At 35.8% G+C, this 125041-nt stretch overlaps 6 protein-coding genes and 2 pseudogenes across 7 annotated transcripts; 2 read left to right on the top strand and 6 right to left on the bottom strand.

Moving 5' to 3' along the window:
* Positions 1–7116: 7116 nt before the first annotated feature.
* LOC124845973 (NAC domain-containing protein 87-like) lies at positions 7117–9148 on the bottom strand. Its single transcript, XM_047323163.2, has 3 exons — positions 8751–9148; positions 8383–8663; positions 7117–8210 (listed from the first exon to the last, which is right to left on the bottom strand). Exons 1-3 carry the CDS (start codon positions 8935–8937, stop codon positions 7500–7502), a joined length of 1179 nt encoding a protein of 392 aa, XP_047179119.1. The 5' UTR covers positions 8938–9148; the 3' UTR covers positions 7117–7499.
* Positions 9149–31125: 21977 nt separating this feature from the next.
* LOC148197866 (uncharacterized) lies at positions 31126–40178 on the bottom strand. The gene is made up of 6 exons (XM_088115655.1): positions 37564–40178; positions 37407–37491; positions 37284–37331; positions 36933–37229; positions 35994–36195; positions 31126–31181 (listed from the first exon to the last, which is right to left on the bottom strand). Exons 1-6 carry the CDS (start codon positions 40176–40178, stop codon positions 31126–31128), a joined length of 3303 nt encoding a protein of 1100 aa, XP_087971781.1.
* Positions 40179–44368: 4190 nt separating this feature from the next.
* LOC148197865 (phosphoribulokinase, chloroplastic pseudogene) lies at positions 44369–44935 on the top strand (annotated as a pseudogene).
* A 2478-nt stretch (positions 44936–47413) lies between these two features.
* Positions 47414–50090, bottom strand: LOC124839990 (ricin B-like lectin R40G3). The gene is made up of 4 exons (XM_047315950.2): positions 49314–50090; positions 49091–49213; positions 47981–48209; positions 47414–47581 (listed from the first exon to the last, which is right to left on the bottom strand). Coding segments are annotated over exons 1-4 (876 nt in total). The 5' UTR covers positions 49836–50090; the 3' UTR covers positions 47414–47579.
* A 5779-nt stretch (positions 50091–55869) lies between these two features.
* Positions 55870–58508, bottom strand: LOC124839989 (ricin B-like lectin R40G3). 2 transcript variants are annotated; one of them, XM_088092115.1, is made up of 4 exons: positions 57872–58508; positions 57649–57771; positions 56332–56560; positions 55870–56163 (listed from the first exon to the last, which is right to left on the bottom strand). In XM_088092115.1, exons 1-4 carry the CDS (start codon positions 58424–58426, stop codon positions 56144–56146), a joined length of 927 nt encoding a protein of 308 aa, XP_087948241.1. In that variant the 5' UTR covers positions 58427–58508; the 3' UTR covers positions 55870–56143. The 2 variants fall into 2 exon arrangements, with proteins under 2 accessions (XP_087948241.1, XP_047171905.1); XM_047315949.2 differs by having other exon boundaries at positions 55870–56166; positions 57872–58505.
* Positions 58509–66117: 7609 nt separating this feature from the next.
* LOC148197864 (uncharacterized) lies at positions 66118–67790 on the top strand (annotated as a pseudogene).
* A 4654-nt stretch (positions 67791–72444) lies between these two features.
* Positions 72445–101166, bottom strand: LOC148197863 (uncharacterized). The gene is made up of 5 exons (XM_088115654.1): positions 101091–101166; positions 97225–98532; positions 88277–88486; positions 87707–88171; positions 72445–72713 (listed from the first exon to the last, which is right to left on the bottom strand). Exons 1-5 carry the CDS (start codon positions 101164–101166, stop codon positions 72445–72447), a joined length of 2328 nt encoding a protein of 775 aa, XP_087971780.1.
* A 21172-nt stretch (positions 101167–122338) lies between these two features.
* On the bottom strand, positions 122339–124303 carry NAC047 (NAC domain containing protein 47). Its single transcript, XM_047316140.2, has 3 exons — positions 124035–124303; positions 123544–123842; positions 122339–123337 (listed from the first exon to the last, which is right to left on the bottom strand). Exons 1-3 carry the CDS (start codon positions 124195–124197, stop codon positions 122747–122749), a joined length of 1053 nt encoding a protein of 350 aa, XP_047172096.1. The 5' UTR covers positions 124198–124303; the 3' UTR covers positions 122339–122746.
* Positions 124304–125041: the final 738 nt, after the last annotated feature.

Genomic DNA, 125041 nt, shown 5'->3' with positions numbered 1-125041 from the left:
GTAAAACACTAAACAGAAAAAGTCTAATCATAAACATTTTTTTATGTTAAACACTAAACATTGGTTAGGACACCAAAGTCAGGGGGACTATACCCTTGTTATTCATTGATCCTATCACTTTAATACCATAAACCCTTGATGTTTTTCAAACAATTTTAAGACTCTCATGCCATAAACCCTTAATGTTTGTAAAAATATTTTATCATTATCACTTTGATGCCACAATTTCATTCAATCTGATACAACATACCCTTGTTATTTTGACGCTCTAATAAAATCTTCACGATATATGTCTTTTAGCATGTGTATTTGTTAAGCATAAGAAAGGTGAAGATTGTTAAAACTAAACACAAGTTCTACTAAAACTAAACATCTTTAAAAAGTTACTCAAAACATAATAGCATCAAACAATTATACCAAGCATCACACTTAAGCACTTAAGTCGTCTAACAAATCAAATAGCTAGGTCATTTAATGGTTTGAACACATGTACGTTCAAGTACTTCTTTTTTTTTTGTGTTGTGCTCTCTTTTTTTGTGCGGATTATAATCTTTATTTGCCTATCTCATCCATACACAACATAGTTGCTCGACAAGGAAGTAACATAGCCTCTGACTCTATCATAAAGGCTACATACCTAGAAGAAAGTCAAAGCTTTGAGTAATGGATATTTTTTGAAGATGTCTATATAAAGAGAAGTGTTGAAGAGAAGAAAAGAGAACTATTGCTATCAATATTAATATACGCTCATTGTCTTTCTTTAAGATAATTTATTTGTAACTCATCTGTGAAAAGATCTTTTACAAGTTTTCAGAAGATCATTGTATTATTCATATATTTCTCGACAAGAGTTGTCTTCTATCTTGTAAGAAACTAAAGACACTTGTTGTGTTTATATTTAGAAGTGAATTCAAACACTTGCATTGTTTAACTCAGTGGACTTAAACATTCTAGATAGTTTGTATAGTGTGGTTACCAGGAGTGGTTAAACTCGTTATAATTAGGTTGACTAGGGTTGAACTAGGAGTGGTTTGTACTCGTTGTAATCTTTGTAAAAGTTTAGTGCACTAGTGCAGAATTGGGCTTTAACGTCACCCCGTAGACGTCGGACCGCAACATAACCAACGTAAATTATCGACCAGTGGCATTTTCGTAAATAAGTGGGCATATAGACGTTTGTTAACGGGCCCCGACGTCTATAATATTATAGACGTCCGGGCCACCGTTAACAGACGTCTATATGCTTGACAGGTAGGTGAAAAGTCATTTTTTTTCAGCCTTAGAGACATCCGATCCCGCCACCTCAACGTCTATATTCGATTATAGACGTCGGTGCCCCTCCCAACAGACGTGTATATGTCTGACAGGTAGATGAAAAGTTATTTTTTCCGTTGTGAGACGTCGAATCACGCCATCCGACGTCTAAATGGCCTGATGCAAAGTTGTTTTGGACGTCATATTAGTGAGGGCCTCAACGTCTAGGCCAGAATAGACGTCGGTTCAACTGGGGAGCCGACGTCTAGTTTGCTATTAAATCATACATCAAACCCGCTGTTACGAGCACCACTTCATCATCTTCCTTCTCGCCTTTTCTCTCCGCGGTATTGTTTTTCCAGGTGCGTTTTTTTCTCTTTTGAACCGTTTAAACGTACTTTTATTCTGATTATATTAGTCTTTGCTTGATTGTCTTTCACTTAAACCGATTAAAATGAGTTTTTGTTGTGTTTTGGTGTAGTTTTTCTCGAGTCTTTGGGTAGCGTTGTACCGCATTCTCTCTTTGCTAGTTTCCTCGTAAGAAAAGCTTGCGTCTTTTGGATGTCTTAATTATGGCATTTCAACTCAAAACCGAAATTCGGTCCTTGCCTAGGTCTATTGTCACCGTTCGTTTTCAATGGCAGTTTTAATGGAACTAGGCAAGGACCCAGATTCGGTTTTCGGTTGAAATTCCATAAGAGATCCAAAAGACGCAACCTTTTATATGACGAAACTCGCAAAGAAAGAAGGTGCTACTCTGCTACTCAAAGACACAAGTTGCAGTAAACGTCGGTTAATGCAATGTCCGACGTCTAAGGGCTTCCATAGATGTCAGACATTGTATTGTCCGACGTTTATGGAGCCCTTCAAACATCGGACATTGCATTAACTGACGTCTATGGAGCCCCTAAGACGTCGGGGTGATGCAGTAAACGACGTCTATAAAGACGTCGGACCTGTTTCAGTCCGACGTTTGATTAACGTCACTCACAAAGACGTCGGTTCTGGAGCTGACGTTAAAAGGCCAAAATAACAGACGTTAAATGCCCTTTCTACACTAGTGGTGGAACTCCTTAAGAGGTATTAAGGGAGACTAGATATAGCTCAGGTTGAGCGAACTAATATAAAAATAATTGTTTTATTTCTTTTCTTGCTTGAAACATTTTCCTAAACGCTTTATTGAAAATACACACATCTAACAACCATTGTAGATCGTTTAACTTCTGCAATAGCCATTAAGTATTGATTTGCGAAAAAGTTCAAAACACTTATGCAATCACCTTTCTAGTATTTTCCTGCATTTCAACCTCCAATGGTTGATCAAATAGAAGAACTACATGAAACTATTTAGAAATTAAATGGTGAACTGAAAGCTAAGGACAAGACATTTCAAGAAAAGATAGTGTAGTTGATGCACGATCATGAGACTTTTAACTAGGTTTATGTAAAATATATAGACTCTTATTTTTTAAAATTAGGTCTAGAAATTGAAGAGTCTAGTCATAACTGTTGCTGACAATCAATTATCTAAAGTGATAATTGATTATCACAGAAACATTTTGAAAGCCTTTTTCTCTATGTGATAATCGATTACCAGAAGATGATAATCGATTATCACAAAGACATTTCATAAAATTATTTCTTTATGTGATAATTGATTATCATAAGTAATAATCAATTATCACAAACACGTTTCTAGAAATTATTGAATTCAAATTTGATAATCAATTATCACTTAAGTTAATCGATTATCACAAAGCATTTTTGAAATATTTTAAAAACTTTTCTAAGTGATATTCTGTGTAACCTTCTAAAAGTCTTATACACAAATATAAAAGACTTATTAAGCTTAAAACTAAACTACTAGTCTTTCAATATCATTTACATGTTTGAATTCTTTGCTTGCTTTTATCATCATCAAAATATCCTGATTTTTCATTATCATTCTAATTATGGTAGTCCACATGAATATTAGTTATATTTAATTGTATCATGACGTTTGAACTTGCATATGTATTTAGAACTAATTTCATTTTGATTTTATGTTGGATAATGTATTAGACTACTTTTTACTACATTATATAATGGAGTTTATTGTTATTTGGAATTAGATATGGAACATTTATAAGCAGATTCGAAATTGAATATAAGCAGGTTGATCTAGTCATCGATTTAGTAACTAATTTAGCCACTTATAATTATTTTAATTAAATTAAAAATGGTTTTTGTTTGTGATTGAATTAGCGACTGGAACCATTTTATTAAATTAAAATTTTTTCTTATTAGCGATCGAAATTTCGTTTTCTAAATTGGTCTCTATATTTTAAGGTGATCAAATTTTTAGTCACCAATTAGCAACCAAAATTTTGATGGTTCTTTAGCGATCGATTTGAAAATTGATAGCTAACTATTCTTCGTCTAAGATTTTCGCTACCATTTATTTTTGGTGGTTAATTGGGTCACTAGATTGTTTGCAACGGTGACTAGAGTGTTTGCAACCTATTTTATCTTTTTAGAGAATGATTTCATCAATGGCTAAAATGTTATTTTTTTAGTGCCTGATTTAACATCTAAATAAATAGTTTTATAGAAAAAGTTATCGAATAGGATAGATAGAAACGTTGATTTCATGGTGAATATGCACCACTGTGTATTTTTGTTGTTGTATTGAACTTAAAATACTGCTTTTGGATAATATTGTTTTCAATAAAATATTAATGTCAAATAGATATAATATAATGCATTTATTATAATAATTAATTAAAATATTATATTTATATCTTGACCTAGTTTTGGTGACTGAAAATTGGAGCATGCTTTTGTAATTCTAACTCTTTCGTTCTTTATTTGTTTAATGACAAATCAGTTGGCCCATAAATTTATAGGACTTTTTTTTCTCTGTGATAGACATTTAGCTTGTAGGCCTATATTGACATGTTTAAGAATAGTCACACTCACTAGCTTATTTTAAGGTGATAATTTTTTATTCATTTTGTTATTCACAAAGAAGATAAATTAGAAAGTCCACTGGCCTTTCTCTAACACTTAGTTAAATTCTATAAAAGGTTAGACATGAGACACGCGATATGTTAAATTTGGACTATGGGATTATAAAACAGATCAAATACTTAGTTTAGGTTTGACTTCGATTACTTTTATCCCACTTACTCCCATTTTTTTATATGTAATATTTATATTTTTATATCAACTAGTAGGTAATAAAATAAACATTAAATTTAAGAGAAATATAATAATGAAATTTAAGCATAGTAAAATTGAGTTTGATTGTGGGAAAAGTATAAAAAATTAGAATGAAACGAGAATAAGATTTTTGTTTACATATACATATATGAATTGTTTGTTTTCTTTTTCCATGTTTAAAGATGAATTTGAAGATCTTTTAGAAAAAGAAGTGTAGAAAGTCACTCTTTATCCTAATGATTAACGAATATTGCTCACTTTCTTACTTTGCTTCCCACATATGTTATACCTTTTCGTTGTTGCTTTACTTTTTGGCCCCATGAAAGAAGAAACAAAGCACGAAGATGGACGAAGCAAGAAGTAGCAGTGCATTATTATTATTATTACAGTGAGATGGAAGAAGCCAAAAGGCACAGCCATAAAAGTGCAGTTAAGTTGCCCGCAAGCATAAAACCTGATTGAACGCTTTGCTTTGAATGGAAAAGAATACGCACAACATATAATCTCCATCATTGATCATAAAAGAAGAAAAGAAAAAAACTAAAAACTCACATCACATGAATGAATATGGAAAAACCTTTCTTCTCTTCCAATAACCGATACCCTTATCCTCTTCCTCCGCCACCTCTACCGTGCTTCCTATTTACCCTTTTTAGCCTTTGCTTACAAACTCATCCCTCTTTTTTGCCTCTCATCTTCTCACATTCACACATGCATCTGTTTCTACCTTTCATATCATCTTATCCCTCAAACTCAATTATTAATCTGCCTAACCCACATACCCAAAAGGTAAGAAAAAATCATGTATAAGTATTTTTCTTCCAAACCCATCAACTATTTCATTTTTCAGTTATAGTTTCTGCAACATACTAAAATGTCATACCTAACCACAACGTTTATTTATCAGTCTGATAAAGTTCATCTTCTTATGTAGGGTATATGTGCATGCAACACATGTATCATGTAAGAGAGGGTTCAGAAAGAAAGAATCAACACTGTTAAACCTATCACATGTTTAGGAGTGTGTGTAGGTTAATTTCTTTCAGCAAAAGATTCTGTCTGCCACCAATATACAATGTTTGGATCCTTTATAATAATAATAATAATAATAGTTCTTCCTCTGCAACAAATTAAGATACAGTACAGTGCTGCATATTGTACTCTTAGAATAGGTTCGTTCTGGTCAAGATATTCTGACATCTCCCGTTGTGTTGCTAAAGAAATTCAAAGCCTCTAGGGACCTGCTACTGTGGTCACATGAACGGTTAGGTGTGATTATCATTGCGGAGAATTTATGGCTGTTGTGCTTTTCTTATGGTTTGTTTTGAATCAGAAAAGGGAAAATAATGATATATTTTAGGAAAAAAAATAGTATTTTGGGTAATTATATTATTGGTGTAACTTATCCACCAACTTTTGTCAATCATTACTTTGGAATTTGTATAGATTTTTTTCTTATAAATATATCTTTTTCGTGCAATTTATTTGAATATGCTTAAAAAAATCTGAATCTAGTTTTATTTGTTGAACTGGTTCACCTAAATTTTTATTTACATAAAATACATAGAAGTTTCTTCAATCACGATTATGTCTTTTTATCGATTAAAAATGTAAGCAATGTAATGGAAAACAATATTTTTTATTTAGCAAAATCTACATGTTTGTCTGTTTCTAGTTTTCTACAGCTGTAGTTTTTATTTTATAACATGTTGGATTTAATTTCTTTTAACAATTTAATTTGATATAAGAGTTTGAAAAGGAATAATAAATAATGTAAAAAACAAATTATATATTCTAATATATAAAGTGTGTAAAAAATCACAAAAGTTATATTTGCTTTATTAATGGTTTATCGATGTAGATTACAGAAAACTAAAAAGAAAAACACCGATGTTATTTTGTTTCTTTCTATTGTATCTGCAGTCAAAATTTCAAAATTTGTTCTCTCCTTTCATTTTCCTTTTTGGTCTGTGCAACACATGATAATATTTCGGAAATGCTCTTCCACATGAGGCATCTTATGCGCAGTTTCGGGGAATTATTCACATCACATGCTAGACTAATCGGTGATCACTCAGATTCCAGCATAACATATTCATTACTCCATTTATATGTATTAACCAAATTGAGTTAAGTATCATTAATGCCCTTAAAAACAGTTTATTTATTAATCACAGAGCTTACTGTGATAAAAATATCTCTAACATATCGTGCTACCCTCATACTTATATCATTTTCAATTCAGTAATAATTTGCTGACAAGACCAAAACTTACGAAAGGCACCATGTCTTGCGGTGTTCATGAAATTTTGAAAGGAAACAATAGTCGTGTCTTAGAGGTAGGCACTAGCTAGCTAGGAGAATGGAAGCTTTAAATTCACAGGTTGGCAAAAGAGAAAAGAAAATGCAAAATTTTTCTTAGGAATTAATGCTCCTCACTGTTGGTGGGGTGTCACAGTTCACAAATACATATTCGACAGCGTATAAAAATATATTATGCAGGAGAAGAAATCAAAGGGTAATTTATAAGGAGTGCTAAATAATCTAGAGTTGGAAATATCTATAAGAAGAAATGGGAAAACTTCAACTAGATTTAATACAAAGAGAATTCTGATTTTGTTTGAACTTGGAATAGCTAAAAGATATATGGAAAGAAAAGAATAAAAAAACAAAGCCACTAATATAACAAAAGAATATAGATGTACACGATTCATCAAGTTCTTCCCCTCGATAATACCTATGAATACAAAAACTAATTAACATCGAAAAGACCTGGATATCATAAATCTATACAGTGTATGTGTACCCAAGAACTTTCCTATAGATCATGTCTAATAATAATGTGTATGATCACGTTTATGATGATGAAATCAGTATGTAGAGGACTGTTTAAAACCAAACGAAAAAAGAAAGAAGAAAAGGTATGTGATGATTAATTACTATGCACGATGATGATGCTGATGATCCCAGAATGAAAAACTCATGGATCTGCAAACTTGATTTATGTAATTCTCTTGTCTTCTTCTTCTTCTTCTTCTTCTTCTTCAGTAGTCATCCCACAAGCATTCCAAATCTGAGAGAGGTGCAACTGAAGGAGGACCTTCAAGATCCTCGTACAATGTCCGATTTCTTCCCATGTTGTCCTGCTTCGAAACCACCGAGGATGTTTCCGTGTTTCTGTCGTTGCTTAAGCCTGTGTCTTGTGAGTGGTTAGAGGAGAATTGTTCCATCTTGCACTGTTTCTCCAAGATTCCACCCAAATGCTCGTTGTTCTTGGCTGCAAATGCTCTAAGGATAGCTTGATCGTGGTTGGTACCGAAACCTGAGCCTTCAATACTCGGCATGATGGAACTTCTGATCCTGTTTTGGTGCACGTAGTAATCAGAGAACATGTTTGAAGGTTGTGAGAGTGCGTTGCTTCCAATTGGGTTAACGGTGTTGCTGAGATTGGCTTGGTTGGAGGTGTAACTGATTGTGGGAATCTCATAGCTTCTGTGGTGGTCTTCTGGCTTGATGAGAAGCTGGTGATGGTTGTTGATGGAGAAACTGGGAAGATAATAGCCCTCCGATTGTGATTTAGTTGATGAAAGTGGGTTAGTGGTGTTGGTGTTGCCATAAGGAGGATCCATGAGAGGTGGAAGTGAAGAATAATCAAGAAGATCATCCCCAATAGAGTTTATCCTCAGAAGGCCAGGAATTGAGGACTTTTTGACATCTGTGTTCTTGTGAAAAACCCTTGACACAACCCATTCGTCCTGCAATAATAACATCACCCAAAAAGAAAAGAAAAACAGAAAACTGTTAGCTTTGTTGACAAAACTAGTAAAACTAAAAACCATATGAATAAAGGAATACATGAAAGAAACTCGCAAACTAACACAGAAAAGACACTTTTTCTAAAAAGAAAAAAAGGTTCACTTTTGATACCTTTGCTGCCTTGGGAAGATTGTAACTTGCAAATTTGCCCTCCAATCTGAATTCATGCATGACCCAATTGGTCTTCTCACCCTTTGGAGCTCTCCCTCTATAGAACACAAGGGTCTTCTTCATCCCAACAAGGTTGCCTTTCCCTTTGTAAATCTCCTTATCTTTTCCAGTGGCCTTCCAGTACCCAGATTCTGTTGCTCTATTGGTTCTCATACCGGTTGGATACTTTCTATCCTTTTGGCAGAAGAAGTACCACTCTTTCTCCCCTATCTTGGCTCTCTCTGCAAAACATAAACTCAATCCACTCAATATCTCATCAAACTTCAAAATTAAAACAGAAACCAAAGTCACAAAAACAATTAACTTACTGGGCAAATCCCAAGGTTCGCACTTGTTCAAATCAGCCTCTCCAATAGCAATTGCACCGAAACTACTATCCTTCACCTTCTCAGTGAGATAATGAGTAATTATCTCCTCATCAGTGGGGTGAAACCTGAAACCTGGAGGCAAATCTAGAGGCTCCTCACCTTTGTTCAACACAATAGGCTCCTCCATGAAATCAAATATATGGCTACCGAGTACTCAAATCAATACTGTATGTATGATATGTGCATAAATATATATACCAAACAACCCTTTTGGCGGAGAAACAAAAAGAAGAAGAAGAAGAAAGCTATACGTATATGAGAAGAGATGAAAAGAAAGGAGGAATAATGAAGAATATGAATTCTAAGAAGAAATGGAAGAGAAGTATTAAGAAAGGAGAACGAAGGGAAGATGATGTGTTTAAATAGAGGAGCGTGTGCATATACACCTCACACGGTGAAAGATCCGTGGTGTGCAAGGCACTTGCTGAGAAAGCCTACAATTGGTGCTTTGTTTTTTCTTTGTATTTTTCCCCTATGCTTTTGTTTTCAAAATACGTGTATTTTATTGGTATATATATGACGTATGTCCTATCCGGGTGGTTTCTTCGCTATATCTACCCCCTTTGAAAACTAATGTAAGTGAGAAAATAAATGGTAAAAAAAGGTGCTTTCAAAGCTGGTGGGCCCCACTTCCTATAGGCTCCCCCACTTTTTCATATTATTAAAAATAATAAACTTTATCCTCTAGCTTCTTCAACCTAACTTTTGCAGATTTTCATTACCCGTTTGCATCACCCATTAGCGGTCTCTGTTCAAATCCGTGGAACTGTGGGAGAAATAGTTGAAAACAAAAATTTAAGTGTTTCTTTTGCTTACCACTGTTTGTGCTATTGAAAGCAGATGTTGCTACTTCTGCTACTACTGCGGCTTAAGTTTTCATTTTGTCTACAAAAGCTAGCAGCTTTAGGTGGGAAGTGGTTGTTTCAGTTGGTGGCTAGCTTGGCTCAGCTGCTTCATATAATATTTGTGTACACATTTGCATCACTTCCTAACCTCATTGAAAATTAGACCAATAAAATAAATCATAATATCTAATGTTTCTATGATTGCCTAGCTTTAATTTATTATACTTAATATTTATTATAATAATATTGGAATGATGGCAACAATTAATTCCCCAAGCAAATGAAGTAGAAATTAGAAAGCAGTGCCTGATGGGAAGAATCCAAATGCTTTCACAGTTTCACACAATAAGTCAAAAGAATGAAGCAGTAATAAATGGTTGCGAATTTTCCAAGACCTTTCCAAAATGTTCCATTCTTACCAGGCAATGTGTAAATGGTCTACCTTCTATACTTTGTTTTCTTAATAATAATTAAAAAATAAATAGAAAACTACTTTTACAACTGTTATCTTATCACCAGGAAAATATAATTAAGAATTAACAACTGCATCATTCTTTATATAAATATGATCTGAAAATAGCATTAGGGAGATTAGAGTATGTACATGTGTCAGAAGAAGGTGAATATTGGAATAATTTCTAACTTTGGATTTTAGCTTTTTTAAATAAGGTATATAGAAATATTTGCCCTTTTGATATCAGAAGTCACAAGTGTAGATAGGCTTTAAATTAAGATATAAATTGGAGGGAAGAATGAATGAATCTGTCTTACTCTAAAAATTAAATCAAATACATGTTTTTTATAATGTGAAGCACCGATAGCTGATTTTGTTGGTTTGGATGAAAACAATGTATAAAAGTCATAATCATGAATAAATATTTAATTACACCACTTGTCGTGTATATACGAGTAGGATGGACTAGCCACTAAACAAATTGGCTGAAATTGACACCCTCTCTGCAACTTCCTTGAAACTTCTAAGCCAAATTTGGGAGACAATAATAAAATGGTCAAAATGTGGAGGGCATGAACAAAAAACATGCTAACAAATAGCCTTTTTAGTAGACCCTCTGCTCTGAACTAATAAGCACCATTAATGTTAATAAAGAGAGATGAACTCTCATGAAAGCGTCCCTTTTAGATGAAATTAAGAAGCTGATTAAGGCTAATTAAAATCATCTTTAAACAAGGAAAAGGTCAACATGATTAGTCCTTTCTAATTTCGTTTTGGTGAGCTGTAGCTGCCGTAGTAAATCAATTATTAAAAGACAAAAAAAAAAAAATAACGCGTCTCATTAACGAGATCCAGGGGTGAAAAAGTGAAACATTCCGGCGCCGACATTGAAAAAAATCAAAAACTAGGTTGTCTTTTGTTGGAATCACTGTTCTAATCCACCACCACCACCTCCTCTTCGTTGAATGCGTATTGCCAATTTGTTTATGCAGAAACCAACCAGATTAACTGACTAATCACTACCTCTAAGATTTATTAATGCATAATGCTACATGTTACAGTTTTTCAAATATTATTCATATACTATTTGCTATTATTTTTATATATCCAAGTTCGTTAAAATCTACACCCACTTGACACGTGTTGACATTGTCAGAAACGAATGTGGGGCTGAGCTGGAAAATATTTTTTCTAAAAAAGGTGATTATAGTTCATGTGAATTTATTATTTAACTTTAATTTAATTAAGCGTGTTCAAATCGCAAAGGGTAGTGAGGTGTTAGAGTTAAAATGGGCAAACGCGGCCTCTGATGTTTGGCTGTGGCTGATTCTGCCACATGCCCTCCGAATTTCACGAGACAAAATTCAAACCCCACCACTCGATACGGAATAAATTCCGCAAAGGCACTTTTTTTTATTCATTAATTCGGTTTAGTTTTAGATTACTAATTAGTGTTTGGAATTATTTAGATTAAAATAAACAAAAATGAAAAATTATAAAATAATGAAAACGTGTGGACCTCTTCTTCTCTCAGAGCATGCTTTGTTGATAATTATTATTGGATAAATAAATAAAATAACAACATAGAGGGTGTTTGGATTGGAATAGAAGGCTTGAGAAATCCTTTGTTTATCTTGCTCTTAAAACTGTTTGACTTTTGAACAACGAAACTCAACCGCAAAAGCGAAAATGGAAGCATTCTCCACAGTCCTCACAAACCCCAAACAGGTGACGTTTTATGAGAACATTATACTTGGTTGCAAAGCAGCACAAAGGAAACGTATATTTTAATGTTTTAAAAAATCATATTTTATGAAATAAAATTGAATAATTTTTTTACTCCTTTTAAATACCATACTGTATGAAACTAAAATGACGTCTAGATACAGTAATTGGCATTCAAGTTTTGTTAATGTCTGGCTTAAGACCAACAAATAAACCTCCCTTTAACTGTTCTCATGATTCATGAAATATAATTATATTTTTTCATTAAAAGCAAAGTTTTCTTTTAAAGTAGTTAAATCCCTATAGCTATGGCTCATTGCACGCGTTGGCACATTGATTGGCATTGAATTGAAGAATCGTGAGTCGAGATGAGAGCACAGTGATGTCACATGGAGGTAGGTTTTGATTATCTTTGTGGACTTTACTGTTACAAGGGACTATATATATATTATAATATTAATATATAAATAATCCTGGTTTTCTTATCCTTAATGTGATTACTATGATTAATGAATCATGGTGGGCCAAAGAGGGTGGGGTTGGGTAGCCCCAATTATTGGTGATACATTAACGTAAAGCGCAGCAAAATGAGATTAGTGGGGAAGTGTAGGAACCATTCATTCTAAAGTTTGTTACACTGTTTCGTAGGTTCAGACAGTTACCTCCAAATGGACAAAGTTATTGAATTCTAAATTGTTTTTCCTGGGAATATTGAGAAAGAGGAGAAGCGACGCTTTGTTCTCAGCTAATAGGATTCTGTTTAGAGCATAATCAACGCTAACCAAAGCCTCTTCCTCAGTTTTTGTGAGGCTTCTTCTGAAATTTAGGAGTTGATTTGGTCTTTACATAATCATTCCCATCGTATTAAAATAATCTTTCATCATATCATAGGTATATTTACCATTTCATTGTCACTTTTTAAATTATGTTTCATGTTATAGTTTATACAGTAATATATTTTGGTCAAAAATATATTAATAAATTTATTCTACCTTTAATAAATACAATTTGAGTTTCTTTTAGTGATCATATTACTATTTACAATTTAAATTAACTAAAGATAAAATATGAAGATAAGATAAAGATAATATATCTAACACTTCCCTTCAAGTTAGTGCATACAAATGGTATGGATCAAGCTTGTTACTAATATGCTTAATACCTCTGGTCCCTCGAAGGAGGGGGAATGCTCAAGGTGGTCCTACCTTTTTTAAAAAGTTGGAAACAGTCCCAAGTTGTGAAAAAAATGGGTCAAGTTAATCATTTTTGCTTACGGCGTCAAAAATATAACATTGTAGGTGCCCCCTAGACAAAACATAATGACATGTCTAGTTTTTGTCAATGTGTGACAGTGTGAGGTTAAATGACGTGTAAAATTAAAATTGGGACAAAAAAAATTGATTACGTGGCAATGTTTTGACAGAGGTTAAAAAAAGATGGGTTAGGGTTTCAATGAAATCGCGATTTGGGATTAAACAATCTGGTGAAAGTGGTGTTGAAATTGTTAACCAAATTTGAAGTTCTTTAATTGATTAAAATTGTATAACTGTAATCAATTTTGATGCATTGTTCCATTGTTCGTGCTTAAGGTTCATAGTATTTTAGCTCTTATTACAATGGTTGACAGTGGCTTACGAAAGTGGTACCACTTTCTTTACTAGCAACAATGGTTTACACAGGCTGAATGATACAAGCAAGAAGCAAACAACAGGAAGAATGATTATAGTTTGATTAAAAAAAGAAAATTAAAACCCAATAAAGTATTTCCTTTTGCATCAGCCATCAAATTCCATCAAACCAGAATTGCGCTTTCATCGAAAGCTGCCACCGTCGCCAACACCATGCCAACCTCCATGTTCGTCCTCCACCATGCCATCGCAAGCTTCGTTGCAGCCACCACAAGAGTTCATCCCGCCACCGTGAGCTTCAAGCCACCAGAAGCAGCGCCTCTACCAATTCGTTGAAATCCCTTCGCGGCATAGGCAAGCAACTTTCCCCTTTGCAATTCTGAAACCCTAATTTGGGTAGAAAGGGGCTGCCACATGTCAAACCCTAACCCCTTTTCTTTTAATCCTCTGTCAAAACATTGTCACCTCAACATTTTTTTTAAATTCTAAATTGACACGTCATTTAACCTCACAATGACAACAATTGGACAAGTCATTATGTTTTGTCCAGGGGGGCACCTGCACCGTTACATTTTTGACGTCGTAATAAAAAAGGATTAACTTGACCCATTTTTTCACAACTTGGGACCGCACTAGTGTAAAAAGGACTTTAGACGTCTGTTATTTTGGGCTTTTAACGTCTGATCTATGTCCGACGTCTATATGGGTGACGTTAATGAGACGTCGGACCCTTTAGGTCAGACGTCTCTATAGACGTCGGAGCTATATAGGTCCGACGTCTATATAGACGTCCGATCTATATAGGTCCGACGTCTATAGAGACGTCTGACCTAAAGGGTCCGACGTAGACGTCGGACCTATATAGCTCCGACGTCTATATAGACGTCCGATCCATATAGGTTAGACGTCTCTGAGATTGCTCCTGACTCATGGTGATTCGAGTTTACAACTTTATATTTTAGTTGAAGAGAATGTATTGTAAATTTTTTTATTGGATGGTTTTAAAAACGTAGTGGAGGGAATTGGAGGAGTACAAAACGCAAGAAATCGCCGCCATAGAACGCCGCCTAAAGACACGAGAATAACTGCACCAAAACCCAACGAAAACACATTTTAATCGGTTCAAATGAAAGATAATGCATCAAAGAGTGATGTAATCGGAGTAAAATTAATTTAAAACGGTGCAAAAGTGATAAAACGAACCTGAAAAGCGTAACCCGTAGAGAGAAAATGCGACGAAGATGATGAATAATGAGTGCGCGTAACGGCTGTCTCGCGTTCATAGTGTTTTAATGCCAAAATTTAGACGTCGGAGTGGCGGGATCAGACGTCTAAATGGAGTCAAAAAGTGACTTTTTAAATTTATGGATTTAGGGTTTAGACGTCGGTTCCCCCAATTAACAGACGTCTAAAGTGCTTCAGAAGTCGAAGTGGCGGGATCAGACGTCTAAATGGAGTCAAAAAGTGACTTTTTAAATTTCTGGATTTAGGATTTAGACTTCGGTTCCCTCCATAACAGACGTCTAAAGTGCTTCAAAAGTCGGAGTGGCGGGATCAGACGTCTAAATGGAGTCAAAAAGTGACTTTTTAAATTTCTTGATTTAGGGTTTAGACGTCGGTTCCCCAAATTAACAGACGTCTAAAGTGCTTCAGAAGTCGGAGTGGCAGGATCAGACGTCTAAATGGAGTCAAAAAGTGACTTTTAAAATTTTTGGATTTAGGGTTTAGACGTCGGTTCCCTCCATAACAGACGTCTAAAGTGCTTCAGCAGTCGGTTCCCTCCATAACAAACGTCTAAATAGAATAAAAAATTATTATTTTTTAACTTTTTCGTTTAGTTTTGGCGTCTATTCGGGGGAGCCGACGTATATGAGTATTTAGACGTCGGGCCCTTCCATAACCGACGTCTAAATAGTTGTTTTATTTACGAAAAATGTCATCGGTCATTTTTTACGTTGGATATTCGAGGGTCAGAAGTCTAAAGGGTGACGTTAAAGGTCTTTTTTGTCCAGGGGGGCACCTGCACCGTTACATTTTTGACGTCGTAATAAAAAAGGATTAACTTGACCCATTTTTTCACAACTTGGGACCGTTTTCAACTTTTTTAAAAAGGTAGGACCACTTTGAACATTCCCCCTCTTTCGAGGGACCAAAAGCGGTATTAAGTCTTACTAATATAATTAATAAAGACTTAGCGAAAATATTTATTTATGCATTCAAATTACACCAAATTATTAATGATTTGCGAAGACGACATAAAAGATGAAATATCAACCCAAAAGACTCCCTTTGAGCAACAAACCTCGAAGGTTACTCTATATAAATCTCTTCTTACAAATCGTCATGGAGGAATGCATTGTTGGTATCTAGTTGATAAAGAGGACATTGTTGAAGAGCAATCATGGTTATTAATAAACTAACATTTACCATTGGGAAAAAAACATATATGGACAGGTCTAACGCACTAGTGACAGAAGAGAGGTTAGAAGAGACAGGGGAAGAAGTCAAGGAAGAACAAGAGAGAGAAAGCCTAAAAATCGAAGATTATCTAATCAAGGCACCTAAAAGAAGAAACAAGAGTGAGATTGGCGCTTTGAATAGTGTGTTTAGAGGATACGAGACGCGCGACCACACACGATGGATCTAAAAGGGGAAAGAGTGATTTTGATGCTCAAAATCGTTGTTTGAGAGAAGATGGGACACACCACCACGCACGGCAAAAAAGGAGTCGATCCATAACTTCAAAAGACATTAAGAGTGCGTAGGAGCTTCAATGAAGGCCTCATTGATAGCATAGAGGTCACTTAGTCTAGATGATCAAAATTGTGTGGTCGTCCATCAAAATTAGAATTCTAGTTGCAACAGTTGTAGACAGCGCCGCCGTTGGTAGCGACGACAATAAACAGTGTAATGCCAACAACGGTGGTAGGGTTAGTGGCAGAAGCGACAATTGTTTTTTCCTAAATGAACCTTAAGCTTAGATACTATGTTAATAAGTGGACTTTAAGCCTAACTCGACACCATAAAATTGGCTTGTAAGGTGAGGTCTGCATGCACATATATACTCTAAATTGACCTTATCTCTAGTTGATGTGGGACTTCCAACACACCCTCTCACGTCAAGGTATATACATCTTATGTTTGAGACTAGACATTCATGGATGGTCCAATAGCATCCCGATAGCGAATGGAATGGTATGCATAACAAATACAAATATCTCTAGGATAAGCTTTAACACATGACTTTGGTATCATGTTCAATATAGTGAAAACTATGTATGAGATTGATCTCTCTTATGTTGAATATACACATAGGGTACCATATTTATAATAAAATAAATATCGGTTAAGTTAAAAATATAAATAAGGAATAATAAATAACTAACTAAAGATAAAAGATAAAGATATAATATCTAATGGATAGAAAAATTTATATTAAAAAAACTTACATGTTTCGAGCAATTTTACGTGCTATTTTTTAAATTGCACAAATAATGTTTTGTATAATTTAGAGATTAGCTACTTTGCTTTTGTTAATGTGTAGTGTATCATATGTGGTTGAGATCATCTCGGTCAACATAGAATAACATCATGTCGGCAGAGATATTTCACCACAATGATTTAATAACCTAAAAGAGGAAGTTGTACCGGCAAGAACATCTCGATTAGGAAAGTAGCACACCATAACTATAGTTGAAGGCACAAATGAGGATCAAGTATAATTGACAAAGAGATTAAGGCATAAGATGGATTAGCAAAACTTTAAATGGCTTAAGAAATGTAATTCCCTAGATGACTTAAGCCCAACTAGATAAAAACCTATGAAATCACTACAAATAACATTGTTCATGTGGTAATTATTATGTATTTATTCTGGCATTATTATTATCTTACGCACATATCTGACTTGAATGTCAAACTGTCTTTGCGAACACCACTTCCACTTGGACGTTGTAGGTATCTTTACCCAACAGATCTCAAATTGCTTGGGTGCATGGAGGAAAACATCTTATATTAAGGGAAGGACGTTCAAGAATGTTTCTTGTGGGACCTTTCTAGGGTATATCTTGGCTTTGTAAGAACATTTGGCTCCAATTGTGGGTTGAAATAGAGAAGAGTTAATAGTATCCACTAGAAGCAAGATAAACAACGAAAGACATCTTGCAATTAAGGGACCGAGTAACAGTTCAGAAGAGATGACCTTATTGTTAAAGTACAGAATGAGCTCATTGAGCTAAATAAGAAAAATGTTGAGGACATGGATGCTCTAAGGGAGGATAATGCAAGGATGAACAAAGTATCTTTATAAGCACCCCCCACTAGGTTTTTGATTGCAGAGCGAAATTCAATTTGTTAAAACCCCGAGATCTCAAGGTGGCTTGATCGTTGGGTGTTTCTAGTCATCTTGAGCAAACTTATTTAGTTTTAACTCTCAATACTTGCACATGGGTGAGTCAATTTTGTCCTTGAGCAAAACTCATTTGAGAAAAATTCAAAGAGCTCAAAGGAAATTAGTCATTTAGCGAGTTAGGACTCACTAGGCAAGTTACCTCTAGAGGTGACTTGTTGAGCAAGTAAGAATGCTTGATGAGTGAGTCTTTTTTATTTTTTAAATCCTAGCTTTGTCTTGTTTGGCGAGCCTACGTGCTTATTGAATGAGTTGGAAGATTTTGAGTGAGAAAATTACATGTTCTTGAGACATTTGAAAATATTTGTATGATTTATGATATTTGAAGTTGAGTAGAGCTAAGGTGTTATATACTATTTTTGTGGGTGTGAGTGATTGACTAAAGTTATAGTATTAAGCCATAATCTATTATTTTTATGTGTGTAGTTGAATAAAGTTAGAGTGTTGAGCCATAACCTACTATTATAATTTATCCCATTTTTTAATTATTATGCTCAAATTCTATCATGTTAAATTTTATATATCAAACGCTAAAAAGTGCTAGTAATGAAATCGGATGAAGAAATAGTTGCGTCTATTTAACATATTTGATTAGAGTTTAATTATTTGTTAAATCCACCAGAAATGAAAATAATCATTTTATTCCCAACATAATTATTTTATATTGAAAGTAACTTTGCGAAAATTCAAATCTCGATTAGAGCTTAATTTTTTAATCATGAAAAAGTGAATAGAAAACATAAATTAGTAGATATGCTTAACACCAGAAACAAAATATCACACAAATACTTACTGGACTATAAGGAGATCCTTCTCTAAAGTGTCATGTCTCTTACATCTTAGCTTTTGATTTTTATAACATTCAAACATTAAACAAAGACCAAGAAAAAATTATGAAACTGCCCCTGATTGGTAGTTACACCTGAAAATCTCTTTTTCTCATTTTATGACATACCAAACACACAAAAAATACAAAACTCCATATCCTTCTCAGTTTATATCAGTGATGGTAATACAAACTTGCTTATGATTAATATTATTATTGTTTTTATTATTATTAATATTATTATTATTGTTATTATATTATTATTGTTATTAATATTAGTGTTGTTATTGTTATTAATTATTGTTATTATTATATAGATATGTTGTTGTCATTATTTATAATATGATTGTATTGAGAAGAGGATGAAAAAGTCACATTCACACACGTACATGAGCAAATCATGTTGGTATCAAATAAAGAGGAGATAAGGTGTAACTGATGGAAATTGCTTTTGTTTTTTTATCAATCAAAGGAATCATATATATTAAAGTTTGTAACAAAGTTCATCACCTTTAAAGTTATGAAACCGGAGTTAAGGTATATGAGTAGGACCACAAGGAAGTGTAGTAGCCCATACTTATCATCAAGCGTCAATCGCATTTTAAACATCATTTTCCTTTTTCTACATCAAAAACAAGAAAATAAAAAGTGGGGACAATCAAATAATGAGCCTTCTTTTACACTAAATAAAATAATTTTGATATAGATATACCTCGAAACCAACTGGGACTTTAGGCCCTCGTATTACATGAAAAAAAACTATGTATAAATTTATTATTTGAAGATTGTATATTAAAAATATGTGTTAATTTTTTATATAAGTTTATTTAATTTTTGGTATGTTGTAAATTACTTTAGTATTTCTAAAATTTGGACTTGAGCGTAATTTAATTTTGAAACTAATTTTATAACTGAGGGTTATATTTATTTATATAATATAAATTTATTTTTATAAGTTGATGTGTATATATCACGAACATAAAATTAAATATTTATGATATAATTTAATATAATATTTTAATAACTGATGACACAAAATTTAACAAATTTTTTTTTATTGTCATAAACTTGATAATATTTGTTAAAATGGACTTTTAAATTTACTTAATCCTAAAACATCATTAAAGTAAAATTTGTATTTATTTATATACTTTTTTTATTTCTAATATTGAACGAATATAAAATATTAGAGTGAAAAGATTATATAAATTCTATCAATTTGTTTATTATTTACGTCCTAACTTTCATTAGTATTTTTCTTTTATAAAACCAAGAGATGAAATATTCATAAGATAGTGAGGCACATTCATTATCTTTGAATATATATATATATAATTATGAGTAACTTCATGTTTTATTGAAAAAGTTGTATGATACTATTAATTAGCTAGTCATCTTGTGCATGAGTAAGGAAACAGTGGAAATAATGATTAACCAGAGAATGAAGACATGAACATAATGACAATTTTGTCGATTGAAATGGAGTAATATAGAAAGTTTCTGGAGACTGTCGGCATCAAAATGAGCACACAGGTCCCTTCGTGCCACCCAAAGGAAAAATCTAAAATGTTTTAGGGTTTTCAACTAGGGTCAAAATTCATTTTCAATTTCTATTTTCAAAGCCAGCTTTTGCTTTTGTATTTTTCTAATTAATTAATTTTAATTCTCTTAATTAATAAAATTTGATTAAGATGACAGACAAAGTTCATCCATTATAGAAAAACCACATGAAAATTAAAACAACCGTTATTAAAATGTTAAAATATAGAAACCAATACCTATATAATAAAATGGCAATCCGTTAAAGAACATAACAAATAATTACTTTTAACTATATGTTTTCTTAATCAGCCATATAATTTTCATTTATAAAACTCAATCTCAATGTAACTTAAGCACCTGAAATCTAATTTAAATCATATTAAACAAGTCTAATTTCACTCATACTAATGGCTTGTAGATTGTTTAAGTTATTGACCGAGAAGAAGAAAAAAGTACTAACAACCCATTTTTTAATATATATTTTTATATAAATCGAAACATATTGAAAATAAGAAATCATGATGAACTCTACCTCTCTTTTTTTACTAATTTTACAAGTTTTAATAAAGTAAAATGAATTATATTAAAGAAATTGTTTTAATAGAGTTTGAAAGTAAGAGAATTAAAGGTGAATAAAATGTGTGGTTAAGGAGTAAAGAAGAAACCCTAATATATAGAGTAGCTAGGTTCCCCTCGTGTTTTCCACATGTATTGTTGGCTCCTTCCAAATTGGAGATGAATTGAAAGCTACTATTGACCAAGAAGAACGTGATGAGTGATGACACCTTCAGAAGTAGTAAGCTTTGCCAGCATGGAACCCTGTCACGACCCTGTAAAAACTAATCACCTTTGACTATATATATATATATATATATATAACACTTCCTTTCAAACTATGCATATCTCTTTTCTAACTTCAAAAAATATCAATCAGAGAGAGGTAGGTAATTTTACCATGAATTGCTGTTCTACTTTTCTATTTATTATTATTAGGTCCAACGGGTATGGTTGCCATTAAATTAAATTAAATTCTACCACATTACACACCTCTCATCACATTATAATATCATAACAACTCTTAACTGGTTCAAAGCTCAACCATCAGAATATTTCTAAACCTAATATATATGGGTGCAGGAATCATCAAAAGGGAAAGTTCAATTCTTCATCATCTTGGTCAACTGAGAAAATGGAGAGGAAAGATATGAAACAAGGGATAAATCTGACCATTGATCACTAATGACTTAGTGAGGATAAAATGTGTTATGTAACTTTAACTTTGATTTAAAGATAAAGTTGGTAATTTTCAAGAAGTTTCAAAGTGTCTTTTGTTTGACCCGTTCTCGGACTACTATCGAATCATCCATTAATTCTACTCTCACGCTCGAGATGTCAATACCTCAGCGTAAAAAAAGTGTGTTGAAAGTCTCACGGCGACTAGAGATAAAACCAAATTATAATATATAAATAAGTACAAATCTCACCATACAAATCGGTTTTGTGAGATTGAATTAAACTTAAAATCACTTTCTAAGTCTGATAAGAGCAAAGAAACCATTAGCAGCAATGATTAAGGTTAAATTTTGTTGCAGATGTTGACCAAACAAGGCTATGAGAAATTAGTGTGTGTGTAAACACTCAAAAGTCAAGAAATTAAGGTTGTCATTTTCCTCTCGGGGTTGCACCTCATATAGTATTATTAGTTTTTTTGAGTTAGGTTAAAGAATTGAGTTAGATTTTATTTCATATATATAATTAAAATTAGACTGAATTGATGAATTTGTGGATTTTAAAATTAAAGAATTTAACTCGTAACAAATATATAATAAGAATGTAAACTGTCTCAAAAATGAATTAGAAAAATAATTTTAAGGTTTGTTTTATAAATATTATTTATGTAATATATATAATAAAATTAAGAAATATTAGAAAAAAAAACTTTAGAGCTTTTAAAATATAATAATTTTGTTTCCACCTAATAGCCTTGTCCAATTCATACTAATGATGTTTGTTGAATTGATGGTTAAAAATGACATTTCTATTTCGAATAAAGTTGGTTGAATTGGAAAAAAAAATTGACTAAATCTCATTCAAGAGAACCACCTATGCTCCTAGAAATTAAGTTAGTATAAGTCAAATTCCAGTTTCTTTATTTCTTATAATCTAAAAGAATCATTTTCATTTTAATTTTAAATTATTATATTATACATTTCGTTGTATTATCTGTATTTCTTTTGTTAATTTAAAAAATATCGATTTACATAGATATCTTTATCGAAATTGTTTGAAAATAATTATTACCCATTTAACTAGTCGTGAACAAATTATTTTGCGCCTCCTTTAAACTAAAACAAAATAATGAATTGAAATGAATATAAGTTAAAGTTCATTAATATTATAAAATAATTTATTTTGATAATAATGGGATTACACATTCAATGTTCTTGGTTTTGATTATTTTGCATAAATATTAAATCAATTTGTTTACTTTTACTAATACCCTATTTGAAATAAAATATGAAACCAGTTTTACCTTTCTTTTTTTTATGGAGTAGTTGAATAGTATAGTTTCAAATGGTTAGAAAATAAAAGGATAAGGTTATGTTGGCTTCGTCAGCCAAACAAAGAAGAAGAAAAAACTGACACCCTCTTCAGTGCGGTCTGGATACAGTTCGTACTCTCACCCACTCTCCCTCGTTGGATGAGATCTGATTACGTTTCTAGACACAACTTTGTAGAAAAAGATAACATTTATTTTTCAAATTTCAAAACATCGATATTGATCACATCATTTCTGTAACTTTTTTCATATTTTATCTTCAATATTTGTTTTTTCAATCTGTAATAATTCATAGAAAAAAAGTATTAATTTTTGTACACGTTTATTTGTTTGTTTTATTTTTAATTTGTGTTTCTAATAATTTTATAAATATTTATTTTTCAACTGTTAGATAAAACCGTTAGATTCCACAAATAACATAACTCTGTTCATAAGTCGGAGAAAACAAGTGATAGTTCTTTTTCATTGATTAATGAAAAATAAATATAGCATAAAAGATAAATATCAATGTAACTCATAGTCAACTTTGTAAAAAACTTAATATATCACATTCAATACTCCATATTAGAATTTTATTTTTTTAGAATACATTTTTTTCTTAATAGTTTGAAAATTATTCTTTTATAACATAAAATGTCAATAATATTTTCTAAAATGTCAAGAACATAAAATATATTTTAAAAATAATTTTAAAACAAAATCTTTCCGCTAAAACTTTATAAGAAAGCGAGATCACGTTGACAAAAAGTAAAAAGTATTTTAATTTAATTGACAATAGGTATATATTTTTTAAAATTTAATCATTATATATGATTTTAAAAGCACTGTCTCGAGGTTGAGAGTGAATTTAGAAAAGAGTGTGTAGTATACACCGAAAGCAAAAGATATAACAATCTTTAAGAACAGAAAATAAAAAAATGAAAAATAGTATAATATTTTATGTAAAAAATATTGATTTGATTGATGTATTTTAAATTTCTATTTTATTTTTAACTATATTTTAAAATTAAAAGAAAAATAAATTAAAAATATTAAAAACAATAACACACGATGTTCACCATAATATAAATCAATCATTTGTACTACTTATGTATATGAAAAAGGTCCTTTTAATATCTATATTTTCAAATTTTACTTCTTAAATTTTTTTAAATTAAAATAATTATTCTATCAATTTTAATTGATCGTTTATTTCATTTTAATTATTTTTTTATTTGACTGTTTTTCTAAACTTAATATTTTTTAATTAAAAATTTATCTACAAAATAAATAAAAATCACTTACAATAAAATTATAAAAATTATTTATATTTAATTTTATAATTTTAGTAACAACAGTAATAACCATTTTTTTATTTTTTTATTATCATATAAGAGTTAAAACAACACATGTATGTTAAGTGATATATCGACTCTATGTACTACAAATCATTTATTATCATTTTATAAAATTATTAATTTTCCTAAAAAATAAAGACACAAAATAAAGAAGAGTATTATTTTGCTGCACCTCCAAACGGTTTTTTCTTTCTAGACTTCCAAATTCAAAAAATAACTATTAGTAAATGATGTTAAATTTTTTTTGAACGAATTTTGAAATTTGTTAAAGATTTAAAAAGATTTTAACAGATTTTAAAATTCGTTAAAAAAATCTATTAATTTAAATATCTATTAAAAAAATCTATTAATTTCAAAATCGTTGAAAATTTTGAAAATTCCATCAATAAATTTTAAAATCCATTAAAATCTTAGAAAAATCCTTCATTAAATTTTAAAATTTGTTGAAGCCTTCCAAATATCATTCTACAGCTTTTTCGAAATCTGTAAGCATAAAAGATAGAAATGTATGATTTTATGAACTGCAGAGGGAAAGAAACTTTAAAAAATATATTTTAAGTTAATTTTTTTAGAAGATAGTTTTGAAATTTTAAAAAAATTTGAAGATACAGAAAGAAATGGTTAGAGGTGTAGGAAAAAAGCCCAGTAAAAAATAATTAAAGGGTGTTTCACCCTGTAACTCCAACCCTTTCATCCTACCTCCAATTTTCATCCCTGAAGATGGTTATACATTAAAATTGATTTATTGAAAAATTAATGTGTACATTAAATGAAGCGTTTTTCAGCGTTAAATATATTGTTTAGAAGACCTGCACCACATTCACCTCTGTTAAGTGTTTGCACTTCATGCACTCATTTTCTTTAGTTTTCTCCTACTTGAGTTTTGAGAGATTATTATAACATTTCATTTATAAGTGTTTAATTAAATAATTTAAAATTTTTAGATAGATATTTTGTATACTTGTATGAATATTTTAAATTTATTAAAAATACAAACTGTCAAACCCTTGAAAATGACATGTGGAAGAAAGGGACAGATGTCTCAAAAAGATGAGTTTGAGTATTTTATATGGCTTTCTCAAAACACAGCTTATCCCATTTCTCAGAATTTATATCTCTCTAAAACTCAAACCTCTACATTTTCTCTTCTTTCTTTCTAGAAATCCTCTATCTCCTTTCATTTTTTCCTCAAACAGCCACCGTCTAAGCAATTTGGGAGTCAAGATCTCAATCTACACCGATCAAAATCAAGTTTAGAGTCAAGTAAGTTCATTCTCTTCTTAGAAATTCTACTTCCTGACACATGCAAACCAAGTTCCTGGTTGCATGTGTTCATCAGCTCCTTCTTCTTAGTTCTCACTATTTTTCTGGTAATTTGGGTTGGTATTTCTTCACCGTTCGGTGAAGTATAGGTGTTCTTGGTATAATCCTGGGAAGGAAGCAAAGTCTGAAAAAGAATAATCATTGTTCGGTCCGGTCAAGAGGTAAGGGAAGCTAAATAATTTAATTACTTGATTTTGATGTATGAAAATGTTGTTTGATAATTATGCATGTGTGTGAAACTGATCTGGATAAAGCGGTATGAGTATAAAATTGGATGAATTGGATGTTCGGTGCTGTTGGTGTGGAATATTGATGATGTGATTATGATAATTTTGTATCTGCATGATTATGGTTCAGTGGCCGAGTGAAATTGAAAGGTAGTGTGGTATTGAAATTGGAAAATTGTTTGGGTTTGGTCTGTATAGGAAATCTGATTCCCGGTCATTGAGTTTATGATTCTGCAGAATTGATTCTCAAATCTGTGATGAAACTCTCTTAGCAATGTTAGAAAAGTTTAAATAATCTTAGTCCAGTATAAAGAAGTGTTTAATATATGTTTCGAGGATTAGAGGTTGGACGAGTATAGTGGAATTGGTAATGTTTGGTGTCGATCATTATTCTGCAGTTATTCTGCAGAATTATGTAGTTCACTAAGGGTTCGGGGTTGACCGCTCGACCATGCTCTGATTTGGTCGTTCGGCCTTCTCCTGTGTTCGGTTATTAATTGGGTTTGGTGTGTTTGGAGTCCTCCCAGTTCATGACCGTTCGGCCTTAGTAGCGCTCAGTCTCGGTAATGCTTATTTTGTACTACCGCTCGGTCTCAGTAGTGATTGGTCTTGTATTGGTACTTGGTTGGTATTGATGTCCGGTCGAAACTCTTAGTGTTCAGCATGAGCCCTAAGTGTTCGGCCTAAGCCTATAATGATTAGTCTAAGTTAAAGAGTGTTCAATCTTAGACTGATACTCGGTTTCTTAAAGAGTGTTCGGTCTTAGTCTGATACTTGGTTTCTTAAAGAGCGCTCGGTATTGTACTAGCCGTTAGGCTAGTAATAGCGCTCGGTCTAGTACTAGCAGTTAGGCTAGTGATAGCGCTCAGTCTTGTACTAGCTCTTAGGCTAGTGATAGCGCTCGGTTCTGTACTAGTGCTCAATATCGTAAAGTGTACTAAGTTAGCAGTGTTTGATCTAAGTCGATATTATTCGTTCCAAATCATAAGTGCTTGATATAAGTTCAAATGTTCGACTCCTACTTGAGTCTTATTCTCAAAATGACCATTCGGTCATATTCTCATATTGGGAGTGCTCTCCTGTTCGTTCTTGTTCATAGGTTATGTTGAACTTTCACGTTCGGTCTGGTTTAAAGGTGGGATTATTGTTTCACTGTGATGTGTGATATGTATTTAAAGATATGATGAATGAGGAAATATGTTGAATGAAGTATGTATTTAAATTGTGATACACATGAAATTATATGGGTATGAAAGAGTATTCCAGGGAGGAATATCTCAAGATTGGTTATTGAATGGTAAAGTATAAATATGGTCAGACCAAACTTTCGTTCATCCTGACGTTCTAATGGTCATCGAGTCTCAAGTAGAGAATGGTGGCGCATGTGGTGAGAATAGCAGGAGACCTGGTTGCGTATAGCTTGGGGTTCCAGCTATCGGACTAAACTCGTGTGTAGACTTGGGTTTCCAGCTACAGTGAGGGATGAAGGGCTAACCTCGTGTGGCGGCTTGGGTTTCCAGCTATGGTAATTTTGATGGTTTTCCAGAGTACCTTTCCACGAGTGTAAGAACGTCGTATCTACATAATTCATACAGTCTGGGCACTCAGAGTAAAGTGAAGAGTCAATGCATGCATTGTAGTATGATTATGGGTGGAAATGTATGATTGTTTGTTACATGATGGACTGATTGATTTATATCAGATTTATGTGAGTAATCTGTTTACATAGTTAATTAAATTACACTAGTTTACCCTTATTTTCCTGTCTTGTCTGGTTGTCATTTCGGTCGTCCTCGTCCTTGCAATGATCACCCTGTGAGTGTGAGCAGAAGGAGCTGAAGTTTTTTTGGAGCAGGCGATGGTAGGAGAAGATGGTTCTTGCTAGGGTAAGACCGTTCGGTCTGGTGCTGGTTTTGTATTAGTAAAAGATCGTTCGGTTTAATACGCTGCTTGTATGACTGATCAGTCTGATCTTATGAGTTGTGTTAGTATAGGTTTCTTTAAAGTTGTAAATTTATGGTTATTCTAGGATATCTGTAAATTAACTTTATTGTTCTTGTAAACTGTTATATTTTATTATGAATGTAAGGACTCTTAAGTATAGTTTAAAGCTATATTTTTGGGGATGTTACACAAACTTATTTAAAATTTATATCAAAAAATTATAAAAGTTATCAGGTAGTTTTAAGTATTATTGTTTTTTGATTTTATAATTTAATTATAAATGTTTAATTTATTCTATTAGTTTTAATTTTGATAAAATTTTGTTATAAAATAAATTGTTGTGAGAACCAGATGAAATGGCATGCAGAGAAACATAAACGCTGAAACTGTTAAGAATGTTTGACCATATTCTTTTTGATTTCCATAAAAATTAAAATAAATTTTAATTAGGGGCAAAATAGGAATTCTGTTAAAGTTTGGAGGTGCAAAATGAAAGGGATTGAAGGTGTAAGGTGAAACGCCCCACAATAATTAAGATACCCATATTCAACTAGGCCTAGCCCATTTACCATCTAAGCAACTTTTATTAGTATTTAATTCAAATTTATTTTTGGCATAAACCTTTACTAAAAATCTCTTTACAGAGATTTAAAAACATTTTTGCACGCATTAATAACATCATTTATATATCGCGTGAAATAAAATCCTTGGGCCTGCAAACTATATTTGTATTTTGAGATTAAATGAATTATTTTAATTTATACACTCACTGCAAACTATATTTGTGTTTATTTTTCAAAAATCTTTCTACCTTTTAAAGATATCATTCTCAAATACAAATCCCCTTTCTGTTTTTCTTTTACTCAGAAGCAGTAAAGAAAGATTATAGGGCAGCTGTTTTGGTCCCCAATTTTTTTTTCTGTCAGAAATTAAAGTATACATATAATTATAATTAAATTATGAAGATTTCCAATGTGTTTTTAACATACATCATTTAATTCTAATAAATATAAAAACATAAAATGAAATATATTAAAGCATAAGAACGGATAAAATATAAAGAGAAATAATATTTTTTTTTATATTTTCTTTTCTTACGTGTTCAATTATTCTTTTTTTTACAATAAAACATATAAATCATTATTTCTATTTATTTCTCATTGGTATTTTCTATCTTTTAAGAAAAAAAGTAAAATATATATTCATTATTTCTACTCATATTTCATGTCTCGCTTTTTTATAAGAAAAATAAAATAACTCTCTCTCCTCCCTTTAACATTGATTTTATAGTATAATATTCTTTTATATGACTTTTTACTTTTACTGTTTCTAATGTAAATAGAATATTTCATAATGTTCAGTTTTAGATGTAACTTATTATGTTTCTTAAAATTTTAGGTATGATTCAATTGTTTAGGATAAAAAAATAGATGTAATTTTTATATATTTTTAATTACATTCATTTATGTATTACTTTTGAAATATTCTTTTAAATATCACTTGTAATTTGTAAATCTATTAATTAATTTAAAAAAACATAAATTCTGATATCATTATTTAATATTGAAATTTAACAAAATCTTATTTATTCAAATCATCATATCAGTCCAAAACTTAAGAATTAAATTTTATAACTTAAAAAAAATCAAATATTTTCCAAAATTCTTAAAAGTTATACGGTACGTCTATTTACATATATGTATTTTCAACCATATCTTTAACAATATCTGCTTTCGTATAACACAAATTATATGATCATCGCAATATACATAAACAAGTAAGGGTAAATGAGCCAACAAATACACATGATAATATATTAATTATATGACTCAGTCACACTGCTCAAAACAATCAATTCAAACACATAAATCAACTACAGGCATGAAAATCATGAAGTCGTATTACTACCAAGTAATACCTTATCAGGATGTCTTTCTCATGTAATCTACTGTCATGCTGCCTGTTTACCAAAGTCTTACGGTTAGAGTCACCCTGCCTACTCACCTAAGCATTACGGTCAGGGTTATCTTGCCTGCTCACCAAAGTCCTACGATCAGAACTTGTTTCCTTCTACTTTCTGAAAGTCTTATGAGTAAAATTTTTGGCTTCCAACACTAACTGAACAAATGAAATATAACACATAATCACATCATCCAACACCAATTGAATAGATGACACATAACATCAACTGAATCGACAACATCAACACAACTCGACCAACAACAAAACAACTCAGTCACATTCAATCGCAACTCGACAAATCATAGAAATAAGTCGGTCAAAAGTAGAATAACTCAGCCACATTCAAACACAACTCAACAAATAACAGAAACAACTTGGCCAAGGTCAGAAACCTCGTGGCCAATCTCCAAAACCTCTCTGCAAAGTTAAAAATTCTCTCAATCGAGATTCAATAAAAACTTGGTCCAAAACCAACCTAGCTCAACAAAGACCAATCCAACCCGACAAAGACCAACCCGACCAACAAAGACCAACCTAGTCTGACCAGAATGTAAATTTATATTATGGATTATACAATCTAAAATATAGTTTACATTATAATTTTTTTTTTCCAAATTTGTAGTATGAATTGTACAATTTATAATGTAATTTGTATTCTAAATTTTCTTCTAAATTTACATTAGAGATTGTACAATCTGAAATATAAATTTACACTAGGATTGTACAATTCAAAACATAATTTACATTCAAAATTGTCTTTCAAATTTATATTACAGATTATATAATCCAAAATATAAATTTATGTTACGGATTATACAATCTAGAATGTAATTATATTTCAAATTTTCTTACAAATTCGTATTACATATTGTATTACGAATTATACAATTCAAAATAATATCTTTATTTTGAATTATTTTCAAAATTTGTATTATAAATTTTATAATTGAAAATATAAATTTATATCATGAAAATTCAAAATATTTACGTTCAGAATCTAAAATATATTTTTTTTTATTAATTTCAAAACAAAGAATGTAATTGGAATTTTAAAAAATATGAGATTGCAAGAAGAAAATATGGTGAAGAAATTCCCCACATTAACTAAAAACAAATCTTACATTTGTTAAATATGGAAGACGAATATAAATATGTATTTTACTTTTTAGTTTTAAAACGATAATGAATATAGTTAAATTTATATCGTCTTGAGTTGTCATCTCAAATATAGCAACTATGAATTAATTAGAATATTGTAACATCCCAAAAATATAGCTCTAAACTATATTTAAGAGTCCTTACATTTACAATAATTTAGAACAATTACAAAAAAATAGATTGACTTACAGTTATCCTAAAATAACTATAAGTTTTAAAACTTTATAAAGTTCCTATACTATTACAAAACAAAGTAAATAACCGAACAATTATTATTAAATTATAGAATTGTGACCGAACGGTTCACCAGAACTATAGTTGTGACCGAACGGTTCACCAAAAACTATATACAACTTGATGACCGAGCGGTCATAACCTAAGCAGCAGGATCCTCTCCCTCCAGTGCCTGCTCCAGAGAACCCTCTTCACACTCTGCTCACACCCATAGGGTGATCATTGTAAGGACACAGACGACTGAACGGACAACATGAAAAGACAGGAAAATAAGGGTAAGCAAATGTAATTTAATTAACCATGTTAACATGCAATTCAGACACACATATAATACAATCATACATATATAGAAATCATACAATCATGTTATAACCGACCACTTCTACAATGACTGTCCGGACTGTATGAATTGTGTAGCTACGATGTTTGTGCACCCGGATGGTGTAGTAGCTGCAATGCCCTCAACAGCTGCCATCGGGGTTAGTCCGTTATACCTCGCCCAAGTTACCCTTATGGATTAGAACCTCCTGCCATTCTCACACATGAGTTACTCCTCTCTACGTGAGAATGAGTAATCACAGAGTATCAAGATAAAGGCCAGCTAAGCAATAACCACATTCATACTTTACAATTCCATAACAATCCATGAGATATTCCTCCTTGGAATTCTCTTTCTTATCCACATATCATACCATACTTCAGTACCAACATACTTCCTCATCCATAACACATTTAAGTAAAATCAAACCGAACAGTAAAACAACCACCACCCTTGAGCACAACCGAACGTAAAATATCAATATAACTGAACAAGACCGAACAGGAGAAACTCTCCCTACATACGAACATGATCGAACGGTCATTTAGAGAGTAAGACTCAAGTAGGATCCGAACACTTAAACTTATACCGAGCACTTATGACTTAGAACGGATACTATTATCTTAAATCGGTAACTAATGGCTTAATACAAGTACGATATTGAGCACTAATATAAGAACGAGCGCTAATAAGAGACCAACCAACCCAATAATACCGATCGCTAGCATTATCATAAATGCTAGTACTATACCGAGCGCTAACACTAACATAAATGCTAGTATAAGACCGAGCGCTAATACTAGCATACTGCTAGTGTAAGACCGAGCGATAACAAGAACGAGTGCGAGTACAAAACCGAGACTATACTGAATGAGCGCCAGTACAAGTCGAACACTACCAAGAACGAGCGCTAGTACGAGACCGAACACTACCAAGAACGAGCGCTAGTACGAGACCGAGCACTACCAAGAACGGGCGCTAGTACGAGACCGAGCACTACCAAGAACGAGCGCTAGTACGAGACCGAGCGCTATGCTAGGAAACCCACCCTTCTAAGACCGAACGATCTTGAACTGTAGGACTCCGAGGAGACCAACTCCAGTTAATAACCGAACACAAAACAAGACCGAGCGGTCAACAGTAACCACTCGGCATTCTACATGATTCTGCAGAACTTCTACATAATTATGAACAATGCCTAACTTAACCAAACCAGAATATCTTTGCCAATATCTAATCCTCCACTTTCGAATTATAAATCAATTCAACCCTATTGAAATATACCTAAACCATAATAACATCAATCAAAAGAATCCCATAAACGATTTCTCCAAATCACTTACTTAACATAACAGACCAAACGCTATAATGCAGAAAACCCAACCCATTCACAGGTTTCGACTATACATATAATTTAAACACAAAATCCAGTCAATCATCCAATTATTCATACATGTAAACGTTCCGACAAAAATTACAAACCCAGAAAATCATAATTAAATTACTAGCTTCCCTTACCTTAAAGCAACTTGACAACTTTAACTTCTCCACAGTTTGCTAAACCGCAAGTGATACTAAGACATTCTACAGACTTTGGATCGATGAAAGGAAACCAACCACCGAACCAGAAACAGAATCAGAATGAAAGGCTGATGAACACATGTAAGACCGCATAATGCTTGCATGTGATAGGAAATGCAGAATTTTTCAAAAAGATAAAGGAATTAAACTTACCAGCTCAAAACAACAACTTGATCGGTGCAAAGGAAAACTCTTGACACTAGGAAGGCTCAGCCACGACCTGATTGATGATTAGGTGAAGAAGAAGTGAGAATTTCTAAAGAGAAGGGAGAGGAAAGGTAGATGATTCTGTCTTAGAGAGATACAGAGTCTGAAAATAATGAGACCATCTTTGTTTAAATTTTCTATTTATATGCTCATGCAACACTTGGTCTCTTTATTTTGAGATATTTGTCCCCCTCATAACACAAAATTTCTGGACTCTCACACATATACTCATATAATATCTTTTACTTTAATTAAAGTGTCAATTTTGTAATTTAGGCGCATAAGCAATTTATAATTGCAACCATACAACATTTACACTTATATTTAAATTTTGAAAGAAAAAAAAATAGCAACATGTACTTAAACAACTACTTTTGCTTAAACAATAAAAATACGTTATAATTGATGAACAATAACAATATAATATGTATAAGGATATTTTTTTGATGAATAGTTTGCAAATCATTATATTATCTATGCATATTATTTAGCTTCATCATATCCTTCACCCTAAATATTTTGAATGATAAAATTATGATAGAATAGTATTAGAGGTATATCCAACTTGATCAACAATCAAACATTTCTAATAAAAACATGTTATATTTCTTTTCAAATATTAGTGAAGTGTATATTGCATTTTTAATAAGATTTGCATAATCACCTCAATTAAAAAACGAAACTATGAAAATGTACAAGATAAGTCACCCAACCTTACGAAAGAAAATATAAAATATCATATACTTTTGGAAGTATAAAAATAATCTATAGAAAAAATATTATAAGTAAAAACACTACAAAAAAAATGGCATTACCGAAAGCCAAAATCCCTCGGAAACAGCCAAAAGCCGTCGGAAAAAGACATTTACAGACGGCCTACCAACGGCCATCGAGCCGTCGGTAAATCTCTTGTCGCTAACAATTACCGACGGCTTTTGCCCTTCGGTAATTACCGAGGGCCAAAAGCCTTCGCTAATTACCGAGGGCCAGAAGCCTTCGGTAATTACCGAGGGCCACAAGCCTTCGGTAATTACCGAGGGCCAAAAGCCTTCGGTAATGACATGAGATGGGTATTGACCGAGGGGCAAAAGCCTTCGGTAAGTGGCACGAAAAAATAACAGTTCACTCTATTTTTTATGAAACCAACCACGCAAACAGACCTGCATAACAGTTTCAAGCACAAACAGACCTGGATAACAGTTTTCAAGTATATACAGATCTGCATAATGTGCATCTCAAAGATGCAATCACTAATCAATATCCATAGAACATCCATTAAGAAATAGAACATGCAGTAATCCATATAACATGTAATTTATAGTTAAAACATAAAACCATATTGATGTCCTAACATCCAAAGTCATCTAGTTTTATAACATCGAAATGATCTAAATTCCAATTGTTTGTAATATCCAAATGTTTGTAATATCCAACAGTTTCTATTAGAAGTAAAAACAAAATCAAACTAATAATGTACATAGTCTTCATCAGAATGATCTTCATCATCCTGCTCTTGTATTGATGGCTGGACTGGTGTGGGTTGGACTGATGAGGGTTGGACTGATGAGGGTTGCTGGACTGATGTGGGCTGCTGAGGGGCAACGGGTGATGACGAGGAGGGTCGTGGCTGTGTCGAAGGGATATGTTGTACGTCCTGTGAGGTCTCAGGCAACACTCTCATGACTAGGGCCTTAAAGTTTGTAAACTCTGCTCTGAGATCAGTGAGCTCCTGGTCACGTTGCTCCAGTGCTTGCATGAGGCGGGCAATAACCTCCTCAGGAGCAGTGGTGGAAGAAGAAGGTTGGTGCTTCAGAGTACCTCCTCTCGATGCCGTGTAGTTTGCAGCAAGTTGTCCTGCACCGTACAAGCGACCCTTTTTTCTTGCCACCGACGATGTCGACCCAGCACTGCGTCCTACGGATGTCGTCTTCTGCATTACTCGCATCATCCGGTGTAGGAGCTGACTCATGTTCAGATCTAACCTGTGAAAGTCTCGTAGAAAATTCTTCCTATTGAAACATTAAAAGCAATGTTAGGGAATGACATAACATAAATGAAAAATTAGTAATAGTAATAGTGTTATTTGCTTACATGAGTCTTCCGAGATCTTTCATCAACGAACTGATTAGTGCCCTTCCGAACATGAGTCTGTGCAAAGACCTCATCAACATGGACCGCCCGTCCCAAAGCTTGTGCCTGTAACAAAATTGACAATTATAACTGTACATATGAAATAAAAAATACATAAGTAGGGCCATGAAAGCAAAAGTTAGGGAATGAAATTTTACCATACGAATGGCATGCTCATGAATGGTTATCGACCCACCAGTATGCAGGGTGCCACCCTTTTCAGATGCTCTATTCCTCTGGGCTTTGGCACACTTATTGCGAAACTCTACTGTATTCCAATGAGCCAGTAAAGAGTTCCAAATTTGATCACCCAGCCAGTAAGGGTGCTGTCCTGCATTGCGGGCATCCCTAAACATCTCTGAGAGCCGATGAGATGCTTTCATGTGGAAATTTCTGTGTATCTGAGTTTCATGTTCAGGTTTCCACTGCACCTTCATCTGTAACATTAAAGAGAACAAACATTGATTACAAAACATACTAAAATAAGAGGGACAATTAGTTTAGTGGATTGTTCACCTGAAAACGCTCCCAGAATGGCTTTCTGTCGTCGTCAGGTATTGCTCCCCAAGTAGGCCATGGACTTAAAAATTGTTGCTTAATTGAACGTGTGATGGCCTGGGAAGCAACCCTAGATGGAATAAACCTGCATAATAGAAGTCATATCAATTACAGTAAGGTATAAACATCAAATTATGTGAAGAGATTAATATCTTACACTTTACCATACGGCTCAATCCATGGTCGATCATGGAGGGGCGGGTCAACACCATCACCATCACCACTTGAATCTGGATCAGCAGATGGTGTGACAGTCTGAGAAGGCGGTATAGTAGATGAGGAAGTTATCGAAGTAGGGTCAGGGAGAGGAGTGGGGGTAATAACCACAGGGGAAGGAGTAGGGTTTATAATCACAGGAGGAGGAAGAGGGTCTGCTGCAGGGGTAGTAGAAGGGTGTGCTGCAGGAGTAGGAGAAGGCTGTACTGTAGGGGTAGGAGAAGGCTGTACTGTAGGGGTAGGAGGAGGCGCCACAGATGATGTACCGGGGGCAGCAATGCTAGGTAGTCTACCAGGCACCCTAAGTACATACTTTGGTGCCTGCCGTTGCCTCTTTTTAGGCCTTGCTACCCCCTTTCCTTTATCAGGACGTTCTGAACCTTGTCCTGTCATTACTGCATCGGAATGGTTACAAATAAAGGGAGAAAAAAGAAATGAATAAGGAAGGATCAATGTTTTTTAAAGTCAATGTCTAAATAATTGCATACAACTTTTGACATAGTATTTTAGATAACTGTATTCAAATGATAGTTCAATTTGCTACAATAGATGTCCAACATTCAATCGTCGTCATCTTCATCTTCATCATCTTCTTCTTCTTCATCGACATCATGATCATCATCTTCATCTTCTTCTTCTTCATCATCATCTTCATCTTCTTCTTCTCCTTCTTCTTCTTCTTCTTCTTCTTCGTCTTCTTCTTCTTCCTCTTGTTCTTCATCACCTTGTAATTCATCGCCATCACCATCAGGGTCGACCAATGCGGTTATACGTTCAACTTCAAGAATTTCTTGTGGTTGTGACATTTGGTCAAGTTGGTAGGCAACATCTTCCTCAACCTCATTTGAGTCAATGCGACCTCTAGGCTTGGTTTGTATTGCTACAACCCAACCACGTTTGTCAATATTGCGGAATGGTGGATATGGCACATAATAAACCTGTCGGACATTAGTTGGTAGAATGAAAGGATCAAACGGTTGATATCTTAATCTTTGGTTGAGTTCGACAATATTAAAGCGTGGATCAACTCTAGTACCAGCTCTAGAAGGATCAAACCATTCACAATAAAAAAGTACTACTCTGTTTGGAGAAGTAGTGCTGTTGTACTCCAGCTCATATATTTTATGAATGATGCCGTAGAAATCATCATAACAACCCTCTGTTAGGCCCTTCACATACACACCACAATTTGATGTTTTCTTTCCTTTAGACCATTCTTGTGTATGGAATTTGTAACCATTGGTGAAGTAAGTGTGTCATTCTTTGACACATCTCATTGGCCAATTCGAGAGATGTCTTAACTCTTGAACTGTAGGAGTTAATGCCTGATTAAAAACCTACAAATACACTACAAAAATTATGACAGCAAGAGTCAAATTAACCGATTTCTAAACGTACGAAAAAATACAGACCTGATTTCTAAACCAATGGGGAAACTCAGAGTGTATTCTAGCAGAAGTATTTCCTTCTGTGACTTGCTCGACGACAAGAAATGAGCTGGTACAAACGAAATTTGTTAGTGTATAACAATTGTGTCGTTGGAAAGATAAGAGATGGATGATGACATACTCAAGGTATGGCTTCACTTCAGTGCAATTGATTAAGACATGGACATGAGCAGAATTGAATTCAGCATCAGTTAACCAATGTGTGAACTCTTTCCCTGCGTGACGGCCAGATTGTCGGAAAACTGATAATGCACCTTCACGTGGTTGAACTTTCCATTGCATTTCATTTCTGACATGAGTGGGGGACAACATGAAGTTTTTGAAATAATGTGAACAAAAATAAGTTGTCTCTCTGTGCAAGTAAACTGCACAAATTGAGCCTTCTACTCTAGCTTTGTTTTTAACTGAACGTTTGGATTCTCCCATAAACCTTTCAAAGGGATACATCCACCTGTATTGCACGGGTCCCCCAAGCCAAGCTTCATATGCAAGATGAATTGGAATATGCTCCATTGAATCAAAGAATGCAGGAGGGAATATTCTTTCCAATTTGCAGAGAATAATCGGGATATTTTCATCCATCTTTTTAAGGGAATTCTCCTTTAGTGTCGTGCAGCACAAATCTTTAAAGAAGTTACTGATTTCTATTAGTGGATTTAACACGTGCATTGGCAAACAACTGAACGCAAGAGGGATGAAAGTCTCCATGAATACATGACAATCATGACTCTTCAACCCTTGAATAGTACCGTTCTGAACATTGGCACATCTGGACAAGTTAGAAGCATATCCATCTGGCATTTTAAGCTCCTTGATCCATCCACACACTATTCTTGTCTCATCTTTTGACATGGTGTAATTTGCTTTTGGTTTAAATAATCGGCCGTTACCTTGCGCCTTCAACTCTAAGTCTTTTCGTCCACAATACAAAGGTAAATCTTTTCTTGCTTTCTCATTATCTTTTGTCTTACCTTTAACATTCATAACTGTGTTGAAGACATTGTCAAAGAAATTTTTTTCTGTGTGCATGACATCGAGGTTGTGTCTTAGCAAGTTGTCCTTCCAATAGGGAAGTTCCCAGAATATGCTTCTTTTAGTCCAATTATGCCATTCCCCAAACCCTTCTAGCCTATTATGACCAGATTCAGTGACTTTTGGATAGTCTTTCACTCTTCTCCAGACGTGTGATCCAGTCAACTTTGGTGGGGGCATATCTGTTTCAACTTGCCCTTTGCGAAATGCCTTTTTGTTTCTTCTAAAGGGGTGATCAATGGGCAAGAACCGTCGATGGCAGTCAAACCAACTACTTTTCCGCCCATAACTCAATTGGAATGACTTTGTGTGTTTCATGCAATGTGGACAAGCTAATCGACCATGCGTGCTCCATCCAGATAACATGCCGTATGCTGGGAAGTCATTAATAGTCCACATCAACGTTGCCCTCATAAGGAAATTTTGCTTCCTTGAAACGTCATACGTCCAAACACCATTCCATAACTTCTTCAAATCATCAATCAAAGGCTCCAAATAAACATCAATCAATGATTTGGGATTAGATGGACCTGGTATTATACACGATAAAAACATGTACGGCTTTGTCATACACATCTCAGGTGGTAGATTGTATGGGGTAACTATCACGGGCCAACATGAATATGGTGATGCCGAGGCCTGAATGTATGGGGTAAACCCATCAGAGCATAGACCAAGTCTTACGTTACGCGGTTCACTTGCAAAGGAAGGATGTTTACGATTGAAGTGCTTCCAAGCTTCACCATCGGAAGGATGACACAAAAGTCCTTCAGTTTTGTTACCATCATGCCATGTCATGTGTTCTGATGTTTGCATTGAAGTAAACATTCTTTGTAATCTTGGAATTATAGGCAAGTAGAACATGGACTTTAAGGGAATGGGTTTTTTTTGCCTCCGTCCATCATGCATCGTATGATATCTTGGTGAGCCACAAAATTTGCATTCAACCAACAATGCATCTTTTTTACCAAAGTCATTGTCGTAGAATAACATACATCCATTAACACAACAATCAATCTTCTTCACTTCCAATCCCAACTTTGAAACACATTTTTTTGCTTGGTAATAATTCTTCGGCATCAAATTGTTTGGTGGTGTCAAATCTAACATCAATTTTGTATAAAAGTCCACTGCTTCAATGGGCACGTTCCAATTAGATTTGCCAGCCATGAGTCTAATGCACACTGATAATTTTGACTCAGTTGAACCTTCAAATACAGGCAGATTTGCCTCTGTCAGTAAATTGAAAAACCTCTGTGTGGTTTCATTTGGAGGCTCTTCATAATGGCTATGGTTTGCTTCTTGTTCAGCGTGGCGACGAAGAACATTGTCGACCATCTCTTGCATATCCACAAATTGATCTATCTCAGATGTATGTACACTACTATTCGAACCTGATGCAAGCCGCTTTTCAGCTGTAGTGGAGGTCGAAGGAATTTGTTCACCATGAAAAGTCCAAACCGTGTAATTAGGCATGAACCCTTTCTGGTATAGGTGAAGCTTGACGACTTCATCTTTCAAAATCCTTGTACATTCGCACTTCATGCATGGACATCGAATCCCTCCATCAACAGCATAATATTGATATCGTCGGGCCGTCTCCACAAACTCTTCAACTCCGATGACAAAAGATTCCTTGAAACCTCTCCTTCCACTATAACAATGGTCGTACATCCATCCACGATGGTTGGTAAAATGGGTCATGTTCTGTGACAAGCCAAACAAATAAAAACTTAGCCAAAACAGCAACACTCCATGTGACATAAGTAATAAACCTATTACTACTCAAGTCGAACATGGAGGGCAATTTTAACACTACTGTCATAGGCATACAATAAGGGCATGCAAAGACAACTCCTCAGTATCGAAATGTCTTAAACATCCTAAGGGGTTGTGTATTAAATTTGGAGGAGACAACTTATTATTAATGAAGTTATCTTTGTATATATTACTTCCAAATATTTTGTAGGTTCTAAGTGTTTATACTACTTTTACCTTTCTCTTTCTATTGAGAATGTGTGTAGTACCAAAGGATTTTAAATGACTAGTTAACTTAATCAAGTTGTACCATATTATGACTTTTATCGTATTCTGCTAACTAGTTTTAGGTTCTAGGTAGTCATCTTTTGAGTTTTAGGTACTTTTGGTAGTGTCATTTTTGTACTAGGTAGGTTTAACTGTTCTAAACTTTTTAGAACAGTGTTTGTGTAGTTTGGTAGCCTACTTTAGTATGTTGTGTTTTTTGGTCAAACATTAAGACTTACTTTAAATGTGGTTGGATGTTGGACATAAAGGGAGAGAGTGAGATCAAGTTTGGACCATAAACATGAACCAAAGGCACGGATTATAGGTCTGTTATGTAGTTTTTTACCATACAAATCAGAATTTAAATCAAATACAAGTCCACATTTCAAAATATTCCAATAAGGTTATCTACAATGCTAAAATCAGCACATACCCAACAAAGTTTACAATGAATGCACATTCAGGCACCAAAAACAGGACTTTGAAAACTTCAATAAAATATGATTGAGTACATACTTGTTTCAGATGCTTAACTCCTCCTAATTTGCAACACCTCCAAATTTGACACCAACTTGATTCAATTGAACAGTGGGTCTTCCTCCAAAAAACCTATATTTGCAACATATAATAATCTTTATATACCAACTTATAATAATGTTACATATTATAAACAAACAGTAGCTTAAAATGAATAATGCACGACAAAAAGTTCAAAATGACCACTCTACTTCCATTTTAACTCAAAAAGTAATGGTTTAAACACCAAATCTGGCTATAAGCTAAAATATCTGGTGTTGAACAGTGTTATCAACTTTAGAACACCAATTTAAGCTTCTTCAAGCTTTTCAATAGCATAAAAACAAACAAAATTCGAAAATTACCCTTGTTATAGCCAATTTATGAAGCAAATGACACCATTATACCCCCAAAATTAGATTTACAGAGTCAAATGAATTTTGGACACTGAAATGGACTTACAATCAACAAATAAGACTTGAGAAAGATACTACAATCACACTTAAAGACTTGCAATGTTTTTGGGAGTTTTCTTAAGGTGCAATCAAGCTTTTGCTTCACCAAATCATTGGTTAAATGGTATGCACCTAGTACTTACTCAAGTTAATGTGTATAGCACAAATTTAATAGTGAAACTAACTAGTTTAAATGGAAACAACTGACTATGAACTTCTTGCCTAATAAATAGAAAATGGAAACCCATTGCATATCCAAAGAAGTAATAGACTAAAGTCTGAAGGATATGATTGAAACCTTATAGAAGTGTATATATTTGTATTGTATTATTTAAAAATATCTCATCAGCTCCTTGATGAGTAAATATTTTATTTACTTTACTTAGCTTATTGTGCTAGTTTAAAAATGGGTTAGCACATGGGCATACCAAAGGGAATATTATTCCTCTTAAGAAGTGGAGACACCATGTCCCCACATGCACTAACATTGCAGCTGAAGAGAATGGATGTGCGCGGATACGTTTGGAAGGGAATCTTCCACCCAATTATTTCTTGATTCAATACAATACATGAAGAATGGTTCTGCAAATTGGAGGGGCTGCACGAGAAGCAACACACCACATGGCCATCATGAATACTTGCTTTGAAAATAAATAAATGGACCATTATGGAGAGCACATGGACATAGTTTATTGGCAGCAGTGGCAACTCCACATTCACGGCCCACAATGTAAAAATTTGCTTCAATTGGAGTAGTGGGAGGCACTCACGGTATGGTCCAGGGTCATGGGAAGCATGCGGCACATGGCAGGAATTTACAAAGAAGAATGGTCAGAGTGATGGCTTGGTGGATGTCACGGCTGTATGGGCACATTAAACAAACTTAATTGAAAGACTGACATTCAATAAGAAAATGTGCACGTTGGAAATAATGGGGAACAACATGCCATCAACGCACTCACTCCATTAAGCATGGGAGAAAGGCACCGAGAATGGAATTTAGAAGGCCGTGAGCTGAGGAAGGTAAAAGAAGTATAAACTTTGAATCATCTACGTATATTAGAGGTTGTTTGTACTTTACTGTTGTATATCACATAACCTTTTAATTATAATGTTTCTTTCTTTGATGTTTTGTGTACTTGTGTTTACATACAGGTTCTGGTCTAGTGAGAAGAAAACTAGGCTCTATATGTCACTAATGTAGGACACTGAATGCAAGAGAAAGAAAGATTGACCAATTAAGTTGGTTTATAAAGAACAAATTTATGCAGTTTCAAATTTTACAGATTCATCATTGTTTGATTGGGTCTGTGAACACAGCAGAACATGGGTTTAATGGACTTATGAAACCTTTTTATTTCTCGTGACTGTATGGTGGTTACTTTTTCAGGATGTTTTTGGTTACTTTCAGCTAAACTGAACTTGGGTACATAGTTTCAGGTGTCTGTTTTACATTTTCCACCTTCACTATTGCATTATTGTGAATTTCATGATGTGTATATATGTACAAATTTCTGAACTGAGTACACAACTTTCCAACTACCTTTTACACTCCTTTCATTGTTGGCTACACATCTTATATGTTCAAACATCATGCACCTATTCTGCCACATTCTATACTTACATACACTTGACCCTAATTGTTTGATTCTAGTGTGATCCACTTGTGTAAGGTACATTGTACAACTTGTGGACATTTTTGTTAGTGTCAATTGTCTTCAGCACACTTGAGGTACCAAACGAAAATGTAGTTAAGTTTGGTGTTCAAGAAAAGTACGAGTGGTTGTTGTATTGTGGCGTGAAAGGTGAATGATGAAGCCAAAGTCTTAGTGTTAACAGAGGGAACTTCCAGGGGAGACAGAGTGTGGGAAAATAAGAGATGAAGAAAGGATAACAACAATAAATTCAATGGACAAATACAAAAGAGGATACTTGCTTTAAGTTCAAGAAATTTGCCATTTGGCAGGATCTTTAATTATGCCTCACTGTTCAATTGCTCTATTTCAGAATCATGGTCTAGGTCCATTAACAGAACATAAAGTTAAATCCTAATAACTAAAACATACATAAATTCAGAACCACACAATGATAAATGTTGATAAACTTTTATATAGGTGACACATACATATGGGCCAACGACAACTAAAAAAGCACTAAACCTTCCTTCTAAATTCTAAGGTGCCAGACAAGGCACCAATTATTAGAATCAGACATACATCAAATCAACACATCCCTATAATTTTCCTACTTCTGTGACATTTTAGGCTGATTTTTATACTCTTTCATTGCACTCATAACATGATGATGGTGTTTGAGTCAGGATCCAGGTTTGGGAAACAGAGAAAGTGAAGGCCAACTGGCCCAGTATGAAATTGTGTAAATGGTAAATGAGAGAGGGAAAATAAAAGGTTACTGTAAAGTTAATTTTGGTCATGGTAAAGGGCACACTTAACTGGTTTAAAGGTCAAAAAGGACACACTTAAATAAACCATCACTTAAACATTTACAGTGATAAAATTCAAAAGAAAAGGAATTTGTTTTTAATGAGTAATTATTATTATTTGTTTTTCCGTAGTGAAGTTTACTGTGCATAATAATAATTGTATCTTTTAGTACTTATAACTCCTTGCTTGTAATCTATATAGCAGTAAATAGGAGGCTATATAGATAATAGAGGGTACTCCAACAGAGGCCACTCCAACAGAGGAATGTAACTAGGAGGCTATATCTTTTAGTACTTATAACTTCTTTTAGTACTTATAACTTCTTTTAGTAAATAGGAGGCTATATCTTTTAGTACTTATAACTTCTTGGAATGTAACTTCCTTAATAACCCTCCAACAGAGGCCACTCCAACATCTCTTGTATGAAAATTCTCTAGAGAGGGAAAAACAGAAAATGCCAGTTTCCACTTTGTACTTAACACAATCTCTCAGCATAAATTGCTCCATCTCAACCCCATCAAAAACACAACTGAGTTTTCACCAAAAGCAGGTACTATTCTACAGCACAAGGGAGGAACAACAAGAGGGGTATCAACAGTGGCAGAAGCTATGTGATAAAATGTGCAGCAAGTGACCAACACACAGTGCTGATTGGTCTGGCTGCTGACTTAGGTTGTGGAAAAACTACCTTCAAGAGGAGGCTTACCAGTGTGTTTGGAGGAGCATCAGAACCACCAAAGGGTGGCAACCCTGATTCCAACACTATCATCAGTCACACCACTATAGTCATATGCTTGGATGATTACCACTATTTGGATAGAACTGGCAGAAAGGACAAGGGAGTCACTGCCCTTGACCCTAGAGCCAACGATTTTGATCTCATGTATGACCAAGTTAAAGCAATCAAAGTTGGAATTGTTGTTCAAAAACCAATCTACAATCATGTCACTGGTCTCTTGGACCCCCCTACCTCATCAAACCTCCCACAATCTTAGTCATTGAAGGTTTGCACCCAATGTAAGTTTCTCATTTTCTCATTTCATCGTTACAACTATTTCACTCAATTAATCCTTCTTTTATTTAACTTTTGAGGAAAGTTTTGTCACTCACAGTTTAACTTTTACATTAATTGAAACTTAGGACTAATGTTTAATTGTATTCCTCGTTTTCTTTGATTTTCCTATACTACGGTTAAAGGTTGTTTAAACCTTCTAACTGGCATGCCAATGCCTTGCCCCTCATTCCAATTACAAACCAATCTTTCTCAATCAAACAAGCACATACACTGATGCCACAACAAAATCATACAGATTTAACAACATTCTAACTGATAACCAATTTTTAAACGAACAACTTACCTCAACCGAGATAGCCTTGACAGCAACGCCCCACAACGACCACTCCAACGCAGCCCTCAACGAAGTTCCTTCAACCGTATACTAAGAAGTTAATGAAAAGTAGATGAAGGCAGCAACACTATCTAGGCTTTACCAAAATGAACATGACAATGTGAATGAAGTTCTGTGGAACTTACCTCCGACAAAGTCCCTCAACCTCCACACCACCAGCCCTCAACGAAAGAACCAACCTAGGACGAACCCTAGCCCCGGACTCCCGAAAACCACCACGCACCGTGAACCAACACCGATGGACGCACCACTGACCACCGCCGGTTACTCACCGATAAAGTGACAGACCGTGAACCAACGGAGGCAACTGTGTGAAGAGAGGGAGGATACGCCCAAAACGACGAGGCTGATGAAAATGAATTTGGGACACGAGGAACCTAATTTCTGACTTAAGTTAGTGAGGTCCTTACCGACGGCTTATAAACCTTCGGTAATTACCTCTATACCGACGGCTTCAAAGCCTTTGCTAAAAAGCCGTCTCTAAATCCCAATTTTCCAATAGTGAAATAATGTAGAATTAAAATATTAGGAGGACCCATAATTATATTTTGTAGATATACATTAAATTAATTGCAAAACATAAGAGTGAGCATGGTTACTTGCACCGCCGGTCCCTTATACTCCAACTAATTAACAGATTCTACTTAATAATAAAATGAAAGTTTTCGAAATGACTATTTATAATTAATAAAGTTATATCCCTAATCTTACAGACGAGAATGAAGGATTTGTGATGAATTGCTGAGCAAGTTAGAATACATGATCAATCAAAGCTGAATTTCATTCACTTGTTATATATTGTGATAAAACTCGGTAATATGCCAACAAAAAAAAGTTCATAGTTGAATTATTTTAAAGAGTAACTTAAAAAATAGGATGGAAAAGATAATAAATTTGCCGGATTAAATTTTTTATACCATCAATTCATTTTGGTATGTCACTCAGTTTCTTTTAATAAAAATTAATTTAAAATTTTAATTTATGTATATTATATTATATTAAAAATTTATAATTTAAATTATTAATACTTATAAATTAATTTCTAATTATTGATTATAATATAATAATTTTACATATAAAGATAATAATTATTTTAATTTTTTTAATTAAAGACATTGATTAAAATTTTAAAAATATTCATAGTATACTTTTAATATTTATAATTAAATTTTTTAAAAGGTTTTAGAAACAAATAAAAACTTGAATCAGCAGGATAAGTTAGAATTCTTAACTTTGTTTTCTTGTGACAAATCAATCCAAACCGGTCCGTTTTTAATAAACCAAGAGAAAACGGACAAAACTATTCCGTTTTGCTATTTTTACTTAAAATCCCACAAAGTTATTCTCCATAACACCAAAAACTAGGATTTAACTAAATTACATAAAAAAATTATTCTAAAAAAAGGGGTCAGAGGTTTAAAATCAAATTCAAATTAAGAATAACTGACATTATATTGTTGTTATATTCCAGTTAATAAAATATATATTTTAAATTAAATATATTATGCAAGAAATTTAAACAATGTAACAATATGTAAAAAGAATTAAAAATAAAAGAAATAAGATATTTATATGTTAAAAAAGTCATCTAGAAAGTAGAATTAAAAAAGGATCTACACAAATTTATGTCGGATTGAATAAGACAAACTTTATAAATTTTAATACAGATAAAAAAAATAAATCTCATTCACTAAAAATACAACTAAGTCATTCTTATCGATCCAGCCAAAAATACAAACAAATTTTTGTTTCTGAAAATTTTAGAAAATAAAACACCACACCCATTTTCGTTTTTGAAAAATTTAGAAGACAAAGACCCACACTAATGATATTTTACTTAAATTTTGTTTATAGTTATGATTTAGTTTTTGAAAAAAATGATTTATTTTTGAAAAACAATGATTTAATTATTGTTCAAAATGAAGAAAAACAATTTTTTAAAATAAGTTTTACTTTTGAAATTTTGATTACATATTAAAAAAATATTACGTTAAAAAAAGTTATAATTTTTTTAATTAAATAAACTATTTGTTTAACCCGCTACCGCTATCAAAACCATAATGAACTAGACAAAATAACCCATTTAGACATACTCCCATTCAAGTAAAAATCAAATATAATACTTGTAACTGTATTCCACAATGAATAATAGTAAATGCAATTCTAGATAAACTCGCAAGTAAAACATTAAAAGCAAAAACCACCCAAATACAACCATCTTCAAAGCCACTCCACTCACAAATCCGTCAATTTTACTCCTGCATTAAGCATAATCGTAAAGATTAAACAAAAATCAGAGACAGTAATTCATTCTTTGGGAAAAGAAAAAACAGGAAGAAACAATTTTGTGAATTTTTCAGGCACGTTCAGCAACAAAAAATATGACAAATATTTTATTTTCCGGATGGGAAACTAATAACTAAAGAGGAAAGGAAAGTTACGCCGGGTAGATAGAACATATTTCAGAGCAAATAATGGGAATCCTAGGACCAAATGATGAGACATCTAAAATAATTGAACATATGCATACCAACTTCACTTTCGTTAGAAAATACTGCTTTAAAAGAAGTTGGCATTTAGAAGGCATAAAAAAAGGAAGAAACATGATAGAGATTTGCTAGGAATTTACTTTATTATGTTACGGATAGAGAACTTACAGTATGGTAAGATCTTCCACTGCTGGTTATCACCTTTCTTCCACTCCCAGAGGCCTATTGTAGTGCCATCGTGCACACCTCCAGACTTCTTATCACCGCGGAAAGCATCAACATTAAGATGAATGTTATTCACCATCCTTATAGCTCTGTGCCCATCACCAAGGTCCCGGCTCTCAGTCCACAAAATAGACTCGTCAAGGTAGTCTGGATTGTAAGCTATCAGCCGAACCTACAATATTAAAAGTATAAAATAGAAAACGATATAGTTAACATTATTTCTGTAATAAAAGGGTTTAGGGGGCCAGAACCATCTTGTCTCACTTCAAGGTTCAAACCTCGTGCTTTACAAAGCACTGACGACAACATTACTTGCAGATGACAAGTCAAAGAAAGTGCACTACTAAAATATGCACACAGGATTGTTTTACTGTTGCTCTTGATTACACTTTTTATTTCTTTCTATTAACTTTGAAGTTTAACCCATTTCTGTTCACGTGAATCATGTCAGTGGAAAGAAAATAGACAAACCAACAAAAAGGTTAACCCAAGAAGTTGCATTGCAGCTACCCGAATGCAAATAGTTTCGAAATTTGCACATAAGAACAACTCACTCGGATTCATCCATCCATAAACCGCATTTTTGTTATGTATATAAGCCATTTATTGGAAACAGAAAGACTACTAAAGCAGTCAAGTTGTTACTACAGTATATACATACTCAGTAGTAACAGAAAACCAAAATCACAGACTGGTGTCCACTTGCAGTAACATACATCAACATTTAATGGGTCACAAATTTCCTGCAATCAGGAATTTAACACACGCAGTCGCAAATAATTGTAACCCGTTGGATGAAAATCAAACGGATCACATCATAACCTGTAAATAAAACTAAAATTGTGCATCTGAAATTTAATCCGTCCAATCTTCATCCACTGGTGCTTATCCCCTATTGCGCGAATGCACTGAACATAGGGATCATTCAACAAACTCACAATTCCCATGCTATACCCAATTGTAAAACCAGCATACCAATTATCAAGCACAATGACATCGAAGAAAAAGAGACACTCTGCAATGAAAGAGTAAACCTTGAGAGAAAGATCTTACTGGATGACAGCTATCAATGGAATGCTTCAAGGCCTCGCCAGTGGCCTTGTTGACCAAAGAGAAAGCAGGACACCCCTCTTCATCCTTCACCCTGGTGCTGTACTTCTCATCCTTATACCAGTGCTGCATTTCCCAAATACTCAGATAAAAAATAATTAATCCATTACAGGAAAATATCACATTTTTCGTGAACTGGGGTTGCGAGGGAGACACGTGAAGCTACCTGATACTCATTGGAGGGATCGGAGGGTGCGAGAATGACTTGGCCATGACGAATTGTCAGAGAGAAATCGGGCGCAGCCTTGGTTACAACCCTCACGGTGGGTTTGCTCCGGAGACCGGTGTTAGCCTGGTGGCTGACGTGGGTCACGGTGGTGGTGGTGCTGGAATAGTTGTGAGAAGAGAAGTGAGGAGTGCAGAAGTGGGACTCGTGAGCCACGTGGTGGACGGTGGAGGTGGTTCCAGGGGGGGGGTAATAAGCTGCAGCGGGAGCAGGGGAGTACCCGTGATCGGATTCATGGTGGTGATGAGAAGTGGGAGCTGAGTAGTTGAAATCGTGCGGCACGTGAGAGGTGTGGAACACGCTGGTCTCGGGCTGTGGGCGCGGTGGTTGAGGAGCGCCATAGAAGGGTGGGGGCGGCTGTTGGTGAGGGTTGGGGAAGGTGTTTCCCGGCGGAGGGTAAGCAGTGCGACTTTCGTCGTCGTCGTCTCTGCAGTGGTGGGTGTGGCTGAAGGGAAACAACATGGTGGATTTTGAGTTTCGGAATTGGAACAGAGAGAAGAATGCTTAGTGGTTAAGTATAGTTTGGGATGGTTTCTTCCTGCACTTCCAACCCTTTCACCTTCCAACCCTTCATCTTCCAACTCTTCACCTTCCAACCCTTTCACCTTCCAACCCTTCATCTTCCAATTAGTGAATTTGAATGGCATTCTGATTATTGTTTCGTATATTTATGTTGTTCACGTTATTTGACCCATGGTATTGGTGCATAAATGAGGAGTACTTAATCTATTTTTTTTGTATTTGCGCTGAAGCTTTTCAATTTAATATGTCATTCCAGGTTCCTTTTAGTATGCGACATAGTGGTGTTTTTATGCTATTAGTAGTTGCGTAGTTTCTTCTTCTCAATTAATATACCCCTCTTTAATTGTTATTATGTTATAAAAATATTTTTTGTATGAACTTATTAAAGCATGAGATGCAGTACTTTCTGTTTTTTTATGTCATTGTGTCTGAATCATTAAAAACGCACTCAAAAACTCTTTGAACGGACGTTAGGTATCAAGGGGAGGAGATCCGGAAATCAGATAGTGGAATGCAGGTGTCAGTAGATGAGCGGACGTTCGTTTTAAGCAAAACTGAGTTTTTTTGAAAGTTTACGTCACACTCTCTGCATGCATCTTCTTCTCCAAAACTCTCAAATTCTCATTTCTCCTTCTCTCTAAAAGCTCTCCCTTCTCTCTACCAAATATCACCTTTTCTCTTCTCCGATCACCGTTCAGGTACCGTAGAAGCTTTTCCGGCATCCAGAGCTTCAGTTTGAACCGAACGGTTTCGAGTTCTGAACTGATAAGTTCTTCTTATCCTTAGCCGTTCGTTATCTAGTACATGCAAACCAAGTTCTGGTTGCATGATTTCATCTTGTCTGAGTCATTGTTGGTATTCTGTTATTTGGTGTAGTTTGAAGAATTTTTGAACGTAAGGGTAGAAGGAATTGTAGTAGGGCGAGCCTTAATTCTGCCTCTAGGAACGTACGTTCACGCTCAGAGGTGAGGAAAACTTATTAATTTAATTTGTATGATTATTTGCTGCATGAACGTTCGTTGACTTGATGATTGAATATGAAAAATGATTATGCTATGTTATGATGCATGAAATATATGAAATTTCTATGTTTGGATGGTATGAAATATGAAAATTGATTTTGATATGAATGTATAAAGTTATGAAACTATATGTTAAGAAATGAGTTGGAATATAAATGATTCTGATATGAAATTTTCCCTATGAAAGGGTACGTTCGTCACTGAACGGTCATTGACCGTTCGGTATTTTTAGTAAACTTGGTTAGAATTGGATTCTTTCATTTGGGAAGAATCCTAGTTGAGGACGAGCGTCTACATTTTGAAATATTGTGCTTAAGCGTTTGGCCAAGCATAGTTTGTTCTTGATATTCAGTTATAAACTTAATTATACATATATGTAATTGTATATTTTCTTTTATTCTTAAACACTACTCGAAATGGTATCTTATTATATTTATCAAGCCTTCTACTATAAGTTTAGTAGTGTTCGGTCTTACACCAAGCGCTCGTACTGAATAGTGTTGGGTCTCACACCAAGCGCTCGTACTGAGTAGCTCTCGGTCTTACACCAAGTGCTCGTACTCGTTTCTTTTATAATCGATCTTGAGGAAAATAGCGTTCGTCCAACTTAAATAGAGTTTTCTCTCTACCATGTTCGGTCATTGACTGACATTCGATTTTCTTGATGTTAAACTCAAATAAGCTAAGTACTTATAAACGTTCGCTTTCTTCATGAGAATTCTTCTAAGTATTATTCTTTGAATGTCTTGAAGAGTCTATATCCATTTGGTTCCAGCCTAGAGTCTTATTACTTGACATGGTCTTTTCGGTGTTCGGTTGGAGCTCTCAGGAGTCAGTTCATCTAATTGGCTCACTTTGTAATGAACGTTCGTTCTAGTAGTTTCTGTTATATATGATTGTACCCGGGTTCCTTCTCAAACCCGATAGTAACCCTCTTGGTTTAATCCGTTTCTGGAACTGGAGATCTCTTGGTCTCTCTCCAAGTGTTCGGTCTCGTTCGAGTTCAGTGTTGAACGTTCGGTATCTGGTGTCTTTAAAAATCTTTGAACAAAGATGAAATTGAGATGATTGATAATGAAAGATGAAGAGAGTATGATATGGATGAAATGTGTTGAGTTATGGACGAGCATTCCGGGGAGGAACGACTCATGAATGAATATTGGAATTGATAAAGTATGAATATGGGCATGCTAAGCTGGCGGTTCATCCTGATGTTCCGTGAGTACTCGTCCTCACGTAGAGGAAGGTAGGTCATGTGTGGGAACGACAGGAGGTCCCAGTCCTTAGGGTTACTTTGGACAGATAGGACTAAACTCGGGTGGCAACTGTTGAGGGTATCCCAGTTATTACATCACTCGGGTGCACGAACGCCTGTAGCTACACAGATTTCATACAATCTGGACAGTCAGTCTAGTGTTAAGCTTTGTATGAACGTATGATGAAATATATCTTTGTGTTTGATTGTGTGAAAATGTATGTTTATACATGAATTAAATTACATAAGCTTACCCTGTGTTTTCCTGTCTTGTCTTGTTTTGTACGTTCGTCTTGTCATTGCAATGATCGTCCGTGTGGATGTGAGCAGAAGGAGACGAGCTGCTAGAAGAGGCGTTGAAAGAAGAAAACTTGGTCGAAGTAGAAGTGAAGACCAAACTGTAGGATTGTTCGGTCAGTAGTCTAGTTATAGTAAGGTGGTCGTTTGATCACCTTCTTTTTTGCTAAGTGTGACCGTTCTGTAGTTTCTTTTGTGAACCGTTCGGTCAAAAGTGTACAATGTTACTTTCTCGTTCTGCTTTGTAAGGCCGTTCGGTCATAACCGTACGTTCTTCTTAGTATAAGACTGATTTGTATATTATTAAATGTGATTATTCTATTATATAGTTTTAAACTGTATTTTGGGATGTTACTTATTGAATGTTGTAATGTTTTTAAATAATTGTTCCTGTTTTCAAATAATAAATTAGGACACCCTTAAATCATGAGTTTTATCTTATAATAATGCAAAGTTTTATACGTTTCAAAAAAAGATATGACTTTTATTTCTTTTATATGATATGGCTTTCTTCAGTTTCGGTTTTCTTTAATTAATATTCTATCTTTTCAATATTAATAATATAGGATATTTTAGTTTTGATTTAAGCCATTGCGGCATTGTTTTAATTGCCGTTTCAGTGTTTTTTAAACAATATGCTATTTTTTTCAATATAGAATATTTTAGTTTTAGGTTTAAGCGCGACGTCATTTTATTTGCTATAGATATTGTATATCTATTAAATATAATATTTTAAAAGGGAAATTTGATTGATTTATATAAGGTAAGATAATATATATATATATATATATATATATATATATATATATATATATATATATCATAATATTTTATATTTAGATAAAAGAAATAATAAGGTATTATTATATGTGTTTTTAGTAATAGTGTGTATTTGAATATTTTATGTATAAGTTATGGTGACTAATTTATGTGTTTTTAATTGAGTTGTTATTATTATGTTATTTGTTTAATTATTGTTTTGAGATTGGTTGTCATATGTGGGTTGCTGCTTGAATTGTGTGCCGAGAGGAACATGAGTTGGTTGAGTTGTTGTTGATGACAAAGGTTGTTTGATAAGTCATGTTAGTGGGTAGGGATGACATAAAACCCCGTATCCGTGGATACTTGCGGATAAAATATGCTATGGGTATTTAGTACCCGTGTGTAAGAGATACCCGCGGGTAATTTTGTCTTTGTCGTCAAACCCTAAATCTCAATTTTTTTCTCCTACTCTCTTTGCATTCACATTGTCGTCACAGAAGGAGAGAAAAAAAAATGAAGTTCAATCCTAGAGTTTCCTGTTCTCCACAAATCTCGTCGTCTACCATTTTCAAACCCGAAATCGTAGGCACAAGCAGTGCCAACCAGTCATCTTTGTCACGTAAATCTCGTGAGTTTGTCATCTTTCTCTCGTGCAACCTGCAAGAAAACAGAGATTCCATAACAAAATTGCAAACTTAATCGCGCCTCTCAATCGTGACTCTAGGGAACCAAAAATGCAACTTGTGTCGTCGCCACCTCCTTCGAAGGAGCCACCATGAGAGCGCCGCTGCAAAAGAGAAGGGGCAAAACCCTATCATCACGAGGGAACCTCCAACGTGGGGAAAAATTCCTGCAGCCGCCGCGAAACATCCTTGCCCTGGTCTAATTCGTAGCGCAAGCTCTCTACATTCTGGAACCCTAATTTTTTGGGTGAGAATGAGGGCTGCCACGGGCATCTTTCCCCTACTTTCTTACGACACCAGATTGGGAGGAAAAAACCACTACAACTTGAGGAAGAAACCCTAAAGAAGGGTTTAGGCTCGGCCTATTTTCAAGAAAAAAATTAATAATAAAAAAGGTGATTTGGACTTTTAGCCCGTTTTCATAAAATAAATGATTTGAACATTGACCCAATTTTGTTTCAGAAAATTATGTTTTTTTTTTCAATTTAATTTAAACATTTTTAAAAAATCATAAAATATTTTTTTTTTTAAAAAAAGAATTGCAGGTCGAAACGGGTATCCGCGGGTTGGAAAAAATCTGCGGGTTTTTTTTATGCGGGTATCCGGTGGGTAGCGGAGCGGGTACGTGTACAGTTTTAACATGCGGGTTGGGTTTGGGTATCACACTATTCGTGCCCGACCTGACCCGTTGTCATCCCTATTAGTGGGTAACTGTGAATAATATGTTTTCTTACGTACTCAATGGCTGATGACGTGAGGGAGTCCTACGTTAGTGCGTAGGCCCGTTTTTGGTGAACCGAAAAATCCTGCGTTGATGCGTAGGCCTGGTTTTGGTGAACTGGAATGTCCTATGTTGGTGCGTAGGCCCTATTTAGGTGAATAGATCGTGTTTGATGGAGTACGAAAGAAGACATATGGTGATAGTGCTTGGGAAGTGGTGGCATGGTTTGTTTGAGTGGAAGTTAGATTAACAATGTGTTAGTGTTGTGAATTTGATTTATGTATGAGTCTTATGAGTTTAGAGGTTATTTGATAAATTGTATTATTATAATTATATTGTTACATGTGATTTTGATGTTCGTTATGCCCCTTGCATTTATGGTGATGATTTTCATCAGCGATGATTGTGTTTATACAAAAACAAATAATGTTACAGAAGATATTGGTGATGATGTGTAGAGTGATAAACGAGTGAGAAATTATTAACAAAACTTTTAAATAAAACATGTTGAAGGTTTTTAGTACAATACTTCAAGTTATAATTGGATTAATTATTACTTTTGCGTATTTTATTTGATTCTTGAGAAGATAACAAACTTTTAAATTTTTTATATAGTCCGATGGTATCAAAGTCACGAATCAATGGAAGTACTTTACTTACATATTTGGCACCTGGGTTTACAACCTGCACCCCATTTCATTTTTTCTACTTCATTTCTTTATTTAGAGATATTTTTGTTCAACTCCTGTTTGTGTTGGAGGAAAAAAAATATTTATTGATTAAAATGAAGAAAAACATTTTTTTAAAATAAGTTTTACTTTTTAAATTTTGATTACATATTAAAAAAATATTAAACTAAACAAAGTTATAATATTTTTAATTAAATAAACTAATTGTTTAACCCGCTACCGCGTTGTGATCAAACCCATAATAAACTAGACCAAATAACCCATTTAGACTGCTTTACCTAAACATACTCCCATTCAAGTAAAAATTCAAATAAATACTCCCATTCAAGTAAAAATCAAATATAATACCTGTAACAAGTATTTTTTCTATCTCTATCTATCGCTTGAATTATTCATCTTATCACACGTTTCTCTCATTAACTTCTTACAACTTCTTAATAATAAACTGTATTAGTTGTGAAAAATAAAGCACATGATGAAACATTGAAAGCCCATGATGATGGTTAGCCACATTGTACTTCCAATGTTAGTTAATTAGTCATCAGTGACAGATGAAACAAAGACATATAAAGAGGCACATAAACTGTATACACCAATATTCTGTGGTCAGCATAACAAACCAGTGTCACATGTATGTAGTAGTAATAGATAAACACACTTTATTCTATTGAAAAAGCTCATTGCATGACATAGTACCAGTAAATGCACCAGATCATTCATATATTTAGATAACACTCGCAAGAAAAACATTCAAAGCACAAACCACCAAAATACAAGCGCCAATGGTCCTCTTAACTCGCATCTTCAAAGCCACTCCACTCACAATTCCGTCAATTTTACTTCTGCATTAAGCATAATCGTAAAGATTAAACAAAAATCAGAAACAGTAATTCATTCTTTAGGAACAGAAAAACAGGGAGAAACAATTTTGTGAATTTTTCAGGCACATTCAGCAACAGAAAATGACAAATATGACAAAAACGGAAGAAACATGATAGAGAACTTACAGTAAGGTAAGATCTTCCACTGCTGGTTATCACCTTTGTTCCAGTCCCAGAGGACTATTGTAGTGCCATCATGCACACCTCCAGACTTCTTATCACCGTGGAAAGCATCCACATTAAGATGAATGTTATTCACCATCCTTATAGCTCTGTGCCCATCACCAAGGTCCCGGCTCTCAGTCCACAAAATAGACTCGTCAAGGTAGTCTGGATTGTAAGCTATCAGCCGAACCTACAATATTAAAAGTATAAAATAGAAAACGATATAGTTAACATTATTTCTGTAATAAAAGGGTTTAGGGGGCCAGAACCATCTTGTCTCACTTCAAGGTTCAAACCTCGTGCTTTACAAAGCACTGACGACAACATTACTTGCAGATGACAAGTCAAAGAAAGTGCACTACTAAAATATGCACACAGGATTGTTTTACTGTTGCTCTTGATTACACTTTTTATTTCTTTCTATTAACTTTGAAGTTTAACCCATTTTTTGTTCACGTGCATCATGTCAGTGGAAAGAAAATAGACAAACCAACAAAAGGTTAACCCAAGAAGTTGCATTGCAATTACCCCAATGCAAATAGTTTCGAAATTTGCACATCAGAACAACACGCCAAAGCATCTTTATCTTAAAAGCATAAAGCTCCAACACATTCATCATTAAAGCCATTGACAAAAGGTCCTAGCTTCACCATTCTGATTTTAACGTTATTATGATCACATATTCACACTCAGTTCCATCTCATTTCCTCCTCATTTTTCTCCTGTCTCTCTCTTCACCTTCCATTAGCTCCATTTTTTTTTTCTCTTTACCACTCACTCGGATTCATCCATCCATAAACCCCATTTTTGGTATGTACATTAGCCATTTATTGGAAACAGAAAGACTACTAAAGCAGTCAAGTGTTACTACAGTATATACATATTCAGTAGTAACAGAAAACCAATATCACAGACTGGTGTCCACTTGCAGTAACATACATCAACATTCAATGGATCACACATTTCCTGCAATCAGGAATTTAACACACAGAGTCGCTAATAATTGTAACCCGTTGGATGAAAATCAAACGGATCACATCATAACCTGTAAATAAAACTAAAATTGTGCATCTGAAATTTAATCCGTCCAATCTTCATCCACTGGTGCTGATCCCCTATTGCGTGAATGCACTGAACATAGGGATCATTCAACAAACTCACAATTCCCATGCTAAAATCCCAATTGTAAAACCAGCATATCAATTATCAAGCACAATGACATCAAAGAAAAAGAGACACTCTGCAATGAAAGAGTAAACCTTGAGAGAAAGATCTTACTGGATGAGAGCTACCAATGGAATGCTTCAAGGCCTCGCCAGTGGCCTTGTTGACCAAAGAGAAAGCAGGGCACCCCTCTGCATCCTTCACCCTGGTGCTGTACTTCTCATCCTTATACCAGTGCTGCATTTCCCAAATATTCAGATAAAAAATAATTAATCCATTACAGGAAAAGATCACATTTTTCGTGAACTGGGGTTGCGAGGGAGACACGTGAAGCTACCTGATACTCATTGGAGGGATCGGAGGGTGCGAGAATGACTTGGCCATGACGAATTGTGAGAGAGAAATCGGGCGCAGCTTTGGTGACAACCCTCACGGTGGGTTTGCTCCGGAGACCGGTGTTAGTCTGGTGGCCGACGTGGGTCACGGTGGTGGTGCTGCTGGGAGAGTTGTGAGAAGAGAAATGAGGAGTGTGGTGGTGGGACTCGTGAGCCACGTGGTGGACGGTGGAGGTGGTTCCAGGAGGGGGGTAATAAGCTGGAGCGGGAGCAGGGGAGTACCCGTGGGAGAACCCATGATCGGATTCATGGTGGTGATGAGAAGTGGGAGCTGAGTAGTTGAAATCCTGAGACACGTGTCCTGGTGGCGGCACGTGAGAGGTGTGGAACACGTTGGTCTCGGGTTGAGGGGGCGGTGGTTGAGGAGCGCCATAGAAGGGTGGGGGCGGCTGTTGGTGAGGGTTGGGGAAGGTGCTTCCCGGCGGAGGGTAAGCATTGCGTCGTTCGTCGTCGTCGTCGTCTCTGCGGTGGTGGGTGTGGCCGAAGGGAAACGACATGGTGGATTTTGAGTTTCGGAATTGGAACAGGAGAAGAATGCTTAGTGGCTAAGTTTAGTTTGGTCGATACGATTGATGTTGGAAATGAAACGTGTTGGCCGGACCCACACTACATCTATTATCTATTATTATCAATAATTATTATTATTATAAAATCTTAAATTGAATAAAATAGCACTGGTAGTTGGATACGTGGCACGGTTTCAGTTCGTGTGGAGGAGATTCTCTTTTCTGCAACTTTCGATGAACTATGTCATCAGATTCTGAAAATCCGTAACATATTGAACAACAGTTACGTGTGAACCGGTAGATATACGACTTCAATAAATAATTGCTTTTGGAGTAGAAGCTATACTAAATTAAAATATTTTTAAGGTTCTTTTAATTGATTAATTACTTGGTCATAGATTATTATTTCTGATTAACAGAAATTATCGAACAGATTTATATGGTGAAAAAAAAAATTATGACCTTAACACCACTTGCAAAATGTAAAGCAGAAAATTATTTCAGCGACATATTTTATGTTTATTTAATATTTGTTATCAGTGCATTGTTTTAGTTATCAAAACAGTGCCTCTTATTATTGAAAGAGTCAAAAGCCAAACTTTTAAAGAAAGAAGTTCAGAACGTTAGTTATTAACAGAAGAGATCAATCAGAATATCAATGATAAAAATTAAATGGAAGTTTTAAAAAAAGTTTTAGTTCCTAAGAATTAATATTTTTTGAATATTAATGTAATAAAAATAATGAAACATATGAGGACTTAAATTACCTTAGATTATTACAGTGTTCTTAGTCATTACACTGAAATAATATCTTCTATATCATTAAATTTGTTACAACAATATCTCTGTTTATAACTACAACAAGAATTAATGAGGCTGCACACTAATACTGGAAACCTTACTTACATTGCAAAGCTAACAATAATTTTTAAAAATTATAGTAAAAATAAAATCTGATGTATCTATAGTGTTAATGTTACAAACAAAACATAAAGTAGACCCCTATTAGATCTTTTCACTCATTTTTGCAAACTTACAACTTTGATTTTCTTCAATTGATGCTTATCCAAGAATGCTCCAAGATTTCACAAAAGATGTTCTTGATTAAAGCTCTTAGAATGTTTTCCGTGCCTGAAAAAGGAATTAACCATATATATATATATATATATATATATATATATGTATATGTATATATGTATATGTATGTATATGTATATGTATGTATATGTATATGTATGTATATGTATATGTATGTATATGTATATGTATGTATATGTATATGTATGTATATGTATATGTATGTATATGTATATGTATGTATATGTATATGTATGTATATGTATATGTATGTATATGTATATGTATATGTATATGTATATGTATATGTATATGTATATGTATATATATGTATATGTATATATATGTATATGTATATATATGTATATGTATATATATGTATATGTATATATATATGTATATGTATATATATGTATATATATGTATATATATACATATATATATATATATGTGGAGTTTGCTAATCTGCGTACGTCTGTTTTTCAGTTGGTACATTTTAGCAATGTGTACCGGGTTTAGTAGACAAAAATATCCTTATATATCATAGATTCTAAGTTTTAAGGTTAAGGGTATTTTAATAATTTTCATTCTCAAAACTAAAAAAAACCCCCGAAATCCTTACTCACCTCTCTCATTCCTCTCAACCCTTTCTCTTTCATCTCTCTCACTCCAACCTTTTCTCTGTCATCCCTGTAGCCCCAATTGAAAAAAATCAGAAACAACACTTGTCGTTAAACAATTTGCCTTTGTAAAGAGTTGAGTCATTGACATATTCACTTCATTAAAGATCTCTTCAATTTCACCATCTTCACTAACCTCTCTAATTTCATCATCTGCATATGTTGAATCATCATCTCTAAAAAAATCCTCCAGATTACCAATTCCTTCGGATGTCATTATGCTTGTGAAAATTAGATAAAATTATATACGAAAAAAGTTATAAAATGAAAACTCATTATAAAATCATTTTTTGTAAGAAATTGTTTGACGAGTGTTTCTGAGTTTTTCCGGGCCAATTACCAATTCCTTTGATGTCATTATGCTTGTGAAAATTAGATAAAATTAGATAAGACAAATTATAAAATTAAAAACCATTATAAAATCATCTTTTGTAAGAAATTGTGTAGCAGCGAGTATTTCTTTTCCAGGCAATTACCAATTCCTTTATGCTTGTGAAAATTGGATAAAATTAGATAAGACAAAAATTATAAAATGAAAACTCATTATAAAATCATTTTTTGTAAAATTGTTTAACGTCAGTGTTTCTGATTTTTTTCAATTGGTGCTACCATAAGATGACAGAGAAAATGTTAAAGTAAGAGAGATGAAAGAGAAAGGGTTGAGAGGAACGAGGGAAGTGAGCAAGGGTTTTGAGTTTTTTTTTAGTTTTGAGAATGAAAATTATTAAAATATCCTTAACCTTAAAACTTATAATCCATGATATAGAAGGATATTTTTGTCTACTAAAACTCGGTACACATTGCTAAAATGTACCAACTGAAAAACAGGCGTACGCGCGTTAGCAAACCCCTATATATACATATATATATATATATATATATATATATATATATATATATATATATATATATATATATATGTATATATATATATATATATATATACACACACACATACATATAACATAGGCACAATATTATCAGTTTTAATCGGTTATTTCCTTAATCGATTGAGTTAAGCTTCATAGTGTGCATCATACAATTTTAATCGATTAGATAAGTTGCTTATTTAATTAAAACATACACACTACAAATGGAAACCAAGACCGCTAAAAAAGCTTAAAGTAAAACTTGTGAGACCAATCCCAACACCCAAAACCAACAACAAATCACAACCAAACAATTACAACATTTTAAGCACAACACTCATACTCACTCAAACCAAAAATTACATTTAACACATTTCTCCAAATACACGTGACAAAAAACTCTAAAACCTCAATACAAAAATGCAACCTCAAGTTAAGAACACTTACTTGAGCTAGACTCCTCAAATTGCAATTTGAACGAACAACAAACGCAAATTGAATAACAATTTCACCAATTTTGTGTACCTTTGCACGTCTCATTTGAAAGCAAAATCAATTTCCTTTCAAAGAAACAACTTTCAATTACCACGTTTCCATGTCATATTCATTTAACTTGTCACATACATGAAAAACTAATAGCTCATTCAATATTGGCTTACGTAGACATTATGTTGTTAACTATTTAGATGTTGTTAGAAAAAAGAACTAAATTGAACAAAACTTTAAAAAAATGACCACTTTGAACGTCGAAAAAAGTTGAGGACCACTTTGAACAAAAGTGACGAAAATAAAGACCAAAACAGGTATTAAGCCTGTTAAGAAGTGGAGTTTATGCCTAACTAAATCCCACAAAACCAACTTGTAAGGTGAGATTTGCACCCACTTATATATTATAAATTGGTCTTATCTCTAGTCGATGTGGAACTTTCAACACCCCCTCATGCCGAGGTATATACATCTCGAGCGTGAGACTAGACATTAATGAGTGGTCCGATAACGGCCTGATAGCGGGTGAAATAACATGCCCAACAAACAACAAATATGTCCAAGAGAGACACTAACCTGACTCTGATACCATGTTGAATATAGTGAAAAACTATGTATGCGATTGATTTCCCTTGTGTTGATTATACAGATAGAGTCCTCTATTTATAATAGAAAAAATATGGACTAAGCCCAAAATACAAATAAGAAATAATAACAAACTAACTAAAGATAAAATTTAAATATAAAATAAAGATAATATATCTAACACTCCCCCTCAAGCTATAGTACATACATATGTTCCAAGCTTGTTACTGATATAATTCATCAAGTCTTAGTGAAAATATTTGCTTCTGCACTCAAGTAATACCAAATTGATAATGATTTGCAAGACGAGATAGAAGATGAAATAGCAACCCAAAAGACTTCCCTTGAGCAACAAATCTGGGACGTTGTTCCATGTAAATCTCTTCTTGCAAATCGCTGTTGTGGAATGCATTGTTGACATCCAATGGATCAAGAGCTCATTGTTGGAGAGCCACCACGACTATAAATAAACTAACAAAAGTCATCTTTTTCCTGGGAGAAAAAAATATATGAACGGGTCAAACACAATGGTGACAAAAGGGAGGTCAAAAGAGACGACAATGGAAGAAGTCATGGATGAACAAGAGAGAGAAACTATAAAAATCCAAGATTCTTCAATTAAGGCACCTGAAAAAGGAAAAAGAGCAACCTCGATATTCTGAATAGTTGCCTGACAGGACGCTCTGAATTAGTACTAGACATGCCACCATGCGTGACGGAAAAGGAAGCAACTCTATAACTTTAAAAGGCGCTGAGAGCACGTATGAGCTCCAATGAAGGCGTCGTTAATCGCATGGTGGTCGTCTGGCCAAGACGATGAAAATCATGTGATGGCGGTAGGCGATGGCACCGTTGACCATGGTAGCGACGAGTGTAGTGGTAAAGACAACAAGAATTTTTTTCCTCAAAAGAACCTTCGACTCTAAATACCATGTTAAAAAGTGAAGTTTAAGCCCAACTCAACCTCACAAAACTGGCTTGTAAGGTGATGTTTACATCCACTTATATATTATAAATGAGCCTTATTTCTAGTCGATGTGAGACTTTCAACAAAAAAGAACACCTTACATCAACTGATTTCATGCACTAATTTTCTTATAAAAACAAACCAGAACTTAGTAAAAAAATGAACCATAAAAAATATCAACTTTTCTTCAAGCATACACTTCAAAACATCACCCAAAAAATAATACATTCAAGAGGCAAACAACCCGTGCACTTGGCCTAAAACAACGACAGTCATTTCACTAGTAAAAAATTGATTTATTACCGTGCACATTATGCATCAGTTCACCAGAACCCGAAGCATAATATTGCGCGGTGGCATTTTTGAAATTATATCGACAGTATAGGCCTCGGTTGCAACAGAACTGCGACCACATATGTCTTTCGGCCTCGATTCTAAGGGGAACCACGACCTATTCTCCCTGAAAGTTTTTGACATTCCCGCCAAGTCAGTCCTTTAATAAATTTGCAGGGGAATAGACCTCGGTTCTGAAGGGAACCACGACCTATTGTGCCTGCAAAATTCTAACATTCCCGCCAAGTTAGTCATGAAATAAACTTGGAGTCAGACCGTCAGGGAATAGGCCTCGGTTCTAGGGAACCGCGGCATATGGTCCCTGTAAAATTCTGACATTCCCGCCAAATCAGGATTTGGAGTCAGACCGTCAGGGAATAAGCCTCAGTTTTTGGGGGAACTACGACCTATTGTCCCTGCAAAATTCTGATATTCCCCACAAGGTAGTCCTGAAATATGGAATCAGATTGTTAGAGAATATACCTCGGTTCTCAGGGGAACCGCGACCTATTCCCTTATCTGAACAAATTTTAAATATTTAAGCGAATAGGCCTCGGTTAGGCGGGGAACCGCGACATAAAGGTTGATGAAAATTTCAAAATTGCCATTTCAGATCAATTTTAATTTCAGTTATGTGGGGAACCGAGGTAGTATCCCCTCTATTATCGCGGTTTTCTAATGAACCACGGTAGTAACATTTGATTAGGTTAAAAAAATATTACAGAGAGTGAACAATTTCGTCTTCCTCGAACACGAACAGTTTTCTCCAGTGATTTTCTCTGCAACTTCTTCTTACCGCCGCGATCTTTCTCCCTTCTTCCTTATTGATTCGGATTATGAAACTTACGCTTTTTATTAATTCAGATTACGAAACTTACGTTTTGTTGTATTTTTTTGTAGGTATTGCGTTTTTTCTTTTAAATTTGTTCCGTTTCAAACCGCGGGTTGTTCCATCTTCTCCATTATTGTGTGGTTTTTCGCGCTCCCAGGTTCATATTATTCTGTTTATTAATTTTCATTTTGTTAATTTTTAATTTTTTGTAGATTGAATATGAATAATTATGTATGATTGAATGTTTGTATTGATAATTTGAATGCTTATTAATTGTATGATTGTATTATTCTGTTTATTAAGTTTTATTTTGTTAATTTTTAATTTTTTGTGTGTTGAATATGAATAATTATGTATGATTGAATGTTTGAATTGATAATTTGAATGTTTATTAATTTTTTGATTGTATGATTGAATTGATTGTATGTTGAATATATTGTATAATTGTATGATTGTAATTTTGTAGAATATTTATGTATGGATCGAAATTGGATTAATTTACCACGCATTAGTGCTGAGTACGAGAGAGGGGTAAGGGAATTTATACAATTTTCGCAACGTAATGGGGGTAGAAGTGATGATGAAGTGAAGTTTAGATGTCCTTGTGTGAACTGTTTGAATGTTAGAAAGTTGAACGCAACCCAAATTAGAGAACATCTTATCTTTGATGGTTTCCTAAGATGTTATACAACATGGATATGACATGGCGAAGAAATGCAATTTTAAACTGACTCTCAAACTGAAAATGTTATTGATTCCACCATGGAAGAAGATCGACCAGATGAAGGCAAATTAGAGGACATGATCCACGATGTTGGCGTAGAAAATTTTGCCAAAGCTCATGTGTATGAGACGATGTCGACTGATGCGGAAACACTTTTGTATGTCAGTTTAACTAAGTTCACACGTTTGATAGTGGTGTTAAGGCTCATGAATTTGAAGGCGACTAATGGATGAACTGATAAGAGTTTCACAAAATTGTTGACGTTGTTGACTGAAATGCTGCCAGATGGAAATACACTACCCACTCGTAATTATGATGCGAAGAAAATTCTTTGTCCGATGGGTATGAAGTATAAAAGGATACATGCTTGTCCCAATGACTGCATTTGATATAGGAAAGAGTTTGAATTTTTGACAAAGTGTCCAAAATGTGGGTTATCCTGATACAAGTCAAAAAACAATAATGAAGATAAAGGTCAGAGAGAAAAAAATGGATCTGCTTTGAAAGTTGTTTGGTACCTTCCAATTGTGCCCAGACTTAAGCGTTTGTTTCCAAATCCAAAAGATGCTATAAACCTTAGATGACATGTAGATGAGAGAAAAATAGATGGGTTGCTTCGTCATCCAGCTGATTCAAAGCAATGGAAAAATATTGATCAACAATTCCCCTAATTTGGTAAAGAGTGTAGAAATCTTAGACATGGTTTAGCCACTAATGGAATGAACCCATTTGGTAATCTAAGTACCAATAATAGTTGTTGGCCAGTTATATTGATAATTTACAACTTATCTCCTGCATTGTGCATGAAGAGGAAGTACATGATGTTGTCTATGATGATATCTGGTCCAAAGCAGCCTGGAAATGACATAGATGTTTATCTAAGCCCACTAGTTGAAGACTTGAAGTTGTTGTGGGTGGATGAGGTTGAAATATTTGATGCATTCATATTTAGGATGAAGCACCAAATTCACTTAATGGCCTTCAAATTCATCAAAAAGTTAATAAAATACATCATGTATTTAGGAAAACATCCAAGAAGTCATCTGTAACGACCCCTTAGAAGAAGAAATCAATATTCTTTGATCTTCCATACTGGTCAAAGTTAGATGTTAGACATTGCATAGATGTGATGCATGTAGAGAAGAATGTGTGTGATAGCTTGATTGGTACACTACTAAACATTCAGGGAAAGACAAAAGATGGAGTGAATGCTTGTTTGGATTTATTTGACATGAATATCCGAAAAGAGTTGGCACCTAGAGAGATTGGTAAATGTACTTATTTTTCCCCTGCATGTTACACAATGTCTAGACAAGAGAAGATAAATTTTTGCCTTTGTTTAAAGAGTATCAAAGTACCATAAGGATACTATTCAAATATGAAGAGTTTAGTGTCAATGCAAGACTTAAAGCTTGTTGGCATGAAGTCTCACAATTGCCAAGTCTTAATGCAACAATTGTTACCGGTGGCTATTCATGGAATTTTGCCAAAAATGTTAGGCATACCATAAACAGGTTGTGTTCATTTTTCTCATCAATTTGTAGTCAAGTCATTGATCCTACAAAGTTATATGAACTTCAAGGCGAGATTGTTATCATCTTGTGTCAACTAGAGATGTTTTTCCCTCCATCTTTTTTTGACATCATGGCACATTTACTTGTTCATTTGGTTAGAGAAATGAAGTTGTGTGGATCGGTATACTTAAGATGGATGTATGCTATTAAGCGTTATATGAAAATTTTGAAAGGGTACGTTAAAAATCCATATCGTCTCGAAGGTTCAATGATTGAAAGGTTACTATTGAAGAAAGTATCGAGTTTTGTTCAGATTACATGACATCAACAAATCCAATAGGAGTTCCTCACACATCATGGTTGAATAAATGTTCTACAAGTAAAAGCATCCGAGGTGTGAATGTGGTGATAAAAGATCGCGAAGAATTGTTGCAAGCACATCTTTATATATTGAACAACATAGATGAGGTGATTCCTTTTTTGCAAGCATACAAAGCCATTGTGAAGAATAAAAATCCAAGACAATAAGAGAAATGACAGTTGATGGAGCATAACAAAACATTTATGTCTTGGTTCAAATCTGAAATTGACAAAGAGCCACATTCTTCTCAAACTTTGTTGTGGCTTGCAAATGATTTAAAATTTGATGTTGTATGTTGTACATGTTATGAAGTTAATAATTGCACATTCTATACGAAGACTTTGGATGATAAAAGCACAGTACAAAATAGTGGAGTCAGTTTAGAAGCTGAGTCGCTTCAATTTTCCATATCAAAAGATCAATCTCCTGTACTTGGATCAATGAAATATTATGGTATAATAGAAGAGATATGGGAGGTTTATTACACCAAATTTTTTGTTCCATTGTTCAAATGTCAGTGGTTTGACAATAAGAGTGGTGTGAAAATAGATGAATCAGGTATGACACTAATTGATTTTTGAAAGGTGGGTTATCGAGACGAACCGTTTATCATGGTACATATAGCATCTCAGGTTTTTTATGTAAAAGATCCTGTGTCTGACCATTAGTATGTCGCTCTTCAAGGCAAAAAACAAATTGAAGTTAACGAAGACAATCTGATTAATATTCATATTGTTGACAACCATTCATTTCAAACTACGAAAAATTTGGATGACCAACCTCTAGTTGACGATGTACATGCAATTCGGTCAGATCATAATGAGGGAATATACATATGATGAATCCATATCTTTATGTATAAATTTCAAATTTGTGTATAAGTTTTTTATTAATATTTCCTATGACTACTATTACATGTTTTGTTAAATTATATGATATTACATAAGTGTTTTATTAATATTACATGTTATTTATTTTGACAGATATATGGCTGACCATCCACATTCATCAGGGGATGAGGCTCCTCCATCCAGACCTACTAGAGGACCCACCAAAATGAAACAACTTTTGGTCAGAAAAAAGAGTGGTGAAAGAACACTCGTGAATGTTAATGTGATCACGGGTGTTTCATCTAGCCCAAATGCAGATGACTTCCGATCATACCTTGGAGTAGTGGCACGTGATAGGATTAATATTCTTATTCCATCTTTTGACCATGTGTCCGAGGTTGATCGGAACATTATATGGAACGATATATTGGTAAGTTATTAACTAATATCATTTGAATTACAGTTTGCTTATATTGATAATTTTGTACTAATACAACTTTATTATGTTTATTTCAGATGAAATTTGACATTCCAAATGTCACAACACTTAAAAATAAGTGTTTATCAATTGTTGCTGAAAACTTTCGGGGTTTTAAGAGTAAGTTGACCTCGAGATATATATTTGGAAGCAAAAAAAATAAGTCTCCATGTCAAACATATAAGGCCATTGATGAGGAGACTTGGCGCCTCTTTGTACAGAGTCAGACATCAGAGGAATGGAAGGTTAGTATAGTTGATATTATTCAATTCTTCATTAACAAATATATATCATATGAACTAATTAATTAAACATATGTGACAGGAAAAAAGAAGCAAAGCACAAAGAATAAATGCTCAAAATAAAAACCCCCACCTATTATCTTGTGGTGGGTATAGGAAGCTTGAGGAGAAAATCCTCAACCAAAAGGTAGAAGCTAGACCATCATCTGAGGGTGGTAGCCCCCAGCCTCCTTCTCCACCTTCTCGACATGAGAAATGGAAGTTGGCTCGTTTAAGATCATCGGGCGCCTACTCTTCTGACACTGCACGGGAAATATCTGAAAGAATTGTAAGTTATCACTGTTCCTAAAATAATAATAATTTCATTATACATACTAGGCTTAATACCTCTTTTGGTCCCTCTTTATAAGGGAAATGTTCAAGTCCGTCCTACTTTTTTTAAAAAGTTCAATGTGGTCCCAACTTGTGAAAAAAGTGTCCAATTTAATCCTTTTTGGTTACGGCGTCAAATTTTTAACGACGCAGCTGCCACCCTAGACAAAAGTTAATGACGTGTATAGTTTCTCTGACTGTGTGGCAACCCTAATTCCCAAATCCTAGCTTCCATGTGCCGCCAATTCCCCAATTTTGATTGCAGACACTTACCTTCGTCCCTCCCATCCTACGAGGCCCATCCTGCGAGGGGCTAGCCGAATCGTAACCCATGTTGTCGAACCAGAGCTATATGAATTATAGCCCAATTCAGCACGAACTCATCACAGCAGCTCCAAAACACAATTCCAGCAAAATCAATTTCAATTACTGCCTTCTTCTAGTGCTTCTGTGCCTCGAAAACCCTATTTAAACTTCACTAACCCTATTCCACTCTGCAATTTTTCCCTTCGTCCCCTAAAGAAAACAAAGCCTGCAAATTAGGTTTCCTCGCCGCGGACCAGATTAAGTTCAACAGAACAGAATATTGCCCTGGCCTGTTGGTGAACGAACGAAGGGTTCCAACGAATCAGCCTTTAGAGTTTATCAGAAATTTCCTAATTGAGTTGCAACTTGTTATCAGAAATATCCAAATGAAAGCCCTTTATTTTGAATTGAGTTTCATGTTGTTGATGCCGCAAGTTGTGTTATTTATTTTGAAAGTGATACCACCAGGGTGATACCCAATTTGGATTTCCAATTCCTCCAAAATGCTTATCCCCAAATCGTGATTTCTGCAACCCAAACCCTAACTCAGAATTTTTTAATCACTGCCACGTGAACTTTAATGAAAAACATTGTCATTGCCACGTTATGAAGCTAAACAGCCACGTTGCACAGATCATTCCACGCTGTCAGCTGGATCGTTAAATATTTAACGCCGTGACCAAAAAGGATTTAATTGGACACTTTTTTCACAAGTTGGGACCACATTGAACTTTTTAAAAAAGGTAGGACGGACTTGAACATTTCCCTTATAAAGAGGGACCAAAAGAAGTATTAAGCCTACATACTATCTTAAACTTTTTTAAGAATAATGGTGTTTTGTTATGTTACAGGACTCCTTGGTTGAGAAGAGCTCCCAAGGTCAATTCACCCCAGAGGGTCGTCAGGATATTCTTACCACTACAATTGGGCAACCTGAGCACCCTGAACGTGTGCGTGCTGCTGGAACTGGAGTAGGCATTCAAGATTATTTTGGGAGTTCTTCTTGTCAGACTTCATATGCATACAGCGAAGCACAAGAACAAAGGCTGACACAAGAGATCATAAATAAGCTTCGAGCGGACCTTAAGGAGGAGCTTAGGACAAAGCTTAGGGAGGAATTGTATAATGAGGTCACTACATAAGTGACTGACAGAGTTATGCGCTAGTTCCAACAGCAGAGAGTTATGGCATGCGCCTGATGCCATCTCTTGTACAGGAACATGAACATGTTGTGCCTCCCACAGGTTAAATTAATAAACATTTATGTTCAATAATTTCTATGTTTAGTATAATCTAACATTTACTCTAACAGGGAGAAGTGGGAAAGGAAGTTGTTCAGCACCAACCGTCCTAGGGGATGACATGGACGATGCTAGTCCATGTCTGCTATACATTTTATATGGTACCGGGACAATGCTGGTAGCTCGTGGAACAGTGTTTCAGACAACGATTGTTGTTCATGGTATGGAGCTATCAGAGGATGAGGTGAAGGTCTCAGTAGACGACATTATCATACCAGATGCCTCAATTCCTCTGCCTAGATGAGATTTTCATTATGGCACAGGCATTCCAGTCTTTTATCGCTTGGCCTAAACACTTGGTTGGTTCGGTTCTGACCCCCCGATATGGAATTCTACTTTACACTTCTCAATTTTAAAGTTTATATATTATTGATGTCAAAATTTATCTTATTTTTCCATGTAACAACAGACGCATGCACAGAACAAAATTCGTTTATCTGAGAATGATCCTCTTGGTGCATTGCAACAACTTGCTGACATCATTGGAAATAAGCCTTTGGAGGTTAAATATGATGCTAATGTATTTGGGAGAGGCTTTGAGGTCCCAATATACGTACATAGCCAAGATGTCAAAAAGCTTGCGTCGGGAACAGAAGAGTTGAATATTACATTAGTTCAGCTATGGATGATGTAAGTCTATGAGCAATTATTTATATAAAATTGATTTATATATCAAGTATACTTATATCAAAGGTAATTTTTTATTTCACATATATGTTTGGTGTCAGTAGCAACTTGGGGTACAATGATGTCTATGGGTTCACTGATCCCCAAGTCATTCACGAAACAAATGATTTTGATGAGATCACAACATATCTCACAAGTAGATTTGCAAGCGGGAAGAAGATACTTTTTATTCCTTATATATATGGGTAAGTGAACTTTGTTAACATAATAAAGTTCCATATGTGATTTTAATATATAATAATTAAGTTATTATGAATTTCAGGTGCCATTGGCAGCTACTTGTTATTTCTGTACAGGGACTAATGATAGTTTTTTATGACATCTTGGATTGAGTATAATTTTACTAGCTAGAGACAAACCTATCATAACTATGATGGAATGTGTCAACACAATTTTGTCCGGGTTGAAAAAATGTGTTTTTATTGGTTTTTTTTTATTATTTTTTATTATTTTATTTTACCCTTTTGTTTTATTCTATTTTTATGTATGTAGATTTTTGCTTTTAATTCAATTTCTATTTTTCTTATCTTCAATTTGTTTTAATAGAGTTAATTAATCAAAATAATTAAAAAATTGAAAAATAAAATTAAAACTGAAAATAATTAAAAAATAAAATAAAATTGAAAAAAAATAAAAATAAAAAATAGAAAACGTGGAAAAGGGCGCGTATGGGAGGCGCGTATGGGGTGAGGGGACAAGGTGGTTAAGGAGATTTTTTCCAAGATTTTTGGAGAGGGGGGACAAGGTGGTTACAGGGGAATATTTGCCAAGATTTTAGGAGGGGAGGTTGGATCAGAGAGAGAAAAAGAGGAAAAGGGGGGCACACGAGGGACGTTCATCTGGAGCGATCATCCAGTCACAGAAGCATATCCACCATTGGCACCGGAAAAGAAAGACAAAGGCCAGAGGAGGAAGGAGAGGAAGTCACCGGATTCTCGCAGCAAGCAGCAGCCTTAGAGCTCCGAGAGGTAAGCATCTTGCTCCCCTGTGTGATCATGTATGTTTACTGTATAACTGCCTTTTATGTTTATGCCATTTTGCTTATGCTATGGTGAGTCTGCCACATTCCCATTTTAGAATCTTATAGCATTCGTTTATCCTCTTCCTCTAAGCATCCATCTTCATCATTTCTTGACACTGAACCTCCAACTCCTTTCATCCATATTCAACCACTGCCACGAGACATATTAATACCCACGGCCAGTACTAACACCTCACGGTCACCACCTATCTTCACTGACTACACCATTAACTAAAAAAATCAAAATCTGTCTTCATTGCTCTGGCAACAAACAACACCAAAACAGATTCAAATCACCAAATGAGAAAACCTAAACACAGAGATAAGAGAAATTGGTAGAACAATCATCTGCCACGTCGGCAACGGTGGCTGGGAGTTCCGCCGGCGTGAGTTAGGGTCGAGCAAAGGGGGGTGCCGGTGGCGGCGTTTCTATCCCAGGCGTAAAAGGGAGACCCGTGAGGATACCTGCGAGCAGCGAAGGCATTTCCAGCATTAGCGTTTGCCGCCGGTGATGTCTCTGGTCCAGCTATAGGGCGCGGCGGTGTGGCATCGGAGGCAGCGGTGGCCGCGAACGGAGTGTAGCGTCGGTGTGTAACGCGGAGGAAGACCCTCCCTGAGAATCACTATTTATTTTAAAAGAGAAAGAATGGAGACGGTGGTGTCATGGCTGGCGGTGGTTATGGGAGCGCGAGTCGTCGCCGGCGAGCCCAAGACGTGTTCTGGTTGAAGCAACGGTGGCCGGCTCTGACGGAGATGGCAGTGAGTCGTGGTGCTGAGTAGGAGATCTTGGATCTCTGGAGAGGGCACAAGCCGGCGTGAAGGAGTGAATGAGAGTGGGAAGGTAGAACCCCTAGGAAATTCTAGGTTAGAAACCATTCAATTGGGCCAGGCCCAAAATTGAGCGTACGTCCAGGAACCTTGGGCCTTTTTTGGTGTGTTCGTTATTTAGCCTCTTATCCAAACGTCCGTTCGGACATTTCTTGGACGGACTGTTTGACAGCCATCTCCCCAACGAACGTCCGTTCGTCATTTTCGATAACGAGCGTTCGTCATTGAGCTTCATTGTCCAAACGTCCACTTGTCATTTCAACGACGAGCGTTCGTTATTAGGCTTCTCTGTCTAAACGTCCGTTCGTCATTCCAATAACGAACGTTCGTCAATAGGTTTCCCTGTCTAAACGTCCGTTCGTCATTTCAATGATGAGCGTTCCTCCTTGAGCTTTCCTGTCTACACGTTCGTTCGTTTTCAATAACGAACGTTCGTCATTTAAGCTTACCTGTCTAAACGTCCGTTCGTCATAACGAACGTTCGTCATTAGGTTTCCCTGTCTAAACGTTCGTTCGTCATTTCAATGATGAGCGTTCGTCCTTGAGCTTTCCTGTCTACACGTTCGTTCGTTTTTAATAAACGAACGTTCGTCATTTAAGCTTACCTGTCTAAACGTCCGTTCGTCATAACGAACGTTCGTCATTAGGTTTCCCTGTTTGAACGTCCGTTCGTCGTGTCAATAACGAACGTTCGTCTTTAAGCTTACATTTTTGAACGTCCGTTCGTCGTGTCAATAACGAACGTTCGTCCTTTAGCTTACATTTTTGGACGTCCGTTCGTTATTTCAATATCGAACGTTTGTCATTAAGTCACTATTTAAACGTCCGTTCAATAACGAGTGTTCGTCATTAGGCTTCCATTTATGAATGTTCGTTCATTATCTCCCCAATGAACGCTCGTCTCTCAGCCTCAATTTCTCAACGTTCGTTCGTCATGTCTTCAACGAGCGTTCGTCATTAAGCTTCCTGACCAAATGTTCGTTCATTATCTCCCCAATGAACGCTCGTCTCTCAGCCTCAATTTCTCAACGTCCGTTCGTCATGTCTTCAACGAGCGTTCGTCATTAAGCTTCCTGACCAAACGTTCGTTCATTATCTCCCCAACGAACGCTCGTCTCTCAACCTCAATTTCTCAACGTCCGTTCGTCATGTCTTCAATGAGCGTTCGTCATTCAGCCTTCGCTCCCAACGTCCGTGCATTATCTCGTCATTCATCCCACATTTTTAAACATCCGTTCGTTAGCTCTCTCGACGAACACTCGTCATTTAGTGTCCTTTACCAGTGAACGTTCGTCCTATCCCCAACGAACGCTCGTTCGGCCACTTTGATTTCTTTAGCTTATTTATTTTATTTTTATATTTTTTTTATATATATTTATTATTCTCTTATCTTATTTTGTTCTATCTAATTATTTTAGACATGTACTTATCCTGAAATATATAATATTTATAGGTTAAATGAAAGAATTTACAAGAATATTTTTAAAGGTTTAAGCACACGTGTGACCGCTCGCGTCGTCCTTGTGCTAAAAACCTCTTTTTCTTTTTTATAAAAATTATTTCAAAAATACGTTTAAAGGTTGAACACTCGTGTGATCGTTCGCATCGTCCTAGTGTTCAATACTTTTCTCTCTTATTTACGTAATATTAAACAAGGGTATGAGTGCTCGTGCGATCGTCCGCATCAGCCTAGCACTCAATATTCTCAAGTTTTCCTAAATAAGTAAATAACGGTATGAGTGCTCGTGTGATCGTCCGCATCGTCCTAGTGCTTAATATCATTATTTCTCTTTTTAAAAAATAATTAAACATATTAAAATATCGTTTTAAAGGTATGAGTACTCGTGCGACTGTTCGCGTTGGCCTAGTACTCATTACCTTCTTTTTCTCGAAAATATTAAAAACATAAAAACTCCAAAAATTAAAAAAACATCTGCTTTTCCAAACAACAAACAATCTCTTAACTAGAACTACGTAACCCTGATTTCTCATTTTGAATGAGAATACGTAGGAGCAAGGTCAATCCTTGTCGGGCCCAAAAAAACTAAAAAATATGTTTTGTTTATTTAGAATTTTATTTTAGGGGATAATTAAACATTTTGAAAACCGCGTCATATTCGTGCATTTAGTTAAAGGTACTGCCTTAGGGCAGGCGTTGTGGGGTGCTAACACCTTCCCCACGCGTAACCGACTCCCGAACCCAATCTTTGGTTTTCGTGGACCGTGCTTTATCATTTTATGGTTTTTCCGTAGTTTTCCAAAATAAACTATGGTGGCGACTCCAAATCTCTTTTCAAAACCCGTTTCTTATTTGGATCGTCGTCCCGTCGCGATTCCGGTTGCGACAGAGTGCTGCCCCTGTTTACTTAGATATTACTAAATAATATGAAAATTTAATCTTTTCGTATTATTTAAGTAAAGCTAAGTAAAGATAAAAACACTAATTTTGTCCGGGTTTCAATCATGAAAGAAAACGAACAAAATGATTCAAGTCACGATGCCAAACGACCAATGTCAAGTAAAGTATCAGTAACAAAAACTAAAACCTGGATTTGACCATTGCCTCGCAGATGGCCAAACTCGCAGAACATAAATTTAAATTCGACCATTGCCATGCAGAGGGCCGATAACAGAAAATTAAGACCTGGATTTGACCATTGCCTCGCAGAGGGCCAAAGTCACAGAACAGAAATTTAAATCCGACCATTGCCATGCAGAGGGCCGATAACAGAAATATAAGACCTGAATTTGACCATTGCCTCGCAGAGGGCCAAACTCACAGAACAGAAATTTAAATCTGACCATTGCCATGCAGAGGGCCGATAACAGAAAATTAAAACCTGGATTTGACCATTGCCTCGCAGAGGGCCAAACTCACAGAACAGAAATTTAAATCCGACCATTGCCATGCAGAGGGCCGATAACAGAAAACTAAAACCTGGATTTGACCATTGCCTCGCAGAGGGCCAAACTCACAGAACAGAAATTTAAATCCGACCATTGCCATGCAGAGGGCCGATAACAGAAAATTAAAACCTGATTTGTAGCTTTGAAAAGTTGATAAATGCCGAGTTAAACATGAAGATTTTGCAAACAATTCTCCTCGCTTCCTCTGAGATGATGTTATGTCATGATGGTGCATGAATGCATAGACACATGAGACTTTCATTTTGTTCTTTTCTTTTACTCTCGCTTTTCATCGCTTTTTTATTTCAAAATTCCATGCTTGGAATCCATTGTTAATATTGTCATCAAACACGATGTACGTTCAAAACGCATTCCTTAAAAACAACGTTGATAGGTATAGAACCCCTTGATGAGCAGGAAGAAAGTGTAACCCTGAGTTAAAATTCTTTTTATCGCTTTTTGCAATCCAAATTAACTTGAACCCTGTAGGATGTAGAAGAATGGTTATGAAAAGCAGATGAATAATGATTTTCTATGAGCAAATATTAACGTATGTGTGTCCCTCATCTGGGGGAAAGTGTTATTAACATGTTGGACTCCCATACTGCCCCAATTTTGCACAATAAGTATGCTTTGGAAAAATGAAAAGGTTTGGGTATGAAAGATTCCCCCAAATTGGATAACCTTCGATTGACAGGGAGACCCCCCTTCTTTCTTTTTTTTTTTTTTTTTTTTTTTATGAATGCATCGTTCACCACATCATTCTGTTTCAAAGTTAAATTCGTGAGAAAGATTAGGACAAACGGTTTTCAGTCAGCGTGGACTTTTATTAGCTTGTACCGTGGTTAAAGGTCAAAAGGTTTTGAAAGAAAGGATAATGAAGGCCCAAATAAGTGTTTGACGATTGAAGTCTTTAAACAAGAATCATTTGCAAGGTGCCCAGTCAACTGTCTTTAGAGATTTGAACTCCAGGCATCCTTTATTGTTGTTTTTTCTTTCTTTCCCTTTGGATCATTCTTTTTGTTGCCCCTGCTGTGGTCCTTTATGATACTTTCCTTTTCATTTTTGTTTCGTTTTTCTTTCTTCCTTTTAGAGATTTCCTCCTCAACTTTGGATGCTTATGATGTATGTTTTTAAGTTGACGTCGATATGCTAATGATTCTTGTCTAGGGTGATGAAAACAATTATGAATTTTGGCTCAAAAGGGTGCAATTGGATGAACTGCTTTTGACGATTGGATAACAAAAAATGGCCACACGTCACTCTGAATCTTGTTTGTCTGACTTTCTCTTGAATTTAAACCTGAAACAAAACTATGTAGTGCTTGACACATCCACTTCATTTTTCCTTTGCTTTGTTTCCCTTTTTTTTCTTTTCACCTCTTTTTTTTTTCGTTTTTCCTTTTTCGACATCCTCCAGGACCGAGCTCGCCAACCTGATATACCTGTGATGCTTTTATCAACACGCGTTTACTTATTTTCATTTTCATTTTCACTTGACTACTTAACAGCTCAGCGTGACATGCAATATTTCAGATGGAATGCAAACAACCAAAATATGAATGAAATCACGTGAAATTTATTTATTGAATAAAACACAGAGTACAATAAGCGTTGAAGATAATATCAACATCCCTTTAATAGCAACCACTATCACGGAATCATCATGCGTAAAACTTTTTTACTGCATCAGAATTAACTGGCAATGGTAACTCCTCTCCGTCCATTCTCGTGAGAATTAGTGCCCCACCAGAAAATGCTTTTTTCACTACAAATGGCCCTTCATAATTTGGAGTCCATTTGCCTCTATGATCCTTCTGTATGGGTAGAATCTTCTTCAACACCAGCTCACCTTCATGAAATTCTCTTGGGTGTACCTTTTTGTCAAATGCCTTCTTCATTCTTCTTTGATACAATTGTCCATGGCATACTGCTGTTAGTCTCTTTTCATCGATGAGATTGAGCTGGTCGAAACGAGCTTGAACCCACTCCGCCTCTTCTAATTGGGTTTCCATTAAAACTCGTAAGGACGGAATTTCCACTTCAAACGGAAGTACTGCCTCCATTCCATATACAAGCGAGAAAGGCGTTGCCCTAGTCGATGTTCGTACCGAAGTGCGATAACCATGTAAAGCAAAAGGAAGCATTTCATGCCAATCCTTATATGTGACCACCATCTTCTGCACAATCTTCTTGATATTTTTGTTAGCAGCCTCTACTGCCCCATTCATCTTTGGACGATAAGGAGAAGAATTAAGATGATGAATTTTGAACTCCTCACATAACTCTGTCATCATCTGGTTGTTCAAGTTAGTGGCATTATCAGTGATGATCCTGTTAGGGAGTCCGTATCTGCAAATCAACTCCCTTTTTATGAACTTGGTCACCACCTTTCTAGTCACATTAGCATAAGAAGCGGCCTCAACCCACTTGGTGAAGTTGATGAGAGGGTCGCACCTCCCACAAAAGTTGTGCATAAAAGAATGCAGTATAGTACTAGGAAGTGACTCCTAGGTCGTCTCTCAAGGACCAATTTTGGTTCAGTCTCAGATCAAACACGTAGTGGGGGGGGGGTTTTGTGATTTTTTTGTGATTGCAATTTGACTAAAAAAATGAAACCGAAAATTAAAAACAACCGAACATAAAATCATTAAAGTAAGTGAAAATATTAAATTCAACTGTCCTAAAGTGTGTAAACTAATTAAAGCATAAATCAAGTTTGGAAGAAAATGTATTTAACATTATGGAATTCAACGTAGCAGAAGTATAATTCAGCGAATGCGGTTAACCTGTTAAAATGCAACTATTGAACTAAAGAAATGAATTGCTGATTGAATACATAACAACGCATATCATTCACGGACATACCACTTAAAAGTAAATGCATGAACAATAAAGTTAAGACTGAAATGGGCCAACTGCTCCAAATGAAATCATCAATCACCGTGTGCTTCTAAAAAAAAAGAAAATGAAATGTGCTTCTGGAATAAACTTCAATCAAAAGAAACGGGTGCCTATTCTAAAGAGAATGACAAATTCTTCTCGGTTACTCCAAATGAATCAGCGGATGCGTTCCATTTTAGTCCGCGTGCACCACTTCTCCCAGCTGGAATTGACGCTACTCTTCAGCAAATAAATGCACAACTCCAGAGTGTTGTTTCCAGGACGTTCTACACAATGCACCATGCTTCCCTAAAGAAAGAAAATCTACATCCTTTGCTACTGAAAATCAACCTAGAGTCCCTGCCTCAGCCGTAGCCTCCATAGCAGAGAAGATATGTTTCTACATGGTTGCGGCTGGAGCATTCCAGAAAAAATTAAAAATCCAGGACCCTCCCCGTGCAGCTCCCCTTTTCTGGATAAAAATTCCTCTCTTTTCTAGGTTGCGGCTCTCCTCTCCGTAACCCTTCCATTCTCCAAAGCTGGACTTGTTTTTCTCTGTGTGCACCTTCCATTCTCTCCACGCACCCCTCTATTTTTTTTCTGGACCGTGTACTTGCTTCTGAACCGTGTATTTTCTGCGTGCACCGCTGCTCTCCTTGCTGGACCATGAACGTGGCAGCTGCTTCCAGATGCCACTGGACCTACCGTGTGCACCCAAGTGTGGGCCGGGTGTGCTGAACGCTAGCTGGGCCGTGGCGTGGACGTGTGCTGCTGTGTGCTGGACACACCCCCAATTAAATGGAATCCGTAAGCTGCTGTGTGGCGTGTGCAGTAATTGCCTTTTGCACATGGGCTGCACCTCATCAAATTATCTCCGTGAATATGTGCTTGACAAAATGAATTGTCATGGGCCCATCTTCCAAAACAGTGAGCTATGAAGAATAAAAGCTGCAACGTGTTCTGCAACACACCATTTACCATTAAAAATCCAAAACCTTTTCCCTGTAATTATTAATGCAAATAATTAACTCAGATAATTCAAATTAATTAAAATAAGAATTTCTGATCGGATTAAGTTCAATTCAGTAAAATGGGAAAATACTGGACAATTAAGCACAATTCCCCGATTAAATTCGGTACAATAAACTAAGTGAAGTGAATAAAATATTGACTCATCAAAATAGACCACACTTAGTCTTTTGCACTCCTGGGCAAAATCAAGACGCAGACCAGGGAACAGTTCAAAGGACATCCAGGGTATGACACAAACTTAGCACACAGAAAACAAAGACTCGCAAGGAAATAAACAAAATTTACACAGTCCTCAAGAAATCTGGACAGAGAAAAGAAGTAGACAATTCCAACACAGAATGAATCAGAGAAAGCAGATACTCATGAAATCATCCAATCAATTCAAGACATGGCAAAATGATCAATCAGCTCAAGAGGTGAATCAAAAGCAACAGAACCTCACAGATGCACTATCACTGTATCTCTCAAGTGTATAAGGTAAAGAATTTCAACTCAATGCACTCAAGAAAGCAAACAACAACAGACTTGGCAAACCTCTAATATCAACACTCAAAACATATGCATGTTCAAATCAAAAGGTCTTTTATGGGTGAAATGGGGCTAAGGACAAGGTAGGATAAATATGGATGAGAAGCTACACACCATAAGGAACAGAGGAGCAATGGGGAACAAGTATAAACACATTCAAACACACCCACAACCTCTAATTCCATCCTCTTCTTGACTCCATTATTCACATTTTTTTTTACTATTTTTCTGCTCTCTTTTTTTCTCATCCTGTCTCTTTTCTTTTCTCTCCGTTTAGGACACAACTATAGGAGACAAGATACAATTCATATTTCCAAAAACAAAACAAGAAGAGGAACCAACTAGCCAATGCATATGAATCCCCAAGAAGACCACACTTGTTCCCAAGACACTTCCAAAGCTCCAAAATTCCCTAAGGTTAAGGTAATCATGGTTTTTCACTTAGGGCTAGTGTATGAGCATTCAAAACAAAGAAATGGGGGAAAGTATAGGCTCAAAAAGGGTTTTCAAAGGATTAGAACAAGGTAAGCTTATTTGGCTAGAGAGGCTCAAGAACAAAACTGCCTTTATCACTTCCAAACATGCATATCAATCAAGAATTATCAACAAGAGTCAAGCCAAGGCATATGTGCAAGCAGTCAAGAGACATATCACACAAGAAAGAACATAAAGTGGCTCAAATCTCACACAGGGTAATTGTCACAATCAATTCAACCTCTCAAACATCATGATCATCTTCCCAAGCAGAGAAAAGCACAGATTTCAAACAAATCAGAGTATCAATGAAGTGAAAGATACATCTACAACCTAAACAAAGTCCATAAATCAAGAGAAACATGTAAAACTGTACACAAGACACGACAAAAATAACCTAGAAAAGAAAAAAAATTTAACCAAGAAAACAAAAACTAACGAAGAAAATTAAAAATCTCCCCCAATAGACCACACTTAAACTACACAGTGTCCTCAATGTGTCATAAGCATAAGATCAGAAATCATAACAGTCAACAGATCATGGACAAGTGCAATAAAAGTAGGGAAAGGGGGAGAAGAGAGAAAGAAAACTCCCCTGATCATGGTGGCAGTTGCCAATTTTGGACTTGTAGGGAGATGTCTTCCACCAATGGATCCAGCAAAGAAGTTTTGAGGAAGAACTGCTTCATCCTCCATATTTGATCGAGCAGGGAAATGTCTTCCACAGCTGGATCTAAGAAGAAGTGATTGTTGATGAGTGGGTTCAGCAGGTGCCTATTGATCTTGAAGCTTTTGTCAGTGTCAGCACCTTTGTTGTCCACTGTGGGTGTTTGTTGATCAAATTCATTTGCACCTCCTGCAATAGGGTTAGTGCAATGTGGTTCCAAAGAAATGACATGCAGGGGTATACCACCCAATCCCAGTGTAACAGGCTGAACAACAGATAAACTCTCAGAACATGAATCAATTTCAAATTCAGAAACAATATCAACCACAGATTCGGATTCATGTTCAGTGCATGGAGAATAAACATACGAATTTGATATCAAAAATTGATTCTCATCATGCAGAGAGGAAGAATTAAAAACAGACTCATCAACAATACAATTACCAACATACCTATCAACAGCATAATCATCGACAGCATAGTCAAAATTAGGTATGTTTTCCTCCACTTCCCTAAAGATTGGAAAAGTGGTGGAAGATGAAAATTGTCTACCTGATTCAAAATTACTGCTTATACCTGCCTGGTCCTCAAAATAATCATCAGTCTCCTCAGGTGCAAGGGTAGGGACATAGGATGATGGGAAAGTAGATGGCATAGTAGTAAGCTCATGACTCTTCTCCCCATCTTCTATGTTGATGCCACTATCATCATCATCTGGAATCTGAACAGTCTGAAATGGTAACTCTGAATCTTGAGACTGTTCCTCAGTGAGTTGAGTGGCCATCTGCCCTATCTGATCAGTCATACTCTGAATGGCAGCTCCTATTTCTTGCTGGAACTGCATGTTCTCTTGCTGAAACTGAAGGTTCTGCATGGTCATCTGCTCCAACAACTCCTGCAATGTAGGCTCAGAAGTAGAAGGCTGAGGAGCTATTTGGGCAGGAGCATCATATTGCTGACTTTGGTATTGCTGGACTGGTGGAGGCATGAAAGTACTCTGGAATGGTGGTTCTTGATATTGATGCTGTGGAGCATTATACCATCCCAAAGTAGGGTCATTCCATCCAAGACCGTTGTTGTAAGCATATTGCACAAGGGAAAATTTACTCAGAAACTGATGCTCAAGATATCCCCAATCGGTAACGGATCTCAGAGGAAGAGAGTCTTTCCAATCCTTAGCTGCTCCTTGTAATGAATGCGGAAATGCGCTCAAGAAAATGTAATCAAGAGGGACATCTGGAGGCTTCATTGAAGAGCACATGATGTGGAGCTCCTCCAAATGTCTGTGTGGGCATTCTCCTGCAAAACCATGAAACTTAGGCAGCAAATGTATCAGTCCAGGGGTGAGATCGCAATGAAGATCATCCTCCTTAAGTGAAACCGGCTCACAAAGAGCACTCTCAGAAATTAGAGGATGAGTCATATTGTTCTCAACATAGAAATCAGCAGAATATGAATTACAATCAGAGTAACATGTAGAAGGAGAATCATAATCAGAGGCACTAGCAAAACAAGCAGTATTCACGAAATCAGAATAGGTAGACATGGAAAAAGAAAAATACTACAAATTACGAAACAAATAAAACACAACACCTTTATACATGCAACACGCACACACAAAACAGAACATCACATCACATCACAACACAAGACAAAACACAACACACACAAACACAACAAAAACCTAAGACCGAACCATTGGTCCCCGGCAACGGCGCCATTTTGATGAGAGGGTCGCACCTCCCACAAAAGTTGTGCATAAAAGAATGCAGTATAGTACTAGGAAGTGACTCCTAGGTCGTCTCTCAAGGACCAATTTTGGTTCAGTCTCAGATCAAACACGTAGTGGGGGGGGGGGGGGTTTGTGATTTTTTTGTGATTGCAATTTGACTAAAAAAATGAAACCGAAAATTAAAAACAACCGAACATAAAATCATTAAAGTAAGTGAAAATATTAAATTCAACTGTCCTAAAGTGTGTAAACTAATTAAAGCATAAATCAAGTTTGGAAGAAAATGTATTTAACATTATGGAATTCAACGTAGCAGAAGTATAATTCAGCGAATGCGGTTAACCTGTTAAAATGCAACTATTGAACTAAAGAAATGAATTGCTGATTGAATACATAACAACGCATATCATTCACGGACATACCACTTAAAAGTAAATGCATGAACAATAAAGTTAAGACTGAAATGGGCCAACTGCTCCAAATGAAATCATCAATCACCGTGTGCTTCTAAAAAAAAAGAAAATGAAATGTGCTTCTGGAATAAACTTCAATCAAAAGAAACGGGTGCCTATTCTAAAGAGAATGACAAATTCTTCTCGGTTACTCCAAATGAATCAGCGGATGCGTTCCATTTTAGTCCGCGTGCACCACTTCTCCCAGCTGGAATTGACGCTACTCTTCAGCAAATAAATGCACAACTCCAGAGTGTTGTTTCCAGGACGTTCTACACAATGCACCATGCTTCCCTAAAGAAAGAAAATCTACATCCTTTGCTACTGAAAATCAACCTAGAGTCCCTGCCTCAGCCGTAGCCTCCATAGCAGAGAAGATATGTTTCTACATGGTTGCGGCTGGAGCATTCCAGAAAAAATTAAAAATCCAGGACCCTCCCCGTGCAGCTCCCCTTTTCTGGATAAAAATTCCTCTCTTTTCTAGGTTGCGGCTCTCCTCTCCGTAACCCTTCCATTCTCCAAAGCTGGACTTGTTTTTCTCTGTGTGCACCTTCCATTCTCTCCACGCACCCCTCTATTTTTTTTCTGGACCGTGTACTTGCTTCTGAACCGTGTATTTTCTGCGTGCACCGCTGCTCTCCTTGCTGGACCATGAACGTGGCAGCTGCTTCCAGATGCCACTGGACCTACCGTGTGCACCCAAGTGTGGGCCGGGTGTGCTGAACGCTAGCTGGGCCGTGGCGTGGACGTGTGCTGCTGTGTGCTGGACACACCCCCAATTAAATGGAATCCGTAAGCTGTTGTGTGGCGTGTGCAGTAATTGCCTTTTGCACATGGGCTGCACCTCATCAAATTATCTCCGTGAATATGTGCTTGACAAAATGAATTGTCATGGGCCCATCTTCCAAAACAGTGAGCTATGAAGAATAAAAGCTGCAACGTGTTCTGCAACACACCATTTACCATTAAAAATCCAAAACCTTTTCCCTGTAATTATTAATGCAAATAATTAACTCAGATAATTCAAATTAATTAAAATAAGAATTTCTGATCGGATTAAGTTCAATTCAGTAAAATGGGAAAATACTGGACAATTAAGCACAATTCCCCGATTAAATTCGGTACAATAAACTAAGTGAAGTGAATAAAATATTGACTCATCAGAAGTAGTCGATTGCGACTAATATGAAACGGTGTCCATTTGACGCCCTTGGCTCTATAGCTCCGATGACATCTATTCCCCACATCGAAAAGGGCCATGGTGCAGACAACACGTTCAAGGTCGTGGGTGGAACATTGATATTACTTGCGTATACCTGGCATTTCTCACACTTTCTCACATGTGTACAACAATCATTTTCCATAGTCAACCAAAAATACCCCGCTCTCAGTATCTTCCTGGCCATTGAGTGCCCATTCATGTGCGTGCCAAATGTACCCTCATGTACTTCTTTTAGTATCAGCTCGGCTTCTTTTGCATCTACGCATCTAAGGAGAACCATATCATGATTCCTCTTATATAGAATATCCCCACTCAAAATGAAACTGCCAACCAACCTCCTTAACGCCCTTTTATCGTTTTCTGATGCCTTCTCTGGATATTCTCGGGTCCTAAGATAATGCTTGATATCAAAGTACCAAGGTTTACCATCTACCTCTTCTTCGATGAAATGACAATACGTGGCTTCGCATGACTCTTCATTTCAATCATTGGCAATTCTGCATCTTGATCAACTTCAAACATCGATGACAAGGTAGCCAATGCGTCTGCTAATTGATTATCTTCTCACGGTATATGATTAAACGTGATGGAATCGAAATACTCAATTAATCCCCTGATGTAAGCTTGGTATGGAATTAATTTAGTATCCCTAGTCTCCCATTCTCCCTTCAATTGATGGATGACCAAAGCTGAATCTCCATATACATCCAGAATTTTTGCTTTAGACTCTATTGCTGCTCGAATACCCATGGCACAGGCTTCATATTCTGCGATATTATTCGTGCAATTAAAACACAACCTTGCCGTCATTGGAATGTATTGATTCTTAGGAGAGATAAGCACTGCCCCTATTCCATGCCCCATTACATTCGAGGCCCCATCGAATAATACCGTCCAGGCTTTTTCATCTTTGTCCTCTTTGTTCTCAGCAAATAAAGCCATGATATCTTCATCAGGAAATTCAGGTTGCATTGGCTGATAATCATTAATGGGCTGATGGGCTAAATATTCCGCTAAAGCGCTACCCTTGATAGATTTCTGAGTAACATATACAATGTCATACTCCGATAGTAGCATCTGCCATCGAGCTATCCTTCCAGTGAGAGCAGGCTTTTCAAAAATATACTTGATAGGATCCATCTTGGATATCAACCAAGTAGAGTGGCTCAACATGTATTGCCTTAGACGATGAGTAGCCCACGCCAGTGCACAACAAGTTCGTTCTAACGACGAATATCGTTGTTCGCAATCTGTGAATCTTTTGCTCAAGTAATATATAGCATGCTCTCTTTTCCCGTCTTCATCATGCTGACCCAATACACAACCCATTGAATTATCCAATACGGTCAAATACAAAATGAGCGGTCTTCCTGGCATAGGTGGACGCAATACAGGAGGGTCTTGCAGGTATTGTTTGACCTTTTCAAAAGCAACTTGACAATCTTCATTCCAGACTACAGACTGATTTTTCCGTAGTAACTTGAACATTGGTTCACAAGTAGCAGTTAATTGGGAGATGAACCTAGCAATGTAGTTCAATCTTCCCAAAAAACCTCGAACCTCCTTTTCTGTTCTGGGCGCAGGCATTTCCGTTATCGCTCTTACTTTGTCAGGATCAACTTCTATCCCTCTTTGGCTGACAATAAAGCCCAACAATTTTCCAGACTTTACTCCAAACGTGCATTTGGCAGGATTTAACCTGAGTTTGTACTTTCTCAGTCTCTCAAATAATTTCCTTAGATTGAAAATATGCTCCTCTTCTGATTCCGACTTTGCAATCATGTCATCCACATAAACTTCAATTTCCTTATGCATCATATCATGAAAGAGTGTCACCATTGCCCTTTGGTATGTTGCTCCAGCATTCTTGAGTCCGAAAGACATCACCTTATAACAGAATGTTCCCCATAACGTGATAAAGGTCGTTTTTTCCATATCTTCCGGTGCCATTTTAATTTGATTATATCCCGAGAATCCATCCATGAACGAAAATAACGAAAATTTGGCCGTATTATCAACCAGAGTATCGATGTGTGGTAACGGGAAATTATCTTTCGGACTTGCACGATTCAAATCACGATAGTCAACACATATTCGAACCTTCCCATCCTTCTTAGGCACTGGTACAACATTCGCTACCCATTGTGAGTATCTTGCCACAGCCAAAAATCCTGCGTCAAATTGCTTTTGGACCTCTTCTTTAATTTTTAGTGACATTTCCGGCTTCATTCTTCTTAGTTTTTGCTTGACTGGAGGGCATTCTGGCTTGAGTGGGAGCTTATGCTGCACAATATCGGTATCCAGACCCGGCATGTCATTGTAAGACCATGCGAACACATCTTTAAACTCCTTCAATAGGGCACGCAATCTTTCCCTCACTTCCGTTTTCATACTAGTACTGATTTTCACTTCCTTTATCTCATCCTTCTCTCCCAAGTTGAGTATTTCAATCTCCTCCTGATGGGGTTTTATCTCCTTAGATTCTTGTTCCACTAATCTCAACAATTCTGGAGAGGGTTCCACATCATCTTCGAAATCATCTTCCGTATTATTGATAGGGTGCTCAAAATTAGGAACATTGATATCGTTATTTTCAAAACAATCATTGTCACATCTGCATCATTTAAATTTATGAAAAAGTATAAATAAATAAGATAAACAAAGAAAAATGCCAAATGATGATGAAATGCAACTTTATTATCACGCTGAGTGAAAAGTAAAAAAGAATCAATCCGCAAAACTTCAGTTCTAAAGCCCCAATCGAAACTATAAGCTTAATTAAAACTATTACATTTTGTTCACATTAAGCATCACAGGTAAATCCAGTATTTCCCAATTGTTGAGTTGAGTATCAGGGGAGCAAGCCCACAAAAAGCTCAAACTTTGAGACCTTTCTTCATCCTCCACCGCTGCTATCTGGTCAGTGTTGATCCATCCAGCACTGCGGAAACTTTCCTTGATGTCAACAATGTGAATTTTGCTCTCTCTGGGCCCTCGTCTTTCTGCACGGGCCAGACTGCGCTCTTTTCTTTCTTCAATCATCCTTTTCCTGTCTTCCTTGGTAGGTTTGTACCCCAAGCCATATCTGTTCTTATTTTCAACGATTTCTAGAGGGAATACTCGCCCCTGCCGATATTTGCCCAAACCTTCCCCATATATATAGCCCTCTTTTAGCATAATCTTTGCCATCATAATAGAAGCACATGATAGACGAGGATTTACTGGAAACGGTTCCACACAAGCATTTCCCACAATCTCCAACGATTGGAAGGCTGTCTCGAGAGCTTCTTCAGCTGCCTCGATGTAGCGTGTGGATGATGGCCCACTCACAAGAAGATCCTCTTCTCCTGATACTATCACCAGCTTATCTCCTATCACATACTTCAACTTCTGGTGTAGTGTAGAAGGCACAACTCCCGCCGAATGAATCCATGGGCGCCCCAATAAACAACTATAAGCTGGCAGGATATCCATAACCTGGAACGTTATTTGAAAGACACACGGGCCAACTTGCATTGGTAAATCCACCTCTCCCATCACTTCTCTTTTACTGCCATCAAACGCCCTCACAATCATTGAACTCGGCCTCATATGCATTCCTTCGCAAGGTAGCTTTTCCAAGGTTGCTTTCGGCATAACATTCAAGGAGGACCCATTGTCCACTAAAACACGCGCAATAACATGATCCAGGCATTTCACAGAGACGTGAAGAGCCTTGTGATGGAAGACCATCTAAGATGCACATTGGACCTCTTACTAGAGCCATGGCAAAGAGGATTCAAGAGGAAGAAGGACCACATACTATTTTGCTTCTATGGAAGGTTACTTATAAAAATCCTTCTTCTCTTAACTAAAGCATTTATACTTTGTTTTGTAGGAATTAATAAATCTTGGAGACTATGATTGAGCCATCCAAGAAGATAAATCAATAGATCAAGCAAAAGAGCCAAAAAGAGGTGCTTACGGCATGCACCAAGATTTTCCACGTGAAATGGGCTGATGTGGAAGGAAGCACACACCTTGCTTGATGAGCTGGAAAGAGGCATGGACCTTGCTTGATCAAAATAAATCTGAACCATTTGAATTTAGGAGGGAATTAGAATTAGAAATTAGGCTCCTCTTCAACTATAAATAAGAGGGCCTTTTCCTTGTATTGATTCACTTTTGAGCTTAGTAAATTGCTGCTGAAATTCATTGCCAGCCCTATTGCTCTTGAGTCACTAATTCTCTCTACTTTCTCTTCCCTTTCCTCTAGCTTCCTTCCATTGTAGGAAGGCCTTCTGAGCTGTGAGGTTCCCACACATACTTATTCCACTCAAATACACCAAAATCTCACCCAATTGCTACTGCATCCACTCTGCTGTATTTCATTCACTGCACCAATACTGTTTTTCATCCGCTGCATCTGTTTTGTCTGCAAGGCCAGGTCATTCAAGCATGGATAAGCTTCCATCAAGTGGTATCCAGAGCTTAGGTTCTCCACGCACCAAGGAGCTAAGCATTTCTTCTCATTCTGCAATTTAATTCTGCTGAATTCCATTTCTGTTTCTGTTTTCTGTTTCTGTTTTCTATTTCTGTTTCAGTTTTAATTTTGCTTCTGTAATTCTGTTCCAGCCTTTAATTCTGTGTTCTTACAGTGCCTTATGTCCATCTTTCATTTTAAACGGTGAATTTTATTTGTTTGAGTCATTTCTACCTTTATTTTTTTCATTTTCCAGTAATGTCATGGTCATGTCCTGTTGTGCAGTTTTTCAACTCTGTCATCAAGTATTTGATTCTGTTCTAGCTTTCATTTTCGTTTTAAGTGTGTCCTGAGCAATTGCTAGCTCTATGTTGATCATATAAAGCAATGGCAACATGTCCAGCTTTGATCATTTGAGCCAATTAGCATTGCAAATATTGATTCCAGTAGAAAAATCTGCATAAAACATCATTTCTGGATTAATTTGATATCAGCTGATGCAGTCCAGATTTCTTTATTTTCAAGCTTTGTACAAGTTTGTTTACTGTTTTTACATGTGTTTGAAGTGATAGCAACTCCTAATAATCACAGAATTGAAAAATGAGTGGTTGAGTTGCTTGAAATCTGGTTTCAAATCACTGTTACTGTTTTAATCCAAGCTTTTCACCGTGCTAAGTTTCCTTGAATTGTATAATCTGAGTTTGGTCATGCTAAGCACATTAAATCTAGCTTAGATCTGTGTTTTTACACTTCTTAGAGTCATTTCCTTTGCTGTCCAGTTTTTGATTCCATGAAAAGCTAAATTTGGTTGGTTCATTGATGGTTTTTGCTGCATAATTTGGCCATAGCAAGGGTGATTTTCGAATCCTGCTATTTCTGTGTGTTTGGACAGTTTGAACAAGTCTAAATGGATGATTAAAAGTTGCTAATACTGTTCATTTGGTCAAAATTGAAGTTATATGCAGATTGGATACTTAAACCATCAATTTTGAGTTAAAATTGGAAGTGGACCAGTGAATTTGAGTAGTAAGCATTAATTCAGTTGTTTAAGAGTTTAAACATGTTTAATATCATGAATAAAAGTTGTTTGAACATTCATCCAAGCTGCTGAAACACTGCTACTCATTTTGGGTTCCAAAACCACCATTTTAGTTCATTTTTCTAGTGCAGTTTCTGTTTTCCAGCCACTGTTTTGGTAATTTTAGTGTAAAATTCATTGCTGGATTGTGAAAAAGCTGGTTCAATGTTTAAAAATGAAAATACATGATCAAAAGAAGAAGTATCAAGTGTTAAAAAGCTGATTAGAACCAACCAATCCAGATTACAGGCCCTGAAAAATCAAAAACAAAATCTGAAATTCATTGGGGCATTTTATCAAACACTTCTGAAAATTATCAAACAGTTTGCATTTGGAATAATTTCTGAGCTGTGCTTGTGTTTTTCTTGCTTTCTTCATCCATTCTAGTGCCTTTGATAAGTTCATCTTGTGTACCTACTTTCATTTGTGTGTTGTCCAATTGTTTGTGTCTATTTTTTTGGCATCTAAAGTGTTCCATACAGCAGCCTATACTGGTGCAGTGTGCAGAAATTTGGTGCAGATTTTTAATCTATTTGGTGTGATTTTGCTGAGTTTTGGAGAGTATGTGCAAGCTGTTTGGGGCATCCAGTACCAGAATTCTTCTCCTACTTTGGTAGTCTCCTAGGAAGTGGTTTGAGCATTGAAAGTGGAGCAAGAAGGAAGACTCAACAGCAGCCCAAACACCACTGTCCAGCAGCTAAAAAACTCTGTTACAGCAGCATTTCAAACCTGGAAAAAGAGCAACTCACACCTTCATTTTGAGTAGCTTTCTGCAGCAGCAAGAAGACAAAGCTCACATTACTTCTAGGCCTCATTTCAAGTTTATTTACATCAAATATCACGGAATTTGCTGTTAGAAATTGTATATTTTTTTTCTTTGCTGTTTTTGAGCCAAGTGACTTGGAAAAATGCTCTTGAAGCAATTCCAAGTTCACAATTGAACATTGTAATAGTCCAATTTCGTTTTCTTAGTGTGGAAGTGTGTCAAGGGGCTCCAAGTGTCACTTGCACTTTCACTTAGGGCCGTCTAGCATTTACATTCTTGCATCTTTATTGCTTTCCTTAAATGTCTTGAGTAATCCTTTTGTTTTTAGGTCTCCGTGGTATTTAGGATAGCATAGCATATAGTAAACCTTTCTTTGGTTTGTAGGTTCATAACATTTAAAAAGAATTTGAAGAATTTCTACTTAGAAACTAAAGTAAAAGAACATTCTAAGGAAACTCTGGCTAAGGAAGAACTTGGTTTCTAAGCTTGTCCATTTGTGACTCACCTCTTCTTCCTGGGAGCTACTTAGAAACATCTTTTGCTTCTAGAATCTCTTTAGAAATTTTTCACCAAAAACAAAGAAAGCTTGTGAAAATCTTTTCACTTATTACTTGTCAAATATTTTGAAAACTTTGTGAAAACCTTTTCCTTTGACAAGAATGAGTCAATCAAGTGTGCAAGGAAGTTTGAAACCCAATAGTGAAATGTCTTTAAGGGAAGAATTTGAGCAAAGATTTGAACAAAGGGATAAAGAGATTAGTGAGCTCAAAGATATGATTAGTCAACTTTTGATTAATCAAGATAAAAAGAAAGAGAGGTCTTCCCATAGGAGAAGAGAAGAATCATCATCTTCTCCAAGTGAAATTGAGCAAAATAGTAGTCATCACAATGATGACCACTACCAAATGCCTCCTAGAAGACAACATAGAGTTAGAGAACATTACCCAAGAGAGCCTAAAATTGATCTACCTTCTTTTCATGGAAAGGATGATGTGGAAGAATATCTAGAGTGGGAAATGAAAGTTGAGCAATTGTTTGAGTGCCACCAAATAGATGATGAAAGGAGAGTCACCATAGCTTCTCTAAGCTTTCAAGGCTATGCCTTAATTTGGTGGACAACTTTGATCAAAGATTATAGGCTAAGACACTTACCTCCCATTAGATATTGGAATGAGTTAAGAACTGCCTTGAGGAGGAGGCATGTACCAGCCTACTATGATAGGGAGATAATGGATAAACTCCATAAACTCCAACAAAGGAACATGAGTGTTGAGGAATATAGACAAAAAATGGAGTTACTCATGTTGAGAGCTGGGATAAGAGAAGAACCTAGGATAACAATAGCTAGGTTTCAAAGTGGACTTAACTATGACATAAGAGATAGGGTTGAACTTATACCCTACAATGATCTCAATGAGTTAGTCCAACTTTGTGTGAGGGTTGAGCAACAACTAAAGAGGAAAAGCTCCACCAAGAAAGATTACCCTCATAATTCTTACCATAAGAAAGAGTATAAGAGGGAGGGTAGTCAAACCAAGCCAAGATATGAAGACAGAGAGAGAGAGAGAGGAAAAGAAAAAGTCAAAGAACCTTCAAGAGATCATAAGAGTAAGGAGACTAAGTGCTTTAGATGTGGGGAAAAAGGGCACTATGCATCTGAGTGCCGCAATAGAAAGTCAACTTACATCCTTGAGCATGAGAGTGAAAGTGAGGGTTCTTCATATAGTGAGTCTGAGACATCCACTTCTGAAGAAGAAGAAGCTTTACCTTGTGATGGTGACTTACTTATGGTAAGGAGACTCCTGGAAAGTAAACATGTAGAATTAGAACAGTCACAAAGAGAGAACCTATTCCACACAAGATGCAAAGTTTTAGAAAAGACATGTTCAATGATAGTGGATAGTGGCTCTTGTTGCAACTGTTGTAGTTCTAGAATGGTAGAAAAGCTTGGCTTAACCACTACTCCTCATCCTAAACCTTACAAACTTCAATGGATCAAAGAGGATGATGGAATAGTAGTTAAAGAACAAGTAAGTGTACCTATTTCCATTGGCAAATATGAAGATCAAATTGTTTGTGATATAGTACCAATGGAAGCTGGGCACATATTACTTGGAAGACCTTGGCAATATGATAAACAAGCTTTACATGATGGAGTCACCAACAAAATCACCATTCAACACAAAGGAAAGAAAATTATTTTGTGTCCTCTTACACCTTCACAAGTAAGAGAGGATCAGATCATTCTTAAGAAGAAGTTGGATGGAGAAAAGAAAAAAGAAAATAAGAAAGAAAGAATTTGGTAACCCATGCCTCAGCCCATGAAGTTGTCCAACCTCAAACCTTGAATATTTCCAAAAATCTTTTTCTTGGACAACCTCATTTCCTTCTTTATTGCAAAGAGGCATTTGTTTCAATCATTCATGAACTTGGTTCTCTACCAAAGGGGTTGCAAAAACTTTTAAAGGAATTTGATGATATATTTCCCAAAGAGGTACCAAGTGGATTACCACCTTTGAGGGGAATAGAACATCAAATAGATTTGGTGCCTGGGGCAAGCCTACCCAATAGGCCAGCCTATAGAACCAACCCTATGGAAACAAAAGAAATAGAGAAACAAGTTAATGACTTGTTGAACAAAGGGTGGATCCAAAAGAGTTTAAGTCCCTGTGCTGTGCCTGTGTTGTTGGTACCTAAAAAGGATGGGTCTTGGAGAATGTGTACAGATTGTAGGGCCATCAACAACATAACTGTCAAGTATAGGCATCCCATTCCTAGGCTAGATGACATGTTGGATGAATTACATGGAGCAAATCTCTTCACCAAAATTGATCTTAAAAGTGGATACCATCAAATAAGAATTCATGAAGGAGATGAATGGAAAACTGCTTTCAAGACCAAGTTTGGTTTGTATGAATGGTTAGTCATGCCCTTTGGCTTGACCAATGCTCCAAGTACATTCATGAGATTAATGAATCATGTGCTTAGGGAATGCATAGGCAGATTTGTAGTGGTCTACTTTGATGATATCCTAGTCTATAGTCAAAGCCTTCAAGAACATCTTAACCATGTCAGAAAAGTCTTGCTTCTTCTTAGAGAACATCATCTCTTTGCCAACTTTGACAAATGTACTTTTTGTCAAGAAAGTGTGATTTTCCTTGGATTCAAAGTGGGAAAAGACGGTGTACATGTTGATCCAGAGAAGATCAAGGCTATACAAGACTGGCCAACCCCTAAAAATGTAGGAGAGGTGAGAAGTTTTCATGGGTTAGCAAGTTTTTATAGAAGATTTGTGAAAGACTTCTCCACCATAGCTGCTCCTTTAAATGAGCTAGTCAAGAAAGATATGCCTTTTATTTGGGGTGATAAGCAAGAGTTGTCTTTTGAGACTTTGAAACACAAGTTAACACATGCACCTATTCTAGTTTTGCCTGATTTTTCCAAAGCCTTTGAACTAGAATGTGATGCATCTGGGGTAGGAATAGGAGCTGTTTTAATACAAGGAGGACATCCCGTAGCTTATTTTAGTGAAAAACTTAGGGGGCCTACCTTAAACTATCCTACCTATGACAAAGAGTTGTATGCCCTCATTAGAGCTTTGAAAACTTGGGAGCATTACTTGGTAACTAGAGAATTCATCATACACACTGACCATGAATCTCTCAAGTACATTAAAGGGCAAGCAAAGCTAAACAAAAGACATGCAAAGTGGGTGGAATATCTTGAGCAATTTCCCTATGTCATCAAACACAAAAAGGGGAGTACTAATGTTGTTGCGGATGCTTTATCTAGAAGACATGCATTATTAGTAACCCTAGGATCTCAAATATTAGGATTTGATGACATAAAAGAGTTATATGAAAATGATGAAACATTTGCATCCACTTATTCATCATGTCTTAAGAAGCCTTTTGATGGATTCTATCTTTCTGAGGGGTATCTTTTTAATAAAGGAAAACTTTGTATACCCCAAGGATCCATTAGAAAACTTCTTATCAAAGAGAGTCATGGAGGAGGACTCATGGGCCATCATGGAGTTGATAAAACTCTAAACATTTTGAAAAGTAAATTTTATTGGCCACACATGAGAATAGATGTTCAAAGGCATTGTTCTAAATGTATAGCTTGTTTACAAGCTAAGTCCAAAATTATGCCTCATGGACTCTATACACCTCTTCCTATAGCTAATACCCCTTGGGAGGACATAAGCATGGACTTTGTCTTAGGATTGCCAAGAACTCAAAGGGGGTATGATTCTATATTTGTGGTAGTAGATCGTTTTAGTAAAATGGCTCATTTTATACCCTGCCACAAAGTAGATGATGCTAGCTATATCTCTAGACTCTTCTTTAAAGAGATAGTGAGATTGCATGGCTTACCCAAAACTATAGTGTCTGATAGAGATGTGAAGTTTCTAAGCCATTTTTGGAAAACTTTATGGGAAAAGCTTGGAACTAAACTTCTATTTTCTACTACATGTCACCCACAAACTGATGAGCAAACTGAAGTAGTAAATAGATCTTTATCTACATTATTAAGGGTAATATTAAGAGGAAATAACAAATCTTGGGATGAACATCTACCTCATATTGAATTTGCTTATAATAGAGTAGTCCACAAGACTACTAATCTTTCTCCTTTTGAGGTTGTTTATGGTTTTAACCCTATCACACCTCTTGATTTACTACCTCTTCCAGAATCATCTTCTTTTCTTCATAAAGAAGGTGCTTCTAAAGCGGAGTTTATCAAGAAGTTACATGAGAAAGTTAAAATTCAAATTGAAAAACAAACTCAAAAATATGCAGAACACAACAACAAAGGGAGAAAGAAAATAGTTTTTGAAAAAGGAGACCTAGTTTGGCTTCATTTGAGAAAGGAAAGATTTCCCTCTCAAAGGAAATCCAAACTTAGTCCAAGAGGAGATGGTCCATTCAAGGTGGTCAAAAGGATAAATGATAATGCATACATATTAGATCTTCCTGAAAGTTATGGTGTCAGTCCTACTTTTAACATCTGCGATTTAATTCCTTTCACAGGAGATGATCAACAGGATGAAGCAGATCTGAGGACAGATCTTTTTCAAGAGGGAGGGTCTGATGGAAGACCATCTAAGATGCACATTGGACCTCTTACTAGAGCCATGGCAAAGAGGATTCAAGAGGAAGAAGGACCACATACTATTTTGCTTCTATGGAAGGTTACTTATAAAAATCCTTCTTCTCTTAACTAAAGCATTTATACTTTGTTTTGTAGGAATTAATAAATCTTGGAGACTATGATTGAGCCATCCAAGAAGATAAATCAATAGATCAAGCAAAAGAGCCAAAAAGAGGTGCTTACGGCATGCACCAAGATTTTCCACGTGAAATGGACTGATGTGGAAGGAAGCACACACCTTGCTTGATGAGCTGGAAAGAGGCATGGACCTTGCTTGATCAAAATAAATCTGAACCATTTGAATTTAGGAGGGAATTAGAATTAGAAATTAGGCTCCTCTTCAACTATAAATAAGAGGGCCTTTTCCTTGTATTGATTCACTTTTGAGCTTAGTAAATTGCTGCTGAAATTCATTGCCAGCCCTATTGCTCTTGAGTCACTAATTCTCTCTACTTTCTCTTCCCTTTCCTCTAGCTTCCTTCCATTGTAGGAAGGCCTTCTGAGCTGTGAGGTTCCCACACATACTTATTCCACTCAAATACACCAAAATCTCACCCAATTGCTACTGCATCCACTCTGCTGTATTTCATTCACTGCACCAATACTGTTTTTCATCCGCTGCATCTGTTTTGTCTGCAAGGCCAGGTCATTCAAGCATGGATAAGCTTCCATCACCTTGTTATGCCCTCTTCCCTCAGCTGGTATCTCATCATCCGTAAAGTGAGATAATTATTAGCAACAATATTGCCAACAATACCTTCGAATTTATTCAACGAAATACCTTGCTCCACGTGAGCCTCACTGAGTATCTTCATTAGCAACTTTCTATGTGATGCCGAATGCATGAGCAAGTCTAACAAGGATATACGAGCAGACATACGGTTTAACTGTTCCACCACCTTATATTCACTTTGTTGTATGAATTTTAAAAATTCGCAAGCCTCCTCTTCAGAAACTTCTCTCCTCTCTTCCTTGTCGGGGATTTCCTCTGTCTGTGCACCCTTCCCCTTTAAGAATTCTTTTGCCTTCGCGGCCATCGTTGCTTCCTTATCATTAACCCTTTCTCGTGCCAACTCTGGTGATGTGAAAATTCGACCACTCCTAGTCATTCCCCCTATCCCTGATATGTTTTTGACGACAGGGTCAACGCTTTGCGTTTCGCCTGACGCATGCGTCCCATATCTCCATGGGACGGCTTTTTCGTTCTTGTAAGGAAAAGGGGCTAGTACATGGATAACCACAGGCGACCTTCCTTGAGTTGGTGGGATAGAGGTAGTCTTAGTGAAACGAATCACCAATGGTTCTGGTACAATCATGCCGGATTCATCACCAGTTTGTGCAAATACATCTCCCTCCTCCCTCTTGTAACATACCTGCATCAGACCACGATCTAGCAGGTCTTGCAGAATTTCTTCAAACTTAATACACTCCTCAATAGAGTGCTCAGCATCTGGGTGGAGCGCGCATGCCATACTCTCATCATAAACACCCTTCAAGATACCCACTTTCAGCAACGCCTCCAAAATAAACCTCCTAGAGCTCCTGACTTCTTTCACATTTCTCACCAGCTCATGTTCTTTCACTTCGACAGCATTCGTCGAAGCACTTCCATGCCCTGATAAAGGATTGGCTTCGACACTAGGCTTATCCTCTTGGAATTTTAACCACCCAGAATCAATTAGAGTCTGTACTTTATGCTTGAAAGCCAGACACCTCTCAGTGGAATGACCAGCGGCCCCTCCATGATAACTACACTTTGCATCTGCATCATAACCTCTTGGGTACGGAGGCTGCAAAGGCTTCAGGGGACAAACGACAACTAGACCTTGTTTGATAAGCTGAGGCAATAATTCCGTATAAGTTGTAGGAATTGGAGTAAAGTTAACATAATTTCTTTCCTGGTTCCTTCTTGGATAAGTATTGGGACCCACATTCATATTGGAACCTACATTTGCCCCATCCCTCCAATTATTCATCGGAATGTATTGTGGTTGATAGTACCCTGGTTGTTGTTGAGGCCTAATTTGATGACCAAATGACGCGTTAGCTGCATGTGGATGTTGACCCCAGTATGGTCGATAGTTATGGGTGGGAGCTTGACCTCTCCACACGGGGGTTGCAGATGTTGCATGCACATCTCCCTCCTTTCTTTTCCCTGAGTTGAAATTGGGTTTTTTGGAGTTTGCACCCGCCGACGAGCCATATGCAATCTTCCCATTTTTCAACCCGATCTCTATCCGCTCGCCTATCACGATGATATCGGCAAAATTTGAAGATACATTTCCCACCATATGTTCATAAAATGGTGGTTGGAGCGTATTTACAAACATTGCCACCATTTCTCTATCATACAAAGGTGGCTCAACCTGTGCAGCCAATTCCCTCCACCGTTGAGCATACTCCTTAAAACTTTCGTTGTCTTTCTTCGACATGTTTTGCAGCTGTAAACAATCTGGCGCGACATGTGTATTGTATATGTACTGCTTCACAAAAGCATCAGCCAAGTCTGCCCAACAACGAATTCGAGTCGGCTCCAAATGGGTATACCAGTTTAATGCCACTCCAGCCAAACTATCTTGAAAAACATGAATGAGCAGCTGCTCATCGTAAGCATATGCAGCCATCTTTCTGCAAAACATGGTTAGATGGCTCTTTGGGCACGTATTTCCCTTATACTTCTCAAAATCTGGCGCCTTGAACTTATGTGGAATTTTGACGCCAGGAACCAAGCTCAATCTATAAACATCCCCAAATCCATAACTTTCATACCCCTCCACAGCCCTCAATCTTGCCTCTAGGCTCTCAAGTTTATCCTTTGCCCCATCGACATTACCAGTTACCCCCTGAAACAAAGTATGTGGCGCAGCCCCTGTAGAAAAGCCCTCTCCGGTAATCACAGGTGGCACCGGAGTTACTCGTATTCCATCAGACATGTTTGCATGCATTCCTTCATTTACCATAGGTGCGGACATTACAACAGGTCCCTGAATACTGATTGGCGGTACGTTGGCAGTGGTAGGGAAAGAGAATGAAGTCTGCTCCCCTTCTGTGTATTCTCCCACAGGTGGGGTGTAACCTGGAGGTAATCCATACACTGGGAACGGAACAGACTGGCTCCCAGAACTGAACACCGGAGGGTAATATTGAGCACTTCCCTCAACTTGCGCAGGCGTCGTCCCTCCCGTAGTCTTTAGGGCTTCGAGAGCCGCCAAAATCTGGGCCATTTGATCCTTCAACTGGTTGACATCGGCCTTAATAGATTCGTGTGACTGCTCCCAATTCTCCATGACCTTCGAATTAGCTCTGGTCCTATACGGATGTCTTGGAAAATTTGCCGTTGTTTTCTCACTTGTACTGATGATTATTTTTTTATTAAATTAAATTAGATAAGGATGAAAAATGCAAAACAAAAGAAAACATGATGCATGCTAGTGATAAGTGGAAATCACAGGATAACGATGACAATACTGATGGAAAATTAACACAAGCCGATACCAAACAAACATCCTCTATCTTTCATTTAAATAAAATTTGACCCATTACATAGTCTAAGGAACAAAACGCATAATTCTGATGTACATCAATCCCGCGCCCGGGCAATGAAAGATTTCATCTCTACCACCAACCATTTACAATGATTAATAAACAATTCTATTTCTGCTGGTGAATTACGAAAATGAGTACTAGCTTCAGCATTCGACACCATCCTGGGGATGTCTTCAATTGCCCCATTTGCCAAAGCAGCCAACTGAGAGAAGCTTTCCTTCCAGTGCTTTTCAGCCATTTCTTGCTCTGCGATGTGCTCTTTCATTTGCTTTATCAAGGCCTGATGCCTTTCTTCAAATTCTATCGACCTCCATCGCTCCTCCTGTTCCTCAATATATTCCTCCATTTGTTTTATCAGAGTTCGATGATCTTCTTCTGCTTCTGCTAGCTTCCAACGCTCCCGGTTCATATCCGCCTCAAACGACATGGCCATCTCTTTCATCTCATGCCCCGCTTTTTCTACCTGCACCTGCGCTTCTCTTAGTCTCTTCAGGGCTTCTCGCTTATCTCTTTTGGCTTCTTCGTAGAGATGCTTCCACTGCTTTCCCTCTTCTAAAGCCACCTTCTTCTCATTTACCCTCAAGGATAATTCCTTACTCGCGGCCGCTAGATCCTGTTTCACTCGAAATGTGTAATCCCTCTCAGCCTTCTGGCTTTTGACAATGTTTTCATAAGCTCGCGACTTTTCTTCATTTTCACTTCTCATATCCACAAGATCATTACGCGCTCTTTGTAATTCATTCTCCAACCTAGCATTTCTCACCTTCAATTTCTCCATCTCAGCCTTCAATTGTTGCACCTCTTCACTTTCTGGGACTTGAGATGGTCCTTCACTAGCTGATTGATCTTTGATTGGCTTGAAAGGCAATTTGACTACTTTCACTCTCTCCAGAATCCAGGTGTGATAACTAACCCTGCTATCCACTACTCCATCCCTCAAGTCCTTCTCTGCTCGAACAACATTTTCCCAGGCGCTTTTAACCTTTCTTAACAATTCGATGAAATGCCCGTCTTCGTAATAAATGAATAGGGTAGCAAGGTAATCTGATGAAGGTGCCCCTTTTATAGGATGCCCAAATTGTCTTTGCACCAAAAGAGGGTTGTAATTGATACAGTACCGGGCACCTATGAGAGGCACATTAGGAAAACTACCACAATGCTGTATAGCCAGTTTATTTCCGAACCAAGGAAGGCGCCATTTTATACTTCTTTCGCTCAAGCCGGCAAGGAATCGGGCCCAATCGTTTCCTCCTTTACCTTTAAGCCCTTGGTGTGACAAAGTCTCCGATAGACTCTTGACGTCGACCATCTCCTTAAACACGCGCGTTGTCATCCATGTATACAACGCCGGTAAGCAACAAAGAATCTTCTTTCCCTTTCTCTCATGGCAAAAACTCAAAGTCCCATAAACATCCGCAAGAACTGCTGTTACAGGATTCTCTGATCTGCTTTTACTCGCCACGAAGACGTCTATCGCGGTGTAATCCACAAATTCTTCTATTTTGGGAAACAAGACAATGCCATATATGGTGAGGGCTAATACATCCATGAAAGTTTCCCAATCCTCTTTATCAGCCAAGTGATGTAAATATTGCTCTAGATATCCCTGTGATAACCCATGCACTTGATTCCTCATCATCATCCTGTCTTCAAGCTCCTTGGGATGTAATTTCATGATGGTAGCAATAGTGGGTATAGAGCCATGATGCTCTAAATGTTGATAGGGAGTGGTGCCCTCCAATGGCAAACCCAAGATATGCTCGAACTCCTCTATGGTTGGCGCCAACTGAAAGTCTTGAAATGTGAAACATCGAAGCGGAGAATCATAATATTGTGCCAAGGCTGTGATAGCGGGTATTTGTACTTCAACCTCCATTAAATTCAACAAATTTCCATATCTTCTCTGAAAGGTTTCTCTCTTTATAGTCTTAAGCCTTTTGCCCAAGTTTATCAGCCCGGTCAAATTTCCAACATGGGTCCTTAGACTATACTTCTTTCTTAAATCGGAAGAGTCGGTGTGCCGTGTAGCATCGGATCTTGTGTTAACATCCATCTCGTATGAAGTCAAGTAGGTACCTGTGATTTCCCTTAAAATTAACATGTTACTAAATGATGTATGAATATGATGCATGATAATAAAATAACATGACAAAACAAAGCACATGCATGGTATGAAATGTAATATCATAAAAAAACATGAACAGTGTGAGGGTTACAGAAGCATATATTCCTCCCATCGTGCCCTACCAAAGGTTCATTGCTTTGAGTTCAAGGTCAAGTATATGCAATCTCACAAGGATGATTTCCTGAACCTAAAGGTCAAAGGTCACTAGAGCTATGGCCCCCTTCATAGCATCTCCACAACAGTCGAGTAATCAACTAGGTGTGAAAACACATATGAAGAGAACAGACTCTAGTTGGAGTTCTCACGATAGCCAAACAGGAAGTACATCCCAGAGTGACACCGCTACATAACTCCTCTAATTCTAAGCTACGCTCAGACCCGGGTATAGGGCCCCACTCATGATATGCCGAAAGTGTGTGTGTGAAGGGAGGAAATTATGCACACCCAAACCCTCACCTGCAAAACAACCAGAAAAATTCCCAGGCAGATATAAACATATTGTCTACCCTAGGGTTCAATATTCCACAGTTATTGCAGTTATTCTAAATATCAAGCATAGATAGAGAAAAGGGAAAGAAAAACACATAAGCAAAACCACACCAAATTCGCGCATCTAATTAAATGGCTCGACTCTCTAAAGGTCCCCAGTGGAGTCGCCATCTGTCGCAACCGGAATCGCGACGGGACGACGATCCAAATAAGAAACGGGTTTTGAAAAGAGATTTGGAGTCGCCACCATAGTTTATTTTGGAAAACTACGGAAAAACCATAAAATGATAAAGCACGGTCCACGAAAACCAAAGATTGGGTTCGGGAGTCGGTTACTGCCTTAGGGCAGGCGTTGTGGGGTGCTAACACCTTCCCCACGCGTAACCGACTCCCGAACCCAATCTTTGGTTTTCGTGGACCGTGCTTTATCATTTTATGGTTTTTCCGTAGTTTTCCAAAATAAACTATGGTGGCGACTCCAAATCTCTTTTCAAAACCCGTTTCTTATTTGGATCGTCGTCCCGTCGCGATTCCAGTTGCGACAGAATGGATTATAACTTACATTATGAGTAGGTTTGCAACACTTAGAGAAAAAGTAAAGACATATACAGGAGTTGTGATGCCTAAACCACGAAATAGGCTTGATAGGGAAGTAGAGAAGAGTGGAAATTGGATTCCAACTTGGGTAGGGGTTGCAAAATTTGAAGTCACTCACGGGTTTACAATGGATAAGTTTGTAGTTGACCTAAGTAACCATTCATGTAGTTGTTACTTTTGGGATTTGGTAGGAATACCTTGCAGGCACGCTGTGGCTGCCATAAATTACAAAGTAGAAAACCCTGAAGACTATGTACATCCTTATTACAAGAAAGAGGCTTATGAAACTTGTTATGGCCCTGAAATTGTTCCAATCAATGGACAACAACTGTGGTCTACTTCTGAATCTGGTGCACTACTGCCTCCAATTTATAAAACACCTCCTAGGAGGCCTAAAAAACTAAGAAGAAGGGAGGCTGATGAATATGTGAGTCATACAAAATTGTCAAATAAGAATCTTGTTATGAAGTGTAGAAGCTTCAATGAATTTGGTCATAATGTAAGAACATGTAAAAGGGGAAAGAAAAAGGTACAAAGTCACTCTTTTACAACTTCACTTATTTACACATTCATAATTATTTACACTATGATAATTGCAATGTCGCTTACTTTCATTTATAGAACACAAGGGGCACTTCAAGTGCAGGAGGATCTAGTAGCACTACGACAACTTCCACTGCAGGAGGTTCTCAAGCACAACCAGCTCCATCAACGTTACAAGGTGGAGGAACATCAAGAAGGGAGACTTCTCAAATAGGACGACCTCAAACAACATCACAACCTGGAACAAGTGGTAGTGGAGCAGGACCTGCATCAAGTCACCAAGGTGGAAGAAGAACATCCTCACTGTCGCAACCGGAATCGCGACGGGACGACGATCCAAAAAGAAACGGGTTTTGAAAAGAGATTTGGAGTCACCACCATAGTTTATTTTGGAAAACTACGGAAAAACCATAAAATGATAAGACACAGTCCGCGAAAACCAGATTCTGGGTTCGGGAGTCGGTTACGTGTAGGGAAGGTATTAGCACCCTACAACGCCTGCCCTAAGGCAGTACCTTTAACTAAATACGCGAATTTGATGTGGTTTTCAAAATGTTTAACTATCCCTAAAATAAAATTATAACAAAATATATATTTTTTAGTTTTTTGGGCCCGACAAGGATTGACCTTGCTCCTACATATTCTCATTCAAAATGAGAAATCAGGGTTACGTAGTTCTTTTGGAAACTGTGTTGAAAATTTTGATTAAGAAATTATTTGTGAATTTTGTTTGGAAATGAATTTGTATTTTTGGGAAAGTGAACCTGGCAAGGACTAGCCTTGCTCCTACGTATCTCCAATCTTGATAGAGAATCAAGGATCACGTAGTTCTGGTTAGGAAGATTGTTTGTTGTTTAAAATTGTTGATGTTTTTGGGTTTTTTGAAGATTTTATACCTTTTTTGTATTTTGTTTAAGAAAGAGAAAAGGTTGTTAGCACAAGGACGATGCGTGCGATCACACATGTGCATAAACCTTTAAAACATATTTTTTTTTAATTTTAATTAAGAAAGGGAAAAGATTTTTAGTACAAGGACGATGCGTGCGATCACACATGTGCCTAAACCTTCAAAACATATTTTTGTGATTTTAACTTAAGGAAAAGAAAAGATTTTTAGCACAAGGACGATGCGTGCGATCACACATGTGCCTAAACCTTCAAAACATATTTTTGTGATTTTAATTAAGAAAGAGAAAAGGTTTTTAGCACAAGGACGATGCGTGCGATCACACATGTGCCTAAACCTTTAAAACATATTTTTGTAAATTTTATTTTTTATGTGTATATAAGTAAAATTATTATATATATATTTTGAAATAAGTGGATATTTAAAAGAAATAAATAAAACAAAACGAAATAAGATAAATAGAAAGGCAAATAAATAAATAAATAAATAAAAACAACAAAATGGGGGTGCCAAAATAAAAATAAAAAAAGGTCGAACGGTCAGTCGAAAAGCTTGGTTAACGAGCGGTCCGTGGAAGAAATGAATTGGACGAGCGGCAGAAGGAGAGTGATTAGGACGAGCGCCAGAATAAGGAGTGACCTGCACGAGCGCTATTTGCTTCCTGAACGAAAGCTTAAAACCGAACGCTTGGAGACAAACGTCATTGAGACCGAGCGTTCAAACGAAGACCGAACGTTTATTAAACAATATAACCGAACGCTTACTAACACATTACACGACCGAACGTTCACTAACACAAAACAAAACCGAACGTTCACATAACATGACCGAACGTTCACATATAACATGATCGAACGTTCACATAACATGACCGGACGTTCACATGAAGACCGAACGTTCACATGAAGACCGAACAGTTGACTCTTTGTATGACCGAACGTCCTAAAGATCTGAATCCGAACGGTCGAATAGTGGACTCTTGAGAACGACCGAACGGTTGAAGCTGAAAATTGCCGAACGTCCTAAAGGTCAGTATGGACGAACGTTCGAATAAGGCAAAGTACGAATGGTAGAGGACGAACGTTCGTGAAAGTTAAAGGACGAACGGTTGCATGCACAGTTGATGGCGAACGGTCGCGTAGGATACAGGAAGAACGTTTGAAAGGGGAGAAAACGAACGTGCACGGTCGAAAAGGCTCAAGGTTAACGAGCGCTCGTTCGTTTGGATAACGAGCGCTTGTTCGTTTATTTCTGGGCCTGGCCCAGTCGAATGGTTTCTAACCTAGAATTTCCTAGGGGTTCAGGAGTGGGGTTATCATACAAGGGGTTACATACAATAAAAACTAATAACCAAACAAATGCTAATAAAAATAAAGAAACAAAAGCATAAAAATGAAGCAAGAGAAACAGCCCAACAAGAATAGGGGTGTGGAGATTAAAAACCAGAGGTGCGGAGTGAAGTTGAGGCTCCTTTGGTTTGGGTCAAAGTCCTTTTTCTCCAACTTTGAATCTGCCAAGGTGTAAAGATGAAAATAGAGGTGTATCCAGAAATGTGTGTCCAGGTCCAATTCTTCTTTACTTGCAGAAACAAAATGGGTTTAGCCCATATGGCAGGGGGTGCGAATGGAGATCTGCATGTGGCAGGAAGAAAAGATGCAGCCCAAAGCTAGGCCCAAGGCTTCTTAACCCAAATCAACAACATTAGGGGTTCTAACAATTTCCTCATTTTCGTCTGCACCCAACACATCAGAGACCTAGAGTCTCCTCCTCCGATCAATAGAGACAACTCACCTCCGCCGCTCAACGGCCACGTCTTCTTCCGATTGACCACCGCGGACCAGACTAGTCACCGCAACGAAGGTGGCCACCGTATCACTGCCTCTCCGGACCAGCTACCATGCCATCATCTCTCTCGATCTAGCCACCGCGCCACGCCGCGCCACACCGCGCCGCTGCTTCCTTGCTCATGTCTGCTCTCTCCGACACCGACAACCCAGGGAGGGGTTCGTCTCCGCCAGTTCAAACACACGGGCCGCCGCTTCTTCGATCAGACCACCGTGAACCTCCTTCGTGGCGTCGCCAGTAATCACGCGCACCGCCAGAACCCGCGTCGGCTCAAGCTCCGCTCCGCCAACTCCTTCTCTTCTCCGCCTCTTCGCGTGCGAGAGAGAGACTCTCGCCCCTCGACGCCACCCTCAGTGAGGCCAACCACCGCAAGCCGTCGCGACATCATTCCTCCTTCCCATCCTTTTTTATCAATTATTGATTGGTTCAGTATTGTCTGATATTTTGTCTACTGGATTGGGAACGATTATTGCGTGTTGTGCGCATATGGGTCTATTCTGCTATGTGTATTGATTGAGTGCTTGGATTGATTCTCTTTTCTTTGCAGGAAAAAGGTATTTGGGGGATTTTGGTATTAGAAGTCAGGGTTGATGATGATAATGGGATTGGAGGTGATAAGGGGTTCTTTCGGTGTTGACAGAGTATGGGGAAGGGTAGAGAGGAGTTTGAAATTAGGCCATGGTTGGGGAATTTCTAGTAGCCGTGAGTGATGAAAATGAAGAAGAAAAAGATCAAAATGATGGGCCGTGAGGTAATAAGGATGATGTGATGGATATGGGCTGTGAGTGTGAGTATGGAGGATGGGTGTTTGGCCGTGGACATGTTGATGATGTTGGAGATGGTGTTTGAGATGAAGGTGATGAAGAAGAAGGTATTGTGATGGAAGTGTGTCAGGAGTGATGAGCCGAGTGGTGGAAGATGGTAGGCGTTGGTCGTATAGTGGATGGCGAGAGAAGAAGTTGATGGTGGCTGGGATGGAGGCTGTTTGAGGTTAGGCCGTGGTATAAGGTGTTGGAGATGAAAATGAAAAGGAAATGGATGAAAATGGTAGGTTCTGATCGTGGGTGTCCATATGGCTATGGTAATGGGTGTATATGAGTTGCCAGCATTGATAGAGAATGGAGGAGGATTGAGTGTTGTGTGATGCGGAGATGAATCTGTGGAGTGAATGGGATAGGAGTATGTGTCTGATGGAGGTTCCTTTTTGCTATGTCCCCTGCAGAGTGCCTTCATGTGTGAAAAGTGTGCCTCATTCAGGGGAGGATTTCTGAAGAGAGGTGGTTACGGGTCAGGGTAGTGGAGAGCCAAAAAGGAACATGTCCTGCTTCTTTTTTTTTTTTTTTAAATACTGAAAATCAAATGAAATAATAATGAAAAAAAACACGAAATAAAATAATAATAAAAACAGAATTAAAATTATAAAAAAACATAAAATAAAATAAGATACAATGAAAAAGAAAGACCTATATTATTTAGCTAACCGGACGAAATTGGGTGTTGACACTCACGACTACTAGCTATACAACATCTAGGGTCCCAAGCTAGTAATTCAAGATTTATTGTAGCCAAACGTTTATTTTAATGTATTTTGTATGTCACAGTCACTCACTTAGGGAACAATAGTAGTGGGTTCAGTGGTTGCTTTTAACATCACTAGTACAATAAGAAGAAAAGACACCGGTTACTTTTTATTATTGGCATCGGTTCTTCAACCGAGTCATATGTGAGCGAGGTAAAAAGGCCAGATTTTATGCCTCGGTCATGCACCGAGATAAAATCAGATATGAATATGCCTCGGTTATCTAAGAACCGAGGCAGTATCGTTTTTTTTTTTTCAGATGCAACCCGTTTCAGTAAGCAACCAGCGTCCAGAAATTGTTTCAGTCCTCAGCAACCAGAAATTGTTCAGTACTCAGCAATCAGAAATTGTTCAGTTCAGTTCTCAGCAACCAGAAATTGTTTCAGTGGTGCAAGTAATTGTTTTTCAAACAACCGAAAAATCTCAATCCCAAACCAAGATCAAAACAGACCTAACATATGCCAAAATGTACAAAATTTCTTCAGTGGGCTGGCCTCAAGAACAATGCCAAAATCTACAAAATTTCACAGATCTAACATGGTTAAACTTCTGCAACGAACAAGATATGAAGAAGAGGCAGACGAACAAGAGTAGATGGACGGCGGTGGATCTGGAGCGGTAGATGGATTGTCGGTCTTGGGCGGCGGCTCGCGGTGGATCTGGAGCGGTGGATCAGATCTGGGCCAGGCGTGAAGAGCGAGGTCCTCCCTCGCACGCGAGAAAGGAAGAGTTGGAGCGGCAGAGCAGATCTGGGCGGCAGAGCAGATCTGGGCCAGGCGTGAAGAGCGAGGTCCTCCCTCGCACGCGAGAAAGGAAGAGCTGGAGCGGCTGCCGGCGATGGTCTCGTCCGAGGTTGTTGGAGATGGCGATGTTTCTGGCTGGTGCGCGGTGGCCGTTTCTGGTTGGAACGCCGGCGAACTGCCGGGGGAGGAAAGAGACCTGGGTCTCATCTCGGTGAAGTGGCGTGGGGAAGAATGGGAAGAATGGGAGAGCATGGAGGGAGAAAAGTGAGAGCACGAGGGAAAAGAGATGTTGGGTCGTTGAAATGAAGAAGATCAGAGAAATGAAGGGGTGTATAGGCATCGGTTGTTTGGCAACCCGAGACCATAGAACCATTCGCACATGTGTATAGGCATCGGTTGTTTGGCAACCCGAGACCATAGAACCTTTTCATAAAGTTGTCAGACAAAAAAGCAGAGTATAGGCCTCGGGTGTTTTTTTAACCGAGGCAATATCATTATTCTGCCTCGGGTTAAGATATAACCGAGGTATATAGTCTTTTACGTTTCAGGTTTTGCATAACCGAAGCGTATATGGCGTGTTAAATTCCACTTTTTTTACTAGTGCATCTACCATCATATGTAATTGTAAGGGACCACTTAACTTACTTTAGTACTGCTATTACAATATTTTTTGTCAGTGGTAAGGGACCACTTAACTTACTTATCTTATTTAATAGTATGGGACCACTTCATATTATATCCTGCTTCTTGTTGTATTCCATCTTTGCATTATGCCAATTTAACTTTATTTATTCCAAGTTCAGATTTACAAATACTCTGCTTAGTCAATTTTAGTAGGCAAACTCATGTGGCATTTACTTAGAGAACTATCTTTGATTCTCCAAGGAAGGCTTTGTAGTTTCTTAATGCTTGCTCCTAGTTTTTTCATTTACTTAGAGAACTATCTTTGATTCTCCAAGGATTGATTTTGATGATTAGTGAAGCTCCAATATTAAATATCTATATGAATATGAATTTTTTTTATACTGATAACTTTGTTTCCGTTTTTTGTTTGATATTTTAATTCAGATGTTATAATATTCAGATGTTTTATGCTGCCCAATGTTTTCTTTATTAACATACAACAAAAGTCCAGTAACAGTGGAATGTTAAAGGGAAAAATAAGTTAATCATCAAGTGACAATACAAGTAAATTATTTGGAGAATTTAGTCAAGCACAATTTGGATGGTGAAGAAAACCAACCTGAAAAAATGAAAACAAGCTGCAAAGAACTCGATCCAGGCTCCTCCTCCACACTCGTCGACGCTTCTCGACGCTCCTCCACACCACGGCGGCGACGCTCTTGCACACCACGACGACAATGGAAGCTTTCAAACGAAAAGAAAAACTGGGAAGAAACAAAGAAAGGAATGGAAGCGGGGAGGTGGGGAAGTGAAACGGAAATGGGGAAAGGGGAAGAGAGTTCCATGGGTGGGTGCTGGGAAAGTAAATTAGGGTTTCAAATGATTTAAAATAGGATAAAAAAAAACTTTTAACTTAAGAATATAATTGAAATTAAAATTATGTGGGGAGGTGGAGGAAGGATTCAGTGGTGGTGGAGGGAGCAACACCTTGTTATGTATAAGCAGTCATAGGTATATTGGGCTTTATGACATCAGGCCAAACCCATGAACGAATATAATAAGCCAATTTAATTAGGTCTTAGTCGTATATTACCATCTTCCGCAACTGAAACTAATCAAAGGCAAAGCTGAAGTGATGTTGCATTGACCTTGCCAATCGACTTTCATAAATGAGAAAAAGATTCACACCGAAAGGTAACTCATTTATAAGTGCTTTGGTCTAAAGTCTCCTAACGACTTTTGACTACAACATTTGTTAGTGTCCAAATGCTGATTTATCCAATAGATTGGATGTTGTGTGGTGTAAGATGTTTTTTTACACATTATTTGATACATAATTAGACTCTTTCATGATAGGTTAATCTTTTTAAAAAAAAAAATCAATTTATTCATGACTTAGTTTGTCACAAATAAGGTCAAGTCTTATTAAAAGACTTGTTTAATGTGAAACAATAATAAAGTGAACCGTTTAAATAATACCTAATACAATCTTTTAAATATAATTTGCTTTGTTTTGTTTGAATGTTGTTTGAGTCTTTCACACAAAGTATTTACAAGGATTTTATTTTAGTATACTACTTATACTAAAATAAGTTTATAGAAAAATGTTTTTATATTTTTAAAATATGTGAAAAAAAGGTTGTGACTTTAAATTAAGTTTTCAAATGATCGCTTAAACTGTTCATGAGTGGTTTAAAAATAGTATAATCAATTATTCGATTTGTTATTCCATTACACCATAGACCAATTTAAGAGTTTTTAGAGTTTTTAAAAATATAATTGATTACAATTTTTCATAATTACATGAGTTTCTATCAATAAATGAAAAAATGGTTTAATTGATTAACAAGTATCATAACTTAATAAGACAAAAAACATTATATTTTGTTATTCAAAATTCAATTAGAATAATCTATTAGGATACTAAATAATCGATTAAATGTTTTAATATTAGTTTTAAATCAGTGTTTCCAATAATATTCAATCTCAATCTTTAAAATAACTTTTGTGATCATTAGAGCAAACTTAAGTCGAATTTTTTTTTATTCTTTTCATAGTTTGAATATATTTCATGATCAAAGTTGTGTTGTAATCAAAATTCTTGTAATTATTTTACCGTGTTGAATATTTGACAAACTCTTTCTTATTTGTTTGCTAGAGTGTTTCAATATTGTTTTATGGTTGTTGATCAAGAGTTGAGAAGACATATATCCTTTTTTTGGGATCAAAAGTAGATTACAGTTGATGTCATCTTGAAGATAATCAAGAGAATGGTTGTATTTGAGTTTGTAATTGTTAGGTCTATCGAGGAGGAGGTTTATCGGAGAGACACAAACACTACTGAGATATGAGTTCAACCATATAAGGGATTGACACCACTCTCTATCCAAAATCTTAAGGCAATGGGTTAATGGGTCTTTCATCTTTATATAGTGCTCTATTTCTCATTTCTATCAACTCCAACAAAAGCATTCCCAACCAGCCACAACCACAAGTAGCCTTTTCCAACTACCGTTCATCTTAACAGGACTTGCTTACCTGAATACCCTTTTCCAGGAAGACTTTCGGTATAAGGATCATTATACTCGTCTGAGCTGGTCATCAAGATTGACCATCGGCTCTGATACCACTGTTGGGTCTATCAAGGAGGAGGTTCACCGGGGAGGTACAAACTCCAATAACATTTGAGTCCAACCATATAGGGGATTGACACCACTCTTTAACCAAAACCTTAAAGTAATGAGTTAATGGGTCTTTCATCATTATATAGTGCTCCACTTTATCATTTCTATCCGATGTGGGACTTAGACTCACACTTGGATTCCCAAGATTAATTGTATGATTGTTCAAGAAAGGGGTGAGTTGGATTTTGCTTTAAAATTTTATTCTTTTAAAAAGCTTTGCAAAATCTTTGAGTTTTCTTGAAATCAATAAAGCAAGTATAATGAATCAACAATAAAAGAGAAAAGAGAGAAAGATCAACACAACAATATATACTAGTTCGACCAAGCCTACATTCATTCTTCCTTCAATAACCTTAGTTGAAGTGATTCCAAGTAGAGTATACAAGCAAGAATACAAAGATATTCCCTCTTAATGCACTCTCCTTACCCACTCAATATCACTTACACCAACAAGATGTGAACACTGATAATGATTGATTTTACGTGTTTTTGTGTGTATATTTTGTGAATAAATCAACTCTTTCATAACTTTTTTCTTGTTTTATCCTCAAGTTTAATGTGTTTTTTAGTTTTCTTGTGTTTTAGTTAGTTTATGCTTGTTTTTAGCTCTAATCTCTTTATTTGAGTGTGTGAAATAAATAAATAGCAAACAATTCTAGTGGAGGAAAACAATCAATAACTCAAGGGAACATGTTTTGGGACAATAAAAGATCAATTTGAAGCAAATACCCATTTTGGACACCTTTGGAATTGCACAAGAACTTGAATTTTTAGAATGTTGTCAAAACTGCCTGTAGCTGAGCGGCAACTAAGCTATCTATCTCTGGAATGTTGTAGTTGAGGTGCAGCTGGCGTGCAGTTGAGCGTCAACTCTCTGGAATGTTGCCGCGGGGCTGCAGCTGAGCGCCAGCCTTCTAGAATGCCACGGCTAGGCTGCAGCTGAGGTGTAGTTGAGCGGTGACGACGCTGACTTGTCAAAATGGGTTATTTAAGCATGGTTCTCACGATTTTTTGGGCATTCTTCTCCTCCTACACTTCATTCTTCACCTAGAGAGATTGGGAGAGGCCCTTGGAAGGTGTTTGGGGTGTTGGGAAGCTCTCCCACTCCTCCTTAAGTCTTCAAGCTTCATCAATGGTGATTTTGCCCTTTTTGGGTTGAGGAAGAAGATGAGTCACAAATTGGAGATGAAATTGCGAGAGGGAGGAGCAAATGGAGCATGGAACAACTGCTAAGAACCTTGGGAAAGGCTATGCATCTTCACTTTGGTTTCAATTTCTTCCCTATCTCTTCAATTTTGTAGAACCCTAAGTTCTCCACCATGGAGGACTTTTCCTATTTGTTGAGATTAGTTGTAAAACATGGAATTCTTATGCATTTTGTGATGTTAATGATATATGCTCTTTTATTTTACTTTAGTGTTCAATTTCTATGCTTAATGCTTGCTTTGGATTGATCACTCATGCATGATTTTTGCTTCTTGATGTATTGAGAAATATGATTTGAACCTAGAACTAAAATTGAATACCTATTGGATGAAATTGAGATGTTTGTAAATGCATGAGAATGAAATGGATGAATTCTAGTCTTGACAAATTGTAAATACACTATGTTAAATTCCTTGTACACCAACTGTTTGATAAAATACCACAAAGAGTTTCTTGTGTTGTTTCGTGCACTTTAATGTCTAATTGAGTTATAAAAGGAAGCATTGTCATGTGTTGCACAAGTCCCTTGGGAGAGAACAATATTTATCACCTACTACGCTACGGCCAGTGCACTTGCCGTTTGTTTTGCAGCCAACAAACACCTCACAATCTTACCAAAATAGAGAGTAATCCCAACTCCCTAAACACCTTGAGAGCAATCCCAACTCCCAATGAAGAATACCACGGTTCTCTCCTCCTGGCTAACCTGCATAGGAACACAATCCACTGATTGCAAATGTTGAATATGATCTTCACAATAGTACACTAGTAATGCAAAATTGATCAAAACTCTTTTAGCTCAGTTTTCTTGCAAGAATCTTGATGATTCATCCAAATATGATCTTTGATTCTCCAAGACTTGTTCTTAGATGCTCCTGCAATCAATACTCAATCAAAATGTTAGTTGTGAAATTGAATATTCAAATATTTTTATTGAAATAATGCCCAAGATAGTTATATATAGGATTTTTGAATCCTAACGCATTTTAATCGATTACCCAATTAATGTAATGTGTTAAGTTTTTCCTTCTGCTTTAACAGTTTTATATTTGTTTCAGATTTAATAGATTATACAGCGCATGCAATCGATTATGAAATTCATACATGCCAACAATCAATTAATATGATTGTTATAGACAGTTAAGACTTTAAATGAAATTGATTTTCACAAGATAAACATTTTAACCGATTAGGAAACATATGTAATCGGTTATGTTCAACACTTAAGCAAATTTTCAAATCAATTTCTATTCCAAACATATCAATGCACTCATCAAACACATGTTGGCATAGCAATGTGTTTTAATCAATTATACAACTAATGTAATCAATTACTACACAACTATTTTGCCCCTATTAAACATATATTGATAGCTGGAGAAATCTAAAAAGTTATATACTATGTCTAATCGATTATTTCTACCACAAATGTAATATGCAATATGTTTAAACTTATGATTCATTTACACACAATGAATACATCTATCAAGCATTTCAAGCACAAACACAATTGTTATGTCATTTGTTGTGCAAAAAACCATAAAACATTTCTTTTGTTCATCATCAAAAACACACACACACACACACACACACACACACACATATATATATATATATATATATATATATATATATATGTGTGTGTGTGTGTGTGTGTGTGTGTGTGTGTGTGGGTAAAACTCCTCCTATCAACATGAGTTGACAAATGACAAAATTTGAACATCTAATACAACGTAACACTTATCAACGTTCAAAATATTTAATGCATGTAGGATAAAGTGCTTCTATGTTTGTATATATTGTTCTTGATATTTGTGAAGATCACAAAAGGAAAAAGGCTTTATGAGAAATATTGCACCCAAAAAAAAGACGTTGAAAGACATGAAGAACAATTTAGGAATGTTTCCCTTGAAGATTTCTACTCTGACACATTGTACAAGATATGTTTTGATGAAATCTATGACAAACCATTCTACCTCTGCATACTAGAGTTGAGTCTAAGTTCTCACTTAAAAGGTTGCCAGCTCTACATGGAGTCAACCTCTCTATTTAACAGTTATTTCTCAAGAAAAACTATAAATGGATGAAGCTTGAAGAGAAGACAAGAAGAAGGATAATATAAAGATCATTTGAACATTGAAACAAGCTTCTTATTACTCTGCTCAAATATTGTTTGAAGTTATATTTTCTAGAGAAACAACTTAGCAAAATCTCATATTTCAATGTATTGTATTTATCCTATCTTTGAGAGTTTTCAATCTGTATTTTCTCATAACACTGATTGTGTTGCACATTCTTAAGAGAATTAAAATACTGGTTATTTCATTGATTTGAGTTAAACAGTCCAGACAATTGTCTACTATTTGAACTAGAAGTGGTTAAAATACTTGTATACTAGGAGTGGTTAAACTCACACTAGTCATGTTGACTAGATGAACTAGAAGTGATGAGAATACTTGTTGTAAAACTGGAGAGGTAAAACATGTGTAACCTTCTTGAAGTTTGGTGGAACCCCTTAAAAGTTCTTAAGGGAGAACTAGACATTGCTCAGATTGAGTGAACTAATATAAAATTTGTGCTTGTTTTTCCCCTTCAAAAGTTTTCTTAAAGCTCTTTTTAAACACCATCGTCTAAATATATCTTTTGTGTATCAATCTTTTGAAAATCTATCAGATGTCATTTGCGAAAAGTCTTTAAAATATTATTCACCTCCTCTAGTGCTTTCCTATGATTTCAAAATATAGGTTGAAAATGTAGTGTTCAAACTTTAATTTCTTGTTAAAGATTGGATCCTAAAACAATTAAATGAATGAACTTATGGGATCTGACAAGTATTTTTACTTGGTGAAACAAATGCGACATAACATAGCTTGGTGTTACAAGTTTCAAATCTTCCAATTAAAAATTGTTGAAAGTGGGTAGTTCATCCAACAACAAGAATACATTCAACAACAAAAGAATGAGGAAAAAGAAGAAATCCACGTAAAAAAACAAATGTTTGAGACTATTCAAAAGTTAAATGTTAAATTAATGATGAAACAACCAAAGAAAAGACACTTGAAGTAAAAGTGGAGCAATTAATTAAAAAATCATGAGAAACAATGTGAATGCATACACCAACAAAATGAGTAGATGAAACATATTTTATAGCATATCAAGTTGTAAAATCTTACGATAGACCCTTATAATCTTCTTAGCAATAAAGATGATATAATAGACCACACTAGTAATAATAGACTACAGGACCATTAGTTGTATGTTTACTTGAAACTATTTCCATTATGATTTTATGTTGGATTATGCAATATGTATACATTTGATTTTTTTTTTATTATCCTTTACTACATTATATATTGGAGTTGACTCTTAGTACGATTAAATTTTTAGCATTTATAAATAGGTTAGAAAATTGTTTACATGTAGGTCAAAGTATAGTTTATAAATAGGTAAAAAGTTTTATGCTTAAAATTAGTCATCCATATTTATGTCTATAAAATATTCAATTTTGTTATTTAGCAACCAAAACTTATTTCTCCCTAAATGTTTCTATTGTTGTCACTGATTTAGTCATAAAAAACAATTTCAATTTAATTAAAAATCTTACCCAAAATGACTTAATATTATGTGTCGTTTATAATTGCGACGGAATTAAGACCAAAACCTTTTATAAATATAAAATTTTTGACCTATTAACGATCGAAAAATGAGTTGTTATACATTATTATTTTCTTGACAAAATTAGTAACCTCAATTACAAATACTTTTCAGTTGCTAAATTGGTGTCTTATACATGGAAACAACCAAACTCTTAGTGAGTATTTAAAGACTAAAAATTTAATGGTTGTTTAGCAACAAAATTAAAAGTTGGTCATTAACTACTTCGCGACAAAGGTTTCTACCACCATATATTGTCACTATTTTGGTCATTGATGGTCTTTGCTATTTATTCGAACAATTTAATGACCAAAGAAAGTGGTCACTAAAATACATTTTTTAAGTGAGCATGAGTTAATACTTTGCTTCAGTAATAGTCTTCTCTAATTGGTGTACTTTTTCACTTGTTTCGTTAGAGCAATCAAGCTTCGCTTTAGTGATCAAGCTTCACTTGGGCAAAAATATTTGCTTTTTCTAAAAGAAAGCATAAAATCATAACGAAAAATAAAAATTAAATTTGAGTAGAAGTCTAATAGAAAAATGTCATCACTATAAAGGGCTTTGATACTAGTTTTTTTTCGTCATTATACTTCATTCTATAAGTGAAGCATATCCAAGCAAGGTAAAAAAGGGAAAGTTTGGGCTTCATTTCACTGAAGCCTATACTTTAGGAATAGGCTTCATCGAAGCATAAAACAATTAATAAAATAAAAGCAACAGGTTTCAGTCAAATGTGAGAAAAAACGAGAGTGAGAGTAAGAATGAGAGACCAAGACCAATCACTCAAATGTGAACCAGCAACCAAGACAATAACAATGTTGTGATGTCCTAAATGCAGTAGATTAAGACCAACACGAACTTGTAATATTGTCACGCCCCACATAAAAAGATGACAATGCCCATCAAAATGCAGTGACAACACCTAAACGAGAAGAAAAACAACGTTATGAGTAGGAAGAGAAAAATAAGAACAAAAGGAAAAGATAAACGAGAAATGAAAGGGAAGATAAATGATAAGGAAGACAAAAACGAATATCAACGAAGACCATAATGGAAGGAAAACGTGAATTTGCAATGACAGAGGTGAAAAATGTAGTAGTGCTATGTAATATGATCTTTCGAGGGTTGCAAAAATTCAAAAATTTATCCTATATAGATAGGTATAGGGTTTAGTTTTATCCACTAAAACCCTTTAAAAACATGGTAAATTTTTTTAAAATATTTCTACAACTATAAGTTTAAGTTCTTTATAAATAAATATAAAGCTTATAATAGTGAAAATATTTTCAAGTATTATCGCATCATTATAGGTTTTAGTTCTTTAAAGAATTGAGGTCTATACTCATGTAGTTAGGGAATAGACTTCGATTATCATTGAATTGATGCATATAGTTGTGAAAATATTTTCAAAATTGTCACCGCATCATTATAGACTTCTTTTTTCTTAAAAGTGAAGCATATTAGGCAATGCCAAATCATAGTTTTGCACTAATACATACAACAACTTTAACAGTCCAGATATTAGAAAACAAACAAAGTGAAAAAATGCTAACATTTTACACTTATCACAAAACTTAAGCTTAATTTGTCCTTAAAAAAACAAAACAAAACTTTTGTTCTTAAGAAGAAAAAGAACAAACATAGAATCTAATTAAAAAATCAAAACACTCGAGAAAAATAATTTCAAGTTAATAATGTTTTTTCAATTATTAAGGTAATCTTATAATTCAATATAGAGATTACATTAATTTGCAACTAGACTAGAAGAGTAAACTTCAAGTAACTAATCATTACAATTTACGAAGAATGAATCTATATACCTTTTCTTTTTACCAATTATATTTCATGTGTACTTTTATTTTTTGTTAGTGTTTTTCAATCCCACTTCAAAGATATGGTGAGAGGATATTATAATCTCTTTATTTAGTCACTATAAAGATAGAGTCAGAGACTATATTATCCCTTTATCTAATCTCCATAAAGTAGATAATAATTTCAATCATCACTTTCTAATTGTACTAAAAATCTAATAAGTAACTAGATTCTCCTTTCAAGTTTTTTTTAAGAGAATGAATTTCTAAAAATCTCATATATGTCCAGTTAAATAAACTTGACTAAAAAAATAAAATGACATTTAACTTACATCAACATAAAAATTCAAACTCCTAAAATCACAAATGTATTGTAAATGACTAATTATTGAAAGTAAATTATTCGACCATAAGCTGGCTTATTCTACTTGGCCACAAGTCGACCTGTTCTATCGAACCACAAACTTGCTTATGTTACCCAGCCACAAGCCAACTTGTTCTACCTGGCCACAAACCGACATGTTTCTCCTCGGTCACAAGTTGGCCTATTTCTATTCATTCACAGGCTAACTTGTTCCTATTAGACCATAAACTGATTGGTCATAATCTAATGGCGTATTATTTTTTAACTTAACATATTATGGATCAAAGAATTGAATTATGAGATAAATGGGTCTTTGGGCCCACCCTAATCGCTATAGGTGAAGGCCCACAAACGTCGTAATTACCTAATAAATAGTACAATCATCGAGATAAATAATTTATGTTCACAATTACAATATTAACAGTTATTTGACGTACTCAATTAACGTAAGCGTCGAAATGTCTTTTACATACACATCATCCATCCATGGAGGACGAGTATCGAAAGGATAGGGAAAGAGTAGTTGACAAAATAAATACTAAAGAAATTCGTGAAGTTACAGTCTCTTCACAATATATACTTGACTATCCAAGTATAACAACCATTTGTTAAAAGTTTTTTTTATGTATAATTCATAATCCTTATGTTCAAGAGTCTCCAATATAACATTTAATTTGTTTGTCCTTCTATTATTTTGTATCTTTTGGATTTTTCATTAAGAGTAACAACTTAATTTGTATAGTAAAAAAATTGTCATTCATTATTTTTCTCTTATTTTTTTAATTCTATTATTCTTTTAGCATTTTAATATTGATCTAGATTATGTCACCACGAATCCTCAGCCCTCAATAATAGTAAAAAGAAATAATAATACAAATTCTTGACTTCTTTGTAATATGTAGAGCCTTTAAATAAGGTCGTATTTAGGCTACCAATTAGGTTACTGAATTTCATAACTTCAAATGATTTTGAAAAATGTAGGTTAGATTGGGTTCCTGTTCATATCGAGGGTGGGATAGACTTTTCGCCATAAACGACAACTAATCCATTGAATTATTCTTTTCATACCATTTTGTGTATTTTGAAATTTTAGACATTTTAGCGTTTGCTTGATTTTTCACCTGAATATCTAAAACTGATTCCTCTGGGAAGCAAACAGTACTTTCTCAAAGAAATACCTTAGGAGAGGGATGAAATTAACGGATAAATATTGGTAAAAGGATTAATTGCTACCTCGTAATTAAAATAAAATATTAAAAAATTGCTTTTACAAGAGATAATGCTGTCATAAATTTGGTTGTTAATAATTTATATCAATAAAAAAAATGTCAGTGTCTCTCTTTTACCTCTGTTATGGACACTAAATAATAACTACTAATTACTAAAGCTAAATTCATCTTAGTGACTACAAATTTAATTGCAATCTGATAACTAATTTTTTTTATAGACACCCATTTGACTATTTATAATACCTGCTTCATTATTTGTAACAAAACAATAGAATATTAAATATACATAAATTGTAAAACAAAATATCATTTAAATAAATATGGTGAACTGATAATGATAAAATTAAATTTCAAATAGAGAGAATTGCATGTGTCAATAAGCTTGATGACGTGTTCAAAAATTCTAACTTTAACAGATAAATCAATTCGATTATCAAATGTTGATTTTGATTAGGTCAAGTCAGATTGAAATTAATTATGAATTTACGTGATTTGTATCCAACTCATGCACACATTCATCTCGGTACAACGTTGACCATGAGAAAATATCCATTTTTCGGTACTTTTAATGATATTTTTCGGTGTTTTTAATGACATTATTCGGTGCTTACTTGTAATCTTCTTATTTTAATATCTTTGTGCTATAAATAATAAAAAAACAAAACTAAGACCAAGGAGGCTACTTGATTTATAGATATAATTTTGCATGTAGTGACCAAAGAGGTGATTGAAGAATCAAATATATTAAAATAAGTGGAGTATGGTGAACACACCATCATTGTATTGGTAGCTCTTTATGTTTGGTTGTGGCTATTAGTTACAATCATGAAAATTAATCATGAACACGTGGGAAGTAGTTGGAAATAGTACTAGATAAAGATCATTCTTCATGCAAACTTAAATATATCATAAAAGACAAATTCAAGATTGTGTATATTCTTCTTTGGATAGAGCCTAAGTTACATCAAATTAATTCATGTTATTATTTATTGTAGATAAATTAGACAATTCCCAATGTGTTAGTTAATTTTCGTTCCTTTTTAAATGTTATTTAAAGCTTTTATTTTTTATGTCAAAAGGAAAAATGATTTTGTATTTGAAAAAATATATTTATAATTTTATTTATTTATTTCTATGTTACGTTTATTAGAATGAAGAGAAAGAGTATAAATAACAAAAAAAAATACTATTGTTTAAATTTTGAAAATAGCATTAAATAAAACAAAAAAAAAATCTAAACAAAAAGATGGGAATAATAGTTAATTGAGTATGTTTACAAAAATCACAACTGATTATTTAGTAAATTATACTTTCCAACCAAAGCACATTCTTTTTTTTCTACATTCAATTCAATTTTAAACGAATTACCCTCTTTCATTTTTCTTATTTCAAGATATATTAAAAAAATGTAAAATAAAATTTTATTTATAAGTTAAGAATGAAGATTTAAAGATATTATACGAAATAATTTATGTATAAACTAATTTTAATTTATTGAAAAGGTTCATTTCTTTTTTTTTTTTCAAGAAATATTTATATAAAAAAAACAACTCCTCCAAACAATTTCTATTGTATTTTAAAATCTATAAAGTAAGGATATGGGGTGCTCTAAAGTCAATAAATTTATACATTTTTATTATAAAAACAAAAGAAAAGTTTAACCATATGGTGTCACGCACGCCTAATTATCCTATGGTATGGCAAAGTTGGACTTGGCTGTGAGTTTTTCTGAAAAGGAACCAAAAGAGTTGGACTTGTCATCTAAAATTTGGACCCATTCTTCAACTAGATATTTAGGAAGAAAAACATGGATGAAACAAAAAGAGTTAGAAAAAATTAGATAGAAAATAAACACAACACGTTTTCATTTCTCAACCAATCAATGTAATTCATGTTTTTAATTAATTATTTCATTGATGGGTTTCTTAGTTCTAAGGTTGAGGTTCAATGTGAGTTCAATAATGCATGTGAATAGTAACAGTCAATGATGAAGTTCTACTGTTGAAGACACTGAAATAGAAAATGATAGAATTCCAAGCACAAAAGAAAATTCGTAGCCAGCTATCCTTTCAAGGAAAAGAATGAGAAATATCAACACAATCAAGTACAATACCTTATCTACAAAGTATATAATAAAGCTAACCTCCAAATCCAAACACGTACAAATAAACATTCTGTACACAAATTGTTTTGATTTGTCATAGAAACTTGGATATTTTGTTTCTACAGTTTCTTCACCCCTTGAATGATGGAATATTTCTTTGATTCTATACCAAACTGTTACTCCTTTCAAGCTACCTTCTATTCGTCGTTTTCCAGCACAAATTAATTAAAAGAAAACCAAAAAAAAACGCTATAACAATATCTATGTGCTAAATTACTAAACCTTCTTATCTAGTGATCAAATTGGTGTGTTCTTTGGTGGGCTCAGCTTTTGAATATTTTACTTCTATGTAATTTTTCTATTTCAATTTTGTTTTTTTCTGATTTAATAAGTTGTTGGTATGTTTGGATTATCCTTGAAATTGAAGCTGAGGACCAAGCAGTAACCGCTGATTCAGCAAAGACTGTTTGACGAGGTAGTTCCATTGTGGATTCTCGTATTGGGGGTTGATGTTGGAAGGAAAGTTGCAAGAGGAAGTCAGGTATTTCTTGGATGGGTACAGAGTTTCATCATCAATGCTTGAAAATTGGCGCTTTGGCCTCATGTTTTCCATGTTGGAGAGTGAAGGGTTCAATTGGGTGTTCTTCTGAAACGTGTAGCTATTGTTGGGGTTGTTCATCGGAGAAGATTGCTGTTCCAAATTCTCAGTGTCGAAGCCTGCACTTGATCCGATCTCTGGTGGGTTGGAATGGTTCTCAGATAAGAAACTGCTGAGTACAGAGTAGTCCATGGCATCCAACAGGTTGGAGAAGGAGACAGATTTTTGAGACATCAATGTGTTCTGAGGAGGAGGTATTGGAGATTTTAAGATTGGCAAAAGGGTCTCATTGAATTGCTGCTCCTCTGCTTGATCCACCTCACCAACTCCTATTCCTGCCTCTGTTGAAGTTAGAGCATGTTTGGACTTCTTGTAAATCCGACACAGCACCCAATCATCCAACTGCAACAACAGTTAATGCATATCAGAACCCAACAACATGTCGTGTTGTTAACAAGAAATCATTACATGATCCAATCAATCTCTACATGCACGACACATTATCAAGCTTGACTGGTAAATTAAACAAGATAGTTCGTTTTTTACATTCTACAATATTAAGAATCAACAAAAAAATGTAATGAAAGTAACTTTGGTAGGGGACTTACTCTCATGGAGGAGTCATTGAGCTTAATGGGTTTGTTGTTGTCTACAAGGCGATATTCATGCATGATCCAATTGGTCTTGACACCCTTTGGGGGTCTTCCTTTGTAGAACACCAAAGCCTTCTTCACACCAATGTTCTCTTGGACTGATCCACCCTGCAATGATGTGACTATGGTCTTATCTGTGCCAGTGGCCTTCCAATACCCTGAAGCAGCTGCCCTGTTTGGCCTTGCACCGTTTGGGTACTTCCGGTCTCTGGGACTGAAAAAGTACCATTCTTTCTCCCCAAAGGTTGCCTTTGCTGTTGAAAAACCACATGAAACAAACACTGATAAATAAGTGAACTTGAACAATACCCAATTGAAAATTTTCACTCTTTCTTTAATCTCAACACATTTCTCATCACATTCACACTAGATTGGCAAAGGGGTGATGCATTATTGATTGTTTATGGTTGACAACAAAAAACAAAGGGAGTGGAAGAGAGAGAAACCTGGCAAGTCCCATGGATCTAACTTGTAGATATCAACCTCAGCAATGATGGAAACGGGTAAGGGAATGGATGCAACCCTTTTACTAAGGTAGTGAAGAATGAGTTCTTCATCTGTTGGGTGGAACCTAAAACCAGGTGGCAAATTGGATTGAGGGCTTCCCATTATGTGGGGGTTGGTGAGGGAGAGAATGAAGAGAGAAGAAGAAGAGAAGTGGCTAAAGGGTGGTTGAAAAAGGCAAGTAAAAGAGGGAAAGAGAGGATTGAAATTTTTGGGATGGGGAGAAGAGAGGGGATTTTATGGTTGTGGGATTTTGTCGCCATGTGGAAAGAGATTAGGTTGAGATGGGAAAGGGGCATGAACGAGAGAAGAAGAGATGAGTTCAAGAAATTTGCAAGTGGGGACCATTAAAGTGAGCTAAGAAATGAGGAATTGGTGATGGCTAGCCACAACAACAGCCATCTACCAAGACAAACTTTCTCACTCGATAATGGCCCAATTACGTTGCGATATTATGCAATTGCAAACACTACCCCTTTTGTCCTTTCTCTTGGATTATTATTCTGTGCAATGGCGGCGGCTACTGACGTCATTTTCTTCAGATAAGATGACGACACGTGTCATTGCCAAACCCACAAGATAAAGTGATTGATGGATAATTTGACAAGAATAATGTTACCTTTTTTCTCTAATATTTTTTTCTTCTCTTCGTGAAAATATTCTCTTTCAACGGATTCCACAATTCAAAAGAGCTTGAAAATGCGAAAATCAGAATTTAAAACATAAGAAGTAAAAAAAATATTTATCGTTAAACTTTTTTTATAAAAGGTAAATGCTATTGTTAAGCATATTTAATATTTTATTTGTTGAATAAATTAAAATTAATTAGATTTTGTTAAGAGGACGTGGAATTGTTCAATGGAAATATAAGGTGATTAGTGTCTTTGTGTTGGTATTGGCCCACTTATGAAGCTTGGAAGAATATTTTTTAGAAAAATAGTATGTTATT

Source organism: Vigna umbellata, chromosome 5 (assembly GCF_029865625.1).
Source record: "Vigna umbellata cultivar VRB3 chromosome 5, Vumbellata_1.0, whole genome shotgun sequence".
Taxonomy (NCBI): domain Eukaryota; kingdom Viridiplantae; phylum Streptophyta; class Magnoliopsida; order Fabales; family Fabaceae; genus Vigna; species Vigna umbellata.
Note: the sequence above shows the minus strand (reverse complement) of the source record. Positions and strands in the feature narration are given on the sequence as shown.

Coding starts and splice junctions, on each gene's coding strand:
- LOC124839989 (XM_088092115.1), bottom strand. CDS start 58,426: ATGTCGTTTCCCTTCGGCCACACCCACCACCGCAGAGACGACGACGAC. Junction 56,561..57,648: donor CCATTGGTAGCTCTCATCCA/GTAAGATCTTTC, acceptor TTAATATTGTAG/GTTCGGCTGATAGCTTACAA. Junction 56,164..56,331: donor GTGGAAGATCTTACCTTACT/GTAAGTTCTCTA, acceptor TTAATGCAGAAG/TAAAATTGACGGAATTGTGA.
- LOC148197866 (XM_088115655.1), bottom strand. CDS start 40,178: ATGACCCATTTTACCAACCATCGTGGATGGATGTACGACCATTGTTAT. Junction 37,492..37,563: donor GAAGTGAAGCCATACCTTGA/GTATGTCATCAT, acceptor CGTTTGTACCAG/CTCATTTCTTGTCGTCGAGC. Junction 36,196..36,932: donor TACCAACTAATGTCCGACAG/GTTTATTATGTG, acceptor CCTACAGTACAG/CCTTCTCCTACTCCTGCAGC.
- LOC148197863 (XM_088115654.1), bottom strand. CDS start 101,166: ATGACAACGCGCGTGTTTAAGGAGATGGTCGACGTCAAGAGTCTATCG. Junction 88,487..97,224: donor AGTTTCTGAAGAGGAGGCTT/GCGAATTTTTAA, acceptor CGCGTGTTTTAG/TGGACAATGGGTCCTCCTTG. Junction 72,714..87,706: donor GGATGAAGAAAGGTCTCAAA/GTTTGAGCTTTT, acceptor AGTGATTCTCAG/GGAGGGTCTTCCTCCGCGTT.
- LOC124839990 (XM_047315950.2), bottom strand. CDS start 49,835: ATGTTGTTTCCCTTCAGCCACACCCACCACTGCAGAGACGACGACGAC. Junction 49,214..49,313: donor ATCCCTCCAATGAGTATCAG/GTAGCTTCACGT, acceptor TGGGAAATGCAG/CACTGGTATAAGGATGAGAA. Junction 48,210..49,090: donor CCATTGATAGCTGTCATCCA/GTAAGATCTTTC, acceptor TTAATATTGTAG/GTTCGGCTGATAGCTTACAA.
- NAC047 (XM_047316140.2), bottom strand. CDS start 124,197: ATGGGAAGCCCTCAATCCAATTTGCCACCTGGTTTTAGGTTCCACCCA. Junction 123,843..124,034: donor AGATCCATGGGACTTGCCAG/GTTTCTCTCTCT, acceptor GTTTTTCAACAG/CAAAGGCAACCTTTGGGGAG. Junction 123,338..123,543: donor TCAATGACTCCTCCATGAGA/GTAAGTCCCCTA, acceptor CTGTTGTTGCAG/TTGGATGATTGGGTGCTGTG.
- LOC124845973 (XM_047323163.2), bottom strand. CDS start 8,937: ATGGAGGAGCCTATTGTGTTGAACAAAGGTGAGGAGCCTCTAGATTTG. Junction 8,664..8,750: donor CGAACCTTGGGATTTGCCCA/GTAAGTTAATTG, acceptor TATGTTTTGCAG/AGAGAGCCAAGATAGGGGAG. Junction 8,211..8,382: donor ATCTTCCCAAGGCAGCAAAG/GTATCAAAAGTG, acceptor TTATTATTGCAG/GACGAATGGGTTGTGTCAAG.